The following is a 143,422-nucleotide window of genomic DNA, read 5'->3' as shown; positions in this document are numbered from 1 at the left end:
TATAATTATATAGATATATGGATATTCACTAAACTTACTATAATCATTTCATGGTGTATGAAAATTAAATCATTACAATGTACATCTTGAACTTAGAAAGTGCCGCATGTCAATTATATCTCAATAGAACTGGAAGAAGAAAATTTCTGTGTTGAGTTTGAGAAGCCTCTGAGACATTCAGAAAAGAAAGGCAAGCAGTATTTCTTTAAGTCAGGAGCAGGGAAAGAAATTCAAGGGCTAATCTCTGGGCCGGGAAGATCCCCTGGAGAAGGAAATGGCAACCCACTCCAGTATTCTTGCCTGGGGCATCCCATGGACAGAGGAGCCTGGCTGGCTCCGTGGAGTCAAAGGAGTCAGATACACTGTAGCAACTAAACCACCACCAGCAGCAGCGCAGTGGAATATTTAAAAGTCATCTGTCAGCCACTGGGTGAAGTCCCTGGGAGAGCGATCCCCTGAGGTAGTCCTGCTCAGGTGACCAAGGAGAACGAGGAGGCAGAGATGACCATGTTAGTTGGAACACTGGGGAGTCAGTGAGTTGAAAGGCCTAGATCTTGCAACATCCAGGAAGTCTAAGGAAGGAGAAAGTTTCTGGGAGAAACAGCAGATGATTCCCAATGTAAGTACTGCAGAGAGGCCTGGGAGAGAGAGGCTGGGGGAGCCGCTGCATTGGACCCTGAGACTGCAGGAGACAGATGACAGTGATCGGAGGAGAGGTTGGCAGGTGAGACAGTGGAGACGCCCCTGGATAAATCTCCTAGAAGCTTGGCTGTGAGAGGGACGTGGAGCTTGTCCTGGGATAAGGAGGGGCTTCCCTGGGGAGATGGGGAGGGAGAGACCTCCACAGTCAGGGAGTCTTAAGGTTTAAAGCCAGGCTACCTTGAGCTGCCCCTCTGGTCTTGGACTCTACAGCCTAGCTCCACCAGTACAGCCCTTCTGTATGGTCTCAAGGTCCAGGCCAGCTGAAGAGGGGTCAGCTTTGGTCCTCAGGTCCCATCCCTCTTGTTGTCCCAACCTCTTGCCCTCTGCCCCACCCGTTCTTCAGTCCCCGTCTCATCGCCGCTAATACAGGATTAATGAGCAAAAAACAGTGCCTGGTTCACAAGGAGCTCAAAATTCAGTTAAAACAAGGAGGAAGTTGTCTAAAAATTCTAAATGGGACTGGATTCTGCCAAGGGAACCACAACCTAAATCACCTGTCAAAATGCCACCTCTTTGAGACTTTAATAAGCAGCCATTGGGCCCTGCAAGTTAGAGCCTCACTCCACCCCTTCCAGGACTGAAGAAGCTGCCAGAATCACATTAGGTTCCTGCAGAAGCCACTTTGGCAGTTCTAGGCACCAAGCCCCATCCACTTCTCCCCGGGGTAACACATGGGCTGGGCACGTGCCCAGAGAGTGCCACGTGTCTGTCAGGTTGCGGCCTGCCTCATGCCTCTCCAGAGAGGCTGCCAGAAACCCTAGACCAGGGCAGACCCAGAGCGGTGACTCAGGTGAGGGGCAGGGGCTGCAGTCTAGGCCAGATAGTGGTGCCTGGCCAGCCAGGGGAAGGGGCGGGAGCCCCCCACCTGGGAGCAAGGTGATGCCTCCCTGGGCAAGAGGGAAGACTTCTGGCGTTGAGGCTGTCTCGGGCTGACCAAACGGAGACGATGCTCTGAAGCCGGGCAGTCCTCCATCCATGAAGAGCTTCCACACAGGACAAAGGGCAGCCTGGAGGACCTGGCCCTAAGGCCTGCTGCGAGGATAAGAGTGGAGGTGAGGGTGGGTGAGGGGCACCAGGGAGCCGTAGCCCGATTCTCTGGACTCTGGGCCCCAAGTCTGGCCTCACGGTAGGGGAGAGGCCCTGGCTCCCCCAGGGGACCCCTGGGGACTTGGGTGCCAACCAGAGCCTTTGAGGTGCCCGGATGGAACAGCACAGCTGCCTTAGCCAGGGCCTCTGGAGACACTCCTTAACGATAACAAATGACACTCTCCCAGCATTTCAAAGTTGACAAAGCCCTTTCACAGCTGTAATTTCATGTGATGGTCTCATGAGTCCTGACCGAGAGGTATTATTGAACCCACTTTATGATGAGACAACTGAAACCCAGAGATTTGCCCAAGGTCACCTGTTAGGAAGTAGCAGAGCCAACCCGGGAGCCACATCTCCCCTGAGCACCCTGGTAGCCTTTCCTCCCGCCTTCGCCTCCCCCTGGCCCCACCAGGCTGCCTCGGTTGCCAGTGGGATGATGGAGGTGGTTGTGTGGGGGTAAGGTGAAATGAAGGGTGGGGCTGGCCTGGGGAGGCAGGGACTGGGTTTCAGATAGGGGATGGAGATTGAAAATAAAGTGACCCCAGTCAGGTATTTTCCAGGAATTATTCCTCTTCCAAAATCCCTTGCCCCCTCCTGCAAAGAGTGACAGGGACAGCTGGAACCCACCAGGAGAAGAAAGGGGATCCCCGTTTAGAGCCCAGTGTCTTAACGCTGATGCACAACCGGCCCCCTCCCCTGCCCCCAGCCCCACTTCCCAGGCTGCCTGGCACAGAGCCACACTAGCGGGGCTTGGTGAAGGGGGACGAAGACCACTGCAACCTGAGTCCCACCATGGGGGACCCCTGCCTGGACCCCTCTGCCCATCCCCAGCTGCTCACCTCTCTGACCGACCACTGAGAGTCCTCAGGGCCTGAGCATCAGTCGGGGATTCAGAGAAGTCTGCCCTGTGGAAACACCCCTCTCGTTCCCGCCCACAGGGATCCTCCCTGGTCCCTGAAATGAAACACCAAGGTCAGAACACTCTTCCCACCTTTGCTGCCGGTTGTTTGGGCTCTGTCACCCAAAGGACATACGTGTGACCTTTAAAATCACACAGTCTTGAGTTCAAATCCCAGCTTTGCCACTTACTAGCTCTGGGATCTTGGACAAGGTAGTCGCACATTCTCAGAAGCCTGTTCCTCAGCTGTAAAGGGAAAATAAATAGCAGGTCTTTTGGAGATTTGCTATAGAACTTAAAGCTAATGGGTGTGAGATTAGACCGAGGACAACCCTAGGTCACAGCAGATATTTGAATCATTGTCATTCTCCCCCGCACACTATCATTACTGGCTCCCACAGGAACCCACCCTGCCTTCCAACCTGCCCCCAACCCTGTAGCCAGACAAGGTGACTTTGTGTTCCCTGAGTTAAGCCGATGCTTCCCACCTGGGGCTTCTACTGCTCTCTGGCTGCGTGAGGCGCCTCTGCCCTGCTCTATGCATAGCCACATCCCTTTCCCAGCTCCTCCCAGAAGTCCTCCCGGAAGTCCTCCCAGATCCCCCTCTCCCACTGCCTCCGGGATATCTCCTTTGCACCACAGAGGAAAGACTCTGTCCATTTGGGTCCTTGCTTTATCTTACAGTAAATTACAAGCTGACTCATCTCTGCAACCCTCTCCATCTCCATGGGGGGCTTCCCTACCCTCCAGCGCCTGTAAAAGCCCAGGAGTGCTGACTGTGTTCCCCCTTCGTGGAGCAAGTTCAGCCCATGTCCCTCCAGCCTGCTTGGATCCACTTCTACACGGAGCTTTTACATCATCCAGCCAGGACAGAGCATTACCATTCAAAGAGAACTTGGAACCAGACTACTTGGAACCCGTATACTCAGATATGATAAAGAGAGCGGGAAAGTGGAGAAAGCAACATAGTAATGGGAGCCAGCCCCGTGACTTAATCCAACTTGACATGGTTGGGCAAAAGCCATTCACCATTGTCCCTCTGGCTCCAACCAGGCCAGCAACTCACACCTTCCCCCTTTCCGGGCTGTCTGCTATTGCAGACGTGGAGCTGGAGTGGCCACCCACAGATATCAATCTGCAAGACAGAGCCTGGGCCTCCATGCAGGGGGTAGGGGGAGGCAGCGGGGTTGGGGCAAGCAAAGTTGGGGATAATCGCTAAGTTTGGCTGCAGCTGACACAGGGCTGGAGACGAATGCATCAGACACCCATCTGCCTTCTGAGCTGCTCTCCACTTCCAATCACCACTCCCCACCTTGGCAACATCCTCCATATTTTGAGTAAAGTCCTTTCTTCATTTCACCTGAACTGTGAGCTCCTTGAGAACAAGGGACTGGCCCTCGCCCAGTGCTGTGCCTCATAAACAATTATTTGTACAATCACCCATTGTACTGATGAGGAAATTGAGGCTCAAAAATGTATAGTGACTCATAAGGCACACATGGATGCACAGCAGAGATGGGAACCTATTTGAGACATCGGGCCTCCAATATTCTGGACTCCTCTCACATTACCCTTTGAAGGGGGGTCAGTTTCTCAAGGCAAGATATTCTCCTCAAACTTCCAAAGTCAATAAGTTCTGGAGGATTCAGGAGCAGAAAGCAGGCTCCTTCCTCTCCACCCACACTCTCCCAGGGTTCCCCAAGTCACCTCCTAGCATTGGAGGCCCTGAGCAAGGTCACTGGCCACTGGCCAGAGGGGTCTCTTTCCTGGTTTTTCAACAAACCCTTAGTCTCCTCCTTCCCTCCCTGCCTCCCCTGTGCGGAGGGGGACTTGAGGCCCTTGATGGGCAGTGAGCCAGCCAGCGATGCCTCTGGAAGGGGACTCCAGGGTCTGGCTCCCAGCTGCCAGTCTTTCTGGAACCCCAGGCCATTCCTGTATAAATAGCAAAGCTCTGAACTCTGGTTCTGCCAACCTTAACTCCAACCTCAGTGTCCTCTGCTATTTGGAGCAGACAAAAATTGCTGGCAGCAACTGTTAAGCCCCCAGAGTGATGGGAAAGGCACGATTCTGGTCTCTGGTCAGCTCCTCAACTGATGGTGGAAACAGGTCGCACTTGGAGGACAGCAGAGAGAGGAAGCGCAGTGGGCGTTGGTGCGGGGTAGGAGGGTCGGCAGGAGAAAGGCAATTTGTGGGAGCAGGGCGCTGGGAAGAAGGGCTGGCCCGGGAGTTTTTGGCCAGAGGAAAGGCCTGGGGGACCAGCGGCGGCGGCCTGCGTGGGTTGGGGCAGAGGCGCCGGCCAGGGCTGGCCCAGGGAGCGGGTGGCTGAGAGGCTGGGGGAGGGCAGGACCTCGGCGCTGGAGGTCCCGTCCTGGACCGGTTCCGGAGGCCCCGGCAGGGAAACCTGAGCCTGTGGGTCCTCCCCCTCCCCAATCATCGGGTGCTAAAAGGCCCACGACATTTACGACTTCAGGAGGGTAAAGAGCCTGAGAAAGAATCGCAGACCATATGGATTTGTTTCCTGGGTTTAAAAAAAAAAAAAATCAAAACTTCTAATTAGGCCGGGAAAAGCCATCAACCTCAGTCAGTCTCGAGGCCCCTGGATTCAATTACTCCCCGGGCTCCCCCACTCGCGGCGGCAGGGCCCTCCCCGCCCCCTCCACGCGCGAGGTCAAGGGTGCCTGGAGACCCTTGGTCCTTGGGCGTGGAACGGGGGTGTCCCAACAATGTTTTTATTCACTTGGGATGGATTAGATGTTAGATCCCCTCGCGGCTGTTGGGAATCTTCAGTGCCCAGCCCTCCCCCCACCCCGCCCCTCTGCCGCTGTCTCTCAGAAGAGAGGTTTTGGGATAGGACCTCCTTGAAGTCCCCTCCTCTCTGCTAGAAAAACTTCTTGACATCAGACTAAAACTGAATCACTGAGCAAGTTGGAAGGTAGAATTGGGGGTATTTTCACCAAAAAAACGTTTTTAAGAGTTGGTATAAGACTTTTTCTAGGATATTTGGAAACAGGCCGGAAAAAGCCCGTTCGTAGGCCACCAGTGCTCTGGGTTCTCCCGGAGACTGTCCCCTCAGTCTATAAACACCTTCTCTGAGCCCTGTCACTTTCTCAAGTCTGTTCTAGCACCCTCTCCGTCCAACTCCAGATTCTGGGAGAAAGAAGTCACCCCCTCCTGCCTCTCACCCTCAACCAACCCTGCTGACCTCCATCTCCCCACGCCTTTCCCACCCCTAGCTGGCCTCCTCGTGGGACCCCTGAGTGCTCCAGGCCTCACCCTCCCAGACTCCCTGCCCCTGGCTCTGTGCTCTGAGGGCCTGGTCACCCCTGAAACGCGGTCTTCTCTAAGCTGCCAGGACCAACTACCTCTCCACTGACTCCTCTGCCCACCACCCCAAGGTCAAAGCTTCTGGGTTCCCTTCTGAGTCCTTCACTCTCTCTAGGCTGTGCTGTCTTTCTGGCTCATATCCCTACTCTAAATGGCTCCTGAGTCTATTACCTCAGCACCTTCTCTCTCCTGATTTCCTCAGTTTTCTGGTTGCCTGTAAGTACTGCCTTTTGCATGTTCTACTAACACCTCCAACTCAACGAGCTTGTAACTTAACAAGAATTCATTCTTGGGACTTCCCTGGTGGTCCAAGACTCAATGCTCCCAATGTAGAGGGCCCAGGTTCCATCCTTGGTCAGGGAACTAGATTCCACATGCTGCAACTAAAGATTTCACCTGCTTCAATGAAGATCGAAGATCCTGCATGCCACGCCTAAGACCTGGCAGCCAAATAAGTAAATCCTTTTTTTTTTTTTAAAGAATTTATTCTTTATCTGCACCATCCTTCTGAAACCAAAGCAATAGTAAGAGTTCCTCTTTCAGTGCTCTGTATTGTTTTTTAATATATATATTTCAAAAAGCAACTTTAGGTTCACAGCAAAGGTGAGTGAAAAGTACCAGAAGAGTATTGGCAGTTCCCTTGTACCCTGTCACCCCAACACATGCCTTCCTCCACTGTCTACATCCCAGACCACAGTGGTGCATTAGTTATAACTGATGAACCTACACTGACACTTCATCATCACCAAAGTCCATGTTCACATTAGAGTTCACTTTTAGTGCTGTACATCTTATGAGATTGGACAAATGTATAATGACATGTATCCACCATTATAATATGGTACATAATCATTTCACTGCCCTAGAAATTCTCTATTTGGCCCTCCTATTGACCCCTCTCTCTCCTAGTCACTGCCAACCACTTATTCTTCTACTGTCTCCATAATTATGCCTTTTCCAGATTGTTATATGTATGATATACAGTATGTAGCCTTTTCAGATTGGCTTCTTTCACTTAGCAATATGCATTTAAGTTTCCTCCATGTCTTTTCACGGCTTGATAACTCATTTCTTTTTAGTGTTGAATACTATTCCATTGTCTGGGTATAATATCTATTCACCTACTAAAGGACATCTTGGTTGCTTCCAAGTTTTTAGCAATTATGAATAAAGCTGCTATAAACATCTGTGTGCAGATTTTTCTGTGGATTTAAGTTTTCAGTTAGTTTGGGTAAATACCAAGGAGTGCAATTGCTGGATCATATGGTAAGAGTATGTTTAATTTTATAAGAAACTGGTAACCTGTCTTCCAAGGTGACTATACTACTTTGCATTCCCACCAGTAATGAATGAAAGTCCCTGTTTTTCCACAGCCTCCCCAGCATTTGTTGTATCAGTGTTTTGGATTTTGGCCATTCCAATAGGTGTGTTGTGGTATCTCATTTTTGTTTTAATTTGCAATTCCCTAATGACATATGATGACATCTTTTCCTATGCTTACTTGTCATCTGTATATCTTCTTTGGTGAGTTGTCTGCTCAGGACTTTGTCCATTTTGTAATCATGCTGTTTGCTTTCTAATTCTTGAGTCTTTGGAGTTCTTTATATATGTTGGATAATAGTCCTTTATTAAATATGCCTTTTGCCAATATTTTCTCCCAGGCAGTGGCTTGTTTTCTGATTCTGTTGACATTGTCTTTCACAGAGCAGAAGTTCTTTAAAGAAATCCAGCTTATCAATGATTTCTTTCAGAGATTGTGCCTTTAGTATTGTGTACAAAAAGTCATCACAGTACACCAGGTAAACTAGGTTTTCTCCTGCATTATCTTCCATAAGTTTTCTAGTTTTTTAGGTTTTACATTTAAGTCTATGATCCATTTTTTAAAAATTATATTTGTTTTTATTTATTTCTTTGACTGTTTTGGGTCTTAGTTGCAGCATGTGGGATCTACTTCCCTGACCAGGGATTGAACCCCAGGTCCCCTGCATTGGGAGCACGGAGCCTTAGCCACTGGACGACTAGGGAAGTCCCTATGATCCATTTTTAATTAATTTTCTTGAAGAGTGTGAAATCTGTGTAGATTCTTTTTTCTTTCTTGCTTTTTGTGCCTGTGGATGTCCAGTTGTTCCAGCACTATTGTGGAAAAGACTACCTGTTCTCCATTGTGTTGCCTTTGCTCCTTTGTTAAAGATCAATTGACTATATTTCTGGGCTCTCTAGTCTGTTTCTTGATATATTTATCTATCTTTTGCCAATGCCACAGTGTGTTTTGATTATTGTAGAACAACAAACTGGTTCCAAATCAGGAAAGGAATATATTGGCTGTATATTGTCACCCTGCTTATTTAACATATATGCAGAGTACATCATGAGAAATTCCGGGCTGGATGAAGCACAAACTGGAATCAAGATTGCTGGGAGAAATATCGGTAACCTCAGATATGCAGATGACACCAACCTTATGGCAGAAAGCAAAGAGGAACTAAAGAGCCTCTTGATGAAAGTGAAAGAGGAGAGTGAAAAAGCTGGTTTAGAACTCAATATTCAAAAAACAAAGATCATGGCATCCGGTCCCATCACTTCATGGTAAATAGATGGGGAAACAATGGAAACAGTAGCAGACTTAATTTTCTTGGGCTCCAAAATCACTTCTGATGGTGACTGCAGCCATGAAATTAAAAGATGCTTGCTCCTTGGAAGAAAACCTATGATCAACCTAGACAGCGTATTACAAAGCAGAGATGTTACTTGCCTAGTCAAAGATATGGTTTATCCAGTAGTCATGTATGGATGTGAGAGTTGGACCATAAAGAAAGCTGAGCGCTGAAGAACTGATGCTTTTGAACTGTGGTGTTAGAGAAGACTCTTAAGAGTCCCTTGGACTGCAAGGAGATCAAGCCAGTTAATCCTAAAGAAAGTCAGTCTTGAATATTCATTGGAAGGACTAATGCTAACGTTGAAGCTCCAGTACTTTGGCCACCTGAATCAAAGGACTGACTCATTGGAAAAGACCCTGATGCTGGGAAAGATTGAGGGCAGGAGGAGAAGGGTACGACAGAGAATGAGATGGTTGAATGGCATCACCAACTCGATGGACATGAGTTTGAGCAGGCTCCTGGAGTTGGTGATGGACGGGGAAGCCTGGTGTGCTGCAGTCCATGGGGTTGCATAGAGTCGGACATGACTGAGCAACTGATCTGAACTAAGTCTTAAAGTCAGATCTTCCAACTTTGTTTTTCTCCTTAAGAATTAAATTGGCTATTCTAGGGTTTTTTGCCCCTCCATTCAGATTTTAGAATCAGTTTGTTGATATCCACAAAAAACTAACTAGTATTTTGATTAGGATTGCACTGAATCTGTAGGTCACATTGGGGATACTTGAGAGCTTGACAAAATTGAGTCTTACTATCTATAAACATGGAATATCTCTCTATTTAGTTCTTTAATATCTTTCATCAGAGTTTTGTAGTTTTTGTCATATAGATCTTATATGTATTGATTTATACATAAATATTTCACTCGAGGGGATGCTAGGTAAATGATATGTATTTTTAATTTCAAATTCCTCTTGTTCATTGCCTGAATGTAGGAAAGTGATTGCTTTATGTATATTAACCTTATATCCTGCAACCTTGTGATGATCATTTATCAGTTCCAGGAGTTTTTTTGTCAGTTATTTCAGATTTTCTATGTAGATGATAATGTAATCTAAGAAGAAACACAGTTTGATTTCTTCCTTCTTAATACTTTTTTCCCCCTTCTTTTGTTTTGCTGCATTAGCTAGGACTCCCAGTACAATATGGAAAATCAGAGAGAAAGGGACATCCTTGTCTTGTTTCTTGTTCCTTAACAGGAACAAGCTTTTAGTTTCTCATCATTTAGTATGATGTTAACTATAGGGTTTTTGTAGATGTACTTTATCAAGTTGAGGAAATCTCCTTCTATTCCAAGTTTACTAATAGTTTTTTATCATGAATGGATGTTGAATTTTGTCAAATGCTTGTTTCTATACCTATTGATATGGTCACATGATTTTTCTTCTTTAGCCTGCAGATGTGATGGATTACATTAATTGATTTTCAAATACTGAATCAGCTTTGCATATTCAAAATAAATGCCATTTGGTCATGGTGTATAATTCTTTTTATACGTTGTTGGACTGGGTTTGCTAATATTTTGTTGAGGATTTTTTCATCTATGTTCATGAGAGATATTGGTGTATATTTTTCTTTTCTCGTATTATTTCTGTCTGGCTTTGGTATTCAGGTAATGTTACTCTCATAGAATGAATTGGAAAGTATTTCCTCAGCTTTTATCTTCTGGAAGAGATTGTGCTAGTAGAAAATTGGTATAATTCCTTCCTTAAGTGTTTGGTAAAATTCACCATTTGGGTGAACCCATCTGGGACTGGCGCTTTCTGTTTTGAAAGGTTATTAATTATTGATTAAATTTTGGTAATAGATATAGGTTTATTCAGATTGTCTGTTAGTGTTCACAATGCTTTTGAACTGTGATGCTGGAGAAGACTCTTGAGAGTCCCTTGGACAATAAGGAGATCAAAGTAGTCAATCCTAAAGGAAATGAATCTTGACTGTTCATTGGAAGGACTGATCCTGAAGCTGAAATTCCAATACTTTGGCCACCTGATGCAAAGAGCTGACTCATTTGAAAAGACCCTGATGCTGGGAAAGATTGAGGGCAGGAGGAGAGGGGGATGACAAAGGATGAGATGGTTGGATGGCATCACCGACTCAATGGACATGGGTTTGGGTGGACTCTGGGAGTTGGTGATGGACAGGGAGACTTGGCGTGCTGTGGTTCATGGGGTTGCAGAGTTGGACATGACCGAGCGACTGAACTGAACTGATCCCATCTTGGACACTACACTTAGTCTCCTTAGACTTCTTAGGCTGTAACAATTTCTCAGACTTTCCTTGTATTAATAATGTTGACAGTCTGAGGATTTTGTAGATTATCCCTGATCAAATATTTTGTAGCGTGTCCCTCCACTGGGATTTGTTTAATGTTTTTCTCATGATTAGACTGGGATTATGGATTTGGGGTCCCATTTTTATCATACTATATCAAGGGTATGTTAATGTTGATCACCTAGCCGAGGTTGTTTGTCAGGTGTTTCTACTGTAAAAATACTCATTTTCCCAAACTCTTTCCCTACTGCATTTTTAGAAGGAGCTCACACAAAGGATGGGAAACTATGCTCTACCTCACAAGTAGGATATATATTACTTAGACTTCTCTGCATGAGAGATTTGTTTCTTCTCCTCTATTTATTTACTTACTCAGTAATTTATTTATATCAGTATGGACTCATGGACATTTATTTTCTACTTTGAGCTATAATCCAATACTACTTCACTTATTCTGTTGTGCAGATTTTTCCAGCTTTGGCCACTGGGATCTCTTCCAGTTTGGTCTGTGTTCCTTTGAGATATCTTCATGAACTGTGTGTGTGGGGCGGTTGCCTTTTTATGTGTTTTGTTTTGTTTGAGTAGTTTCTTACTTTTGGCACTACAAGATTCCTCAGGCTCATCTCGTATATTTACTGTCCAAGTCCTGCGTGCGCATGTGTTCAGTCATTTCAGTCGTGTCTGACTCTGTGACCCCATGGACTGTAGCTTGCCAGGCTCCTCTGTCCATGGGATTATCCAGGCAAGAATACTGGAGTGGGTTGCCAGGGGATCTTTTCAACCCAGGGGTTGAACCAGCATCTCCTGCATTTCTTGCATTACAGGCAGAACTTTACTGCTGAGCCAGCAGAGAAGCCCGTTCATGGCCTAAAATCAATCAATTTTCTAAGAATCCCTTGTTCCTTTTATTGGAGAATGGTATTAGAAACCAAGATCTGGGCACTAAAGTGCTCATTTCTAATAGTATATGATTTCTTCTAGGCTGTCTCAGTTGTCACAGCAAGGAAATATGTGTATACAAATCCATGTACATAGATATGCCTATATATATTTCTATGTATAACCATCTGTATCTATATTAAGTTGAACATGAGTTTATACTAATACCTCGAACTGTAACCCACAAATCATTCTGTCATTCTAGCCTCCTCTCCTCATTTACGTCTACCCCTGCATAGTGAGAAACCCAGCTTCTACAATCCACTATCCGTTTATGTAGCTGTTCAATTCCAGTATATACACATACCAGAATAGACTGTGAACCTGTGCCCCTGCAGGAAATAACTTTACCAGCCAGAATCCCAGGCTAATGTACCGTTTCTTCTGACTTTAATCCTACAGATGGGACTCATTCTCAATCTCCTCTAGAGAGATTGTTTCATACATTCATTAACAGATTATTTTGTCACAATCTGCATTCTTTTGTAGCCGAGCTGGGGCCTTCCCAGAACAGAAGTCCCCACCATGTTCCCACCACTGCCCCCCTCTTGTTTATAGAAAAAACTTTAGCCTCCTAGGCCTTCTCCAAGTTCCAAAGAATAAATTTAATCAGAAATGTGAGAAAAAGCCGAAAGAAAGGAAAACAGTCAAACAAGGCAAAATAATAATAGTTTTGGCATTAAACAAGCTCAAAGACCTCTAGTTCCTCCTCAAAGCCTATAGAAAGCCTCTGAGCCATATGCTTTGAGCAGTTTTGCAGATACTGAAACTCTCACCATGTGGATAAAGTTTGCTGACCACAAGCCATAGACTCTGACTTAGAAGGTTGGAACTAGAAGGTTGATGATGCTGACTCATGATTACCTCACCATCAACCAATCAGAAAAATGTTCTTGAGTTGATCACATATCCCCCAACCCCTTCCCTCATCTTGTCTTTAAAAGCTTTTCCTTGAGAGCCATCAGGTCTTTTAAGCACAAGCTACCTGGACTCCTTGCTCAGTGCCCTGCAATAAACACTACAGTCTCCTTCGCTACAATCCAGTGTAAACTGACTTTACTGCACATAGGTGAGTAAGTTTGGTTCTGTAACACTTTTCTGAGATTGCTCAATTCCCTAGATAAACTTTTAAATTTGCATGCATTATGGTTTACTCTTTATGCTGTAAAGTAATGTGCATTTAAAATTCATCCATGACTTTTCTTTCATCACTGGATAATACTCCCCTGAATAGATGTGCAAGGTTTCTTTATCCATTAACCCATGGAAACATCTTGATCACTTCTAATTTGGAGCAATTATCAATAAAACTGCTAAAAACATTTGTATGTAGGTCTTCATATGGACATAAAGTTTTCAAATCAATTGGGTAAACATGTAGAAGTGTTATCATTAGATCAAATATTTAGCTTTTTATGAAACTGCCAAACTGTCTTTCAAAGTGGCTGTACCATTTTGCATTCCCGCTGGCAATTGTTTCTTATCCTTGCCAGCAATTGATATTATCAATGTTTAAAATTTTAGCCATTCTATTAGATATGTCATTTTTGTTTTAATTTTCAATTAAATTTAAATTTTCTTAATGACAAATGATGTTGAGTGTGTTTTCATATACTTATTTGCCATCTGCGTGTTTTCTTTGGGGAGGTATCCGTCCATATCATTTGCCCATTTTTTCATTGGTTGGTTTTATTTATGTCAAGTTTTACGTGTTCTTTGTGTATTCTGGATACAAGTCCTTTTTTTAATATGAGTCTTGTTTGGTTTTTTCTGATACAAGTGCTTTTTCAGAAATATGTTTTGCAAATGCTTTTTCCCAGTCTGGGGCTTGTCTTTTCATTCTCAATGGCTCTGACTGAAAAGATTTTTCAGTCAGAATGGTCTTCTGAAAAGATTTTTATTTTGATGAAATTCAGTTTATTAACTTACTCTTTTATGTATCCTGGTTTTGGTGTCATATATAAGAAATCTTTGCCTAACCCAAAATTATAAAATAAATAATATTTTATTAACATTAATAATTAATGTTTTATTAATAAAATTAAAGTATTTTCTCATGTTTTCTTCTAGAAGTTTTACAATTTTAGGTTTTATGTTCAGGTCTATGACAAATTTTTAGTTTATTTTATATGTGATGTATTATGTGAGTCAAAGATTTTTGTTTTTTGGCTGTGGGGAGTTTTGGACATACAGCTATCTGATTGTTTTAGCATCATTTGTTGAAAAAATGACACTTTCTCCATTAAGTTGCCTTTGTATCTTTGTCAAGAATCAGTTGCCCATATATGTTGGTTATTTTTGGACTCTATTCTATTCCATTGATTGATTTGTCTATCTTTGTGCCAATACTATATTGTCTTGATTAGTCTGTCTAGTCAAAACTCTGGTTTTTCCAGTGGTCATGTATGGGTGTAAGAGTTGGACTATAAAGAAAGCTGAGTGCCAAAGAATTGGTGCTTTTGAACTGTGGTGTTGGAGAACACTCTTGAGAGTCCCTTGGACAGCAAGGAGATCCAACCAGTCCATCCTAAAGGAAATCAGTCCTGGGTGTTCATTGGAAGGACTGATGCTGAAGTTGAAACTCCAATACTTTGGCCACCTGATGTGAAGAACTGACTCATTTGAAAAGACCCTGATGCTGGGAATGAATGAAGGCTGGAGGAGAAGGGAATGACAGAGGATGAGATGGTTGGATGGCATCACCGACTCAGTGGGCACGAGTAAGCTCCGGGAGTTGGTGATGGACAGGGAAGCCTGGCGTGCTGCAGTCCATGGGTTCACAAAGAGTCGGACAAAACTGAGCAATTGAACTGAACTGAACTATAGATGTATAAGTTCTGAAATCAGGTAATATTAGTTCTCCAACTTTGTTCTTTTAAAAAGGCAGATTCAGAGTGATGCTTGGGCTAATCATTCCTATCACTGAAGTAAGACCTTCTTGCATAGTCTACCCAATGCTGCATGAATTATGAGTTTTTCCAGTCTGGCTGGTGGAAACAGGTGCTATTCCCAGATGGACACTGCTCTCTAATCCTTTTGGATTGTCTTTCCCGGCTGTTGGTAGTTTTCTCACCCGCATATGCTGATTGGTTCTCTGTGTAACACTCAAGAGATCCCCCCTGTAGGTCTAGCGGTAGCCTCTGAGCAGGTCTCTCCTCTCAGGTACCCTTCCTGTGGACTCCAGACTCCTTGGTCTCCTTGGACTCTCGTGTCCACTCCTCCTCTCCAGGGGCCCCTCAGGCTCTGCCTCAGTCTCTCCGTATGCATGGCCTGAAAATCCTCTCTAGGCCCAGCACGTGCTTTCCCATTTCTCAGGGATTACTGCCCTCGTCCCCTGTGCCTTGACGACCTTCCTTCACATCTTCTGTCTGGTTGTTTGGGGTTGTTTTGAAGATAGGCAAACGCAATCCATATTACTCCCTCCTGGGCAGAAGCTAAAGGATTTTAAAGTCTCTTCCAACTTTAAATCTTGCTGTTTATCAGGACTTCTGGGTGATTTCCCTCTGCACACATGCCTCCTTGCTGAGTCTAAAGTGACTCTGCCTGGGTGAAGGAGGGTGAGGACGTGTCAGACAGAATGAAATGTGCAGGGCGTGGAGGAGGGACTGCAGGCCAGGACTGGGGGCTCGTGCCAGTAGGAAACAGAAGAAAAGTGAAGTCAGGGAAGACTGAGTCACATGGCTATAGAAGAGCAGTTGAAAGAGGCGTGGGATCCAGAGGGGAGCTGAGGAGGAGGCCCCAGGAGACCCAGGGGCACAACCTGGTGTGTGATGAACCCGTGGCTGAATCTGGCTCTGTCTGACCCAGGAGCTCAAACTCAGCTGCTTGCAGTTCTGCCTGCTCTGAGAGACCAACAAAAAAGATAAAGAGAGGGCTTGCATGGGGCTCAAGCCAAGGGACCCTGCTGGACGCTCGCAGCTCCCAGGAAGGGAAAAAAAAGTGGGCAGAACTGGGCTTTGCTGGGTCGGGAAGAGCCTCTTCCCTCCAGAAGGCTGAAGAGAGCACCTGGAGGCCTCCCAGGAGCTCCCCCCAGGGCCCGTGTGGTGCCAAGGACTGGAGGGCAGGGGCGGTGTCTCAGGGTGGACACCTTGTGCCCTGAAGGTTCTGGGGGTGGGGACGGGTGCGGCCCTGGAGTGTCAACCTGGCAACTTGCTGAATGTGCAGGAGCCCAGGCCCCTGCCACCCGCCGGGATGGAGATTAGGATTCAGTGGGGCTGGGCCTCTGAGTTCCCCACTGAGTTTGTGGCAGCAGGTGGTTTGGGATTCCATTCTGAGAGCCCCCAGGCGTCTTTCATCTAGGGTAAGTGAGGCCTGGGGAGCATAGGCAAGTATGGAAGGAAGGAGCCCAGGTAGACAGGCAGAAGTGCACTTGGAAGGGGGCAGCTGTCGGCACCCCTTTAAAGTCTGTTGAGCCCTGGGCTCCCTCTCATCCCAGATCTTATCTCGGTGCTGGCCCCGAATGGTGCTTTCTCCAGGGCACCTCAGGACCCCTGGGGCAGGAGGAAGGGCAGATCAAAGGGCAAGCGCCCCAACAAGGGAACCTGAGATGGCTTCTTTGTCTGCACCCCAGCGAGGTCTGCCCTGAGACAGGATGGATGGGAGCCCTGGGCCAGGGGGTTGGGAGGGAGTGTGAGCAGAGAAACCAAATCCTGATGCATTCACTGTGGACAAAGGGAAGGGCTTGCAGAGGGGCTCAGCCTCCTCTCACAGCTGCTCTGGCTGAAGGCTTCCGGCACAGTCTGGGGACATCTGGGTCAGTTCTCTTCAGAGGCAAGAAGGACCCAAAGGGGGTAGTGGTTTGCACGCCTGTCGGTTGGGGACTGAGGCCCACTCACTAAACCCTGCTTTTAGCTGATTCGAAGTTACCCACACCCAGAGGGGGCCTAGGAGCAGAGCTGGGGTTAGGAGTAGCAGGAAACAGTGCTCCCTCCCCATCCCAGACTCTCAAATCCCAGACATCCCCGACATCACCATCCTCCTGGGAAAGCAGCCTAGCCACTTGGGCGTAACTCTAACCCCAGGCTTGGGGCTCCCCCACATCTGGAGCCCCAGCTGCCGACCCACCATGGAGGCTGTGAACTCTTCCCCCCAAGTCTGCCTGGTCCCAACAACAGAAGAAAAGCCGAGGGAGCAGCAGCTGTCTCCCCAGGGCGTTGGGGCCACAGGCGGGCGCCGGTGCTCTGTAGGGGGGTGATGGGGGAGGATCTGGGTTTCACTTGCCTCTATGGTAATTTGGGGCCTTGCAGTTGGTGTTAAGGTTGAGGGTGTACTGGGGATACAGTTAACCTTTTCCTAACTTTGGTCTGAATTCAAGGAGAACCAGAGAGACTAGGACTCTCAAACCACATACCCCTACCCCTCCGCAAGGCCCCCACTGGGACCAGCTGGATTCCACATAGACTCACTAGTCCAAGCACCCAATTCAGCCAGGCCAGGTCTGGAGGTGGAGATGGGTGGAGACTGGACAGGGTAAACCCAGTGGCAGGTAGGAATTCAGTCCCCTCTCCTCCGATTCTCTCACTCCCCTTGACCCTCCCCCTAGCATTCTGCCTGAGGCTGGTTGTTCTCAAGCCCACCCAGGTTAGTTCAGTTGCTCAGTCATATCCGACTCTTTGCGACCCCATGAATCACAGCACTCCAGGCCTCCCTGTCCATCACCAACTCCCGGAGTTTACTCAAACTCATGCCCTTCGAGTCAGTGATGCCATCCAGCCATCTCATCCTCTGTCGTCCCCTTCTCCTCCTGCCCCCTATCCCTCCCAGCATCAGGGTCTTTTCCAATGAGTCAACTCTTCGCATGAGGTGGCCAAAGTATTGGAGTTTCAGCTTCAGCATCAGTCCTTCCCATGAACACCCAGGACTGATCTCCTTTAGGATGGACTGGTTGGATCTCCTTGCAGTCCAAGGGACTCTCAAGAGTCTTCTCCAACACCACAGTTCAAAAGCATCAATTTTTCGGCGCTCAGCTTTCTTCACAGTCCAACTCTCACATCCATACATGACCACTGGAAAAACCATAGCCTTGACCAGACGGACCTTCGTTGGCAAAGTAATGTCTCTGCTTTTTAACATGCTGTCTAGGTTGGTCATAACTTTCCTTCCAAGGAGTAAGCGTCTTTTAATTTCATGGCTGCAGTCACCATCTGCAGTGATTTTGGAGCCCCCCAAAATAAAGTCTGACACTATTTCCACTGTCTCCCCATCTATTTCCCATGAGGTGATGGGACCAGATGCCATGATCTTAGTTTTCTGAATGTTTAGCTTTAAGCCAACTTTTTCACTCTCCTCTTTCACTTTCATCAAGAGGCTTTTTAGTTCCTCTTCACTTTCTGCCATAACGGTGGTGTCATCTGCATATCTGAGGTTATTGATATTTCTCCCAGCAACCTTTTTTTTTTTTTTTTGTGGACTCCCAGCAATCTTGATTCCAGCTTGTGCTTCTTCCAGCCCAGCGTTTCTCATGATGTACTCTGCATATAAGTTAAATAAGCAGAGTGACAATATACAGCCTTGACGTACTCCTTTTCCTATTTGGAACCAGTCTGTTGGTCCATGTCCAGTTCTAACTGTTGCTTCCTGACCTGCATACAGGTTTCTCAAGAGGCAGGTCAGGTGGTCTGGTATTCCCATCTCCTTCAGAATTTTCCACAGTTTATTGTGATCCACACAAAGGCTTTGGCGTAGTCAATAAAGCAGAAATACATGTTTTTCTGTAACTCTCTTGCTTTTTCGATGATCCAGCAGATATTGGCAATTTGATCTCTGGTTCCTCTGCCTTTTCTAAATCCAGCTTGAACATCTGGAAGCTCTTGGTTCACGTATTGCTGAAGCCTGGCTTGGAGAATTTTGAGCATTACTTTACTAGCGTGTGAGATGAGTACAATTGTGAGGTAGTTTGAGTATTCTTTGGGATTGCCTTTCTTAGGGATTGGAATGAAAACAGACCTTTTCCAGTCCTGTGGCCACTGCTGAGTTTTCTAAATTTGCTGGCATATTGAGTGCAGCACTTTCACAGCATCATCTTTCAGGATTTGAAATAGCTCAACTAGAATTCCATCACATCCACTAGCTTTATTTGTAACTAACCCAGGCTAGTTACTGAATAACAAATGATCACAAATTCAGCAACTGACAACAATGCACATTTATTATCTCATGGTTCCCAGGAGTCAGAATCTGGGTCCATCTTAACTGGATGCTTTGCTTGGGTCTCCCAGGCTGTAGTCAAGGTGTCCGTGAGGCTGCATTCCTCCCTGAGTTTGGCCTCTTCTGAGTTCACGTGGTTGCTGGCAGAGTTCAGTTCCTGAGGCTACAGGACTGAAGTCCTGATTTTCTTCCTGGCTGCCAGCCAGAGGTTACTCTCAGCTCCCAGACGCTGCCCACGCTTCCTCGCCATGTGGCCCTGTCCCAGCACTCTCACTGCAGAATGGTTTCCTTCTTCAAGGTCAACAAGAGGATCTCTCTGACCTCAGTCTCCCTTGAGGAGCTTTGATCTGATTAAGTCAGGCCCACCCAGAATCAACTCCTTTTTGATGACTCATCATCTACTGATTCGGAACCTAACAACAGCTGCAAAACTCCTTTACCTTTTGCAAATTCTACCAACTAGAAGCAAGTCACAGGTTCTGATCATGAGCAAGGGAGGGGATCATATGAAGATCTGACTCACTGAGTATTCCCTTAGCCCTGCCTCTGCCACACCAGCCACTGAGGGTCTTTGTAACGTGCCTACCCTTCCTCCTTCTGCAGAGCTCTGCCGTCTCTGGACTGTGGCAGCGAGAGAGCGAACAACCTGGGCAGGGACCCGTGTGGACTCTTCTTTTTTTGATTTCCAGTCAGCACAGGGCTGAGATGTGCACAAGGCAAGACATGGGGAGGGGCGGGGTGGGGGGTGGCAAGGCTGAGACCCATCACTGGAACTCACATCCTCAAGGATGAGGCCAACCCCATAAAGAAGTCACTTTAGAAAGCTTCTAAGGGGAAGGATGCTCTGAGCTGACTCCGGTGGGATTTTGAAGGCAACCAAGGTTGGGAGTGGAGGGGAAAGGGCTGCTCTGGCTGAGGGACAGGCTGACGGAGGTGAATTTGGGGAACAGTGTAGCTATTGACAAGAAGGGCTTTATATATTTATTTGGCTGCACTTAGGCAGTGTGGGATCTCAGTTCCCTGACCAGGGATCAAACCCATGCCCCCTGCATTAGAAGCAGAGACTCTTAACCAATGGACCACCAGGGAAGTCTCTACCACAGGGCTTTGGATGGAGAGATCAGACTAGAAAGCAGATGCTGGAGGGCTGAGGACGGCAGGCTGAGGGGGCAGTGGGGAGCCATGAACCTGAACTTCTATGAGCCGGGAAAAGATATGATATCCTGCCATGACCACATCCTGGGAGGCCCGTGTCCCTTTCTAAACTGAGCCCCAACTCCGAGCCAGACACTCACAGTTTGGTGCTGTGAACACAATATTGAATCAGCAGAGCAGGGATTTCAGGGATCTGAGAGACACAGACACTAACCAAATCATCAAGTCCACCTGGAATATGAACTCAGAGGAGAGAAAAGGGTATTGTATGAGCAAAGATCTGGGCCCCGACCTAGTGTGGTGAGTCTGAGGAGGCCGCGGAGGGGTAAAGGTGGCCGGGTCATCACACCCCAGCAGAGAGGAGAGAAAACAGGAGAGCGGGCCCGGATGCAGTCTGAAAGCAGCTGCCCTGTCCCCAGTTCTCGCCCTCTCTCATGGCGAAGGCCACCAGCACATGCCCCTCTGCTGTGCCCAGCGCGGGGCCCTCCCTCTGCCTTCACACGCTGGGAAGGCAAAGCCCGGGTGCCGCCCTCCTCCCCGGGTACAGAGCCCACAGCGGTGTGTCCCCAGGAGGTGAGGGCCCCCCTGTGTGGCCACGGCAGGCCCAGGGCCCTTCCCCACCGCCTCGATGCTCCGCACCCCCAGCCCCAGCTGTTCTCACGCCCCGTGGCCCCAGACACAGCCCCCAGAGCTGCACAGCTGGTGGCCTGCGGGACCGAGGGCCTGCCAATAGCCCTGGGAAGGAGGGCGAAGAAGGGACACCTCAGACAGACAGCGCTGGCTCCCTGAGCCAAAGCATACACCCGCTCTGAGGCCTGAGTGAGCAGGCTGGCCAGGGGGTGGGCTTAACCCTTTCCCTCCCAGCAGGGCTCCAAGGATCCCGGGTACTCTCATCTCTGCCTTTCCTCTGCCTCCAACCAGATGTCTCCGCTCCTCCACCATCGCAGCAGACTCCCCTGGTTGGACAAAGGGAGTCCTTCCCCTGCTCCCCAGGGGGGGCAGATTCATTTTCACAGAAACAAGACACGGGTCTTGTCCCCAGGGGCCAGGGTCTGGAAGTTGTTTCTGCTGTCTGACCTTGCTCCGCCTCTGACTTGGTCACTGCTGTCCATCTGCTCCGGCAGCTGCTGACTGCCCTCCCCAACTGGCCCCGATCTCCAGGCAGAGAAACAGGAGACGTGTCCGGGAAGAGCAGGGGCACCAGGGACGGAGGCAGGGTCTGGAGGCGGCTCCGGAGCCTTGGTGTCCTGAGGGTGTTGCCTTGTCCTGGCCCAGGCACAGGGCAGCAGATGAAGCCTGCACTCCTATCTCAACCCCCCACTCACTGAGAGTGTGTCCCTGGACAAGGTGCCGAGGTCTCTGCTGACCTGTGTGGCATATGGGCCAGAGTGTTGGCGATGCCTCCCCAGGGCTCACAGGACAAAAGAGGCAGTTCATGCAAAGTACCCGCTTAGCCAGGGCTGCTGGCTGCTGCTCAGACAGCAGGGCCAGCACGCTCCAGGCAGAGATGGAGTCTGAGCCATCTCCAGCTCACACGCCAGGGGCCGAGGCCGACACCGAACCTGTTGGGCAGTCTGCAAACGAGATCAACCCCAACTGTGACAGGTGATAGGAAGGTACTCAGAGCAGGGTGAGCAAGGGTTTGGATGGATGGGTAGGAAGCAGAGTGGGGAAGGCTGGGTGTTAGAGAGCGGCTGTTTGTCCATCTCTCTGAGTCTGCGCCCTGGCGAGCAGATGCACTTAAAGGTAAGCAGGTGCCAAGCCCTGCACCCAAGACAAATACCCAGAGAGACACAAGGCTGCAGGAGCATGGAGCAGACATCCTTCATCCCCCGGCGGGCAGAGGGAGAAGAGAGGCTTGGGGCTATTGGAGGGAACGTGTGAGACTGGGACACGAGATAAAGAAGCCCTGTGAGACCAGGCGTGAAAGGCTGTGAATGCCAGACAAGGAGCTGGCTGTGGGGAGCCATGGAAGGTTTAGGCCTAGAAGTGATTGTTCAGATGTGGGTCTTGGAAGGTCCGCTCTGACTGCCGTGAGGAGAAGAGATTGGAAAGGCTGGCCTGGGAGTGGCAGGGAATCCAGATGGGCCAAGCCTGTGATTTTTGGAGAAAAACCAGTAGCTCCTGGCAACTGACTGGACCTGCAGAGGGGAGAAGACCTGGGTTTCCCTGAGCTGGACTGTGACTATCCCTGCCCTGTTTAGTCCAACACATTTCAACGCCTCTGCTGGGGGCGAGAGACAGCCGTGAACAAACCAGATGTGGGCCTGATGAGGGCCTCGAAGAGATCCTAGCTGGTGGGGGAAACAGCTGTTACACAAACTGCACTGGGAATGCTGGCTTCTGAATTATCAAAGGGAAGTGGGATGGGCCGTCTGCTTTAAACTTGAGCTCCCTGAGGGCAGGGGCTGTGTCTCCCCTTCACCCTGGAGCTGCCTCAGGTCGGGGCACTGTTTTCGCTGTGAGGCTGGAGGCTCCCTGAGAGAGGCTCTGCCTCTTGTTGGCGCTGGGGCTGTGGTCTGGCAGCCAGGCGCCTGGCCGCTCCCCACACCTCCCGGGAGGCCTGGAGCAGAGGGAGTGAGCGGGTCATGTCCTCCTGCAACGTTCTCCAGCCACCCACCGCTTGCTGGTGAGCCCACAGCTCCCAAGGTGGCAGGGCCACCCCTCTATCTGAGAAGAGCCCCTCCAGGTGTGACCAGGCCAGGGGAGGGTCAGCTCCCCACAGGGGGTCTCCGCAGGGGCTCGCTGCCCTCTCCAGCTCCACCCTTACCCGCCTGTTCTCCCCCAACTGTAAGCTCACTCAGCAGCCCATGTCAAGGGAGACTGCTAAATGGGGCCAGGCCGGCACTGGGCTGAAGCCAAAGGCCTACACTCATCCTCAGGAGGGGCTTGAGGGCAGGACCAGGGTGGAAGAAGACCCACAAGAGGCTGCCAGAACAGGCAGGGTCTAGAGCCGGGAGACAGAGCCTCTGCCCTCAGTTCCCATGGGCCTTGGGCAAGGCCCTTCCGGCCTGTTTACCCACGAGGTGATGGGCCTTCACTTTTTTTTTTAAACTTTTAAAAATTCCAACAGGAACAATGCATCTTGGAAACCTGCAAGATTAGGAGAGCTCCTGTGAGAGCCCCAGGAAGCCCAGTGAGAGGACATGCTCTAGAGCGTGGGGGAGGTTTGAGGCTGACACTGAGGAAGACTTCCTGGGAGGAAGGGGCTTGAGCCCCTGGACAAGCCCGGGGCCACTGCTGTCCGGGGCTCCAGCTGCCTGGGCAGTGGGAGGGACCTGTGACCAAAGCAGTGTCAGGAGCTACCTCTGCCCTTGTCTCTGGGATAGCAGGACTTTGTCCTGGTCAGGCTGGGTGACCGTTCCTGGCCCTCATGGGATCTGACTTTTGACCTTTGGCTTAATCATAGAGCAAGGTTGTTTGTCCAGTCACCCCACACCATTAAGATGGTGCGGAGCCCAGTGCTGGCTCTGAGCACAGCGGGCAGTCTGTCTGAGGGGGTAGACACAGCCTCTGCCCTCAGGAGCCCAGTGGAGGGGCAGTTAGCTCTCCCCCAGGAAAGAGACCTGTCACGGGGACAAATGACCTGGGAGTCAGGCGAACCCCTCACCCCTCCTCTAGGGGCAGCTGGAGCCTGAACTGCATGTGAATCTGAAACTAGATCAGGGAATCAGAGCTGGCAGCATGCCCGGCAGTGATAGCAGTGTTTTGGGGAGCTGGTGGGGGTGCAGAAACACTCGTGAGTCCCCCTGCCCCTGGCCGTCTGCAGACAAGCCCTTGGGTGGAAGGCAAGAGGGTTGGGTGGGAGACTGCGTGCACACTGTAGGCAGATGCTCAGGCCTGGGAGAGGGGCATGCTGGCCTCTCAGTCCTCCGTGCTGGTGAGCGTGCTACACGCGGAGGATGCACGAGGCATCGGTGAGGCTGTGAGGTGCAGCGTGTGCACTGCCCGGACGCAGCCCACAGGGGTGCAGGGAGGCGGGGCCAATGTCTGCCCCATGAGGTCGTGCTGGGTAATCTGGCCCCTGCTCCCCGGACCCCAAGGCCCCTGCACACAGGGAGGGGTCAGCAGACGTCTGTGCAGGCCTCCCCAGCTCCATCAGTCTGTGCTCTGAGCACCCGCACCAGGGAAGCCCCAGGGGCCCTGCCCGCCCACTGCCAGGCCTTCTGTCTCCCCTTGATCCCTCGTCTTGGCGCCCCAACAACTGTGCCTGACCAGCAAATGCAGACTGAACCAGCTGTCACTGTGACATCCATTCTCCTCGGTGGGCCTGGGCGCTCCCACCCAGCTCCCCTAGGTTCTCTCACCCGTCTCCCTCCCTGCTATACCCACATCTGGGAATTAGGCAGGGTGACACCTAAAAGCCTCCAGTGGCCATGGAATCTCATGGGGTTCTGAGCCTTAATCCATGAGCTGGGAGAGACCAAGGTAACAAGGAGTTCTGCTCCCAGCACCCTCAGAGCCCCACTTTCTCTGCCCCAGGGCTCTGGGAGGATTCCTAAGGCACCAGCCCAGAACAGGAAAAAACCTTCTTATTTGCATATCACTTTCATCTGATTTGCAAGTGTCTCCTGGTTTGGCCATTTCTAAGCAACCCTAGAATTTGGATTTCACAGGATGCTGAGCCGTTACTAGGAGCTTGCTTCTCTCCATCTCCCATGACCCAGGTGCCTCCTAAAGGACAGTCACATGCGCACCCCTGCAAATAATCCACCTGCCAATGCGGGAGATGCAGGTTTGATCCCTGGGTCGGGAAGATCCCCTGGAAAAGGAAATGGCAGCCCACTTCAGTATTCTTGCCTAGGAAATCCCATGGACAGAAGAGCCTAGTGGGCTATAGTCATGGGATCGCAAAGAGTCGGACACAACTTAGGGACTGAAACAACATCAAAGGACAGTCACATGCACAGAACTCTCCCTCCACTCAGCTGCCCTTGTACACAAGCAGAAGAATATGCCAGCCTCCACCTACATGCAAAACATGCGGCGTCCTGGGTCCCAGCCCTTGGCCCATGGAATATATACTGAATATACACTCACAAGTGCAACTGCACACTTCTGTCTTCTCATGCACTCAAAACACACACATTTGTCTACATACATGCTCCCACAGCTTCAGGGCACAAGCAAACACAACTCAGCTTCACGTAGGAGTCGGGTGGGTTACACACAGTCTCTGTGCCCACCTGCCAGTGAGGTGCCCTAAGCAGCAGATCCCACCCAGCCCCTGAGATGGCAGGACTGGCAAGGGCACTGCTGTGTGAGACAGGCTGGGAGGAGATAGCGCAGTTCAGGTGGCTATTTTTAGTGGTTTTACCACCAGCAGGTCCCTAGGATACAGTCAATGTAGCACGCCTTTAGTCGGAGTTTTGTCTTCCCTGGAATATGGTTTCATTCTGCATTTTCTATACCACTTCTGGTCCCCCAACCCCAGGCCTCCTGCCCTTATTGGTCCCCAAACAGCTTCCTTGGGTGGCCCTGCCTTCTGACTTTATTCACCCTACTCCCTACCAAGAACACCTCTCTGCCTTCCTCCAACATGAACACTCAACACCTTCACTCGTGCCCTCCTCCTGGGTGGGCTTCCTTCCCTGTCCTCTCAGCACACTTCAACACACTCTTCAGGTCCCACCTTGAACGTCACCTCTTGGGCAAATCCTTCTCCAGTCTTATCAGGCAGAAGTAATCTCGCTCCTCACGCTGTAAATCCAGAGGCAGAGCAGTGGGTAGAAAGACACAGTTGGCCCTGAATATCTGTGTAGAGGATGTTTAGGGGTTTGGAGTCTTTATTTGTAAGGAAGGGCAGGGGACTTTTCGGAAAAACATAATTACATGGTGAGTGTTTGGGTTTAAATTATATTTTTTGTTTATTTTCGGTGGAAGAGCATAGGCACCAGAATCAGACAATGCTGCTTCTGCCATTTCTGCTGTGCACCTTTGGGTGAGTATTGTAGCCTCTCGGGCCTCAGTTTCCTTATCTGTAAAATAGGCTCATGGGGGGATTATGAGGACCCCTTTAGAGCTTAAATATTTAGGACCTAAATTCTCATTTCACTGAACAGTACTGACTAATTTGGCTCAGAGGATTTTTGCTCACTTCTCTGTCTCCCCACTGGACTAGAAGTACCTTTACAGCAAGGGTTAAGTCTCCATCTACAAAATGGGGATAATAATAGGACAGACCTCATTTGCTTATTGATCTTGTTCAGTCACGAAGTCGTGTCCAACTCTTTGCAACCCCATGAACTGTAGCACTCCAGGCTTCCCTGTCTTTCACTGTCTTCCTTAGTTTGCTCACTCATGTCCATTGAGTCAGTGATGCCACCCAACCATCTCATTCTCTGTCACTCGCTTCTCCTCTTGCCCTTAATCTTTCCAGCATCAGGGTCTTTTCCAAAGAGTTGGCTCTTTGCATTAGGTGGCGAAAGTATTGGAGCTTCAGCTTCAGCAACAGTCCTTCCAATGAATATTCAGGGTTGATTTCCCTTAGGATTGACCGCTTTGATCTCCTTGCTGTCCAAGGGACTCTCAAGAGTCTTCTCCAGCACCACAGTTTGAAAGCATTAATTCTTCTGCACTCGGCCTTCTTTATGGTCCAGCTCTCATATCCATACATGACTATTGGAAAAACCATAGCTTTGACTAGATAGGCCTTTGTCAGCAAAGTGATGTCTCTGCTTTTTAATATGTTGTCCAGGTTTTTCATAGCTTTTCATCTGCTTATAGTGAGGATTAAACAAATCAATTCAAGCAATACACTTAGAAGAGTTTCCTGGCACTACTCAATATTTACTATTATGATTATTACTACATATCTGATTTAACTCCTACAACAATCTTGTGGTGTTGGAGATACTGGCTTTCCACTTTATAAGTGGAAAGTGGACTTAGAACATTTAGGGGCTTCCCAGGTGGCACTATTAGGGGCTTCCTTGCCAAGGTCACACAAGTATCAGAATCTAGATTTTAATCTGGATTTGGCAAAGTCTTAATCACGGGTCAGGATGTGACAGTTCTGGGCAGACAGATCAAATGTCCAGCCTAAGACTTCCTGATATAGCTTATTTGTATCAGTCCACGCCCCTTACTGTGTGGCCCATAGGCCTGTTTTTAATCTGGACTCAGCAACTGATGATAGCGTGGGGTCCAGGCTCAGAGAACCAGATACTCGAGTTCTGTGGACACTAGTGTGACCAGGGCTGTAGAGAGGAAGATCTGGTTGATAGGGAGGCTGTGATCCGCGGGGCACACCCAAAACCTCAGCTTCAGCAAACCGCTCAGGGTACGGCGATGCCGCAGCGCCCTCTGTTGGCCAGAGGATGTGGCCGTCTAGAGCGCTGCGATGGTGAGGAGGAAAGAGACCGCTTGCAGGACTCCTGCTGTCCAGTCGCTAACCTGTCCAGTCGCTAAACCTTGTCCGACTCTTTGCGACCCCGTGGAGAGCTTCACACCAGGCTTCCCCATCCTTCACTATCTCCCTGAGTTTGCTCAAACCCATGTCCATTGAGTCAGTGATACCATCCAATCATCTCATCCTCCGTCACTCCCTCTCTGCCCTCAATCTTTCCCAGCATCAGGGTCTTTTCCAATGAGTCAGTCCTTAGCATCAGGTGGCCAAAGTATTGGAGCGTCAGCTTCAACATCAGTCCTTCCAATGAATAGTCAGGACTGATTCCCTTTATGATTGACTGGTTGGATCTCCTTGCGGTCCAAGGGACCCTCAAGGACTCTGGCCCAATGCAAGTTTCCTAGGGCCCCAGGAGTCCGTACCCACTGAAGTGGTCATCTGAGCTGGGAAAACTTTAGTGACTCCTGCATCAATCCCTATTTTGTTTCTGGGAAAACTGAAGCCAAGAGAAGGGAGATGATTGACCCCTAAAAGTGGCTGGGGCCAGGGACTGGATTATGAGGCTGGCTACATCCCAGTGGTAGTGTCATGGAATGACCTAGTCATCCCCACCAGTCAGGCTCCCCACCAGCCACCCCAGTTCAACCTACATCCAGAGAACTCCAGATCTCCTAGCTCTGCCTCTTCCTTCCACCCTTTCTACCCAGTCCCCTCTTATAAGAATTCTAGAACCTCCTTGTCTTGTCACTCTGCCACCATATTCTCCAGTCCTCTTCAGCAACCCTTCTCAGGAGACTACCTGTGCTCTCTCAAAACCAATTTCTCATGTAAAACCTTCTGCTTTTTTCTTATCCCCCCCCCAGGATATGAAAACTTTAATTTATTTCTTTTCTTTTTTTTATTAAGTTTATTGGATTTTCTTTTTAATGACAAACCACCATACACATGTTCTTTGTAACAGCTAAACAAACCAGAGGTATCTAAAGAAAAACTTGATAAACTCCTCCCTCCCTTTCCAGCCCACACCTCTGAGATCACTCACGTGGTTGAAGGAGCGTTGTCTTGCCTTATTGTTCTGAGGCTGTTCACTACGCAGGTAGGAAGAATTGAAACCCACTATGTACTGAGCCCTGTGCTAAGCCTGGGCTACGGGAAAACAAGACAACAACCACGATGCCCATTACCCTCATGGGGCTTACATTCTAGTGAGGGGGGAGACAATAGACAGTGAAAATTTCAGATAGTGATGCAATCTCTGGGTGGGGGTTGGGGGGTAATGGTGGGGTGATGGGCCGGGAGTGATGGGTTCTGGGGCAGGGACCAGGCTAGTTTGGTTGGAACGTTTGAGTTGATGCCCAATAGAGGGCGCTGTAGACCACTGTTTGAATGTTATTCTAAGGGCACCAGAGAGCCAACGGAGCATAGGAAGGGATTGCGCAGAGACCCCTTGGAAGAACGGATTGAGACTGAGCCAGTATGGCTGTCAGGAGACAGAGGGAGAGAGAGATATTTCTTCTTTCAGATATTCCTTCTTTTTATATAAAATGGGCTTAGACTATATACATTTGCTCTTCTCTTTTTCCTTCCAGTGCTTTAGTCAGAAAAAGGAATTCCAGTTCCAAAGGGACAGCAGTTCACACTCTGAGCAGCCAGTACCCCACAGGTGCCACAGCCCTGGTTGCTAATCAGTCTTTTAATTTTTCCAACCCAAAGGGTAAAAAATACATGACAGGGATTTGAACAACAAAATTAATAAAGTAGCATTAGATTACAACCCAAAGCATAAAATAAATATACACTAGTCCACAGTGGTTTTAATAAATGATTAAGTTAATAAATGGGGAAAGAAGAATTCCAAGTAAATGATGCTGTCAATTCATCCTAAAAGAGGGGCATATAGTCCCTCCCTCCTTAACTGTGGGCTGTACATAACGATATCCTTTTAAAGAGTAGAGCATGAAAAAATAAATGAATAAAAAGAAGAGCATGGAAGAGGCAGGCTAGGGAGTGAGGGATAACTTCAGGGAAAAAGCTGCAACCAGGTAAGCCAGGTCAATATCAACTGTCATAAGGTACATTGACATTATTTGTTTCTGAGTCCAAATTGGCTCAGTCTGTTCACTGTACAACAGGCCAGTAAACCAATGAGTTGTTGGGGCAAGTAACAGCAACTTTACCTGGAAAGCCAGGAGACCAAGATGATGGACTAGTGTCCCAAAGAACTGTCTGGCCCAGGTATGGATACTAGTTCCTTTTATCGAACAGAGAAGGGAAGGTAAGGAGGTAAAAACAGGAATAAGTTGCTCCAAATAATTCCTGGTTCTAGCCAGACCCTGGAGAGGATGTGTTAATTTCTTCTTTCCATCAGCCAGTCACAGATAGACCTGGTCAGGATACTACCTGAGAACTAAACAAGGTATTTTAGCTTCATGCTCAGGCCTGGGAGGCAGGGTTCCCAGAGATGAGCCATTATGTATATTTTAAGTTATAGGCAACATCTTTTTAGGGATTAACTTGTAGAAAAAAGAATAGAATACAGAGATATAAAGTAAAAGAAAGAGATCCAATATGGAGTCAAATTTGTTCTCCCCTATTATATACGTGGGCTTACCCAGTGGCTCAGTGGTAAAGAATCTACCTGTCAATGCAGGAGACGTCGGTTCAGTCCCTGGATTGGGAAGATTCCCTGGAGAAGGAAATGGCACTCCACTCCAGTATTCTTGCCTGGGAAATCCCATGGACAAGGGAGCCTGGCAGGTAACAGTCCATAGGGTCTCAAAAGAGTTGGACACAAGTTAGCGACTAAATAATTACATATGTATCCTTGATATGATGTGATGAGAATGGCACTTCACTTCTGTGGTCAACCTCCCCAAAATGCATAGGCCCGGTCTATGAGAAAAAGATCAGACAAATTCCAGCAGAAGGGTATTCTACAAAAAAAAAACCTGACCGTACTCCTCAATCTGTCAAGTCATCAAAAATAAGAACAGTCTGAGACTAAATGCAATGAGATATCCCGAATGGGATCCTGGCACAAAACATGGTAAAAACTAGGAAAATCTGAATACAAGTGTGGACTTTAGTTAACAATAATATGTCACTATAGGTGACTCAGAGGATAAATAATCCACCTGCAAAGCAGGAGACCTGCGTTCAGTCCTTGGGTTGGGAAGATTCCCTGGAGAAGGGAATGGCTTCCCACTCCAGTATTCTTGTCTGGAGAATTCCATGGATAGAGGAGCCTGGTGGGCTACAGTCCCTGGGGGCACAAAGAGTCGGACAGGACTGAGTGAATAACATTTGTGTGTAACAATAGTATATCACTATTGGTATCTTTAGTTGCAGCATGTGGGATCTAGTCCCCTGACCAGGTATCAAACCTGGGCCTCCTGCATTGGGAGCAGAGAATCTTAGCCATTGGACCACCAGGGAAATCTTACTATTGTTTCTTTAATTGGAACAGATGTACCATGCTAATATAAGTTGTTAATATTAGGGGAAACTGTGTATGGGGTGGAGTAAGGGATATCTATGGGAACTCTCTGTACTATTTAATTTTTTTCTGTAAATCTAAAACTGTTCTCATGCAACTGACAAGGGCTTAATTTCAAAATATACAAACAGTTTGTGCAACTCGCAACAACAAAAAACATGAGCAACCCAATCAAAAAATGGGCAGAAGACCTAAAGAGATATTTCTCCAAAGAAGACATATAGATGGCCAACCGTCACATGAAAAGATACTCAGTCTTGCTAATTATTAGAGAAATGCAAATCAAAACTACAATGAGGTGCCACTTCACACTGGTCAGTATGGTCATCATTAAAAAAAATCTACAAAGAACAAATGCTGGGGAGGATCTGGCGTAAAGAGAACCCTCCTACATTGCTGGTGTGAATGTAAACTGGTGCAGCCACTATGGAAGACTGTATGGATGTTCCTCAAAAAACTATAAATAGAGCTACCATATGATCTAGCAATCCCATTCCTGGGCTTGTATCCTGACTAAACTATGTTTTTCAAGGAGAAACATACATCCCTATGTTCACAGCAGCACTATTCACAATAGGCAAGACATAGAAACAACCCAGAGAAGGAAATGGCAACCCACTCCAGTGTTCTTGCCTGGAGAATCCCGTGGACAGAGGAGCCTGGTGGGCTGCTCTCCATAGGGTAGCACAGAGTTGGACACAACTGAAGCGACTTAGCATGCGTGCATGCATTGGAGAAGGAAATGGCAACCCGCTCCACTATTCTTGCCTGGAGAATCCAAGGGACAGAGGAGCCTGGTGGGCTGCCGTCTATGGGGTCGCACAGAGTCAGACACGACTGAAGAGACTTAGCAGCAGCAGCAGGAAAGAACCTAAATGTCTGTCAACAGATGAATGGATAAAGAAGAAGGGATACCACTCAGACAGAAAAAAGAATGAAATGATGCCATTTGTAGCAACATGGATGGACCTAGAGATTATCATACTAAGTCATACAAATAACTTGTGATATCATTTATATGTAAACTCTATAAAGAAAGCTGAGCGCCCAAGAATTGATGCTTTTGAACTCTGGTGTTGGAGAAGACTCTTGAGAGTCCCTTGGACTGCAAGGAGATCCAACCAGTCAATCCTAAAGGAGATCAGTCCTGAATGTTCATTGGAAGGACTGATGCTGAAGCTGAAGCTACAATACTTTGGCCACCTGATGCGAAAGACTGACTCATGGAAAAGACCCTGATGCTGGGAAAGATTGAAGGCTGGAGGAGAAGGGGATGACAGAGGATGAGATGGTTGGATGGCATCACCGACTCGATGGACATGAGTTTGAGCAAGCTCCGGGAGTTGGTGATGGACAGGGAAACCTGGCGTGCTGCAGTCCGTGGGGTCGCAAAGAGTCGGACACAAACTGGGTGACTGAACTGCACTGGTATGTAAAATCTAAAATATGACACAAATAAACTTATCTACAAAACAGAAACACACTCACAGACATAGAGAACAGATTTGTGGTTGCCAAGAGGGTGGGGGAGAGATGAATTGGGAATTTGGGATTTGCAGATGCAAACTACTAAATATAGAATGGATAAACAAGGTCCTTATTGTATAGCACAGAGAACTATGGTCAGTATCCTGTGATAGACCATAATGAATAAGAATATGAAAAAGATTGTATATATATTATTTATACACGTATAGCTGAATCACTTTGCTCTACAGCAGAAATTAACACAACATGGTAAATCAACTATATTTTAATAAAATAAATTTTAAAAATATCTGTCTGGTTGTTTTAAATTGTATTTCCCTGACGCCTTCTGAGGCTAAATCTCTTTTCACATACGTTTTCTGTCAACTGCTTATTTCTACTTCTGCCCACTCTTCTATTTCTTGTTTTTTTCTTATCAGCTTATAAAATTTTTTTCATAGTAAGGATATTAACCCTTTGTCTGTTACACATGTGTGGCAACAGTATTTTTTCTTTTGGCTGTGTTAACAGTATTTTTTTAAGTCTGTTGTTGGCCTTTCTGTTTGTGGAAACATATGTCACCCAGAAAAATGTTCTTCTGTAAAAAAAATCTTTCCCTTTTGTAAGACTTCTGGGTCTTCTGTCCCCGCAAAGTTAAAAAAAACTATTCTTCTAATTTTTCTCCTAATATTTTTAGCTTTTATTTTTCACTCTAAGACTTTAACCCATCAGGGGTCTATTTTGCAGGTGGTGTCAGGTGAGAGGGGAGGATGTGGCTTTATTTTCTTCCAGATGGACCATCGATATAGCAGCATCATTTATTAAATATACAGACTTTCCCACTAACTTGCCATTCCTCTTTAACAGAATATAAGTTGCCATATAGAGCCTTAGATCTGTGTCTGGGAGACTGTTCTCCAAGCTGTCATCAACATCCAGCTCAAGAACCCACACCCAGCTTCTCCTTAAAAACTATAACCCCCTGCCCCACTCCTCCCAGCTGGAATCACCCTTATCCCCACTTGACCTCCCTTAGCCCCCACCTGACCTCCTATGGAAATCATTCATTCAAACCATACACTCATATATCGCGCTCCTCCTGAGTGTTAGGCACTGGACCAAAGAAGACTGCCCCTGTCTTCTAGAAATTCAGTCTGGGAAAAGAAGGGAGAATAAAGTGAGGCCAAGTAACTCTGGGGGAATATTGATGGGAGCGGTGTCAATTCCATTTCAGAAATCTACAAGAAGGGAAAGATACTGAGGTGGGTGAAGGGTCCAATGGTGAGCAGGTGTTCACCAGGCAGTCATGGAGGAAGGAGTTGCCAGGTGGCATGAATAGCGTGTACAGAGGCACCGAGGCAAGGCAAAGCTTGGTATGTTTGGGGAGATGCAAATGGCTCAGAGGCCCCAGAAAGGGGGTGCTGGTAGATAAGAGAAAGCAAGGGGCAGCCTGGCCTGGTAAGTGTGAGACAGACTGGGACCTAGGACCTGGGAACCTTTGCTGCAATGCTTGCACCTGGACAAAATACAGAGACTATAGGGGACAAAAAATAACTGCGTGCATGCATAGTTGGGACAAATTTTGGACAAGATATGAAAAGACCAAAAAACTCAATTGCCACTTTTGAAGAGCCCAGAGCAAGGACAAAAGCAGGGTACTATGCATGCCCCTTGCACACACCACCAAAGGGGTAAGCAAGCCACGTAAGCCACCCCTCAGGTCTGATCCCTGGACACACTCCTACCCTCACCGCATGTAAGGAGCCAGCTTACCCTTCCTAGATGAGCAAGCGAGCAGGGGGACCTGATACTTGTTCTCATTCCCCCTTGCTGCAGCAGGGCCCCAGTAAAGCCTAGCCTGAATTTCTTGTCTGGCCTCTGGTCAATTTCTATTGATTAAGGAGGTCAAGAACCCTCGTCGGTAACAAGCGGGGCCAGAGTGCTCACAAGTGTGCTGCAGCGTGTCTGCCTTTTCTCCTGAGAAGCACAGTGGGGCAGCAAGTGCGCCGACTCTCATATCCCATCTCCACATTATACCTGGTCTGTCATATACTTACTACTTTGCTTTCAGTTGGGCTTCCCTTGTAGCTCAGCTGGTAAAGAATCTGCCTGCAAAGCAGGAGACCCCAGTTTGACTCCTGGGTCGGGAAGATCCCTTGGAGAAGGGATAGGCCACCCACTTCAGTATTCTTGGGCTTTCCCGGTGGCTCAGACAGTAAAGAATCTGCCTGCAAAGCAGGACACCTGGGTTCGATCCCTGGGTTGGGAAGATCCTTTGGAGAAGAGAACGGCTACCCACCCCAGTATTCTGGCCTGGAAAATTCCATGGACTGTATATCCACGGGGTCAAAAAGAGCCTTCTGAGTGACTTTCACTTTTGCTTTCAGTTAGCTAATCTTTTTCCCTAAAATAAATTCATTTTAAAGAGTCACTTTGTATCACCTCCATAAATGGGAAACCAGTAACCCTTGCTATAAATAAAATAAAATAGAAGAAAAAGCCTTAAAAGGAAACATATTTCTATGAAAACTAAAATTGTTCATCTGTACTATTAAAAAAAAAAAAAGGAATATCCCAGCCAACACAACAAATACTTCACATTAGGACACATTGGTGTGCTGAGTAAAAGAATGGGCTGCCTGGGTCCAAATCACAGCTCTGAAGAGTATTAGCTATGGATCTCTGGGGAAGCCACCTTATCTCTGTTTTCCCATTTGTAAAATGTGGTGATAATAGAACCTTCCCCACTAGGTTGTACGATTAAATGAGAATTTGGGTACCATTTTGGGTACCATTCATGAGTGTTCTCAATATGCCTTGGCTAGTTTGAGGCTGTAGGAAGTCCTCCAAGGATATGAAACAGAAGGTCACCTGGTTTGCATCTTTCCTTTGACTGTGGGGTAGGTAAGGAATGACTGGGAGAGACCCTTCCAGGCTGCTGTGGTCCCAGTGAGCAGGGATGGAGTCCTGAAGCCTCCAGTGGGTTGGAGGAGATGCAACTGGACATCAGGAAGAGAGACTGGGGGTAAGGCTGGCACCAAGATTCGAGTGAGGTAGATGGTGGGGCCCTTCAAGGATGGGGGAACACAGGAGGCAAGACCATGGTCCAGGGTGTGAAGAGTATGATTCTGTATATTTGGAGTTGGCAGTCTGTGAAACCCACATCCAGAGCTGGCTGATTCAGGGCCTGACATTCAAGGGTGAGTAGGTTATGCCTCCAAGTCTGAAAGGTGACGAGTCTCCCTAGTCAGGTGTGGGTGCTCAGGAAAGACCTCCACCACGTCCTTCTGCCTCTTCACGGCTGCACTGACCTTTCCTGGGGGTTGCCCGACTAAGGTACCTTTCAGGCTGTGGCCAGTCGCAGACTCATCCCCCCATGTACATTGAAATCTGGGAAGGGCTGGGACCCTGGAAGGGAACAGTGATGACCCCAAATGGGATGGAAGGAGAATACTACGGAGGTCTTCCTCCTGAATTCTCTGGGGTCTCATTTGGCTCCCACTCCAACCCTGCCCCTTCCTGAGGGCCCCTGGACCACCTCTGCCCCACATTTAATCGGATTAGGAATTGGAAGGTTTGGATCCCATCTCCACAACAGAAACCCAGGTCAGCGCTGCTCTGGGAACCCTTCACCTCTGGGATCACCCTGATAGTGTCTGCTCCCCATCTCACTGCCCGCCCCCCTCCACAACACTGCCGGCCACGCTCCCGCGCCCCCACCTAGGGGTGCCCGAGTTTAGATAGTTCCTTGAATGGAGGGGAGGTCCCGGTAGTCCTTCCTTCCACCGCCAGGCGTCACCATCGGCCTGGAAATGGAAAGCGCAGCCAGGCCCTCTGGACGCCTGGTGGACAGCGGGGTGCAGCCAGCCCTATGCGGGGTGCCAGGGGCCCTGCAGGGGGGACGCCTAGACCTCCGGAGGGCTGCCATTGGGTGCTCTGGACCCAGTGTCCGTCGGGGGTCCAGAGGGGCACGTGTCCCGGAATTCTGGCCGCTGTGACCAGGAGTGGAGGCCAGCTGGAGGGCCAGGGTGCGTGTGAGCATTGGAACCTGGGGCGCTCCGCCTCTCCGCCCACCCTGCGCCCCTTCAGTGAAAAGAAAGTGGGAAGTGTTCACTTACGGATGTTATGCTGACCCTTTCACAAATAAAGAACTCGAGGCTCCCTTTCTGTGCCCAGGTGGACGACCCCTCTCCCTGACTCAGCCGGGATCATTTCTACCGCAGAGCGGCATCCCTGCAAAGCCCCTGATCCGACAGCGACGTGAACACCTAAGGTTGAATGAGTAACCTAATGCAAATATAAGGACAGGTGGCACTTACTGAGCACTTTCTATGTGTCAGACGCTGCTCCCAACAAGCTTATACGTGCATACTGTTAACTCTCCCCATAAAGAGGCTGGGCACAGAGAGGCGAAGGCATTTACACAGTGGCAAATGAAGGATTGGGACCCAGGCAATCTGGCTCGAGGGCTCCATTGCTCAACAATGCCTCCGAGCCGGACAGGCCCTCCCTTGGCTTCAGGAGTTTCCACCAAGCGCTTGGGTGCCAGGCACTGGCGAGAGAGAGAGAGAGAGAGAGACAGAGAGAGAGAGAGAGAGAGAGAGAGAGAGAGGCAGAGAGAGAGAGAGAGAGAGAGAGAGACAGAGACAGAGAGAGACAGAGACAGAGACAGAGAGACAGAGAGAGAGAGACAGAGAGAGAGAGAGAGAGAGAGAGAGAGGAGACAGAGACAGAGACAGAGAGAGACAGAGACAGAGAGAGACAGAGAAAGAGAGAGCAACCAACGCAGCGGGCGGGTGCGGCGTCATCTTCCTGGCAGGGCAAAGCGCCCCCAGGCGGCGCCCCAAGTGACCACCAGGCGGCGCGCTGACCCCACTGGCGTCCCACTCGACACGCCCGCGCGGTCTCCGCATCCTCCCGGTGGGAGCCGGCGCTGACCATGGCGACCTGGGTCCAGCCGACAGGTGGAGAGCAGGTGACCTGGTGCCAGGTGTGGGGTCCCTGCCAGGTGCCCTGCAGTCTAGCGGCCCAGGGCCTGTTTTCTTCCCCCTTGCTTCTCACCTCCAAACATACTGGTTTGTACCATGAAAGGAGCACAGGCAGACTCCTTATAATCAAGTGCTTCACTGTTTACAAAGCTCTTTCCACCAGCTCAGTGCAGACAAAAGACCAAGGTACTATGTGCCCACTGGGAGCCAGATGTTCTCACCCTCACAGTCCTCACCCGGAGAGAGGGGCAGTGCCAGCTCCGTAGACAGGCAGTGCCAGCCCCCCTAGAAGACAAGATGTTCTCCCAAGATCACCCACACAGCCAGTCTCAGGGCCAGGCCCTAATCCAGGGATCCTGGGCCCCACGTTCTTACCCTTTCCTCTCAAGAGAGCGCACGTGAGAAGTGTACAGCCCTCCTGGGTGGAGAGTCCCATGAGAGGCAGGGGCACAGAGGAAATGACCCCTCAAAGAGGCAGGCACAGTGTGGGATGCTAGTGGGCAGCTTCCTTCAGGCCTCTGGGGCCAGGGGATTCCCGCCTGCTTCCTGGCTCCCCTGTTCCCGCTCTGGGATCTCTCCTCCCTACAAGACAGGCCCTGGCAGCCCATTGTGCACCCTCACTGTCTGTCCTCTGAGAGTCCCTCACACTCTCACCTCTGATAACTCTCGAGGTTTGCACACCTCCCAGTCTGAACCTTCCAGTGGGACCTCCACCCTGCACCCAGCTCTTCGCTGCACCTGAGCATCTGAAGCACTTAATACCCCCTATCCAGGGCAGGGCACTGCACCCTCCCGCAAACCTGCCCTTCATCCTGTGTCCCTGGGCTAGAAAGCTGGGGGCATCTCTGACCCCTCAACCACTGTCCTAGAGCCTAACTCCTCTTCATCCCACTACTTAAATGTCTTTCAGGCCCATCCCCTCCTCTCCATCCCCAGGGGATCTGCCCTATCTCAGGCCACCCACACCTCCCAGCTCCTAGTGTCATCCTCTCTCTTAAATCTATTGCCAGCAGAGTGATCTTTCTAGTGATCATTCTAAAGTGTAAGTCTGCTCCTTGTTTAAAACTTGTAAATTAAAAATTTGTAATACAAAACATCTTAATGATATGACAAAGCCCAAACCTTCCATCAGGCCTATAAAGCCCTGGGCCCATCCAGGCCCTGCCCATCTCTCTGCCCTCTTCTCACTCCCCACTCCTTCACTGCTTCAGTTCCTCCAAAGCACCAAACTCTTCCTAGACTCTGAGTCTTAGCATATGCTGTTCCCTCTGTCTGGAAGGCCCCTCCCTAGCCTGATAGCTGGTGTGGTCTCCTCACCCTTCCGATTCCAGCTGAAATGTCACATCTCACAGAGGCCCCCCTGATCAATTCCAGGGAAAGTGAGACCCCTCCTTGGTTTCTCTCTCACTCAGAACTTGCTGGTCTTCTTCCTTCACACCACTTGCCAACATCTCAGAGCTTGTGTTTTCATATGCTTAGATATTTAATCTGTCTCTCTCAGAACCCAAATTCTCCACTTGAAGGACTGCCATCTCTCAATCACAGCTGTACCCCCACACCCAGCCCAGGACCCAACATAAAAGTAGACATCCGATAACTATTTGTGGAACAAATGAGTCTTTCATCTTGTCCTCATCAGAACCCCATTCCCAGCCTTTCTTTCATCTCTGGCCTTTGCATGAGTTGCTTCCTCTGCCTGGAAGGTTCTTTCCTTCTCCCACCTCAGCTGATCCACATTAGAGTAGTTTCTCTAGGATTTGTCCTTGGCCCCCTCATTAGAATTAGGGTTTCCCTCTGGGCTCCCCTGGTTTCCTCTAATAGCATTCTATCATAACACTCAAAAATTGCAAATTTCCCGGTAAACAGGAGAGACTGTTAGCAACAATGATCTACTCCCGCCTCTCCCGTGACCTCCCCGCTGCAGCTGGCTCAAGGGCATCCATTCTCTGCCTTTCAAACCATCAGGAGCCCCATTTCCTATTCATTCAATAAGCACTGATCAGGCACCCCTGTGTTTTTTTTTCTTTACTGCAGCACTGGAGTGGCAGAGAGGAGGGGAGGGATACAGACAGGATTCTTCCAAAGGTGAGACTGAAGCAAGGGAAAGCATCCGAAGTGCTGAGCAAATGCCCAGCCAACCCACATCCAGGGTGCAAGTAGGCACCAAGGAGGCTGGGGGCCAAGGGGCAGGACTAGCACATTGAGTTCTGCCCCCTTCATTGAGCATCTGCTGTGTGCAGGGTGTGATGGGTGAGAGGGTTAGGGATACGGAGAGGTGACCCTGACTGGCAGACACATCTGGGCTTACCTCCAGCACAGCTGTGCAGAGTGGTCTGTCTTCCCATCCTGGGAGCAGCTGGAAGAAAGTGTTGGGTCCAGTTCTCAGAGGACCCTCTGCCAAACCCCATGGTCTCTTTTATGCCAGGCTGCTCTGCTCCTGTGAGCTACTGCTCATACGGTCTTTCTTGACACTCCCCACACACCAGTTTATCAAAGTCCAGAGGCCATTACCTGGGAAAGGGGCAAAAATGCATGGTCCTGAGCTCCCATCTGTTGACCCTGGGGTGGGACCTGGCCTCTGGATGTGTAAAGTTACCTCAGCTTGGCACACTCCTGTGAGAGCCCCACTGCTTCTGTGGCTTCTGGGATCAGCCCACAAACCCTCCTTGCCCCTGGCTGCCAGCTTCTGCCTGGGGTCTTTTGGGAGCAGCTCTTCCTCTGTCCACCCCTTAAATCCATCCAAGCCCCTTGTTCTACTTGCACATCCACACTCCCGGTACCCTAGGCGAGACTCTGTTCTGCCTTTGGTTGGCTCACAGCACCCAGACTTGACTTGACCAAAGCCAACCCCCATCCCCCTGGAACTGACTTGCCTCCCCACTGCTGGTAGTGCCCACCTCAGAGGGCATCCTGCCTATTGCCCAAGCCAGAGACTTGGGTATCAGACTTGACTCCCTGTCTCCCTTCCTCCCTTATTTCAGCAATAACGCAATCCTGATCTGCTTCCCCAGCATGTTTCCAGTCTCCCCCTCTCTCTCACCCCAGATTGCATTTATCCCCTAACTGGTTCCCTCCAGAGCTCTAGTCTTTCCTCTTTCCTGTGAATTCTCCAAAATGTTCTAAAATGCAAATCTGACTAAAATTACTAGCCCCCCTTAAAACCCTTCAAAGTGTTTTCAAGGTCCTAACCCCCTTGACCCACAGGAAAGACCTTGGGTCAGTTGGTCCCAGCTTCCTGCTCCAACTTCCTCTCCTCCCCTCTGAGCTCCAGTAACTGCAAACTGCTTCTGGTTCTAGCCTGCAGATCTTAGACCATTCATTTGTCCTTTGGCACCACCTCCTCCAGGAAGCCAACCCTCTCCACCCACACCCACACTGTCCTCAGTGTATCCGTACTCACTGCTGGAAGGATCTTTCTACTCACCACACTGAGTTATAATCATTGATTTTCATGTCTCAGTTCCACACTAGCCTGTGAGATCCTTGAGGGCAGGGATGGAGTTCCATTCATCTGTGTATCCCAACCCCTGGCCTGGTGCCTGGGACCAAGGACAGGCTTGGCCAGTGGTTGATGGATGAATGCGGAGTGGAAACTTGAAGGAAGTGAGAGTCAGGAAGGGCTAAGAGGGCAGTGAGGGCAAGCCCGGCAGGAGGCTCAGCCAGAGCAAATGTGTGGGCAGTAGAAAAGAGCTTCCCTTTATTGCACGCCATGACTGCCCGCCAGCCATTGTGCCTGTGCTTTGCTTGCACATTCTGTCTCATTTAGTTCTTGCAACAACAGATCAGGAAACTGGCTTCAGAGAACCAAAGCAACCTGCCCAAGGTCACACAGCCAGGCCTGGAATGGAATCCAGGACTGTCTGGCCTGAAAATCTGTGCTCTTTCTGCTGGGTCACACTGCTCTCCTGGGGATAGGACCTTCTGGAGATGGACAAGGAGTGGGCCCAGCTACGCCTCTGCCTAGCTGAGTGCCGGAACCAGCTGCCCACGCTCAGGCCGACAGCTTCTTCCTCCCAGCCGGACCAGAGGCTCAGAGGCCAGACAAAGATTTATCTGTTCCTTCTTCCCCTGGCTTTGGTGGGGTGGGTGGTGGTCTTTGATTAGACCTGCACACACACCCCCACCACCACCAGAGAAGGGCTGCTGTCTCCTGTACTGCCCAGGGTGCCTGGGGAATGCAGGGGGCCCTGTGACGCTGTCTGGGTTCTGCAGAATCTGTCTCCCTCATCGCACTTGGCCCAGGCTGATATTAAGATTCATCTGCATTCCCCATGCACCCGCCTGGCAGATGGTGGGGGAGGAGGCTGGGTGCGTGCTGGGGGCTGCAGCCAGAGACCAAGCTGGGCCTCGAGGGCCACAGCAGAGTGCCCACCCACCCTGCCCCATGGGCCAAGCCCAGGCTGGGGCCACTCCAAATGCTGGGGTACCTACCTCAGCCTCACAGCCTCTGAGACGTGCTGGGTGCTGGGACTTGACCTTTGATTTTTCTAAGGACTAAAGGGGCCCTGCAATTCCAGGAAGACAATGTGGAGATGTGGGGTGATGGGGGATGGGCCCCACTTTGCAATCTCGAATGAGGGTCTTTTTCTTCCTTCTTGCCCTGGAGGTTTACCGAAACCAGAGACAGAGACCCTGCTGGCATAGGAGCCCCACATCCCAGCCTGTGACTCCCTGGATCACAGGAAGGGCAGAGTGAAGAATGAAGTTACAGCCTCCAGGGGCCTTGCTCACCTCACTCCTTAGCTTCTTGGGAGGCTTACCCCAGAAATCCAGCCTGGCCCCTAGCTGCCTTTTCATTCCAAGACTCCAGTCAAGTTTCCTGTCACAGCGACAGGACTGAGAGGTACTGGGGGGAGGTGGGGAGGGTTATCCCAGCCCCTCTGAGTAAAGCAGAACAGGATAGGAATTGATATTATAACCAAAGGAGTACAGGCTAGACACCCAGAAGAACTTCCCCGGGCACAAAATCAAGTCTTGCAGAGAGAAGTGGACTTTGGGCTGTGGAGACAGGTTACAGTAAGGAAGACCTTCTTTTCTGAATCTCTTGTAATGGGGTTTGGGAAAAATAATCTTTTCAAATTCCAGGTCTCTTGGGGTTCAGGGAGGGCAGCAGATTCTCAGGGCTCCCTACCAGGAACAGAGGCCCTGGTCAGGGTTGGAATTAGTAGGGTCCTTACCCCCGAGGTCACCACCCTCTCCCTGCCTCGCGAGTAAACTCTGCCTCCAAATCCTGCCCCCTGCGTCCTAAATCCCTGGGTTGCGGGCCGGCAGGGGAGGAGTTAACTCCGGAGGTACCGGCTGGGCTCACAGTACCTGCCGCCGCCGCCGCCGCCGCTGGTGGTGGGAGGGACGAGTAAGCGGGAGCCGCCTGGGCGCCAGGAGCGCTCCAGTCTGGCGGGAGGCAGCGCGGGGAGCGGCGGCGGGGCTTGGCGCGGCCAGGGGCGTCCGCCAGGGGGCGCGCCGCGACGGGGCGGGAGGGGCCATCTGGCCTAGGGAATTAGCTCTGGGGCGAGCGCGCGCGCGGGTCCCCAACACATCTGGGCGAGAGCGGCGCCGCTGGAACCGAGGGGGCATATCAGGAGCCGCGGAGCCACCGCGCAGCTGGGGCCCTTCGAGGCGCTCGGGGCGCACATCTGGGGCCGCGAGAGGGGACCGCGCCGCGCGCAGCTGGACCAAGGGAGGGGGGCGGCGGCTGCACAGCTGGACCGAAGGGGGCGGGGTCGGTCCTGGGCGGCTGGCCGCGCGGAGGGCCGCCGGGGGCCGGGGGACTGGAGCATGGGACGGCGCGCCTGAAAGAGCGAGCAGGGGTGAGGAAGGGCCTGGGACCCTGAAGGGAACAGGCGCGAGAAAGGGGCACGACAGCAAAGGAGGAAGATGCAACTGACTCGCTGCTGCTTCGTGTTCCTAGTGCAGGGCAGCCTCTATCTGGTGAGTGATCCGCGGGGAGCGGCGCGGAGGGGCGGGGGCCGGGAGGACTGGGGGAGAGCGCGGGAAGCTTCCGAGCCCGAAAACTTTCTCCCTTCCCCCCAACATCCCGGGGATGGAGGAGAAGCCTCGAGGCTGGGGGAGAGGGCGGGTCCGAGGCCGGAGTCTGTACAGGAAGGGTTAATAGGGGCGGGGAGAGGGTGCTGGGCTGGCCCACCTACTCGGCCGCTGGTGGCGAGAGGTGCGACGGGCACGAGGGGAAATGCCCGCAGACGTCGCCAAGGGTCACTCGACCTCTTCCCGGGCCGCGGGCCGTGCGGAAGGGTAGTGGAGGGTGGCTGTGGAGCTGATGACCTGCCAGGGTAGGGGGTATGGGCTCTTCCCTGACCTCGGGGAGGCGGAGGGGCCCGGAGGGCCCCGCGCTCTGGGGCCCCCAGCGCACTAGCTGGCTCAGGCGAGGGGTGGCCCCCGCGTCCCTCGCTCCCGCCTTCCCTCCTGCTCCCTCCCTCCTCGCCTGTTGTTTTCCTCTCCTCTCCCGGCTGCGCGCAGCCCGAGCCCCACAGGACCTGGGCAGGCGGCTCCCGCCCCGGGCGCTCGCGGCAGCTGAGCGGAGCGCCCGAAGCCCGCTCCCCGTGCGCTCGCTCGCGCCTTCCTGGCGGCCCAGGACGCGGGGAATACACACCAGACCCCAGCTCAGGGCGCGAATCCCCTCCGACCGACCGCCACCTACCAATCCTGTCGTGGAGAAGCCTCAGACCCACATCTGGGTCTGCCCGTCTCCTCAAAACAATAATCCCCTTTGCCATTGTGTGGAAGAACCCTTCCCTTCTCACATCTCCCCCTAGGGCCCTTCTCTTCATCCTCCAGCCATTCAGCTGTGACCCCCACCCCCAGGGTTCAGTACTCGCACACGTCTTCTGCCTTGACCCCAGCCCCGCGGCCCTCCCCTCCTGCTGTCCCTCTGCCCCACCCTTGGGTCCTGGCAGGCAGGGACACCGCGCACAACCGCAGACATGGCCAGGGTCAGAACAGGGGACATGAAGACCCCGAACCCCTTTGTAGCAGTGCATATGACAGCCTCAGGCGTTCCACATCCTTATCCCAGGTCCCAGCAAGTCCAGATGCTGCCCAGCTGTGAGCTGGTACACCTGGTGCTGGTTATGAGACACAGAGGGTCTTTCTTGAAAAGCTGAGCATATCCACGCCAGGCAGCTGTCCTCAGGGAACCTGGTCTGTTCCCTGGTGCCCTCCTGAGCTGTCCTGAGTTTGAGCTTGTCGGGCTGTCCTGCTGGCCCTCCCCACAGCTCCTTCAAGAAGCCTCCCCAGATGTTGCCTGTCAGTAGAGCGGATGCAGAGGGGCCAATTGAGCCTCCGCAGAGCTTTCCAGAGACCCCAGATGAGGGTAGGGTTTGGCTAAAACCCCCGCAGAAGGACCCGTCTGGTCTGAGAGCCCGGGAGTGTGGTGGATCAGGAGGACTCACCCTGAAGGACTTAGTCTTTAGTGATGTGAACTGTGAGTCTGGTGTCCCCATCTGTGAGATGGGGCTAAGAAGAACTCCTCCCTCCTAGTATGTCATGTCCTGGCATGTTACCATCAGTGGAATTTGGTCATCCTGGTTATGGAACTCACCCAGGTCTCCCTCAAAGCCTCCCATTAAAACCTAAACCGCATTGTACTCGAGAGAGAACTTTACTGGGTTCTGTTTTCTTTTCCATCATCTGTTGATTCTCTTTGCCTGAGGGTAGAAACTCTCCCAGGGTAGGAATGGTGTCTCATTCAACAGACTAGCAAGTTCCCAAAGGCAAGGGCTGTACCTCCGCTGTCAAACGAGGGGCTGTCTCAGCAGAGAGACGGAGCACCCCTACCTGACTTGGGCCTCTTTGAAGGCAGACAGCGTACCACCTCCGTTAGCCGGGGAATATCACAGAGGCTGAAACTGTATCTCTCCTAGACAACAACTGCTCTGTCAACAAAGGGGTGTACTTCTGCAGTCTGATGAAGGTTCTCCCAAGATCAGGAGCTGGGCCTCCCCCATCAGACTTGGAGCTCTCTTAAGAGTAGAAGCTGTGTAACTGTGCTGGTCCCTGGAGAGAATTCTCCACCATCTCTCCAGACTTCAAATAGTGGCCAGAGGCAGCACAGTGGGGAGAGGAGCTAGGGGTGACCTGAGTGTCAGACATGAGAGGGAACCATGACACAGGCCCAGAATGCACACCCAACCCCCAGTGTAAGTGAGCAATGTGCCAGGGCCCCTCGGCCCCAAGTCAGAGTGGAAGGGAGGGGCAGAGAGATGGTCCTGGTGGTAGGGAGTAGGGGACCGGAATTCCTGAGTCTTCTGAGGGCCCAGGTGCTCACTCTCCTCCCAACTGCCTCCGCAGGTCATCTGCGGCCAGGATGACGGTCCACCAGGCTCAGAGGACCCTGAGCATGATGACTCTGAGAGCCAGGCCCGGCCGCGGATGCCTCGAAAGCGGGGCCACATGTCCCCTAAGTCCCGCCACATGGCCAACTCTACTCTGCTAGGACTGCTGGCTCCACCTGGGGAGGCATGGGGGGTCCTTGGGCAGCCCCCCAGTCGCCCAAACCACAGCCCCCCGCCATCAACCAAAGTGAAGAAAATCTTTGGCTGGGGTGATTTCTACTCCAACATCAAGACGGTAGCCCTGAACCTGCTGGTCACGGGGAAGATCGTGGACCACGGCAACGGGACCTTCAGTGTCCACTTCCGACACAATACCACGGGCCAGGGCAATATCTCCATCAGCCTTGTGCCCCCCAGTAAAGCTGTAGAGTTTCATCAGGAGCAGCAGATCTTTATTGAAGCCAAGGCTTCCAAAATCTTCAACTGCCGGATGGAGTGGGAGAAGGTGGAACGGGGCCGCCGGATCTCGCTCTGCACCCATGACCCGGCCAAGACCTGCTCCCGAGACCACGCTCAGAGCTCGGCCACCTGGAGCTGCTCCCAGCCCTTCAAAGTCGTCTGCGTCTACATCGCCTTCTACAGCACGGACTACAGGCTAGTCCAGAAGGTGTGTCCGGATTACAACTACCACAGCGATACTCCCTACTACCCCTCTGGGTGACCCCTGGGCAGGCCACAAAAGGCAGGCCAGGGCTGGAAGGACAGGCCTGCCCACACAGGAAGCCATCTGTCTGGATACTGGGCAGGGAAGGGAAGGGGCCTCAGGCAGGGAGCTCCGGGGTGGAGAGGATGAGAGGCCAGGTGTGGCCAGAACCGGGTCTCAGGTGGTGGGGAAGGGGTCACAGGTGCTGGCCCCAACCTGAGGCTGTGGGGCGAGCAGGACACAGGAGCACTGGCCGAGGAGTGGGTTCTCTGGGTGGCCTCACAGGGCTTCCCCACTGAGCTACAGAAAGATGCCGGGTCCAGGAAGCCCCTGGGGCAGGCAGACCAATACAGTTTCTGAGAGGAGCCTGAAATCTTGGCTCCCTCCTTGCCATCCTGAGAAAGAACAGCAACGAGGAGAGGAGTATTTCATCAGTGTGGTCACCCAGTGAGCCCTGCAGGATGGTCGAGCTGGGGCTTCTTGGCAGCCAGCAGCAGGAACTCTCCAGCCCCACCCAGGAGGCAGCCCTGAGCCCTCATCCTGGACTGTGGTCTGAGCTCGGCTTGAGGCGGAAGTGGTGACCCTTGGAGTCTTTGATGTCTTGGCAGAGAGACCAGCTGCCCCTAGCCAGGCCTCCCCTTTCCAAAATCGCTTCTCTAGCCATTGCTCCCCACCCCACCCTTGAGCTGAAGTACCCCTCTGTCCATAAGCTGAGGCGAGGACAACTGCGCTTCTCCCAGCACCAAGGCCACAGGCGGAAGCCACCCGTGAGTGGCGTGTTCCTCCCCCATCCTGCCCCTGCTGGCTCCTCTGGGAGTGACCTTATCCAGCAAGTGAGCCTTCCACAGCCAGCCTTGCCCATCAGCCCAGGGCTCGCCTGGATAAAGATGCTGCCTCCCTCGTGGCCTGTGGGGCCGTCAGCAGCTCGGGGTGGGTGAGGTCACACTGTGGTGGGTGTGCTGGACCTGTCTCGTAGTGTCTGTCTGTGGGGGTGGGGGTGGGGGTGGGGGTGGGGTTTGTGAACTCACCTGATGGTCAACTTGTGTGTGCAGACTCTTGTTCACCGAGCAGGGATTAAAGCTTTCCTGGATATTGGACTCCGAGTTGTTGGGGACAAGGGGGTCGGGGGAGGGCCCCAGGTGCCCAGTGTCTGGCCGGCGTCTCTCAGATGACAGCAGGACATTTCCTGAGGCCGGAGCTGCGGGGCTCCAACAGCTGCTGGAGCTGATGCTCCAGGGCTTCCCTCCCCGCCCCTGTCTAGCCCCGGAAGCTGGACCGATGCTATGTGGGCCTGGTAGCGGGTGGGCCTGGCAGCTGCCGAGCACCTGGGGAGGAAGGACTAGTAGGTGGGTGGGCCACATAGGGTGGGTGATCCTGGTCACCTTCCTGGGTCGCCGTTTGGGTGGGCCCACTAGGGTAACAATGCTCTGTCAATATTTGCTCTGTGGCCTTGGGCGAGTCCATTGTTCTCTCTGGTTCTCTTCATTTTTCGCTATAAAATGAGGAGCTTGCCCAGCCCAGAGTTTCTCAAATGTGAGTGGGCTTCTGAACCAAGAGGGTTGTTAAAGCACAGATTTCTGAGTTCTACCCCAGAGTTTCTAATTCAGCAGGTCTGGAGCGCCACCCCCGGATTTGCGTTTCTAACAAGTAGCGAGTGCCCAGGTAGACACTGATGCTCCCGGCCCAGGGGCCACACTTTGAGGGCCGCACACATGTCCTCTGAGTCCCTTTCTGGCTCTGGCTCCCTGAGATGAGGAGACACTGCCAAGGCTCTCTCCTAGTTGTGATTTCCAGCGGCTCCTCCTGCGGAAGTCTGGGAGGGGTCCCATCAGAGAATCAGGGGTATTCGGTCTTCAGTCTAACACGCTTGGGGAGGAACAGGCTGGGGCGTGGGGGGAGGACCATAGGGCTTGGAAGCAGCCATCCCCATGCTCCGGCCCACAGGAGGGCACCTCATCTGGGAGTCAGCTGGGCCCTTTGGGGCTCCATGAGGGGACGGCAGGAGCCAAGATCGCGGTGCCCTCTCTGGAGGCCACTCAAGGTCTGCTCTCCTGGGAGGGCAGCACACATGCCCCCTGCATCCCTTGCGGCCAGGTAGTCAGAATGAGGAGAGTCCTAGGTTGCTCTGGCCACCCCCAGCCTATCTCCCTTGCCCAGCAGCACTCAGCACGGACAAGTGCCCTCACAGCACAGAACAGAGCTCGTGGGGCCATAGAAGCCACCTTGCTGTCGCCCCAGGTTGTAGGAAGTAAGTGACCCAGGAAGGGCAAGTGACTGGAGCCCACGCTCCCATCCCAGCCTCTTCCCCACCCACCCACCACACTGTGCTTCCCAGGGCATCTCTCCTCGGCAGAGATTTGAGAGCTCTTCCACACCTCCCACTCCCTTCCCACCCTGGGCACAGGGGCCCGGCCTTGCCTTTGGGGGTCTGGGCTTGCTGGATCCTCGTGCATGTCCCCCCTGTGGACACACACTGGACATCGACCCTGAGCAGCTCCCTCAGCCCTGAGGCTGTGCTGGGCTCCTCCCCCGTCCAGCCTGGCTGAACTGTCAGCAGGGCTGGGGGCACTCTGACCCAGCCCGCTCCTCTCCTCCTGTGGAGAGCCAGATGCTGCCGACAGCTGGATGGCTGGCCTCCTGGCACACATTCCGCCTGCACAGGGGTGGGTTCATTTTAATAACTTCATTTCACCCGTGTGCACACTCTGCTGCTGCATCCCTCCTTTTCCACCTTCCCAGTAACTGGTGGCTCCTCTCAGTTAAGATCTTGCTAACAAATTTCCTTCCGAATCATAATTCTTTTGAAATAGTCCTTGCGCCCTACTGGTCTTGCTATCACCAGACACTTCTGCGCCCCCACCCCATCCCCACAAAGGGTAGGACATTAAGCATCTGGCTATGAAGGTGCCAACCTTTACCCCCTTGATGAGCAATGCCTAGGGCATCTACCAAGGAGAGAAGATGGACCCCCAGTTCGCAGCAAATGCTTGGACCATCATGCCATTCAAAACTCACAGGAGAGCAAATTCTTCGGGAACAGACCTGTCTCCTGTCCCAGAGAGAAGCTCCAGGTGCCTATCTTTGCCTACACCCTGCTGCCGCTGCCTGCTGTCCTTGCAGCCCTGCTCTCCAATCTGTTCAGCTTGGCTGGGGAGCCGGCCAAAGGCAGGGGCCTTATCTCCTCTATTTGAGTGGAGCCTCTGGGACAAGCCCTCCAGACTGGGGGCTCTTCGGGGACATGACTTGTAAATCCCCACCAGCCTGGGGAGCCCCTGGGGCCAGGGTCTGTGCCTCCCAGGTCAGACTTAAGAGCTTCTGATGCCAGGATCTGTGCCTCCCTCATCAGACTGGAGTCTCTCTGAGAGCAAGAAATGCAGTATCGATACAGCAGGGAAAGCTTGTTCTTTTCTAAGTACTGGAAGAGCTGGAGGTGGCCTCTGCCCTCATCCTGGTACACATCTGGGCAAGCATCCCCTCCTGGACCTCAGCATCCCCATCTCTAATGGGGTGAATCTTCCCAGTGGTCTGTGAAGCTAATAAGAAGGAATACATGTCAACTGGCAGTGATGGTGTCTTCCTTTTGGTGAAGCTTAAGGCAAAAGCAAATGGGTGCCTGGGTCCCTCCTCCCTCCTCTCCCCACCCTCCCTCCTTACCCTCTTCCCAGGGATGAGCAAGCAGGAACTGAGTCACCCTCTTTCCCATCCTTGGCAGGAATGCTGGTGACCTTGCATATGGCAGACTTCTGTGGTGAGGCCCATTGCTCAGAGATGAATGAGGTGGTAGGTGGGTAGGGAATCTGGGGAAAGGTGTGTTTGGGGGTGGAGTGACCAAGGTTCTGGATTATCAAGTGGGTATGTGTAGGGGGTTGTGGGAGACACAATGGACCAGTTGCTCTGTGCTGGGAAGTGATCCAGTGTCAAGGTTAGGAATAGGAGAGAGAAATGTTACTTCCAAAGGCTCTGAGTCCTCTGGTACTGCCAGGAAAACCAGGGACTGGGTGATGGGTGAGGAGAGGGACCACCAGCCCCGCTAGTTGGAGCCAAGATCGGCTGCGGGCAGCACTTGCCCATTATACCAAAGTCCGGGAGAGGCAGCTGCCACAGTTTCCAAGGCACCATGCCACAGGAGACTGGCACACAGCTGGGGGCTTGGTTCTGGTTCCACAGGAGCCTGGTTTCCTGTTGGTCTGCCAAACCCAAAGGCTGACCTGATAACAGTCCAAGCCAAGGTGTCTCGTTCAGAGCCTCCCAGTTCATCTCAGAGCCACTTGGCTAGATGGTCCCAAGGGAACAAACTAGCACCTCCTGAACCACAGAGGCTCCCAATGAACTGCCCACATGACAGTTGCAGAAAGATGTATCTGGCCCCCAATTCTGAGTCTGTAATTTACTAGCTGGGTGCGCTGGACAAATGATATCATCTCCCAGAGCCTCCTTAGGTGAATATCTAGGGGTCTACCTTCCTTGGAACATTGTTGGGAAGATTAAAGGAGTTGTTCAACAAATGTTACTTTCTCCTGTTTGTTTCTGGATATGGGTTTGTGTTCACTTCAGCCTTATTCTTAGTGTGGAGAAGTGAAAAGGTCCCAGGCTGGAGGTAGGAGACTTGGGTACCCATAATGCATGTGGCAGAGACCACTAATATCTATTTCCCCTTTCTACATATTGATAGTAATGGAATTCTCCATTTTTAGCTGGGCAGTTGCAGGCCTGGAAAAAAAAAAAACAACTTCATTTCACTACCTCTCTTGCACCTAGATGTGACCATGTGACTTAGATCTAGCAAGTGACATGTAAGCCAGTTATTTGGCAACTTCCAGAAATCCTAAGACTTTGCCTCTTCTTCTTTATTTCATCCTCTGTCCTGCCGCCTGGAATATATATGTGATTGCTGGAACTCTGTCATCTTAGACCAAGAGGGATAAGAGCCATACCCTAGAAGCGGCAGACCCATGAGCTGGAAGATGCTGATTCCTGAAAATTTTGTGGAATAGAAATATCATATCAGGGCCTTCTCTAATGGCTCAGAGCTAGAGCCTCTGCCCATCAACGCAGGAGACACAGGTTCGATCCCTGGTCCAGGAAGATCCCACATGCCCCAGAGCAGAGCAACTAAGCCCATGTGCCACAACTACTGAGCCTGTGCTCTAGAGACCACATGCTGCACCTCCTGAAGCCTGCATGCCCTAAATCCTGGGCTCCACAACAAGCCACTGCAACGAGAAGCCCACTCACTGCAACTAGAGAGGAGCCCCAGCTCACCACAACTAGAGAAAAACCTAACCAGCAATGACGATCCAGAGCAGTCAAATAAATAAAATAAATAATTTTTAAAAGGAAATATCATACCAGTCCTAGGCTCCTACCTTCAGACTTTTATGTAAGAGAAAAGTCAAAGTTTTATCTCACTGGGTCTCCATTTCTAGCAGTTAGGTCTAGCTCCACTGGAGCTAGAGATTCACTGGATGTGGTTGAATGCTTCACTTCTGTGGACCTCCTCTGTAGAAATGAGAAAATGCTCACATATCTTTCCACTCTTGCAAGAGGTTTTATCAACTCACGGGCGAGAAGGAACTTGGGAAAGCTCTGGTATTCTGCCCCCTCTCTGGCACTGAGGGGCACAGCCACCATTTGGCAGGTGTAACAAGTTGCTGCCACGTGGCAGGGGGCCCCTGAGAAGCCCAGAAGGATCCTGTATCCCTGTCTGAAAGGCCCCTCATCCCCAAATTTAGTCCCCACGCGTCTGAGTCCCTGTCCACATTCTGAGGTTGGTGACACACAATCGTCGTTAAGGGGCTGACTGGTCCCAGCCAGATGGGATCCTAATTTAATTAAAACCCTTTAATTACCTGCAACAACACAGCTCTGGAAGTCCAATGCAGAAGGGGGCATGTAATGGGAGGGGGATTGTTGACAGAGTAGGGGCTGCCCTTACATCACTCTGGGGACCTGGGCTTGGAGAGCGCTTCTTCCACAAGGGTGGGCACAAACTGTATGGAGCAGCCTGGGCAGCCCATGCTCCTGGCGTGGTGAGTTGACTGCCAAGCGGGGAGTGAGGCAAACCAGGCCCTTGGGGACAGAGTACCAGGCTCCTGAACCTGAAGCTGTCTGTTGGTTTTCTGTTTATACTGAGACCAGCACAGGCTGGGTAAGCTCAGGTTTGAGCTCCCCAAACCAGTCTGGGCAGGAGCAGCCATGGTTCTGATTTCTCCTGAACTGGCCTGGCTTAAGAAACAGGGGCACTTCCACTTCCACCCAGGAAAAGCAATGCCCCCGTGAACTCAAGAGGCGTTATCCACCTGGGGAGGGAGATGAAAGGGGGTGACTTAGGTAGGCTGCAGAGGGACCATGTGGTTTCTTGGGGTCTAGCAAGGAGCCCCCTGCCCCCAACTTGGTGCTGGCCCTCAACTGGCTTCTCCCTGTGAAGGCAGAAGGCACTGGCCCAGGCCAGGCCGAAGCCTGCCAAGCCTTGGCGGGGCAGACTTAGAAACCTAGACTCCATGAGTTGGGCTATTTTTAAGCCTTGTGGATATAATACATTAATACCCTTCTGTTCTCCCTTAGTATTTATTCATTCAATAAATATTGTTTAATAAAGCCTCTGAAAGTTCCAGCTGGTCTCCATGGGGCCAGATCATCAGGGGAAGAGGTTTCAGTTCACACTTGAACCAGAGCCTTAAAGGACATATTCTCCTGTGGTCAGCGTGATGTCAATGGCTAGGACTGAAGCAAGAAACCTCAAGAAGAGGAAAAAACTCACGGAAAAAAGTAGGAGCCATGAGTCCCCACCACTCCATACCCAAATGTTCACCTTTCGAAGCTGAAGCCAAGAGCACTGTCGTTGAACATGTTCCCCAGTACCCAGGCTCCGGCCTTCCCATCTTCCTCCTCCCGTCCAGCATCCAGCCTCAACTCTCCATTCCACCTTGCTTCCTCTGTTATCCCCCGGCATCCACGGTCCTCTCAAAAGAGCCTGCTTCTACCTTTGACTCAGGTTGAGGCTGGAGTGCTAGGTAACTGCCATCTTGGGGGTTGTCCCAGGAGGAAAGTAGGTGTTGCCCCAGATTAACTGGAAACTGGACCCAGGAGCTGTCGTTCCCCATCAGATTGGAGACTTGTGAGGGCAGGTGCTGTGTCCCTGTCCGCCTGGCCTGGAGGCTCCTCAGAGGCAGGAAGGCCTTCCTTTGAGGCATACCTGCTCAAAAGTATCCTGCACACATCCTCTCCCTGGGGGGTCACCCCTGATGGGCCTCATTGGACGGTGCACTGAGGCGTGATCACAGGCTTCACTCTGCCAGCTTGGGAGAGGAAATGCCAACAGGGGGACAAGCTGCCGCACTGTTCTCACTCCAGCAGCCTAGGTCCTCCTGGCTGGGGGAGAGGGTATGCAGGAAGGGGGAGGGCAGCGTGTCAGTGCTAGCACACCCCTCCTCCCTCCTGTCCCATTAGCGTGTGCTGTCTTCTCAAGGACGGTCTTCAGAGACCTGGGTTAGCTCCGGGGACTCAGTGAGGGGCATTGGGCATCACAGGAAAAGCCAGGGTCTTTCAGCTCTTAACCCAGTACCTGCTCTTTCCTGATGCCAGACTTCCTCACCCCTGATCCCCTTCGTGACTTGAGGAGTGGTCCCGTCAGGGGAAGGATGGCCTGTCCAGCCCCAGGGAGACTGGGCTCCCCCACCTTGGGGTCAGAGCAAGGCCATTCCCTAGTCAGGATGTGATTGGCTTGGTTGCCATGTGACCTGTTCCTCAGCCCTCTGGGCCTGGATGGCAGTTCTTTCCCCCACCTGCTCACAAGGTTCAAGGAGCAGCTCTGGTGCCGTCGATCTGGTCCATGTAGGACTATTGCCATCTGGCTGGGCTCACAGGCATGGGGGAGAGGGCTGATTTTTCATTCTGTCCAGGGAAGGCTGTGGAGGGCAGCACCTGAGCACACCAACGCCGGAACCAAGTTGCCTGGATTCAAGTCCTTGCTCTGCCACGTCCTAATTGCAGAATTTTGGCAAGTTATTGGACATCTTTGTGCCTCCTTTCCCCATCTGTAAAATGGGGGTTATCTTTACCTGTCAGAGGGCTGCTGTGAGCTGGAAGATGTAAAACAGTTGAACTGTGTTTGGCATAGCTGCCCTGAGCACAGTGCTAACCTGTAGCCCTCTTTGAGCCTGGCCAAGCCTGGGTACGAGGGAGGGAGAATGGCCATGGGCAGGAATGTGCAGAAAGAAACACCCACAGGGAAGGTCAGAAGTCTGTCATGTCTACAAAAGATGATACATACAAAGGAATCTACTTTTGATTCTGGTTGAAAAGCTGAGCTCTTGGTTGCGTTCCTACTGCTCCTTGGGCCACAAATCCCACTTCCATACTCCAGAAGCCCGGGGTATGCCCCCTGGGACTTTGATTGGTAGGCACAAGGCTTGAGGAATGCAGGTGGCCAAAGGGTCTTTATTTAGAAGCAGAGTTAAACTCCCAGAGCAGTCAGCCAAGCGTGCTCCCAGGGCAGAGGCAGCCTCCAGGGGCCTCCCTCTCCCACCTTACTTTGCCCCACCAGAATCTCATCTGTCTTTATCACCTCCACCCAGTGGATCAATTTCTCATCAACTTGGATGGTCTGTGGTCCCTTGCTGGTACTCCCGGGAACTGGGTGTGTGAAAATTGCCCATTTCAGACGGTACCCCTGAGGGTGAGTCCCTGAGGACTAGGTCTGTGTGACCCATTTCTTGCATACTTTGAGAAGGTCCAAGGGCATGGGGTAGACGTGGGGCCTGGCAGTAAATCTTGTGACTCACAGCTCTGAACTCTATCATGGGAGTCTTTCACAGGAACAGAGAGAAGGAGAAGGGAAGACACAGGTCAAGAGGCAGCTGAAACCCTGCCCGGTGGCATCTGCAATAAATGAGGAGGATGCTGTTTGGGGAAATCAGGGGTAGATGGAGGATACTAGAGTGTGGAAAGGTATATAAATGCCCCATTTACCAGTCTTGGCAGCTCCCAAGCCAGGGGTAGGAGGGAGCCTGCTCTGCTCAGTCAAGCTCTGCCATCTGCCACATCTCAGCGGAGATCAGCACTGGAGGGCTTGTTGTAGGCAGAGTTTCTTTTTTTTAATGCGACAGGATCAGGCTCAAGATGTCACTCTAGTGAGTGGTACTGGAGACAGGGGAGAGAAATGTCTAGGAAAACAGGGGAGAAATAATAGAAGCTTCCGTGCTCCAGGAGGAGGGAAGGTCAGGGAGCAGAAAAGGAAGGAAAAAGGAAAAGAAGCCAAAATGGAAAACTGTGTTTAAAAAAAAAAAAAAAAAAAAACGGGATTGGATTAGCAGGTATGCATCATCCCTCACTCCCTGGGCCCTCACGAGGCAGCAGCTATCCAAGACCAGGGCTCCAGGGCCCCCAGGTTACTGACATCCTCTCCCTAAGCCCTGTTTTCATACCTCCAAGCTGAAGTGCTTCTGTCCTGCCTCCTATCTTCCTCTCTGGAATGCCCAATGTCAAGCACTCCTAGCTTTTGGCAATTATAACAATGACAGTGGTGACTGTAAATGAAGAATGGAAGAGCTGATCCAGGTGACTCGAAGACTGTTGCTGGCCGATTCTTCCTGAGACGCCCCCTGTTACAGCAGGTGAGGGCCTCAGAACTTGCAGGACGTGGGGCTGGCCAGTCCACGCAGGATGCTCTTCCCACAGGTAATTCTCCCTCAGAAGATCCCCACTCTCTCAAAAGTGCCCATTTCAGGGTCTCACTGCAGATTGACATTCCATTCCAAGAAATCCTAAAAAGCAATGGACTCAAAAGGCTACATATGGCTTAAGGTAGGACCAACCTGAGTACCCAGCAATAACGACGACATCAGCAGCAGTTTACCTTTCTGGAGCCCATGAATGGCAGTCACCATGTTAAGGACTTGATATGTATTACTCATTAATTTCCCATGGAAACTCTATGAAATACACCCATTTCACAGATTAAAAAAAAACTAAGGCTTATACTCACAGGTGCTTTGGCCAAGATCATGAGTGGTGGCAGATCAGAGCCAGGCTCCTGAACACCAACCTTGGCTGGACCCCCAGTGCTGCCTGGACTCTCACCAACTCCTCCCCAGCAACTAGTTCCAATCACACCCCAACCCCCTTCCCAGGAATTCTCTGCCACTGACCCTGTCTCCTACTTAATACCAAATGACGAGGTGTAAGTCACCAGATACAACCTTGCTCAACTTCCCACTATGAGACAAACCCTCTTTCTGCAGGACTCTCCTCCCACCCAGAGAGGGTGCCCCTAGTCTTCCTCCCTGGGCCCTCCAGCCTGCTTCTCCTCCCAGCTCTCTCGGATTTCCCTGCCCAGATGATCCTTTCTCTGCTGGATCACAAAGCTTGAACTGCTTCCTCTCTACTGGATCCCTCCTGGCGACTTGAAACATGCTTGTCTCTCTTCCACACAATAGGAAAAATGGAACTCCTCCCTCTACTCATTTTCCTCTTCCAGTTTTGCCCCAACTTCTTCTTTCCATTACAGCCATACCTTGAAGACTTGCCTATACTCTCAACTCCTCATGACCCACCACTCCTCACCTCGCCCGTCAGGTCCCTTCACTGAAATGGACCTGGCTAAAGTCATAATGACTTCCCTGTTGCTAGCTCCAATGGGCAATTTTATTCTTATTCTATAGCATTTGACACTTTTAAGTTTTGTATTTGTCCCCTGACATGTATTTCAATCTCTAGTTAATTCTTCTCCTCCTTTGTGGCATTTTTTTTTTTTTTTTTAACCAGCCCTAAAATATAAGCACTTCTTAGAGTTTACTCCTGGACCCCCTTCTCTCTTCACTCTATACTCCTTGATGATCCAACACACCAAGGGCTTCACAACTACACCTCTAAAGCAGTATACTCCAGAAACTTCTCTCCTCTGAATCCTAGCTTTGTAAATTCAATAGCAGGCAAGATACCTCTATCTGGATTTCTCAAGGCATCTCATGTGAAAGTCGGGCTTCCCTGATAGCTCAGTTGGTAAAGAATCCGCCTGCAAAGCATGAGACCCCAGTTTGATTCCTGGGTTGGAAAGATCTGCTGGAGAAGGTATAGGCTACATGCTCCAGTATTCTGGAGCTTCCCTTGTGGCTCAGCTGGTAAAGAATTTGCCTGTAATGCGGGAGACCTCGGTTCCCAGAAACTTCTCTCCTAAAAGATGTCCTTTTCATTATAGGGGACTGGAATGCAAAAGTAGGAAGTCAAGAAACACCTGGAGTAACAGGCAAATCTGGCCTTGGAATCCTAGGCTCATAAATTCAATAGCCTGCATGACACCTCCATTTGGACTTCTCAAGGAATCTCATAATCAACAAGTAAAATGAACTTGATTATCCAGTTTCCCTGCTTATCTTCCCACTGGTCTCTATTTGGGTAACCTAATCACCTTTGTCCTTTCTCTATCCAATCATCAAGTTCTGACAGATCTGTCCCCTAACCTCTCTTGAAATTATCTCTTCTCCAGCTCTGCCACCTCTGTGGTTCAAGTTCTATTTCTTGCCTTCCTCCATCCCCAGTCACACTGTTAACTTTTCTACACTCAAGCCAAAGATCTACTAAAATGAAAATCTTGTTATTCTCTCCTCTTTAATAAAGTGCTTCCAAGATTTCCCCACTGTTCTTGGTATAAACACCCAGACTCTGAATGTGACCTATGAAGGTCCTGCCCAGGTCTGGCTTCTAACCTGCTGTCATGCTTCTCCGTATTCCAGTCACTCAGTCTTCCCTGGGTTCCCAGAATGCAAGCACCATGCTCCCTCCTGACTCTGGGCTTCATGCAGGTGACTTCTTGTGTGTGCAATGTGACTCTCCAACTTTATCAAGTCGACAGCTCTTCATTCTGCAGCTCTCACTTCAAAAGTCGTGGTAGTGAAGCCTTTCTGGATCCTCCGGAAGAGATTAACTGCTTACACCAGGCTCTCACGGTACCTATACATTTCTTTCAGAGCACTCACCATGGCTTGGTATTATGTATTTGTGAGATTATTAAGGGCATTCTCTCTCCATTAGACTGTCAGGTCCAATGAGGGCAGGGAGCAGTTAGTTTTACTTACTGTTTATCCTTGGAAACTAGAACAGCTTCTGGCACATCACATATCAAATTTTTAGCAAAGGAAACAAAAAGGGCTCTACACATTAATTTTTAAAAGGCCAAACCCATGCAAGTTTCTTAAATTTTGGTGTAGAAGACCCTGGGGACTAGCCATTGTATGCTGACCGTGCTCAAATGCCTCTTTAACTTTTGTTCAGAGGTAATGGAGACATGAAGGACACCGTGTGGAGACTACATCCCTGGAATGACTTAAGATTACACTGGATAATTTATTGGGAGGGGTGTGTGCCTATTTTCCATTAGTGTGTCAATAAACACTTTCAATACCTCTGAGAGATATAAATAAACGTATTTATTTTACCCAGAGAGATTAAAATGTGTAATATGACTCTTGGTTCATGTATCAATGTCAATCTATGTATAAATTTCCAAAAAGGCAGTACTTCATTTTACCATTAAACTAGTAAGTGCATTCTAGAGTGCTGCAAGATAACAGGAAATAACAAAGCACATAGAAGTTGGAGAAAAAGCTTGAATCCACACCAGCGGTGTGCTGGGAGCTGGTTCACGCTGGCTCCATAGAGCCAATTGTCGAGGGCTGGTTGTTAAATGGTCAACTAAAAATCAAATTGTATTAATGTACAACTAACAGCAAAAGTAGTGAATACTCAAAATTCATCTCTTATTTATCTTACACTTTACCACTGCCTATGGATTGAGGAGGAGGCACAAGCTGGAATCAAGATTGCCTGCAGAAATATCAGTAACCTCAGATATGCATATGACACCACCCTTATGGCAGAAAGTGAAGAAGAACTAAAGAGCCTCTTGATGAAAGTGAAAGAGGAGAGTGGAAAAGTTGGCTTAAAGCTCAACATTCAGAAAACTAAGATCATGGCATCCGGTCCCATCACTTCATGGCAAATAGATGGGGAAACAGTGGAAACAGTGGCTGATTTTATTTTGGGGGGCTCCAAAATCACTGCAGATGGTGACTGCAGCCAGGAAATTAAAAGACGCTTACTTCTTGGAAGGAAAGTTATGACCAACCTAGACAGCATATTAAAAAGCAGAGACATTACTTTGCCAACAAAGGTCCGTCGAGTCAAGGCTATGGTTTTTCCAGTGGTTGTGTATGGATGTCAGACTGTAAAGAAAGCTGAGCACCGAAGAATTGATGCTTTTGAACTGTGGTGTTGGAGAAGACGCTTGAGAGTCCCTTGGACTGCGGAGATCCAACCAGTCCATCCTAAAGGAGATCAGTCCTGGGTGTTGATTGGAAGGACTGATGTCAAAGCTGAAACTCCAATCCTTTGGCCACCTGATGCGAAAGACTGACTCATTTGAAAAGACCCTGATGCTGGGAAAGATTGAAGGCAGGAGAAGGGGACGACAGAGGATGAGATGGTTGGATGGCATCACTGACTCAATGGACACGGGTTTGGGTAGACTTTGGAACTTGGTGATGGACAGGGAGGCCTGGCATGCTGCAGTTCACGGGGTCACAGAGTTGGACATGATTGACTGACTGAACTGAACTGATGGATTGAGGTTATATACATCTACTGTTATCTGTATGGTGGCAGTAATTGATAACAGGGAGCTGCACTTCCCCTTCCAAGTCTGCATCCAGCAGTATCACTCTGAAGCTTGAAATGGCCACAGTGGGAGTATTTACACCATGGAAACTGGCAAGTGCTACCAACCAGGGCCTGTATTTTGGGTAAGTAAATGTTATACTTTTAGTAGCACAGCACTGAACCAAATCACTACTCACAGAAACATTTTAAGGGTCTATAATAAATGTGAAGCCAACTTTTACTTGGAGGATGGACAGGATAAAGTATAAAAACATGTCTGTCCTCAGGAAATCATTCTCAAAACTGTGGACTTCCCTGATAGCTCAGTCGGTAAAGAAACCGCCTGCAATACAGGAGACACTGGTTCGATTCCTGGATTGGGAAGATCCACTGAAGAAGGGATAGGCTACCCACTCCAGTATTCTTGGCCTTCCCCCTGGTGGCTCAGCTGGTAAAGAATCCGCCCGCAATGCAGGAGACCTGGGTTCGATCCCTGCGTTTGGGAAGATGCTGTGGAGAAGGGAATGGCTACCCACACCAGTATTCTGGTCTGGAGAATTCCACGGACTATACAGTCCATGGGGTCACAAAGAGTCAGACACTCCTGAGCAACTTTCACTTTTCTCAAAACTGTGTAAGGGTTGAAGGTAATTGTTTTCACAATTTGAGGCTGTAATTATTCTACAGACATGACTTTTGTTATAAGCCATCAGCCACTAAAGTGTCTGTAATTTTATGTACACCACTACTTCCAGACAAAAGTACTGACTAAACTGAGGCCTAACTTCTTAAGAGTGAGTGGGAGAGATTCCCTTCCTCTCTCCCTGCGAAACTTCTAGAAAGAGTAGCTTATACTCAAGCCATGTTTGCTTACCTTCTCATCAGTCTTGGTTTCTGCTTCTACCACTTGACAGAAACTGCTCTAAGCAAATTGCTGACCTTATTGCTAAATTCAATAGCTTTTCAGTCCTTGGTGCTTTGACTTTCCGGCTTTGTTTCTGTGGGCCACTCCCCTCTCTCCTCCGTTAGACTGGATTACTGGAGTGAAAATCCTACTCGCCCAAAAGCCTAGCCTCGCACAGTGTGTGGCACTTTCTAGATGCTTAGGCATCATTTGTTCAGTCAGTGGTCTCAGTATCTCATTTCTCTGGGTATGTTTTCTCACACATGAAAAGATGATGAATTATGTGGGGGCCCCTTTTATCCCAGCAGTTTGTTAAGAGCTCATCTTTTAGGGTCTTGAGCAGGCTAAAGCTCACCCCATTTCAACTGGGCATTATGAGCTGGTATGTCCATTTAGGCAAATTCTTCGATTTTTCACATTTTCTTTTGCAGGCCTATGCCCCAAAGCTATTCCTTTGCCTTCTGTTGCTTCTTGCCAAAAGCCAGGCTGAATGACCTTGAGGATGTTACATTATCACCTTGGGATAAATGGGAGCTGTACAAGACAACTCCCAACACAAGACGGCAAGTGCTCAGAACTCCGCTATTCCCATACTTGAGTAATGCCTATTTCATCTTAATGTTTTCCCCCCAGAGTTGATTCCCTTCAACTCCTTAGTCATTTCTGTTGCTTGTACTGAATTTCCTCAAGTCTCAGATTCTTTTTTCCTAGAGCTGCAGGAATTAGAACCAAACAATATTTCAGAGGCCACTTTCCACTCCAGCATTACAGGATTTACAGAGGGGGGGTGATTATCTTGCTAATGGCTTAGCGGCATAAAGATCCCATCAGTCAACATCATTCAAGTTTCTGCTCTCATCTGGAGGTGAAAGCTGCTCATTCTCCCAAATACTGATCAATGTAGGATTACATTTGCTTCCATGCTCACTGTCTCCAGGAGGTGTCCACCTATTGGGTCAAAGGGTCCAATGTGGCACAGTCACTTCTGAAATCAAAAGAGGGGAAACACATCCACTTTGTGCATAAACATTCATAAAGAGCAATCTAACAACACTCACCTGAATGTTGGATTAGTCAGCAAGCCATTAGAAATGAATCTAAATGATGTAGGGCAGAGTTCAGGGAAAAGTCATGAGATAAAGGAAACACACAGGCCCAAGCTGATTAAAAAGATAATTAGTTGTGGAAAATAAGGTTGGGTTCCAGCCAAGAACTTGTCTTTGACAACGATAACCCAAAGGATCCAATATAGTCGTGTTGGGGGGATTTAGCTGCTGCTCTTTTATAGGAGTTGAACAGCCAGAACAAAGCAACAGTCAGTTTCAAAGTGCAGCTCAACTCCCCACCACCCCCACCCCCTGCCAGTTTCTTGTTTTGCTCATAAACATACAAGCTGTTTCCTTTCATCTGCACAGGCTCATACAATATGGAGAACCCACAATAGGTTTAAGCCAGAATTATAAATGACTGTGCAGAGTGCTGGTCAAACCAAAGATCTTTTGGCCTAAGAAAGAATCTTGATGTCCCTGGCTGGAATCTAAAAAAGAAGAGACAGAGAGAGAGGAACCTTTTAAAGACCTAAATAGGCCAACAGACAAGTAAGTGATAAGGAAAAGCGAAACATCTCTTACCTAAATTATTAAATGCCATAAAGGTACCTGAGATGCCTAATAATCAACACAGGTTTAATCTTCACTTAAGGAATAAGAAAAATGTTTCATGAATGGCCAGTTAGAGGGGGCTGACAACAAGGAAGGAGGGGAGTTGGGGAATGATGCCAGATAGTATTTGGACCTAAAACTGCAACTCGAAAGGTTCTGTGAAACTATGTGCTTGAAATATTGTTTTGATAAATAAGCCATATCCTAGTGGAATTGAAATCTCCAACTGTTTCACTGGCACGGACATCTCTGCAGTGACAGCACATGCCCCAGATTGTGGAGTTAACTTGAATTAAATTTCAGATGTGGGGGAGCTAAAGGAGAGGGTGGTGGCAGTGGGAGGTTTACGAACAGTATGCTGGGGCTCTGATGTTGTCATAACCAGACGGCTTCAACTGTATCATTTAAACAAAAACAAACACGCCCAGAAAGAATGACGATGGAAGAAGCATCGAACCGCTTTACCTGTACCCGAAATCCTAACCCACTATGTTTCCATAGTAAAGCCCATAGTAGAAATCCCATAAATATTGGGAAATCTCAGAAAAGATCTTTATCTTGCCAGGAGCCTGGTGCCCGAATTGCTAATTGCTACCCTCCTTAAGACATAGTCCTTGAACCCACCAACCCCCAATCCACAGCTTTCTGTGAATGAAGAAAAGCAAATCTGAACCCTGGTTTGTCTTCCTGGATCCTCTGAGTAACAGGCCAGCTGAGGCACCTTTATAGAGCTTTTGTTCTTGCTATTCCCACACGAAGAAGTTTACCTCAGATTTCAGATATGGAACTTCCTCCAGTTACTTACATAATCTTTTCAGGGTATCATATTAGAAGAACTTTTATTCAAGTTGTGTGACCTTAGGCATGTCCCCCTCAGGGCTTCAATTTCTCTCATCTATAAAATGGGAAGATGCTATCTCTCACTTGTCCTACCAAACCCATCAAGTTGTTGGGAAGTTCAAATGAGGTTATAGGAAGGTTTGTTGAAACCTGAGCAGTGTTGAGCCAGTGTAGTTACCTGAGAGACAATGTGGGTAGAGGAGATCCTGGGTACACCTCAGCCCCCAGCTCCGTGTGCTCATCTGGAAAATGAGAACTCAGGAGGCACAAGATGGCAGCCGGGACATGGAGAACTGGGCACTTGCTCACACAGGTGACACTTAGGAGGAAATCAAGAAGTGCAGAGGAGTGGTTTCTAATGAACAAATCCTGCCTTTGATTATACTGATAATGTGATGTGAAGTAAAGTGAAGTCGCTCAGTCGTGTGCGACTCTTTGCGACCCTGTGGACTGTAGCCCACCAGGCTCCTCCGTCCAAGGGATTTTCCAAGCAAGAGTACTGGAGTGGGTTGCCATTTCCTTCTCCAGGGGATCTTCCCAACCCAGGGATCGAACCCGAGTCTCCTGCATTGTAGGTAGACGCTTTACCATCTGAGCCACTAGGGAAATGATACACTGGTAATAGTCGTATCTATTTCATTCCAGGAGGGGCAAGGTAAAATGAAAATTAGAAAGTTTGTGAAGGCTAAAGTCACTGGAGAACAATGGAAGGTGAAATGCTTTGAGTCTCCATCTAAGGTCAAATAATACACACCTCAGCCCAATGGCTAATGATTCTCCAGTGTACCCCACTGTCCTGTCCAACACTGCCATATGAGAGCAGAGGGGGAGCTCCAGAGCACTCCTGTGAGCTCACTGGGAATTCACATACTAAGTTTTCTGAAAACACATCCAGTCAGTGACAGAACCAGTCAGAGATAAGAATTTCCCTTTATTAAATCTCCACATTCATGTCCCCTTGATATTTTATAGTTAGTTAAGGGAGATTGGGAGTTAGGTCTTAAAACACGTAGGGTGCAGAGAAGCCCAGTTCTATTACTTGCCTTGGCAGTAGGAGCCTGATCCCTCATTAGGATTTGCACTCTGAGATACTTAGGAAGGACAAGGGACTGGCAGATGCTGGAAGCTCACAAAGGAAACTTGAGATTAGGGACACACAATGAATCCCTACTGCTTAGACATCTTGAGTGTAACCTCTGCAAGTTAAAGGATCAAACTAGGCCTTCAAAATCCCTTAAGGAATTCAGACCCACAAGACAAGCCAGGTGAGTGAAACAAAAGACCAGAGATACCACACAGTACAAAATAGTAATTATTTATATTTTCAAAAAGAAAAAAAAAATTAACATTTGGAAGTTCTCCCCTGCAGGAAGAGGGGTGAATTGGAAGGAACAGGACTGGCTCCTATGCAGGCGGCAAGTCAGGTACAAACAGCTGAGCAATCTTGGGCTGGGAGGTTTTTCACACAGCATTAATAATAAAATTTCCTTTTCTTTTCTCTTCTTTTTGCTCTGTTATTGTTGTGTATGTATTTGTTTGTTTTTTAGAAAAAGGAGTGGGGGAGACGAAATAAAATCAGAGAAAAATGCCAAAAAACATTTTCCACAATATCTAAAAACAGAACCATAGTTCTTGTCAAGACAGTATGAATTCTGGATAAATTATTTTTTCCAGTTTTCAACACCAATAAAGATTTTTTTCCAAAAGCTACCACATCAGAACACTCATCTTCTAGATCAAATAATCTCCTTCCCCTTTCACCTCTGCTGGTCATTTTTCATCAAAGGGTAACAAGACATATTCTGTTCTTGCAAACAATAAGTGCTAACCACAAGAGAGCTCTTCTGATAACTTGCATGGTAGTGAGGAGTTTTCACAAATATCCAAGTTTTAGCACAGCTGGATGTACTAAAATCTCTCTCAACATAAATACTACTGGAATCCACAAACTGATTTTTTGAGAAATTCTGCAAAAATCCTTTCTTCTTTTCTTTTCCCTTCTCTTAAAACTAAATGTCCTTTTTAAGTTTTCTTTTTGCTCCAGGCACCTGACGATTTGCTCTGCTCAGTCAGATGCAGACAGGTTTCTCCAAAGTACCTCCGCGGGGATGTCCTCAGGGCCCGCGCCTAAGCTGAATCCCCACAGTATCAACCTTGGCCGGGCCAAAGGGGACACAGCGACGCAGCAACAGGGTTTTCATTAGGTCGAACAGCCCCGAGTCTTGGGCCCTTCCCTCCCCCCACCCCCATTTCCCCCAAGTTTATTTAGTGCTGTATTAAAAGTCTGGGGCCACGATGCAGTCTCTTCCCCCCACAACAGAGTAAAAGCTCCACAGATTGCGCTGTCTACCTGGTGGTCAGTGGCAGCCACAATGGCTGCTGCTTCTGGAAAATAAACGGAGTCTTACAACGGGCAGGATCTTAGGACTGCTTCAGGCGCTTGCGTGGGGGTCCCAGAAACGGGCACTGTGCTGAAGCCAGAGAGCGGTATGCCTCAGCCACCAAATGGGGATGTGACACTACCATTGACTTCCACCCGGAGGTCTCCAAGACATCCGAAGCATGGCTAGGAGAAATGTGAGAGATGGGTTACCAAACGAGTACGTGAGGAATGAACTAAACAGCCACCTAGAGAGCCCAGTTTCCCAGGGTTTGCTGTCTGGGTGTCAATACAAGACACACTCAGATTGAACCCTTAACATGCAAGATAATTTGCTTGTTAGACAACAGGTAGACAGGTGACCAGGTTACGGCTCTTGTTAAGTCTGAAAACTGGAACTTTGAGCCATTATATTCTCAACTACAAAAGATGAAATGTTCTTCAGGCTTTTCTCTAAATCATCAAGGCTCTTTATATTCCTTGGTGATGCTGATAAAGAGCAGGAGTTCTTTGGGTCAGACAGCTCTGAATTTCCATCTGGCTTTGCCATTTACTAGTCCCGTAACCACAAAGCAGATCACAGCCTAGGGCTTATTTGATTATTGAAAAAGAGAGGCCAATTCCCACACTTCATTGAATGGTTCACATCTAAAAAGCACCAAGCAAGTGTCCAGTACAGAGTAAGCACTCAGGATAAGGAACATTTTGCCTCCATTGGTAACTCCTTCAAAATAGCCCTTCAGCCTTATAGAACATCTTTCCTTGTTTCAGGGCATTTTCTGTGTTAAATAATGTTTACTCATCTACCCTGCAACCTCTTAGACCTGTCTTACTCCAGTATGGCTATTGTGGGGGCTTCTCTTCTGGGGTTTTTTTCCAACAACTTTTGCCCCCCATCAGGCAAAGCAGTAGAACATGTCCCACTGTGAATTACTTCCCACTGAGAAAGTAATATGGCCAGGTCACTTGTCATTTAGGAAGAAGGAACAGATGTACTGGAATGGATACTTCTTTCTCAAAACAGTATTCCACGACCTCATCTCCTAATTATGTTTTCCCTTTTCCCCATTCTGCAGTCGACCACTGGACACTCTTACTAACTCATAAAAATCCACTTCCATTCTCCCAGAGATCTGCAAGTCTTTTTGTAATAAACTGGTGAGTGTGAAGTAAAGATGCTATTGCTTTGGGGGACAAAGGTTTTTCAGACCAGCGAGGTGTCATTTTCATCAATTCTCATCCTGCAAGGTAGTAAAACACTTCACTCACCAATCAGATTAGACTGATGAAAGCAAAACCATTTTTCACACTGTCAAGCTGAAGGAAAAGACAGACACTCTCTTACTTACTTCTGAAAGCTTAAAGTTACTCATGTGTTTCACTCACCAATTCAAAGTCTTTTTCATTTGCTAGCTAACCCAACTATCCTGAAAGAACTTTGAAGATGGCAACTCACTAGTTGATGAAATCCACTGCCTGAGTTTTCAACTGATCCGCGCTGTGGAGGTCAGCCAGGATGAGAATTTCCGCGGCGTTCTCCACGGAGAGATTACTGCAGAGGGCATCCTCACACATGACCTTTAAGCGCTCCAAGGCGTACTGCAGAACACAAACGCGCTGTTGTCAGAACAGGAAAGGCTCTGGGCTGATTGCCACTGAAGCAGTTTTCTTCAGCCACACCATCATGTAACTGGATACCTGAATAAAACTCCACAGACCATGAAAAGGCAATTATAAAACACAATCACATGCTGAAGGCTGAAATGAAGATGGCTAAAATAACTTGCAGAGCTGCCATTCAAGTTCTAAAGTCTATTAGAAAAATAGCAATATGGGTCTATGCAACAGACCCACATCTTCAAGTTTTCCCTTACCCTGACTACGATTAAGTCTCTCTTAAACAATCACCACCTACCCTTACAATGAGGCATTTCTCTGCGTCAACTCAACAGGGACATTACATTTAAAATTTTTGCAATCCTTTTATTTAGAGCCAGACTAGGGTGCAGCACAGCCCTTTCTACTTAAGTACTGTCACCAGCCCAGCAGGATATCGGGCTGTGAAAAGGAGCCCTGTGGTGACTTTTACCAGCAACTCTGCCCGTAGTTGTTCCTCCTTTTCAATGGAGAAGGATAAATGGAGCCCTATTTTATTGGGGTTGCGGTTAAGATTCTGAGGGTAGAAGAACAAAGCAACAGAGAACCTGGATCTAGTTTCAGTTTTAAAAACTTCCTATTTTCCAAATAAAGGGTATAAGTAAATGTTCTAGAAATGAAGGTCTAGGTTAATATTGAGCACATCTAATCTACTTTTTTGTTTTGATGCCACTGTACTACTTGTTCTCAAATATATCATGAACTTACTAAGGAATTTCAGGGCAAAGAGGGAAGACGGGGAAAAAAGGAGGCACAAAATAAAATTGTCACTAATTAGTTCACAGGAGAATGATTTGGTCTGAGGGTATCCACAGTCTCTGTACAGGTCCCATTTTGAGGGCCTCAGAACTCAATGACACAATACTCCTCTGGGCTGAATCATGACAATCAAACCAGGACAATTTTATTTTTATGAGTTCTGGGTGAGGAGGCATATCTGCCGGCACTGTGATCTCCTGCAGCAAAAAGAGTTTTATTGGTTTTGGTGCAGCTTTAATTTTTTACATTTGAGTAACTGGAAAACAGTTTCCATGGAAAACAGGAATGACACTAGACAAGAAAGAAATTAGGTTGCCATTTTTGTTTTAGAAGACTGAAAAAAGTTGAGTAAATATTCAGTCTTCACTCGGTGCTGCAAAGAATATTCATCTTATCCTTTTTCTCAATATATTCTTTTAAAAGGACTTTTGCTGTGAATAGCTCTGATCCCTACTGCATAATTAGACAAAAGTAGCCATTTTTGTCCCTCGGGGACAGTTTTTTTTCCTTAATTATGCTTCTGAAAAACCTGCCTAATGGCAGTACTTACTTGAGAGGTTGAAATTTTGTCTCCCAGGCCTGGGCAACGTGTTTTGTTTTGTTTTTGGTCTAATTACACATGTCCCCAGGAGACTGGAAAAGCTCAGAAGAAGCTGTTTTAGTCTCTTGGGTAAATTCTAGATGTTTAGATCCTTCTGTGAAAATTTTCTTATTCTGTTTTCCTGAACCTCACAAGGAGGTGTAAAGGTAAAAATGTTTTTAAATAAGCTTAGAGCAAAGATTATCTTATCTAATGTGAAATTCTGAAAAGAACTTGAAAAACCAACTTTTCAGTTACTTCTCATTCATAAAATTAAAGCACTGCTGTGATTCAACTGCTTTTCTTACACACTGCACTGAAAATACCACCCTTGGAATGTCAGTTCTGGCTGACCCCACGCTCTCTAGACTTACAGTAGGTTCCCAGTAGGCTCTCTGGCTGAGGAGCAGGAATGAAAGCCCAGGAACACAGCTGTCTAAACCTGGCTCTGAGAATGTACAACTCTTAGTACTTCTGTCTAAAAACTGGACCTTGTGATACTATTCATCTTTACAGGAGCTGGATAATGAGAGGGGTGAACGCCTGGTATGTATAAGCACAAGCGACCGCTTCACTGAAAATCAGAGGGCAGGGAATTCCTTGGTGATCCAGTGGCTAGGACTCCGAGCTCTCAGGATGTGCCCAGTATTAACCTAGACGTTCATTTCCAAAACATTTATACCCTCACCCAGAACTTATTGGGGAACTAAAATCCCACAAACGGAGTGGTATGGCCAAAACACTATTACAGGGCAAATCAGGCATAATCATTATAAACTCAGCTTATGAAAAGCAGCCGTTTGGGCCACGTATTCTACTTCCTCAGACCTCACAGTGAATGTTTTCTTTCTGTTTCCACTGAAAGTCAAGTTTTCTCTGGTCAGACCTGAGCTAGACTGGAAGGGTACAGGATGTTTGCAAATGCCTAATCATACTTAAGAAAGTTTTGCAAGTTGATAAAATACAGTTATTATTCAATTCTCTACACTGGAAGTACTGATTGGGTTTATATGCCTCATCCTCTATAAACATAGCAAAAAGATGACCAGTAAAGATAAAACCACCACTGTAAACACATTTTCCTCAGGGATGCAAAGGAAGGGGGAAGGAGATGACTCCCCTGAGTGAATCTTGGGAAGGCTCTAGAGCGTTCAGGTCACAGACGCTGGGACCCTCAGGCAGCTGCTGCAGCAGCAGAGCAGGAAAATCAGGCACTTCCAGCAGAGAACCATCTCTCTCACAGGGTCTACTGCGGGCTGGGCTTATGCCCTTTAACACTCTTGCCTCAACTGCTCCCCAACAGAAGAAAAGTTTCCACAGGATAAATAGCAATTGTTTCCCCCACCCAATCCCCCCATTTCCTCAGACCACGGGGCCCTGGAGGAACAGGTCACTGCTCTCTCTGGCGTATCTACATAATGAAAGTCAGTTTCCCAAACTGTGTTTTGGGGAACACTAATCCCTGGAAGTGATCCTTGAGAAAAGTGATTTTGGTTAATGAATTGGAGAAATTTGTCCACCGTATTCTTTTTTAAAAAATGCACACCAACGACTAAAGGTTCTGAGAAATCTGGTCGTAAAAGAGCAACACAAAAACCCCAGTCTGACTTAGAGCTTCAATAACCTTTTCCCCCTCAATCTTGGGAATCACCTGCCTGTGTTTCAGTAGCCACTACAATTCATTAAGGCTAAGATCTACATTATTATTTTCACACTTTAACATTTCTCAACTCAAAATGTGTCTCACAATCAAAGTGTATGTTTATGGTAGAAGTATCTCTCTTACAATTTTGAATATGATGTATTTCAGTAACTTCTTAGGGAAAAGCTGCAAATGACCAGAACACTATGTAAAAGATATTCTCTTCCTGACCAAGTTTAAATAAAAATTAATGAACTCAAGAACATTTCTATAAACTACAAAGCCAAATTATAAATCCAAATGTTAATCTGAGTCTTTCAAATCACTGAGTTAAATTTTGAGACGGGCAAGAGAAGAGAGATAAACCTCACTTCTTTTCCATAGTGAGAGTGACCATATAATTTACCATTTTTTTGAAAATAAAAAGGGTGCTATCGATAACTGTGTTGGAACACAAGTATGAACCAGGATTGTTCTGACCAAACTAAGATATACACTCATCCTGCCCACAAAGCAACATAAAAGCCCAGTCATGAAGCTCAAGAGGTCACCAAAATCCTAGTCTTGTTATTATTTTCCTGTTCTTATCTCACCTTGTCAGCAGCTGCCAGCAAATCATCAGCCATTTTGTCGAGGTTCGGAGCCTTCCCCGTGTAAATGAAGCACATCATTTCCTTAAAAACTTCAGGTTCCACATCATTGATTTCAACCCGATTCTATGCCAAAAAAATTAAAAATGAGAAACATTCCAACAGAACAAAATTCCTAAAAAGTCTTCATGATTTTAAGTTCTGAGGAAGACAGGAATTCGTATCATTTTAAATCTAACATCAATAGAAATTCCTCTTTGCTCTATCTGATTGTTAATAGCCTTTCCTGCCATCTTATGTACCACCTTTGCTTTCTCAATACACAGCAAGACAACTATATCTTTGATTTTTCATGTTTCTTTTTAAAACACATGCCTAATTCCCCAACTCAAGACTGTTTGAATGATCTGCTTGGAACAGTGAGTCTGCTTTACCCAGAGTGCTTCCAGAGTGCTCTCTGCTTTTAGAAATTGTCTTTTCAGGGAACTATATTCCATTTTAATCACATAATAAGAAATTAAAAACAACAAGAAAAACCCCCAGCAAACTAAATCTGCTTCCAAACTGGGAAATAATCTGATTCTAGCCACTTAGCTAAAAAGATGTATTTCTATTCTGTTACATACCTTTTTGCTTTCCTCCATTTCATGTTCAAACATGGCACTAAAAACTGGAGAACGAGCTACAAAGTGAAAGGAAAACAGACACAGATATCACACCAAAATCTCTTAGTTCATCTGTTATGAAGGAGAGATCTTTTTTTTTTTTGGCCATGCAAAGTGGCTTGCGGGATCTTAATTCCCCAACCAGGGACTGAACCCAGGCCACTGGACAGCCACAGAACTCCAGCAGAAGAGACCATTTTCTTTCCTATCCCACTGCTACAGAAATGATCTTTATTTTTTTAGAAATGATCTTTTATATTAATTATGCAGAACTATAAAATTCCTTTCTTTTTATATCAATGAGTGAATAATTATAAACAGGGGAAAAAATAATAATACATAGGGGAAAAAAAGAATCACTCCTTTCAAAGTAATTTATTAGCTCCACTCCAACTATGATATTTCAAGGAGATTACTCAAATTACCTCTGTTAGATAACAATGATATCCTCTGGGTAGATCTGGGGGTTCAAATAGAAGGTCCTTCACGGTCTAAGCAGGGTGCCCTGATACTACGTTTTTGTCTAGAACAGGGATACCTACTTTCTCCACTTCCAGGGTCCACACAGCAAGGAGGTCAAGAACAGGACTAAAAGGCATCCGTTAGCTACATGAAGTACAGACTTATTTATGGCTGCTCTTTAAAGCCATGCATTATCAACAGAGATTATCACCCAAAAAGGTGAAAACCGTCTCAGGTACCACAGTCATTTATGGCGCGTCAGATCTTAACCCAATAGGACAAAATCTTATTCCTTAATGTCTCTTAATGTTTTCCTCAGGGGTGGGAATCACAAAGAAAGGTTCAGAAACAGTGTTCTAAACAGTGTGCACTGATCCTTCTAGACAGCTCTGCTTTGGACACCTCCTCTTTATTAAAAGCACCAGCCCTTTAGTCTTCAGCTTCTGTATGTATTTATATAGTGTCTCATAGTACTATACACACACACATATATATAATTCCATGCCCATTTTAGTCTAATGAACACTATGAAAAATAAGTAAACGCAATTTCAACCATGAAAGTAATAAAATGGCTGGGAACTCAAATTTTATCATGTTGTCCAATAAATCAAGGATTCTGGTGAAAGTTGAGACTATCAATCTCTACCTAAGAGAGAAGGAACAGATGAAATACAGGAGTTTCAGCTAACAGGTACCCAGAACTTTTACCTAATTTATGTCGGAAAAGATGAATTTTAAATTTGCGATTTTCTAACCATATAATCGTAACTCTCTGAACCTTAGTATTTTAATCTAACTCCGAAAGAATATCAATTCTCACTATTCTTATCTCTGAAAGGTTATAGACTATATGGTACTATATAAATACATCACAGAAGCTGAAGACTAAGGGCTGGTGCTTTCTGGAAGGGTCCAAAGTCAAGAGATGCCTATAGGGATCAGTGGATAGACAGAAGCTGAGGTTAAATCACCTAGGGAGATTAAGTAGAGTGAAAAGAGAACTAAGGCAGACCCTTAGGGAATAACAATATTTAAAGGGTGGGTGAAGAGGAAGGTCACACATTAGAAGTAGCCAGAGAGCCAGCCAGAGAAACCAGGAGTCAAATAATACATAAACTGAAGAGTTCCTCAAACTTAGGAACTAGTAGGTCAATATAACTTTGGAAAACTGCTTTTGTGGCATGCAGGTGAACTGAGGATAAGTGGGAAGAAAGAGTCGAGAGAGGTAATATGCTAACTCAAGAAACTTAGCTCTGAAAAATAGAGAGAGAATAACTAGAAGGAGAAGCTTGAGCATGTTTTAGCTTGAGGGCAAACAGGCAATGGGAGAAAGGGATGGCGAAGATATCAGAGAACAAGGGTGTAGATGGCAGAGTAAGGCTTCTGAGAAGGCAGCCTATGAGACAGAACAGCAGTAGAAAGCAGTTTGCTTTGGACATGAAGAATTCTTCCTCCACTGAGAACGCAGAGAAAATACAGGTAAGGTGAGAGCCAAGGGCCAAGAGATACGGGCCTCAATTTTCTCCTGGAAGAAGTAGCAAGGTCATTTTTCAGGAGATGGAGATTAAAGGAGAGTGGTAAGGTCTGAAGGGTCTATTGTTGAGAAAAAGAAAGGGAGTTGACTAATATCTGTAGAAAGAGGTCTTGGCAGTAATGAGGGTCTGGCTGAGTGTGGAGACACTAACATAAGCATTAATGACTTCCTTTAGCAATTCTCAGTAACATTCAGTTGAGAGGGGGAGCAGTAGGATGGTTAGATTGAGCCAAACTGAGGTTTTGCCAGGTGTGCATTTTAGAATGACAAGGCTGGGGGTCGTGGTAAGAAATCTGTTGCCTGAAGGCTCATGTGATTTCCTCTCACATATTTTGGCCTGAATATAAGTTTGAAAGCTATGCTTCCCTGTGAGGTAAAGGCCATCAGTCTGCTTTATCAGTTTCCTCCTGGGAGTCAGTCTTTCTGGTCTTAAAGACCAAGGGCCTATTATTAGAACAAGACCTGATCTTCCAAAGCACTGGCAGCATCCTCATTCTTCCGCTGTTTGTATGGAAGAGACGGCTAAAACCTCCAGGGCTGGGGACCTGGCTATGTGGTAGTTTAGTCCTGAGTCCAGAATCTTCTCCATTACATCCTATGTCCCTGTCTAGGGGCTAATACTTGCTCTTAACCATGTTTGGACATCTTAACCTCGAGGCGCAAAGGCATCTAATACACATCATCACCCATTCCTTGAAAATGGTGGTCTAAGTCCACTACAGAGAGAAAAGCGAGGTACCATTTTTATGGAAAGTCTTTTTGGTTTTGACAACTAATGTCACCACAATATAAAAACATGCTTAGCTGAAGTTTTTCTGTACTAGTTCAAAAAGTTTAAGCTATTCAAAAGGTGATTATGCAGTATACTGTTTCTCCCTGTTTAACCAAAACGAAACTCCATGAATAAATACCAACCTGCTAAGATAGCTTTGTGAGCCTGGAATTCCTGGCCAGCAACACACAAACAACAGTCTGTGAACCGGGAGTTCTCCCACAGTCCTCCTAACTCATCTGCCAACCGGCACTCAGGAACCTTCACCATATTCATGGTATTCTGGCCAGAAATGTTGACGGAATCTTGCACCACACTCACCTGTGAAAGACAGGAAAACATAGTCCAAAGCTTTTGTTACCAGGAATTTTCGTCCCAGCAGGAGGAGAGATGATTTTCACCTTGCTGTTGCAGTACATTAAGGAACTAAATAAAAATTTAGTCATATTCTCTTGGTTTTTAATCAAGGATTTATCCTCTTGAACAAGTAGTTCTAAACTATCACAATCATACTATTCTACAACATCTCAGGACAATGAGGAGAGAGCCCCACAAACTTCTCTCTCTTCCAAATGTCTCATAAGCTCTGCCTTCCCTGCCCTGAATGTGTATTAGTCGCTCAGTCATATCCTACTCTTTGCAACTCCATGAACTGTAGCCTGCTAGGCTTCTCTGTTCATGGGATTCTCCATGCGAGAATACTGGAGTGGCTTGCCATTCCCTTCTCTAGGGGATCTTCCCAACCCAGGGATTGAACCTGGGTCTCCCACATTGCAGGTGGATTCTTTACCCTCTGAGCCAACAGGGAAGTACCTGGGCAAATCACCACAGGGAAAAAAACAGACAGAAACAAATGTTAAACCTTAAATATTTACCTTATTTTCCCTAAGCAAAAGGTTAAATACAAAGAACTCCTATAGAAACTCCCATTTAAATTAAACTCTCTAGAGAAAAGAAGCTTACAAGCCTAAAAGCACTTTACTTATTTCAGTTAGGTCTAGAACATAAACATAAAATACAGCTTCTATTTTTGTTGTTGTTCAGTTGCTAAGTCGTGTCTGAGTCTTTGCAACCCCATGGACTGCAGCAAACCAGGCTCCTCTGTCCTCCACCATCTCCCCGAGTTTCCTCAAATTCATGTATGTTGAGTCAATGATGCTATCTAACCATCTCATCCTCTGCTGCCTCCTTCTTCTTTTGCCTTCTATCTTTCCCAGTACCAGAGTCTTTTCCAGTGAGTGGGCTCTTTGCATCAGGCGGCCAAGGTATTGGTGCTTCAGCATCAGTCCTTCCAATGAATATTCAGGGTTGATTTCCTTTAGGATTGACTAGTTTGATCTCCATGAAGTCCACAGGATTCTCAAGAGTCTTCTCCAGTACCACAAATCAAAAGCATCAATTCTTTGATGTTCAGCCTTCTTTATGGTTCAACTCTCACATAGGACATAGTAAATAACTGGTATTTCCTTACCAACGTTAGTTTAATGAACCGGACCGAGCTTGGAAGATCTTGGGTAGTGATAACTGGGTAGGCATCCCACATCATTTACACGCCTACTCAGTCATTTGTGACAATGACATGTAAGGTGATTGGCTCCACCTAGGCATGCTCTTACAGTTTTGGAACAGAATGATGACGAGTTTACAGAGAAATCCAACTGGCCACTTGGCTTCAGCAGCAGCCAATTTAACTGTTTGGTCTAAAGAATCTAAAACCCTGGTACTTCTAGATAGGTCAATGAAACTCAGATAAATGGGTTAGAATACAAAATACAAGGACTGAGGCTTCCCTGATGGCCCAGTGGTTAAGAATCCATCTTGCAATGCAGGGAAAGCAGGTTCAATCCCTGGTCAAGGAACTAAGATCCAACATGCCACAGAGCAACCAAGCCTGCACACCACAACTACAGAGACCATGTACCGCAATGAAAGATTCTGTGTGTCACAACTAAGACTCCACAAAGTCAAATTAATTAATTAAAAAAAAAACACAGGAATTTATAAACCATATAAAACATTCTAAAATAAGTGTAAATTACCAAGCTGAAGGTGAGACCCAACAGATCTCAGTCTTCTGTCTGACAACCCTAGCTATGCTTCCTCTCCTACATCATATTAGGTTAGAAATGTTAAAAAGAAGGTAGAATTCACAAACCTTGAGAATCAGCTCCCCACTCTTGCTATTCCTATGAGTTAGATGAAAAAGACAGCTAAGGAACATCCTAATGACTCAAATTTCTTTTAACCTTAAAGATGCAAGTCATCCTTTAAATGCAATCATAAACCCAGAGATGGTTAACGCCCCATCCAAATGACTGGTGGCCCCTTCTGCATAGGAATGAGATGTTTACTCTCAGGTCAAGAAGTTTATTCATTTGTTTCAAACTAGCTGTTATAGTGCTGAACAATTAAGCAGCTGAGTTAATCAATTATGAATGTGCTCAGCATTAGTAGCACATTTATCAGAGCCAGAATACAATATTATTTTAACAGCCCAGGACCCAACACAAACCACCCCACAGAGATTGTCCCGTGTCAAATCTCTAATCTGGTTCAGCAACTTTCTCTTATTAACATCCTTACTTCTTTGATATAATATTAACACCAAAAGTAAAAGCAGCCTATTTCCAGTTTTAGCTCCAAAATACTGCTGATTTAAAAATGAACAAACAAAACACCAAGGACATGCCCAATTAAATCCAACTTCCTCATGAGGAAAGGCAGGAATCTTATGGAATGGCCAATGAAAGGAATGGAGAATACATTTGGCACTATGTTCCTAGCTTGAATTAAACCAATCTGACAGGAGCCCAAAGTCATCAACACTTGATGGCAATTTACTAGACTGGGTAAAATGAACTGGCAAGAAGCTAAGCTGATTTTCAGACTATGGTTACCAGCGGTCTCTGTGCTGGTTACATGTGTACTTGGTAATGAGTGGGGCCCAAAGACAGTGACTCCTCTCACCGGGGTAATTCCTCTTTCTAGACACAGACAGGAACACAGCAGGAAGGAGAATGTACCTTTACTGCCTGAGCCAGACTTGTTCTGCAGATATATGGATGCCTGGAGTCTCCAGAGCTCTGAATGTCTGGCACCTCTTACCAACATTAAATACGCTTAATTAAAAATAAATTTTAAATGGCATTCACAAATGAGTCTTCAGAGCCCAAACTTTTAACTTAGAAAGGATTGTTTTCCTCTGCAAATGATGACACTAAAATGATACCATTTTGAGAAAAACTAAAGATTTTTTTTTTTTAATGTTTATAAAGTTGACTATGGAGACTCATTCAGAATTGCAGCTGTGAAGATGACGTGACTGTGACATTTATGTGGTCTTAGACATAACTGCATGAAAATGTCTCAGGAAGGCTCTATAACCCTCTAAATTTCAAGTTGTAAAAGGGCCTCACTTTTAAAGTCAATTCTTTTCCTTAAAAAAGAAAATTTCATGAAAGATTATGTCATTTCTTGTATATTTTGTCCAAACATAGAAAGTCAAGGTAAAAAATACTGGAAATACATTTTTAACTTCCATATAATTAAAACAAATCTAGAAAAATAAACTGACTGTATATAGATTGTTTATAGCAGCAGCTGACCCTTTGCCAACAAAGGTCAATATAATCAAAGTTATGGTTTTTCCAACAGTTATTATATGGATGTGAGAGTCAGACCATACAGAAGGCTAAGCACCAAAGAATTGATGCTTTCAAACTGTGGTGCTGGAGAAGACTCTTGAGAGTCCCTTGGACAGCAAAGAGACCAAGCCATTCAATCCTTAAGGAAATCAACTCTGAATATTCATTGGAAGGACTGATATAATAACTGAAGCTTCAATACTTTGGCAACCTGATGCAAAGAGCCAACTCATTGGAAAAGACCCTGATGCTGGGAAAGATTGATGTCAGGAGGAGAAGCGGGTGACAGGGGATGAGATGGTTGGATGGCATCACCAACTAAATAGACATGAGTCTGAAAAAAATCCAGGAGACAGTGAAGGACAGGAAAGCCTGGTGTGCTACAGTCCATGGGGTCACAAAGAGCTGGACACGACTCAGTGACTGAACAACAACACAGCAGCAGCACTACTTCTAATCAAAGACTAGCAACAATCTAAATGTCTATCAGTAAGAGAAAGGATAAACAAACCAATCAGCTGGTGAGTGAATATACAACCAAATACTGCACAGCATTAAAATCAATGAACTATAGTTATATGCACAATGTAAATAAACCTCAGAAACATAATGTGAAAACAACAGGTCCTAGATGACTACATATATCCTGAGACCATCTTCATAAAGCTCAAAAACAAGCAAACCTAAACAATATATTGTTCAGGCATACAAATAATAAACAATGGAATGATTAATTCAAAAGAGCTATTTATTATCATTGTCTGAGTAGGGAGACAACAGGTCTAAGGGATAAGGAAGCAGCATATATAGGTCGGTTCTAAGTTACTGGCGGTAATGTTGGGTTGGGTAGTAGATTTACTACATTATCATGTTTTATAACCTATAATGATAATACACATTAAAGCACCATTTTTGTAGGTCAAGAACAATCAATTATTATTCACATTTTCTTTCAACTAATACATACAAATAATCCATTAACAAATAGTAAAAGAAAAAATATACCAACATATTTAAATTTAGAAAAAATACACATTCTTGGGCTTTGAAGTGATATTGTTTGTTAAGGAAAGGGATGTTTTAATAATTAACTAGTATCTAGGTATTTCATATGGTATTTAGTATTTCAACTTTAATTACAACATTACAAACAGGCACTGGAATCTTCTGTCAGAGGCATATACAATGAAGATGGAATACATGGATTTTTACTGCTAACAGCTACTTGTTTTCAGTATAAAGAGGATCAACAGAAGTGAAGCATTTCAAGTAGATTTTCTGTGGTCGAAATTATTAAAGAGAAAATTAAAAGTGTAAAGCTTTCATGATTCTTTCATTACCAAAGAAAACTTGGTAGAGCCGATGTTTCCTAGGATGAATGGTGCTCAGTTCCACTTTAGTGTAGCACAGCAGACTAGAGATGGAAAGTGGAGAGCTGCTACCAATTTGCTGCACAATGTCAGGAAAAATTACCTAACCTCCCTAGGCACTGCTTCTCCCCTCAATATCTCCCCTCAATAATATAACATGAATCGAAAAGAACTAACCCAGCTCAAAGGACTGTGATAAAAGACAATTGAGGGAATGAGTTAACTGAGCAGTATCAACTTGGAAAAATCACTGCATTTCCTAAGAGTCAGAAAGAAAGATCAATAAGAACCGGAAGTGAACCCAGTGGCACATTACAAACAAGACTGCCCATTCAGCATTTTCAGTTTCATTAACGGTTACACAGTTATACTGAAATATAGCCCAAACACACAAACGTGTGATTCTCAGTCTTTCACCTTAGGATTCCCTCTTATGACCTCTGGGAACAGACTAAAATATTCACAAAACAACTGTACTTATTACATAAGGACAGGGCAGAAGTACCTGGGCCAAAAACTGGGTTAAGGAATACAACAGTGGAGTACTCATAATCTAAATTTGTATGTGGACATCAACTTCATAAAGGCCTCTAAATTATAAGAAAATATAACTAAACCAATAATAAATAAAATATAAATATGAACAAAATAGACTTGTTTATAAATATTCCATTGATAGAAGGGAGCAAAGGTCAAAGGGACAGAATTTTCACCAAAGGGTGATCTAGCTCTGAAATGCACTAAGAACTTAGATGAGCTGCAGACATTTTTAAAACCCACACATCCAACATACACCCCACGCAACTGTCTTGCAACGTTGAACGCTACTAGGTCCACAGAGAGTCTTGGAACAGAAACGAGTCTCACTAGGCACAAGCCCAAGAACGAGAAGCAACACTCAGCACCTGTGGCCAACAGAGAAGTGTGAGAGGAACAGATGGCACACCTGGTCCGATGGTAAGAAACCGATGGCATCAGCAGAACCCAGCCAGACGTTTCCCTGTTCAACATCTCCTCATTTCCAAAGTGTCATCTCACTTCCCTTCTAAGTCAGTAAGGCATTTCTAAACTTAACCACAGAATTTCTCCTAAGAGAATTTCATATGGGGAAGCAAAGAGAGAGTGCCTCAGACTCAACCACAGGATGAGAAATTGCCAAGTGAGGGCAGGTCAACTGGTTTCCAAATCAAGAATGTCAATACAAGGGCTGAAGCAGATGGAATGGATCTGGGTGGGGTGAGGTGCGGGGGAGAGCATGTGAAGAAAACGCTGGACGCACTGTAGACTTAAAAATGTGGCAATAAAGGCTCTGGTATTGCTAAGACACCAGATGCATTATTTAGAGGTGATTTCCTTCAGAGAATAGTTCAAAGATTGGCTTTCATTTCCAACAGAAATTAAGAATCCACTTTTTTTTTTTTTTTTCTGAAATACAGGATCTCTAAGGTGGGCAAATATTCAATTGATAGATAGTTTGTTTATATAACATTCAATCTCACACAAAACCACCCAATTGTTCTTGCTCTCATTTCTCCACATGGGCAATTGAGTATGATCTGTAACTACTTGGATTTATGTAGAATTGAAATTCCAAGATAAAAAATAACTGCAACATTTTATGTATTTTTACAGACACCTTCACTCTAGTATTTTCTTATTCCCTTTTTTCTATTAGCAATTAAAAAGGAGAAAAGGTAGCTATTATGCAAACTATATTTTATGTATTCAGTGTAGTATTTTAATAAACTATACCTCCCAGGTTTACTAATCATCAGCAACTCTATGAAAATATTCAGTGAGCTGTGACTTGGAAAAGAAGCCAGCGACTGCTGGCCAGGCCTCTTCTACAACAGGGCAAGACTCCTAAGGGACACCTTCCCTGCTGTGTGGGTGGTGACACGCTATGCCTTTGGAGCTACTATTAATGTTAACTCGCAATGTGGGCCTATTATTTGACAAAGTACACTGTTGGGAAACTTGCCTGTACCCTCCCCATGAAAGCACAGGAGACATTCTCTTGGTGATGTTGATCAGGAATCAGGTCCTCGATCACACAATGTACAAGGAACACCAACATCCCAGATGACTAGAGGTTTTATTAGTTTCTTATACTATAAGCTTATTAGCATTTATAAATGCATTAATAACAGCATGAAACAACTAATTAGTATATACTCATTAAAGAAACCATTTTCCAACTCACTCTCACGGAATTTCATTTCTAGGCTCCTCCTATAAACCTGAAAAAGGCTCTTTAGGTCATTGGGATCTTAGAAGGCTTCTCCTACTCTTCACTAACAATGACTTAGCTCTACATGACCTCCACTCTAAAACACAGTTCTTACCTTCCTATTTCACAACTCCCTCAGCAAGACAAACCAGAGACACTCAACAACCGGTAAAAGTCATCTAGTTCAAAGAGCAGAAAAGAGAGTGTTCTATCAAACCCATGTGGACCTCACATTCAAGGAGGAGCCAGAACGCTCAAGGAACAAATACACTTATCCAGTTGCTGGTCATTCTCCTCAGTGTCAAGTAACAGTCCTTCCAAATGCTTTCTGAAAACCTTTGCAGTGAAAAGCCAGAATCATGACCCAAGATAGTACATACACAATCTCTGTTTTTAAACAAATAGTAACAAGTGGAAAACTGAGCTGCCCAACAACCTTGAAAACATAGCACAGCTTTCAGTCAGTCATGTAAATAATATCTGTGCAGCACCACTCCACTTGGGGATTTTCTCACTCTCCATCCTTGATACAATACATCTACCGATACCCATCAGGTCTGGGAAGTGCTACTCTCACAGCAGGGTAAAAGGACTCACCTCACAGAAGAGGGTAAGCTTGTCATCAGGAAGAAGCCCATTGGCCTCATCCAAGAGAAAATCTCTACGGATGAATTTTTTGAATCCCCAGTCTTTCCCCTGCACAAACCTATATGCCCGTTGACTCTCTGGAGTGAAAAAAAAAAAAAAGTTATATTTAGGGTTACTCAAAATAAGATCAAATCCACAACTTGTCAATGTATAAAGTTGCTGGATGTGAAAACAGAGTTGAACAAAGATAATATTTACCCATAGCTTTGGTTTCTTCTCCCTTGGCATTTAGGATGGAGAATTTGAATTTTGCTCGAACTTCACTCTTTGGACAGCTGACGAGTAACAGGTAAAGTGACAGGTAATCTTTGCTTTCTTCATCTAGTCCCTTTGGGTTTACCCGCAAACACCTGCCCAAATCAGAAGGAAAAAAAAGTCAAAAGCACCCACATTTGTAGGCTCATGAAGTGATATGAGGCAACGAGAACATAAGAATCAACAGGAAATGTTAAAAAACCAAGGCCCCATAGCAGGATATTCTGACTCAGTTAAATGACTACTTAGAAATCACTCTTCTAGAGCAACCTGAGGCACCTTTTAAAAAGTACACAATAAAGGGGCATCTTAGAATCCGACAACACATCCCTTGCATTTCTGCCTCTTTCCTCATAATCTCCCAGATCATTTTTTCCCCTTAAAATACTTCAAAATTCAGTTGAGTCTCCATCTATTTTAATCCTCACTCTCAGGAAAATTCAGCCCCTTATTTTTTTGGAACTGTAGTGAAACCAGGAGAAAAAAAGTCAGTGAGCCTTTCAACACCTATTTGGGAGAGAAAAAGAACTCTAGAGAAATAAGTAATCTTTTACAGATATTTTATCAATCTGGCGATAATACTCTAAGATTAAAATAAGAGGCAATGTGGAGGAAGCAGAGACAAAGGTAAATTCCCATTATGGGGGCAGAGCTGCAAGTCAGACTTCTAAGCAGAGTTAGCGATGCCAATCTGTTACCGATGGATCAAAACAAAATTCAGACAGAATTTAACAGGTTCAACTCAGTTAACTTGTAAATGTCATTAGCTGAACTGCATGTGGTTCAGACACTGTTTTACCATGTATAATGCATAGGCCATATGCATCCTTAGGCGTTGCCAGTATTATGACACCTTTCTCAAACAGGTGGCCCAATTCACTGCTTCTCTGGGAAGTGCATACACCACAGACATCACAACACCTTGTGCTAAAGATGTGGATTTAAATACAATGCCTAAGAATTCTCTCAGCACCTAGTAATTCACTACTTAATGTACACGGCCAACAAATACTAAATGAATGGAAAGTCACTGAACTTTTCAGTGGGTTAACAGAAGTCAAAATGGTGGTTCATAGATATGTATTCTGGGCTTTGTAAGGAGAACATGGTTGTATACATAACAGCCTGCAGCTCCTCAAGAGAAGACATGGTTTGGAAGGGACTGACCCACCCTCCCAGATCCTATTTCCCTTGCCACAGGGATCAACTGAGGGAACCTAGATCTAAACCAATCAGTGCAGTCTGACACATTCTTGGCCACACAGTTCAGAGAAAGTTTAAAGACTGTTGGTTGGTAGTGGAAGATGCCCATTGCTACTGCCAGTCAACTTTCAACCACAAAGGAAGCTAATCTTGAGATGTGGAGAGCAGGGCAGAGCAGAGAGTGATGGGTCCTTAATCTAACCATTGGCCTGGCTCTGGGATCAAATTACTTTAAAAGATATCCTATACCCTGGGCATTCCAGTTACAAGTAAATAAACCTCCTTTGTTTAAAAACAGGCAATCTAAAAATCAAGAGCTATTACATTATAAAAGCTAGATGTTCTGTTTTTCTTGAAAAATCAAAGAATCTGGCAATGGTCAGACCTTATTCACATGTGGCTATAGTCAGGGGGAGCTGTAGCCACCACTTCTTTTAGGACACTAACTAGTTTGCAAAGTGGTCAACATTCACACCAGGTACGGATATCATTTACAGTACTGGCCCTCTTAACTCACTGACTTTACTCTACAGCCATTTGAGCTTGCTGACCCCGAAACACTCACCGAACTAATTCAACATACAGTGAGCATCTGTTATGTATCAGACACTGGGGAATAAAGAACAAAACAAAGTCCCTGCCATCAAGGATCTTACATTCCAGACAGTCTTCCATGAAGCCAAGCAAAACAGGCAACTTTTAGAAAATTTTTTACAGCTAAATGTATTCTTCCTCACCATTTCAGTTTATCATTGGCTCCTGATGAAAAGGTTGAACTTTTAATGACTTCACCCATTTCCTCCCGGCAAAAGCTAAAGTTATTGATGGTCCACATGTAGGAGAATTTCACTACCTTGATCTGTTGATAGAAAACCAGGAAGTAATTATATAGGAAGTGAGCAACCTGAAAAACAGGCTGGAGATCAGATAATTTCCCCCTCCCTCCCTCTGCATAATCCCATAAGAAGATAACACTGTTCAGCCAGCATAGAGGCTCATCCTTTTCCATCCCTCATCTACATTTTAAGAAATCTCACAGTGATCAACTGCTTCCACTGCTTTTCTTTTCAGTTTCTGAGAAATATTGGATGGAAAGTGAGAAAAGCACAGACAATGTTGGGAAAGCATGTGATTAAGCCACACCTAAAATGAACCTCTGCTCAGAGCAGTGTTTAATGATTTAGATACTGACACCACTGCCTGGGGTTGCAAATCTCAAACCTAGTTTCCCCTTGAGTTGCTCAACAGAGTCACACATTACCATCAAGGAAGATGTAGAGACTAGGTCTAGTTTCAAAGATTTCTCTCCTTCAACCTCCTGTGAAAAACAGCAGCCTAGGCCATTCAAATTCCTCGTAGAAAACCAAGGAACAGAAAGATGACATGTACTTTACCTATTTGACATGTATGACTTAGAGAAAACAGGAAAGTCAACATAGAAAAGAAACCTGATTCCTTTTGTCCATCAAAATCCTCCCAAGAAGCACCTACCTGTGTGTAGCACCAGCTCTCAGCTACAGGGCCACTCGACATTTCTGCCGGAGGTGGAGGACTTGGAACCCTTGACATCGCCAGTTTGAAGGTTAAACAAGATTTTCGAAGTCAGGGGACAAAAACTTCTATTGTTTCTTCACCCTGGTTGATGCAAGAAGCAAGAGAATTTTATTAGCATACTATCCTACTACTTCCATTTGACCTTCCAGAGACCGGAAACTTTGTCTCCTGCCTGGAATGCATTGCCGTTATCATTCAAATGACTGCTTAGCATTCAATGTTAACCTCAGAGAAGATCACCTAACCTAAGGCAGTCTCCTCATCACAAAGATATAATCCTGTTTTAATTTTCTGCACAAAACTAATTATTTATATAACATATAATTTATATAATTATAAGATAATTAATATTATCTTACCAATTGAGTACCCTTTACTCAAAGGGTACTATAAAGTAGGGGCTTCCTTGATGGCTCAACAGGTAAATATGCCTGCAATGCAGGAGACACAGAAGACAGAAGAAGACACAGAAGAAGGAAATGGCAACCCACTCCAGTATTTTTGCCTAGAAAATTCCATGGACAGAGGAGCCTGGTGGGCTACAGACCATGGGGTCACAAACAGTGGGACACGACTGAGCGACTTCCTAAAGAGAAGACAGCTTGGTGAACATCACATACAGGTTTGCTACTGGCTCCTTCCCTTGGGGGTACAAATACAAATACTCCTAAAGGAAAAATAACCTTGTTACCTTTCCAACTACTGTCTTATCTTCTACACTTCAGTGCAAACTTATTAATAAGAATAGTCCTTGGGAGGGAGGTTCACGATGAGGGGACCTATGTATACCTATGGCTGATTTATGTTGATATATGGCAGAAACCAACACAGTATTGTCAAGCATTTATACTCCAATTAAAAATAAATTTAAAAAGAAAAGAATAGTCCTCTATTTCTTAACCCATTGTTAGCTGCTCTCTTGAAGGGCAACATTCACCCCTGTCTTAGATGTGTTTCTTTCTATGTAGCATTAACAATCTCTCTTGTTACACTTCACCAGTGTCTGATTTTCCAGATTCTTCTCCTTGCCTTCTCTGTTTTCGGATCATTCCTCAGTATCTTTTATTGGATTCTCTTACTTCACTGTTGTTCCCATGGTTTAATCTTGAATCATTTTCTCAAACTACATTCTCTTTTGTGGTAATTTTATCCACAACAGTGTCAAATTTCTGTCTTTATATAAATGTTTCCCACATCTCCAACTTTGACCTCTCTCATAAGCCTCAGACCATTCCTAAATAATTGCTACACATCTCAACAGGATGTCCCAGTAGCAAACCAAATCCAACTCAAAATTCTCCCCTCCAGGGTCTTTCTAAACATAAAAGACATTAAAAACAGCAGTGAATACAATTTTTAAGTACTATGAACAAAGCAAAAAACAAACAAAGCTTACAATACATGGCAAAGAGTTAGCTGTATTAACATAAGAAGTAATACATAAATTGTTTCTACAAAATAAATAAGAAAAAGACCAACTATCCTATAAAAATACCAGCCACAAAAAGTAAATAAAATAGCTCTTACTAAACACTGTATACCTATCAGGTTTGGAATAGGTCCAAGAATTTCTAACAAGTCTGGACATGGAACAACAGACTAGTTCCAAATAGGGGAGGGAGTATGTCAAGACTGTATATTGTCAGCTTGCTTATTTAACTTATATGCAGAGTACATCATGAGAAACTGTGCTGGATGAAGCACAAGCTGGAATCAAGATTGCAGGAAGAAATATCAATAACCTCAGATATGCAGATGATACCACCCTTATGGCAGAAAGTGAAGAAGAACTAGAGAGCCTCTTGATGAAAGTGAAAGAGGAGAGTGAAAAAGTTGGCTTAAATAGCTCAACATTCAGAAAACTAAGATCATGGCATCCGGTCCCAACACTTCATGGCAAATAGATGGGGAAACAGTGGAAACAGTGGCAGACTTACTTTTCTTGGGCTCCAAAATCACTGCAGATGGTGACTGCAGCCATGAAATTAAAAGATGCTTACTCCTTGGAGAAGGAAATGGCAACCCACTCCAGTATTCCTGCCTGGAAAATTCCATGGACGGTGGAACCTGGTAGGCTACAGTCCATGGGGTTGCAAAGAGTCAGACATGACTGAGCAAATTCACTTTCACTTCACTCTTTGGAAAGATTATGACCAACCTAGATAGCATATTAAAAAGCAGAGACATCACTTTGCCAACAAAGGTCCGTCTAGTCAAAGCTATGGTTTTTCCAGTAATCATGTATGGATGTGAGAGTTGGACTATAAAGAAAGCTGAACACCGAAGAATTGATGCTTTTGAACTGTGGTGCTGGATTAGACTCTTGAGAGTTCCTTGGACTGCAAGGAGATCCAACTAGTCCATCTTAAAGGAGATCAGTCCTGAGTGTTCATTGGAAGGACTGATGTTGAAGCTGAAACTCCAATCCTTTGGCCACATGATGCTAAAGATTGACTCATTTGAAAAGACCCTGATGCTGGGAAAGATTGAGGACAGGAGGAGAAGGGGACGACAGAGGATGAGATGGTTGGATGGCATCACCGACTCAATGGACATGAGTTTGGGTAAATTCAAGGAGTTGGTGATGGACAGGGAGGGCTGGCGTGCTGTGATCCATGGGGTCGCAAAGAGTCAGACACGACTGAGTGACTGAACTGAACTGAACAAGTTCCCAGGTGACCTTGATGTGCTGGTCCTGGATCATTTTGAGAACCACTGCCCTAGAAAAACTGCACATAGGCACAAGAAGACACGGACAAGGTCGTTCAATGTAGCAGTTATAAACACACTAAAAATCCAGTAGGAGGGAAATAGGTAACTAAATTGGGTTATTTCCATACAATGGAAAACTATTTCAGGATTTAAAGGCAATGAACTGTACCATGGAGATGAGATCAAACACAATACTAATGAAAAAAAGAGTTTTGGAATGTCTTGTGCAGTACATTATTTACACAAATTTAAGATTTATATATTATTTATAGATATTTGCATACAGTTCAGTTCAGTTGCTCAGTCGTGTCTTGACTCTTTGCAACCCCATGAACTGCAGCACGCCAGGCTTGCCTGTCTGTCACCAACTCCCAGAGCTTGTTCAAACTCATGTGCATTGAGTTGGTGATGTCATCCAATCATCTCCTCCTCTGTCATCCTCTTCTCCTTCTGCCTTCAATCTTTCCCAGCATCATGGTATTTTCAAATGAGTCAGTTCTTGGCATCAAGTGGCCAAAGGACTGGAGTTTCAGCTTGAGCATCAATCCGTCCAATGAATATCCTGGACTGATCTCCTTTAGGATGGACTGGTTGGATCTCCCTGCAGTCCAAGAGACTTAAGAGTCTTCTCCAACACCACAGATCAAGAGCACCAATTCTTTGGTGTTCAGCTTTCTTTATGGTCCAACTCACATCCATACATGACTAGTGGAAAAACCATAACTTTTACTAGATGGACCTTTATCAGTAATGTCTCTGCTTTTTAATATGCAATCTCATGGATGGAGGAGCCTGCTAGGCTTCAGTCCATAGGGTCGCAAAGAGTAGGACACGACTGAGTGACTTCACTTCACTTCACTAGGTTGGTCATAACTTTCCTTCCAAGGAGCAAGTGTCTTTTAATTTCATGGCTCCAGTCACCATCTGCAGTGATTTTGGAGGCTAAGAAAATAAAGTCTGTCATTGTTTCCCCATCTATTTGCCATGAAGTGATGGGACTGGAATGAGTTTTAATGCATACAGTAGAAGTGAAAAAAAATCAATGACAAGCTATGTAGCAGATTCAGGATGGGGGAGCAAGAAAGAATGAAGCTGGGAAAACAATGCAAGACATTTCAAGTTGATCTCTCATGTTTCTTTTAAAATTAGGACGACCTAAGGCAAATATGACAATACAAATGTCATTTAATTTGGGATGACAGCTACTGTTGTGTATAATATCGTTTGTACTGTTCTACTTTATCTTTAAAATATATTAATTGTAGGAATAGCATAAAAAGGATATATTTATTTCATTATATCATACATTGTCTAGTTTACAATATACAGGGGAGAAATTTCTTTCCCAAACTCCTGGTTTATTTTTAGTTAGGGACAGACAATACGAATCTTCTAAATGACTGTGCTGTCCTCTGTGCTTGACTACTGTGAAGATCTGAGCAAATCTGTCTTGAAACTATAGGCTCACATGGCTCATTCTATAGTCTGTATAGCTCATATTATTACTGTACTATGGCTTTATTATTTTCTTAACACTGTTACTAATTTTGCTGTCATTAAACTGTTTATTTTACTCTTTGATATGCTAAGTATTTCCGGAAACTGCCTCAAATCCTTCATAGAAAGAGGTATAAATGAATAACTTTCCCCTGCCCCCAAATCACTCAACTCATACGCATTCAGTAGCTACTTAAGTAATAAGCATGGGAGAGTATTAATAAGATATAGGGCACCCTCAAAGAGTAATACCACTAGTATTACCAGAGTCCCTACTGGTTTTAACACTATCCTACATGTGTTTATAATTAAAATAGCCCATGTAATCACAGATGAAGTTAAGATTTATACACATGATGTGCTATTTTACTTAAGCCAGCAAACTAAGCACTGCAAAGGTCTTTGGGCCGCCCTGGTTTACGCAATTCAAGATTTCATGATAATATCAAGAAAAGAGACCTGTGATCAAGACAGGCTTGTATTTGATGGAAAACAAATTCTCACCCCATGGGCTGCAGCCTGCCAGGCTTCTCTGTCCAGGGAATTCTCCAGGCAAGAATATTGGAATGGGTGGCCATTCCTTTCTTCAAAGGATCCTCCTGGATCCAGGGATGGAACCGGGGTATCTTCTGCATTGCAAGTAGATTCTTTACCATCCGAGTCACCAGGGAATTTATCCAGTAGTAAATGCACCTTAGGCAGTTTTATAAATCCAGTTACCATTACTGCCAGTAGGAATCAGAATGGAATTTCAAAATTCCCAATTAAAACTATCTTTTGGGCAGGCTGGCAATGAAGATGTGAATTTTACATGTTAGTTAAGAGCATAAAATTTGGCTCTGTGGGTGTGAGGTGCAGGCTCAGCTCTATATTCATGGATCATAAAATACTAATTTGAGTTTATTGTTAAAGTTTAAAAAATACTTCAAACTTATCTAACAATTAATAATTTAGGAATTCTCTAAGCCTAAGAAAAAAACTTTAAAAGCCAGCTTATTAAAAAAAATAAAAATAAAAAAAAATAAAAGCCAGCTTATTTTAATGGATTAACTGTTGCTACAGAGCTATGGTCCATTATTACAACCAGAAAATAAAATACAACTTGTCTTGGCCATTTTTTCCTATCTTTTTTGTTTCTCATTTATTCTGTACACAAGTCTTTGTTTTTCTTGTTGTTGTTGTTTGTTTGTTTTTTTAAATAATATCACCCACCCATCTTCCAATTGTTTAAAAATGTCCAACCCAGCAGTCAGTAGAACTAGACAATCAGTTAGACTCTAAGGAGCTCTAACCACTGGGAGGGAAATTGACAAGGATAGCACAAGTCTAATTAATTTCACTCAGAGTAGGCACCATGTGCAAACACATGTTCATCAGCAAAGTAGCCTGGTGGCACATGAACTCTTCAGCACTTCATGCCAACTGCCACAGACGCCCGGCAGAAAAACAATTTTAGAAAAGAATTTGAGGTGCATTTAGTGTTTGACCTCAAAAAGAATTTGAGGTCTATTTGAGGGTCATGGTTTGAGAATCTTTAAGAGACAACAAGCATCAACATATACTGTTTGTTCCTGGCTTCAAACAAGTTGAAACAAGACTTCCCAAGTTCTCGAAGGAGAAATTTATTTTCCAAAGCTTAGCAAACTTCCCCGTATGCTGACAACTCGGAGGCTGAACGTATCTGTTATATGCGTGCTTAGTCGCTTCAGTCTGCGATCCTATGGACTGTAGCCTACCAGGCTTCTCTGTCCATGGATTTTCCAGGCAAGAATACTGGAGTGGGTTGCCATTTCCTTCTCCCAGGGGATTTTCCCGACCCAGGGATCCAACCCAAGTCTCTTATGTCTCCTGCATTGGCAGCCGCGTTCTTTACCACTAGAGCCAGCTGGGAAGCCCTATCTGTAATATACCACCATTTATTTTCCTGTTCACTCCATTAAATCCTGACCTATGAGTCTACACCTCTTCTGAGAGTATCTTCATTCTATAAGATGAAAAAGATTGGTTATTTTTCCCTTCATTGTGAAACCATAAATCAGTAATTCGAACTGAACTCTTATGTAGTCAGGATACTTCCAGGATAGAAGATGAATTCCCTGTACAATAGAGAGAAACACCCTGATAGTTTAACCTGTGGTATGTGCTAGAGCTAGGCTAGACATTCTCTGCAAAATGTCATACAGACAGCTTGTGCAGCTTTCTTTCTTTCTTTCTTTTTAGTGGAAATGGGATTCAACCCTAAAGGATTATTTTAAAAAACTTTTTATTTTGTATTGGGGTTTAGCTCATTAACAAACAATGCTAATAATTGATAATTTCAGGTGAAATTATCAATGCTAATAAGTGATAATTTCAGGTGAACAGCGAAGGGAATCACCCATACATATACACATGTCCATTCTCCTGACAGCTTGTGCAGTTTTTAAATCTTTTATTCCTAATTAAGTATTCTTCCATCTTCAATCTGATCCCATCTTCCAGAGAATTTTTTTTAAAAACAAACAATTAATACAGGCATATCACATATATGTTATCTTTATATCCATCAGTATTAAAATTACAGGATAAAATTATACAGATACTAGACTGAATCATTGTTTTCGTAGGCCAAAGATAGTAAAAAATTGGCAATTTCATATGGTTTAATACATAAACATGCACAAGCTAGAAGCTGGGAATATGGCTTCTTGCCAAAGCATAGTTTTTTAGGGACTTTTTAAAAACCTGTAACTTTTTTTTTCATGGTTTAAAGCCTGGTACAGTTTCCAAGTAAGGAAAAATCCCAATGTCGTTAACTATTTTAAACTTGAGAGACGTCTGCGTTTTCCAAAACAGAAGATGCCAAAAAGACTATTGACACACACACACAAAACTATAGAAAGACTTGGGTATATTCATTTTTAAGAAACTTTTGGGATCTCAAAGGAGTGTCTGTATTTCTTCTGTTACATATCCTCAATCATGTACAGCCCAGGAGGTAGTATCTTCTTTCTCATTATCCTATAAATTACAGGTCATACTGATTTCCTCTGCTGCAAGGTTTGAATGACTTTTAAATATGAATATTTGTTATGAGTAAACTTTTTGCAGTTCAGTCTAGTCAGTGCTGTGCTTAGTCGTTCATTCATGCCTGACTCTGAGACCCTATGGACTGTAGCCAGCCAGGCTCCTCTGTCCATAGGGATTCTCCAGGCAAGAATACTGGAGTGGGTTGCCATGTCCTCCTAGAGCGAATCTTCTTCCCAACTCAGGGATCAAGCCCAGGTCTCTTGCATTGCAGGTGGAGTCTTTACCATCTGAGCCACCAGGGAAGCCCTCAATGTAGTCTAACAAAACACTAAATGCACTTTTTATTTTTATTTATTTTAAATGCACTTTAAAAAAAAAATTTTAGAGACACTTCTTAGGGGCAATCAAGAGAGATTTCAATCAGCAAAGGAAGATAGGTTTCTCGTGTCTCACATCAGGTACACGCTTCCTAAAATTTACAAGTTAAAGATAACTGCTTTTTTAACAAAACTGAGATATAAATGACATGTAACACTGTATTTTTTTTTCTCCTTCTTTTTTTTTTCATTTATTTTTATTAGTTGGAGGCTAATTTCTTTACAATATTGTAGTGGGTTGTTTTTTTTTTAATTCTATAACATGGGGATTTAGAATTGAGTGACTCTAAAGAGCAAGAAGAAAAAAATCAACAGCCTAACAGAAAAATAGGCAAAGAATAGCCAATGGTTTACAGACAAGTAAATATCAATGGCTCTTAAACATGTGAAAACAATTTCAACTCTCATTTATAATGGATAATTGCAGAGTAAACCACACATTAATTCACCCAGTGACTCTGCAAAGATTAAAATGTTTGATAACACCTGCCTAGGGTAAGGAGAGCATTTCTGATTGGAGTATAGACTGTTATAAACTCCACGAAGGGAAATATATATCAAAATGAATAAGAAATACAAATACCCTTTGATCTAACAGTTCCACATATAGAAATTTATCCTACTGATATATTTAATATGACAAATATAAAAGGTTTTTCAATGTGGCACTATTTGCAATCACAACAACTTAAAAAAAGGAAATAACCTGAAAGTCCATCAGCAGGGGATTGGTTAAATAAATGATGGTATAGACAATGTAATAATAACATTTATTTTAAAAAGGAATGGGGAAGCTCCTTCTATCTAAACACACAAAAATATTTAGTGAGTGTGTATAAAATATCTCTGTGAAGCTATACAAGACTCTAGGGACACTGGCTACTTCCAAGGAAGGAAACTGGTACGTGCATGGGAAGGAGAATTTCCATTATGTTCCCTTTTGTACTTACTGAATTTTGAACCATGTGACTATATTACCTTTTCAAATAGTGAATAAAAATATCTTAAACAGAATTAGCAGACTTTACAATTAATTCCTCTAAGGTAATAGAGGGCTTACAAATCAGACCCTTACGACAAACAAGACGAATTATTCAGTGGCTTCCATTGTTATCCAAATAAAATCTGCCTGTTGTCATGACAGCCAAAGCTTCAGTGTATCTCTTGACCTCACCTAACACTTACTCTTCTCAGTCATCAGGCTTTAGTTACTCAGGCCTTCAGTTCTATCTGGTGAACACATCAGGCTCTTTCCTCAGCCTGGAAAGCTCTTTCTTCCCTCATATTTTTTCACATCTGGTTTCTTCTTATCATTTAGGTGTCCTGTCAAATGTAGTATCCACAGACAGGTCATCCCTGACCACGGGTTCAGAAGCAGTCCTTACTTATAGCCTCTTTCATCACATTACCCTATTTACATTTCTTTTTTATTTTTTTAACTTTAAAGTTTTTATTCTGTATTGGGGATATGGTCAATTAACAACATTGTGGTAGTACCATACATATACATGCATCCATTCTCCCCCAAATCCCCTTCCCATCCAGGCTGGCACATAGCATTGAGCAGAGTTGCATGTGTTATACAATAGGTTTTGCCAGTTATCCATTTTAAGTACAGCAGTGTGTAGATGACCCTCCCAAAGTCCCTAACTATCCCTTCCCCTGGCAACCATGAGTTCAATCAGACAGAGGAGAAATATCCTATGACACCCCTTACATGTGGAATCTAAAAAGAAATGATACAAATGAACTTACTTTACAAAACAAGGAAGACTCACAAATTCAGTAAACAAACTTACATTTTTTTAGTACCACTATCTGAAATTGCCTTGTTTTTATATTTTCACTTGTCTACTGTCTCTCCCACTAAGAAGTTAAAGCTCAATAAGAGAACAGCATTCCCCTATGCCTAAAATGGTATCATAATAGGTATTCAATAAATATTTGTTCAATGAAATAGTTACTAACTAGACTACTGTCTTTTGGGATCATATTTTTCTTTAATAAGCTCTAGTTAATAGGAGTTGCTGAATGAATAACAGCTACAGGAATCCAAGCATACTTTTAAAACAAAATATTTTAGGGACTTCCCTGGTGGTCCAGTGGTTAAGAATCTGCCTTCCAAAGCAGGGGATGAGGGTTCACTCCCTGATGGGGAACTAAGATTCCATATGTCGTAGTGCAACTAAGCCTGGGCATATACTCTGAGAAAACCATAATGTAAAATGACACATGTAAAAAAATATATATATATGTACATGTACTCCACCAAATGGCCCGTGTACCCCAACGTTCACTGCAGCACTATTTACAACAGCCAGGACTCGGCGACTCAGATGGTCAAGAATCCGCCTGCAATGTGGGAGACCCAGGTTCAATCTCTGGGTGGGGAAGATCCCCTAGAGAAGGAATGGCAACCAACTCCATACCCCTGCCTGGAGAATCCCATGGACAGAGGAGACTGATGGACTACAGCCCATGGGGTCGCAAAGAGTCAGCCGCGACTAACATTTTCACTTTCAGGATATGGAAACAACCTAGATGTCCATCTACAGAAGAACGGATGAAGAAGATGAGGCACATATATACAATGGAATACTACTCATCCGTAAAAAGGAACACAACTGGATGGCTGGTAGAAATGTGGATGGACCCAGAGTCTGTGGATGGACCCAGAGTCTGTCATACAAGGTGAAGTAAGTCAGAAAGAGAAAAATATGTATTAATGCATATATGTGGAATCTAGAAACATGGTACCGATGAACCTATTTCCATGGCAGGAACAGAGGCACAGACATAGAGATTGCACACGTAGACACACGGAGGTAACAAGGAGGGTGAGACGCATTGGGAGATGAAGACAGACATATACACACTACCATGTGTAAAACAGCTGGGGGGAAGCTGCTTCATAGCACAGGCAGTCAGCTCAGTGCTCAGTGATGACCTAGGGGGTAGGGTGGAGGGGCGGGAGGGAGGTCCAAGAGGGAAGGGATATATGTACACATACAGCTGATTCATTTCATTGTGCTACAGAAACTAACACAGCAGTGTAAAACAATTGTTACAAAAAACAAAACAAAACAAAACTAATGGTTCATCTTCAGTTTTAAAGAACTAGTTTAATACATTCCAAAACTACATTCTTCTTTGATTTAAAAAAAAAAATCAAAGAAAAGTTGAGAAAAAAGAGAAATGTGCAGGGCTAAATGGGAAGTTCCTGAACCCACAACAGTTGAGATAAACAAATCTTCCAGTATTAAGTTAATTCTGAAAGTATCATTATAGCAGCTGCCAGAACTCATGCTAGACCTCTCAGTTATTCCAAGTTAAATTCTATACAATAAAATTCCCATATATGGATAAAAATGACATAGATTATTAGCATTTACTTAGAATTGATCTATAATTTTCATGTCTGACATAGGGTTTGATTCCCTTAAAACTGACATGTAGAGAAGTGATAATTAACATTAAATATATGCATGTGCAAACATGTGTATAGAAACAAACATACAGAGAGAGACACAGAGATAGACACATCCACCTTTAAAACACATCCAGACATATTACTAAGTTTTTTCTATACCAGGCTATGATGCAGAACCTATTTTCTACCATAGTCAAATATTTATCTAACCAAGAGTTCAACTGTTTTTATATTTGTTGCATATAAGGAAAACCCAGAAACAAGTATAGTATTACATATGCATGTCAATACCATTAAGGTTTTCCCAGTTTACAGATCTCTTAGGCAAGCATGGACTCTGAATGACTGTGAGGGTTAGGTATGCTTTTGAACATAAAAAGGCTATTTTTTTCTTCTGCTCAATGTGTTATGAAATAAAGAGTTTTATAGAAATAGCCTGGCTAGTAAGGCTCATCCAAAGTCAAAATGAAGATGAAGAAGAAGATACATGAAAGAATTTCAAGTCATTGAAAGCAAAGGAATAAACAATAGACTGCTCCCACTGACTCCCAATCTCAGCATGTGCTGGCTGTTTACAGTCTTACTGCCCTTCTCTATAGGTTATAAATAACTACAAAGTGTCCTTGTCCCCAAGGAGACCTCAGCAGCCAGCTCAAAGGTTAAAACATGGAATAATTCTCAATCCGGATGCAACTTTTCCAGTTAGAAAAAAAAAATCAAAGAGTAGAAAAATTGATTGCCGATTTAAGTTAAGGGCTAGGGAATCATTCCCTCTACCCAAAAACTATCCATTATGTAAGAGAAGTTGATATAGACATATTAGCATAATCCCCTACCTGAAAAATATGTCCAGGGAAAGCATGTGTGTGGTGCATGCTAAGTTACTTCAGTCATACTAGACTCTTCGACCCTATGGACCCATCAGGTTCCTCTGTCCACAGGATTCTCCAGGTAAGAATACTGGAGTGGGCTGCCATGCCCTCCTCCAGGAGATCTTCCCCACCCAGGGATCGAACCCACATCTCTAATGTCTCCTGAATTGGTAAGTGGGTTCTTTACCACTAGCGTCACCTGGGAAGCCCCCCAGGGAGGGCATACTCTGCTCCAAATGCAGAGGTCTGCCCTGGAAAGAAGTAGGTGACACTCAACAAGTCTTGCAGGACTGCATCTCCTTAGGACTTAGAAAGATTTCTTGGGTTTTTGTTTTGCTTTTTAATTCAGGCACAAATAACTACATCTACATAACAACATAAAAGAAAAAAAAATTGCTGCCTCCACTTGAATGGAGGATCCTGCAGAATAAACCACTGAGTGCAACAACCACAGGTTTCACAGAGTCTGGGTTCTTTCATCAGGTGATGTGCTGGTGTTGTTAATTACTAAGCCCCTGCTAGGATAAAATACAAAACAAACAAACAAAATAGCCAACTTCCTCCAACTGCTTTAGAAAAAAAGGCAGATAGTGTTCATCAGATTAAGCTTCTCCACACATCACTTTCAAAATTCATTATTTGGGAGATGGCTAAAATAGAAAGACATGAATTCAAATCAGCAAACAAATCTGACTATAAAGGGGCTGTATTTCACTTCAAAGCGGATCTCAGTTCCAAAGGAAAACACCTTTAGAAACGAAGTTAGATAGGCAGAACCAAACAATCAGCAACTTTTCGCTTTTCACAAATAATAATAATAATGTGTTGATTCCACTGAATGGCTTGGGCAAAAATCTCTAGGGCCACAAAGAGCAAACTTAGGAAAAATGAAGATTTTAACACAACCCACATGTTATCAAAGACTTCTAGGTTGAGAAAATTTATTCTAAAACAAGAGCTGGAACAGAATTTTAAAAAAAGAAGAAGGAAGAGGAAGAAGAAGAGGTACAACACCTTATGGTTAAGAGACTATTATATAATTATATGCCCAAAGCTTTTTCGAGATTTGAGAAGTTACAGTTTTTCACCTTCTCCCCTCAACTACAACTGTGAAGAACCTTATAAAATCAAACAGCAAACAGATGAGTGGCTTGGCCTTAATACAATTTAAGCATGCCCAATCTGTAATAATTCAAAAACTAAAGAGTCATTTTATGAAACAAATAGGCAGAGGTTGCATAACCTCACAGGGTCCTCTGGCTTTTATAGAAGCCAAACTCAACAAGCAGTTCTCTTTGCCCACCAATGTTTTAGTCAAAACATTTAAAAATATTTCTTGCTAACACAATCTGGCTAGAGAAGGGGCCAAAGAATGCATACCAAAGAAGAAATTCTAAACTGCCCTTAGGGTATACAATTTGGGATAACTTCATTAATTCAGAAGCTGAAAAGACCCACCTGCTCCAGAGGATTTGGTCTACTACAAGGGCAACCAATTCTCTTCAGCATTTACTACTGCATACTATCTAGCACTGCAGACGGTGACCGCAGTCATGAAATTAAAGGATACTTACTCTTTGGGAGGACAGCTATGACAAACCTACAGTGTATTAAAAAACAGAGACATCACTTTGCCAACAAACATCCACATAGCAAAGCTATTTAGTCATGTACAGATGTGAGAGTTGGACCATAAAGAAGGCTGAACACCAAAGAATTGATGCTTCGGAACTGTGGTGCCAGAGAACTCTTGAGAGTCCCTTGATGTCCCCCAAAGGACATCAAACCAGCCAATCCTAAAGGAAATCAACTCTCAATATTCATTGGAAGGACTGATGCTGACACTCTAATACTTTGGCCACCTGATGCAAAGAGCCAACTTCTTGGAAAAGATTCTGATGTTGAGAAAGATTTAAGGAAAAAGGAGAAGGGGATGGCAGAGAATATGATGGTTAAATAGCCATCACCAACTCAATGGACATGAATCTGAACAAACTCCAGGAGATAACAAAGGACAACGAAGCCTGGTGTGCTACATACAGTCCATGAGTTTGCAGAGATGGATATGACTTAGCGACTGAACAACTACTATCGAGTAGTATAGAATTCAGTATTCTCTGGAAACTTTTTATGAGAGACATGTAGACCTCTCTGTAACTACAAAAGAAGATAATGAGGTATACGTATGCTTTAATTTTCTTCAAGTGTGGTATTAAGTAGAGAAATCTGATGGATCCATGTTCCCTACCTAAAACCACCTGTAAAAAATAAATTCTCCTTTCCAAAGTTCTTAAAAATAAGCCAATTTCTGTGGTAATGGTAAGGTTCTAACTAAACTAAATGGGACAAAGGATGAGCAGGAAGTTCTCGGTTTTAAGTGTTCATTCCAAAATTCATGACGCAAGGAAAAAGTAAAACCACACAGGCAGACAAAACAGGTCAAAGTTAAAATGTCTGTCTTAACACAATTTCCTGGCTCCTGATGATTTGGCAGAATCAAAAAGATTAAAATGCCGTAACACCTATTTTATCCAATAAAACTGTAAAAACATACATAAGCATTTGAGGTAAGAATCTCATGCCACAAGCAAAACTTTCAAGATGGTAGCTAGAATGGTAGAAATATCTAACTTACACATAGAGAGATGAGTTCTAAAGTACATACACAAAGACAATTTGCTCAAAATCAAACTTCTTATATATAGAGTAAAACGAAGCCCATGAATTGCTTTAAGGTATCTCCTTTTATAAGCTATAATTCAAATTTCTCTTTAGATCTTTTCTAGGGAGAAAAATAATCTTACTCTAAAAATGTCCAGATCATGTATTATCAATCATTAATTAAAATTTTAAATCCAAACATCTTTTCTCATCTCCATCATCAGTGTAAAGCTTTATCCTATATATAGCAGTTACCAGAGAAGACCTGAATAAATAATTCTGGTTTACTTCAGGAAAGAATATTTAGAATAAAACCTCTTTTGAAACCAGTTATGAAAACTGTTTAACACTTACTGTAATGCTCATTATTAAAAAAAACTTACATGCTCACCTTGTATGACTTCCAACTTTACATACTATTTGCACTGAAATGAGACAGTAGATTGCACTCAAGATGTGTATCTTTTAAAGTCATGATAAATACTTCTATGCATTTCATTCCACTTCTGTCCTCATGATCTTAAACTATGTTTAAAATAAAACTATGTAAAAACTCACCAAGTCAGTAGGAAGACTCTAATTTGTCTTGTCTAACAGGAAATCTCTGTGGGAAATAGAGATGATGAATCAGACTTACGATTCTAAATCTCATACAAGTCTTTACTTACTTAGGCTATTCTGAAAAGAGAAAAGTTTACAAAAGCAAGTGATACATTAGCTAGGATTTACTAGTCAAAAATTACCATTCTTGTATCTCATCACTAGTTCTGAGTACTCCAGCTTCTAGTCATCTCTCAAAAAGATTATACTTAGAAATTAAAGTCAGAAAAATTCAAGTTAATTCTTCTAATGAACTGGCCTATGAATACAGCAATAATGAAATAAGTGGCTTGCCCCATGTCAACATTTATAAGAGGAGAGCAATCATTTTTGCCAGCAACTTCACAAATTGCTGAAAGAATTACTATCAAGTTTTTATGTAAAATACCCTTTATAAAAAGTGCTCTGTGGATCAATTACACTGAAGCAAGATGCATTTAAACAAAGCTATGCATCCTATGGTTTTAATAAACAGCTGCCACACTGAGGTTGCTATTGAAGACCGGTGAGATAGCTTAGCTAACCACCACCACCACCACCCTAAATAATCTACCATATCCTACAAAGTCACTCAAAAACAGGGATAAAAATGATTCCTAAAAAAAAAAAAAAAAAAATGGTTCCTAGGCTTCTGGGAACATAGGCAAGGCAGAAAATTCTGGTGCTATCTTCCTTTTTATGAGAAAAGGAAATACTGCATACATTGTGGGTGATTCCTAAAAAACAGAATCTTTTCCTGAAAATGTAAATGCTATCTTTAACTGCTACCCTGGTACAAATAAGCTCCTCTTATTTTGGTTAACCAAGTCTAGTTACTATCAGCAGTGGATTTGAGCCCTCACCAAAAACCATACTAAACTACTGAATCTAAAAGAGGACAAGTCATGACTAGAAGATTTAAAATAACAAGAGTCAGGTCAAATTCATCTAGCAGATATTTACTGAACACCAACTGTGTTTAAGGTTTTGTTTTCTCAGTTAATTAGAGTGCACACTTTTAGGCCTAGTGGACAGGCAAAAGTTAAGAGTCTGACAATAGTGATAAGGACTAGAAGGAACAGGAACACTTTCACCCTGTTCTGTGTGTAGAAAGACAAATTAGTACAACCATTTTAGAAATCAATTTTATTCGTGCACCACCTGGGAAGCCCCTAACTAAAGATCCAACAATTCCACCCCCAAATATGGCCCAGAGAAAGTCCTGCACATGTCCATCAGCACATATAAATGAGAACATTCACAGCAGCAATGCTACAACAACTAAAAATATCAACAGAACAGATACACAAATTGTGATATATTCATGACAGGAATATATATATATGGCAATTAAATTATAGTTCTACATAACAACACAGATGAACTTTACAAACATATAGTTAGGTTCTGAAAGAAGACATAAAAGAACACATGTGGTATTATTCCATTTAATTATATAAAGTTCAAAAACAGACAAAACTAAGTTATATTGGTCTGCAATGAATCGTACTTGGTGAAATCACAAAGAAGAATCTACTACTACAAATGTCAGATCAGTGATACCTCTGAGCAGTGGTAGGGGCTATGATCTAGATTGGGCTATGATCTACAACACAACAAGCTTCTTCTGGGTGCCAGCAATGGTATTTATAGGTATAAATGGTGGTTATACAAGGCATTAAAATAAAATAAGAGTACTACTATGGTATGTATATATCTTCTCCAATGTCTAAGGGTGAATACATAGTCTTCCACAGAATACATCCTTGACTTTTTTTGCAAGACAACTCAGGATAAGAACTCGGTAATAAAGCAGGGCCACCCAGGAATGAATATCTATAGACAGGCTTTCCTATTATACTTCCTTTCTCTGAATTTAAATGTAATACTTAAGATTTGTATTTCTGGGAAATTTTCAGTACTGGCACAAATGTTTAAATTTTTGTATGACTGCTCACCAGGAGCCATTAGTTAATACCCGAATTACAGGAAACAAACAAAAACTTTTGAACCTAAGTATTTTTTGCCATTACCTTTTTAATCATGGATGAAACCTCCAATGATTTCCATCTCACTCTGAGTAAAAGCCAAAGTCCTTACAATAACTGCAAAGGCCCTGCACAATCTGGACCTCATTACCTCTCTTGCCTCATCTCCAATTATGTTTTCTGGAGCTCTCTGTGTTCCAGCCACATTGCTCTTCTCTGCTGCTGTTTCTCAGACAGAATATGCTCGTTCCTGCCTTAGGGCTTTGTACTTGCCCTTTATCCTACCTGGATAACTCTTTCCCCAGATATTCCCTTGGCACACAACCTCACCATTGTGGGGCTTTCCCTAATAATCACCAGCTCTGTGAGGCCTTCCCTGACACCTTTAAACATGTCATCCCCTGCCCCCACAGCCACAGTCTTATTTTTCCTTCATTTTTTTCTATAGCACGTAAAGTCATCTACTATACTTTATCTGAGATGTAAGAACGCAGATATCTGTTTTGTTGTTATACCCAGACAGTGTCTGGCACATGGAAAATCAGAAATAAATACTTATTTAATAAATGATTGAATTAATCTGCTCTTCTTTTAGATTTCTATCCTTGAAAGATTAGACAGTAACATTATACATTTGAAAAAAAGGCGGTTTCCACTCTCTATAAATCAAATTTATTAACGAAGTTTTACTAACAAGATTCAGATTTCTGCTCTTATCACTACTGACTCACAGATAAATAAAAAGCTGGTATGAACGAAATTGTATCTTCCCCTAGAAATGTGCAAGGCAAGTTTTAACGACGACAATGCTGGGAAAGCCCAGGGAGACAAGAGCTCTGCTGTACTGCTGGTGCAGAAGTCAGTCGCCGCAACCACGAAGGGAGCCACTCGGCCAGATGGGCATGAAGACTGAGGGACTGCTTCCTATACTTTTGACTATTTTAAAGTTGTTGCTGTTGTTTTCTTAGTGAGCATATTTTCATAAAATCAAGAAAAAAGGTATTTTAAATAAGAATTATGCAAACAAAATATAATTCAAGAAGAAGATTCTTCATATTTTGATGCCTACAGAAACAGTAAAGTCTTCTATTACGGATCCAGATGAGCTATCCCAAGATGGTAACTACGGTTAAAAGAAAAAATTATTTTTGACTTAGGAACTAAAACTTTTTATAGCAGAGTTTCTAGAGTGGAAGGAAAAACAAAACTTCATGGTGCTGGTGTTCCACGTAAGAACATATTTTTATTCTAAAGAAAGATTTAAAATAGAAGCATTTCTCTGCAGCATAAAACATGGGACTGATGTGATAAAGAGCAGGTAAGGAACTCCATTCAAACTTGGTGATTACAAAATAAGGAAGGTATAATTCACTGAACAAAACTGCCTACTGGGTGATCATACAGATACTTCTGAACATACAGATAGAGCTTATACTTTCGGTGGAACACTTCACCTACAATAAAGTCAGAATAAGCCTAGATCCAAAGATTACTTTCCAACCACAATAACTTGTGACTTGAACTATTTCTTAAGGACATAAACAAATCTGGAAGAAAATACACAGGCACCTGATATTCTAGTTATATTTATTACTAACATTTCCATTTTAAGGTCTTATCAACTACTTTTAAACATACTTAGCACATAAATCTTAAAGACATATATTGTGTCTTAAAGACATATATTATGTCATAAAGACATAAAGTTGATATATTCAAGAAAGGAAGTCCTACTCAAACACTTCAGCAGGCGGTGTGGGGGGGGGGGGGTGTATCAGTAGAGAAGAGAACCGGTTTTCCTTTATAACACTTTAGCATTCCAAGTGCTCAAAGCTCTGAACAGGAATCCACCTTTTAAAAAGGGGGGGGGGGGGAAACACATGCAACATAAAAAAAATACACCCAACCTCACAATAATGACTAAAGTATAAGTGGATTAAAGGAGAAGGAAATGGCAACCCACTCCAGTATTCTTGCCTGGGAAATTCCACGGACAGAGGAGTCTAGCGGGCTACAGGCCATGTGGACACGACTGAGCACGTACCCCACAGTAGATTAAAGATTCCAGAAAAAGATACAAGTGAAACACTGGTCACTGAATCATATGATCCCTAAACAAAATCTACCTGTAATAGTTCTAAGGTAAAGGCTTCCACTTTTAAAATGTTTACTTTGGCTAAGAATGCTACAAGAAACTCTTTTGTAAGTATCAGCTACATTTGGATCATGCTGAATTTATAAGACAATACAAGAATTGCATGAACTGGATTGGAGATCACTAACTACTACATTTAATGGGTGAGACGTATTCTACTAGTCCTACATGTAATGGGTGAGACATATTCTAGGAGTTAAAAAGTAATAAAACATATAATGGAGAAAGGGAAAAGGTGAGTAGTCACTGATGTATATGAAAATCAGCTACTGGATATGAAACAATAAAAATACAAAACATTAAATGCAAAGGTTGCCATATTTATCAGAGTCCAGAGAGAATCCATAGGAAAAGAACATTTCAGAGCCTCTGGTCTTAGTAAAAGAAAACTGGCAAAATGGGAGAATTAAAATAAGATATTTTGGACAAAAATCAAACCAAAAAAGCAATAACAAGGAAGGAGGAGGAAAAAACCATATGAGGTGGTTGTTCAATGAAGTTTTGTCTGTAATGGCAAAAAGAAAAATGGAACGATTTAAATATCCATCACGGAGGTTTGGGGATTTGGTAAACTGAAATATTCATACAGAAGGGTAAAAAGCTAAAATGAGGGACCTAGATCTATGTGGATCCACGTGGATCTTGAAAAAATAGAATAAATGAAAAAAGTGACTGTGACAGAATTTATACATTCACACACACACCCTGTATTGGATGGTCACGAAATTCATGGTCAGAGATTAGAGGCTGTCTCTTGGGAGTGAGGTGGGGAAAAGAAACTGAGAAAGTCAATCAGGAGGACTTCAACTGAAGGTGTCACAATCTCTCTACTTCTTGTTAGGCTTTTTTTTTTTAATTTTTTTTTCAAAAACAATGAATTCAGAGGGAACAGTAGGTTAGAAAAGCTTTTTTTATTTTTTAATCAACATGAAAAAAAATCAACATTAGAGCAATATATTAAATACACAATAATACAGTCTGAACCAAACCAAAAAAGCCAATGGATTCAGTCCAGATCTTCTCAATAATAAAAAACTTAGCTCTTGGTTAAATACTGCCCCCAGTTAATGGGAACAGAGCACCAGGGTTACTTAAGCAGAGGGAGTAAAGGGACTGACTTCATACTTCAGTAAGAATAACTTGCACAGTAACCCAGCACATGCTCAGTCAGTTCTCACGTTTCCACAGAGCACTTTCTCCTTCCTCTTCATCACCTACCTCGAACCTCCTGAAAACCTGTCCTCCATCTTTCCCTTTCACTCACTCTCCTCCAAGACCAACCCATTATTCAATCACCTCAAAGAATAGTACCTGAACTCAAAGACAGATTTTTAAAACGAAAACTTGAGCCTTTTGGAAAATGATTTAAATGTTTTTTCTTGAGCACTCCTCAAATCTGTCTTTCCTCCCTCTTGCTTTACATTTTCCATTCCCTAACCTGTTTCCCCCCCGCAGCTTTTCTCTTGCTGACCAACAGCTGCTTCCAACTGCCAGCAAGCTTCTGGCATGTTTACACTTCTCCTTTCTTAAGAAAAAGATACTCCAAGTAAACCAAACAAGAGCCCACTCCACAGCCCAAAGAGCAAATAAAGGGGGAAAATTTGAAGTAAAAAATGCTAACCACATTTTGCTGCCTTTCATTTTCATTATGGCAGGGAATAAAATTCTAACTACCAAATAAGAGAGCAAAACCAAACTCACATTAAATCATCCTCATCACATTAATCTGGGGTTCTCTGTTTCACAAGTCATTCTGGTTAAGAATTACAAGGCCACATAGAATAGGTCTATAAATTGAGTACTACTATAGTTTAATGGAAATCATAACTTCAAGATTCACAGTTGAGATACAGCCTGAACACTCCCACCCCTACCTTCCTTGTCTTTTGTGTGTGTGTGTGGGAGGAGGGTATGCTAATCCTCTCTGTAACACTGTATTGTTCAAATTTTAGTGTTTGTGCTGCCAAAGCAAGCACTTCTTTGTCGTCTTTAAAAGGACTTCTAAGGTCCTTTTGCGGTAAGTGCTTTAAGCTATATAACCATTCCCTTACAAGCAGCAGTCAGAGCTTCACTGTCTTCAAAGTACTTTCACATTCATGACTTTATTTGGGATTTTTTTTAACAGAACTGTGAGGCATGCAGGGCAAGTATTTTACAAATAAGGAAACAAACAAACAAAGACAATACAAATAAGGAAACAAAAGTTAAGAGGTTACAATCTATCATGGTTACATGACTATTAATAAAGTGGACTGAGTTCAGAACTCCAAGTCTTTCAGCTTCTAATCCAATACTTTAATTCCTGTGACCAGATGATTCTTAGATCAGGGATTATTCAACATGGAAGAATTGGATAAACACCCGATAGAAGATACCTAACTATATATCATAACTTTCAATTCTGATTTCATTTTCAAGTGGTAACTCTGTTGAAAATTATGCTCTTTTGTTCTAATAAATTCTGAGCACAATTATTAATGACACCTGGGCAAACTGTTGATAGGCTCAGGCCTACTTTCAAGACTAGAACCTGGGGAAAAAAATCCTATGTCCTAACACTTTTCAAATAACTTTCTATATTTTAGCACCTAATCAACGTTAGTTTTTTTAAATGAAAGCTCTACTGTTCTAATATGTCAGAGTTTTCTGAGTTTACCAAAAACAAACAAACACTGTCTTTTCCAGAGGAGATCCCTCTCCTTTGCCAAAAGCTTACAGAATTAAAAAGCACAATTTCTAACATTCCTTAATTACATTCATTTGAGAAGTCTAACATGACTAAAATACTAAATGGCACCATCTTCTATCCGGTTACTCAAGCCAAAACCCCTATCTTTCCATATCCCATCTATCAACAAGTCTTGTCAGCTGTACTGGTTCCCTAATGTATTCCACATTAATCCATTTCAAAGTTCATCCATTTTTGTGCAGTTTTCTCTCACCGGAACCAGTGTTAACTCATTTCTAATTGATCTTCCAGCTTTTGCTGTAGGATAATCTACTGGCCACAGAGCAGTCACAATGAACTTTGAAAAAGTAAACCAGTGTTAACAATCCACCTTGCAATGCACGGGACATAGGTTCGATCCCTGGCTGGGGAACTAAGATCTTGCAGGCCGTGGAGCAGCTAAGCTCATGCGCTACAACTAGAGTCCTTCCATGGCAAAGAAGATCCTGAATGATGCAACGAGGATCCCATGTGCTGCACCTAAGACCTGACACAGCCAAATAAATAAATACATATATTTTTTAAAGTAAATCAAATGATGTCATGCTTCCATTTATCTACACTTAAAGTAAAATTTTGTCTCATTTACCTGACCCTGAGTTCAGTTCAGTTCAGTCAGTCATGTCTGACTCTTTGTGACTCCATGGACTGCAGCACGCCAGGCCTCCCTGTCCATCACCAACTCCCGGAGTTTACTCAAGCTCATGTCCATTGAGTTGGTGATGCCATCCAACCATCTCATCCTCTGTCGTCCCCTTCTCCCCCTGCCTTCAATCTTTCCCAGCATCAGGGTCTTTTCAAATGAGTCAGCTCTTTGCATCAGGTGGCCAAAGTACTGGAGTTTCAGCTTGAGCATCAGTCCTTCCAATGAATATTCAGGACTGATTTCCTTTAGGATGGACTGGCTGGATCTCCTTGCAGTCCAAGGGACTTTCAAGAGTCTTCTCCAACATCATAGTTCAAAAGGATCAATTATTTGGTGCTCAGCTTTCTTTATAGTCCAACTCTCACATCTATACATGACTACTGGAAAAACCATAGCTTTGACTAGACGGACCTTTGTTGGCAAAGTAACATCTCTGCTTTTTAATATGCTGTCTAGGTTGGTCATAGTTTTTCTTCCAAGGAGCAAGTGTCTTTTAATCTCCTGGCTGCAGTCACCATCTGCAGTGATTTTGGAGCCCTACAGGGTCCTAATAGAAACTGGCCCATTATGCCAAATTCATCACCTACCCCTTACTTCCAAACACACTGGCCTTCTTTCTATAAATAAGCCAAACCTGTTTTCCATCTCAGAACCTTAGCATTATCTTCCCTCAGGTTGGAAGACACTTCTAGAGATTCATATTGCTTGCTTCTTGCTATTTACATTTAGCTCAACAGTCATCTCTTTTTAAAAAGGCATTCAGTGACCACAATCAAAGTAGCAGCCCCATCCTTATTTGTCCATGGATTTGTTTTCTGTGAATTAATTTTCTATACTGTCTACAGTTTATATAGCCTGATCATCTTCTGAATGCACCTGTAATACTGACATTCTGGTCCTGCAAATCTGAAACCAGAACCTGAACAGTGGGAGCTCTGGGAAGATAACACCCAGTTCAAAGTCAGAAGCACTCCCCTTGTCTTTCTCTTATTTGTGTCCAAAAGAAACAATTAAATCTTCTTCTTCTTTTGGGTGTAAAAATGTTTAACAAAACCATCCTTGATCTTTGAAAATCATCTTATTGCATCCACTTAGGCTTCTCTTTTTAAAAATTATAATATCAAGCCTGGATTCTATCTTGCCTAAAATAAATTATTAGTTTTTCTGACCACTAAGAAGGCTTCATAGTACACAGTTTATTTTCTACCAGTTAAGGAAAACAGCTGATCATAACTGGACTGACTGGGAGCTGAGATCTGTTTTTCCTGAGATGGGAAATTGGCTTACAAGTAATAAAAGGTACACTTAAAAGCATTTTTGGAGATGTAGAAATAAATAATAACAAAAATGGTAACAAATCCCTTTTGGGTGATAGTAAAAAAACAAGAAAACTTGCTAATAGTAGTTGATTCAAGGGAGCTCTTTGCTATCAGCCTGAATACTCTTTGAGGGCAAGGGACATGCACCCAGAGAATCCTGTATTGTGCCTGGCACATAGAAGGTGCTTCATAGACATCTGCTCAATAAAGGAATTAGGAAAATATTCTAGAGATAGAAAAGGATGTAATGAATATCCTGTAAAACAATTGTTTTCCAGTCAATTCAACTGTTTAAATTAAGTCAACTGTCAGGCTACCCAATTCCACAGGTCAGTCTGCATTTACAACACAATTAAAGTGGCTACAGAAACTGTATTTCTCCCCAAGGATGTAAGGTTACAAAGATAAATTTGCAACTCTTTGTCCCTGGCCCTCTATAACCTTTTCTTCCTTTCAATTCAACCAAACCTTAACTGATTAGAACTGCACAGATATTTGACTCTGATCCTCAAGATGTAAAAAGACGCCTTGATTTCTTGAAAGCCCTTTCCTTTCAAACAACAAGTCATCTTAGTGGCCGAATCAAATTATTATCAAATAGAGATCCCATCTGGGAGAGATCTATGGATTATTTAACTTTTGGAAGACTGTTTTTCCCACCTATACAACTAGTAAGAGTCACAGCAAAAACAGATTTTACTCGATGTCCAGCAACTACCCTTAGCATTAATAAATGTGCTTCCTGGAGAAGGAAATGGCAACCCACTTCAGCATTCTTGCCTGGGGAATCCCATGGAGAGAAGAGCCTAGTGGGACACGACTTAGTGACAAAACATTGTTTGAACTTAGTGACAAAACAAAAAGCCATTGCTTGAATGCTAAAGTCAATCAATCATAAAAAATATTCATTGACTGCAGTCTGGATGTCCAGTCCCAAGCTAAACCACCACTCTCAGCACTGTCAATTTCTTTGCTTGGTTTGAATTAAGAGAAAATGTTTCTGGCCCTGAAGATCCAGGAAAAGACTCAACTTATAGTTAAAAGAAGAACTCATATTTTAAAGAACTGAGAATTCATCTTCAATATATAAAATTTCCTCCATTAAACAATTTCCCTATCATTTTTTCCAGCATACTTGATCTTTAAATAGCAAGCCACTGAGAAGACACAAAAACTATTTCTCCATCTATTCACTCCTAAAAATTAGGTGGAACAAAAGCTCAGTAAAATCGTTTAAAAAATCTAAATAGTCAGCTAGTACTCAAATAAAAAAGAGAAGGTTTGAACTCATTTCAAATATTAAAAACTTACAGAACTCATAAATAAACTCTCTTTTAAGGATAAGTTACAAATGTAGGTAAGAGTTAACAATACCACTTTACCTTTACTGCCAGAGGTAGTTACATTAAGATCTGTCTTACAAAGGTCAACATTTTACTGTGTCTTTCAAAATCAATTCTTCACAATGAGAAATGGACATCAGTTAAATGAACTGTCAGAATAAGAACAGAACACATCAATATATTCATAAGCTCTTAAAGTCCTTGGGATCTGAATTCTAGCATAGGCATTGCTGATACTTTCCTAAATCTAAGTTTTCTTATATTTAAATTGAGGGCAACTATCCAAGGCTCTCTGAGGTCCCCGCCAGAGTTAAAGTTCTATGATCCTTTGGAAAAACTTAAAATTACATCTGCCTCTCTTCATATGTGCTTTTTAAAAATGAAAAGCAACATGTATTCAGAATAAATAATTTGAAAGTTATAGGAAGCTAAAAATTGAATAGTAAAAGTTATCTTCAAGACACCTAAATCCTCTTCCTAAGCCTAAAGACACCAATGTCTTTTGGATCCTCAGAAACAAGCAAAAAACACACAAAACCAAAAAAGAAAGCATGCGCCAGCAAACACACACACACACAAACACACACATACTCTCTCTCTCCTTGGAAGCACACATGTACCTTAATCTTTCTAAAGGTTGTAAAGAATTCCACTGTACCCTGATGTGTGGTTTCTGGGTTTTCGCTACTGCAATGTAGCACACAGGTGTATCTGAACATAAATGCAAGCAACCTCAAGTCTAAGCATTCTTTCTTTTGAGAGATAATGCCAAATTGCTCAACGAAATATTGTACCAGTATATACTCCCCACATGACTGACTGCTCGATTCTCCCACATCTTTGAGTACAAGAAAGCACAAAGAGTAGGTGAGCAACTGGTACTGCAGATCTATGAATCACAAGGAGACCCAAGTTCTATCTTAGATCAAGAGGTGGATTTAATAGCATGTATGGTTAAATTCTTCCACATACAATCTAGCTACTTTCTTTTTTTTTTTTTCATTTATTTTTATTAGTTGGAGGATAATTACTTTACAATATTGTAGTGGTTTTTGCCATACATTGACATGAATCAGCCATGGATTTACATGTGTTCCCCATCCTGAACCCTCCTCCCACCTCCCTCCCCATCCCATCCCTCTGGGTCATCCCAGTGCGCCAGCCCCAAGCACTTGTCTCATGCATGCAACCTGGGCTGGCGATCTGTTTCACACTTGATAATATACATGTTTCAATGCTATTCTCTCAGATCATCCCACTCTCGCCTTCTCCCAGAGAGTCCAAAAGTCTGTTCTATATATCTGTGTCTCTTTTTCTGTCCTGCATATAGGGTTATCGTTACCATCTTTTTAAATTCCATATATAAGCGTTAGCATACTGTATTGGTGTTTATCTTTCTGGCTTACTTCACTCTGTATAATGGGCTCCAGTTTCATCCATCTCATTAGAACTGATTCAAATGCATTATTTTTAATGGCTGAATAATATTCCATTGTGTATATGTACCATAGCTTTCTTATCCATTCGTCTGCTGATGGACATCTAGGTTGCTTCCATGTCCTGGCTACTGTAAACAGTGCTGTGATGAACATTGGGGTACACATGTCTTTTTTCCCTCGGTGTGTATGGCCAGGAGTGGGACTGCTGAGTCATATGACAGTTCTATTTCCAGTTTTTTAAGGAATCTCCATATTGTTCTCCATAATCTAGCTACTTTCACCCAAAGGCTATTATCAGTACACTGAGAATCAATTTAGTTCCGTATCATTTTGCACTGCCAAAGAATCCCTATTAATTCAGTTGTTTATCCCTAAATTAAATGGGATATACATGATCTCAGAGTTGATAAAAGTGTTAACAGAGCACACAGAAGTAACTCCTAGAGTATTTTGAAACTTTAAAAAAATTATTAAATAATTGGTACAATGTCTAGCATGGAGTAGATACTCAATAAAGTATCTGTTAATTAAGTTAATGAGTGCCATTCACTTTGAAATTATCGTCTTAGTTCAATAAGAAGTATTTACAAAGGACCATGTAAAAGTCCAATTTTCTGTTAATGGGCAGGGCTGCGTTCCCTCCCTACTGTTTGACCTGAGACCAAACTATGGTGGAGGTAATGAAGAAAAACAGCAACCTCCTTCAAGAGGTCCCGAGCACACACTGCTGCACTCAGTGCCCCCGGCCCTGCAGCAGGCCACTGCCAACCCACACCTCCGCCAGAGACTCCCAGACACTCACAGGAAAGTTTGGCTCAGTCTCTTGTGGGGTCCCTGCTCCTTTCTCCTGGGTCCTGGTGCACAAGATTTTGTTTGTGCCCTCCAAGAGTCTGTTTGCCCAGTCCTGTGTAAATTCTGTAATCAAATCCCACTGCCTCTAAAGTCAAATTCCCTGGGATTCTCAGTCCCTTTGCCAGATCCCCAGGTTGGGAAATCTGTTTTGTGATCAAGACCATCCGCAAGAAAAAGAAAGGCAAAAAGGTCATTTGAGGAGGCCTTAACAAATAGCTGAGAAAAGAAGAGACGCTAAAGGCAAAGGAGAAAAGGAAAGATATAGTTATTTGAATGCAGAGTTCCAAAGAATAGCAAGGAGAGATAAGAAAGCCTTCTTCAGTGATCAGTGCAAAGAAATAGAGGAAAACAAAATATGAAAGACTAGAGATCTCTTCAAGAAAATTAGATACCAGGGGAACACGTCATGCAAAGATGAGCACAGTAAAGGACAGAAATGGTATGGACCTAACAGAAGCAGAAGATACCAAGAAGAGGTGGCAAGAACACACAGAAGAACTACACAAAAAAGATCTTCATGACCCAGATAACCACGATGGTATGATCACTCACCTAGAGCCAGACATCCTGGAGTCCAAAGTCAAGTGGATTCTTAGGAAGCATCACTATGAACAAAACTAGTGGAGGTGATAGAATTCCAGCTGAGCTATTTCAAATCCTAAAGGATGATGTTGTGAAAGTGCTGCACTCAATATGCCAGCAAATTTGGAAAACTTAGTAGTGGCCACAGGACTGGAAAAGGTCCGTTTTCATTCCAATCCCAAAGAAAGGCAATGCCAAAGAATGTTCAAACTACAGCACAATTGCACTCTTCTCATACATTAGCAAAGTAATGCTCAAAATTCTCCAAGCCAGGCTTCAACAATACATGAACTGTGAACTTCCAGATGTTCAAGCTGGATTTAGAAAAGGCAGAGGAACCAGAGATCAAATTGCCAACATTCACTGGATCACTGAAAAAGCAAAAGAGTCCCAGAAAAACATCTATTTTTGCTTTATTGACTATGCCAAAGCCTTTGACTATGTGGATCACAATAAACTGGAACATTTCTTCAAGAGATGGGAATACCAGACCACCTTACCTGCCTCCTGAGAAATCTGTATGCAGGGTAAGAAGGAACAGTTAGAACCGGCCATGGAACAACAGACTGGTTCCAAATAGGGAAATGACTATGTCAAGGCTGTATATTGTCACCCTGCTTATTTAACTTATATAGAGTATATCACGCGAAATGCCAGGCTGGATGAAGCACAAGCTGGAATCAAGAATGCCTGGAGAAATATCAGTAACCTCAGATTCACAGATGACATGACCCTTATGGCAGAAAGTACAGAGGAACTAAAGAGCCTCTGGATGAAGGTGAAAGAAGAGAGTGAAAAAGCTGGCTTAAAGCTCAACATTCAGAAAACTAAGATCAAGGTATCTGGACCCATCCCTTTATGGCAAATAAATGGGGAAACAGTGGAAACAGTGACAGACTTTATTTTTCTGGGCTCCAAAATCACTGCAGATGGTGACTGCAGCCATGAAATTAAAAGACACTTGCTCCTTGGAAGAAAAGCTATGACCAACTAAGACAGCATATTAAAAAGCAGAGACATTACTTTGCCAACAAAGGGCCGTCTAGTCAAGGCTATGGTTTTTCCAGCAGTCATGTATGGGTGTGAGAGTTGGACTATAGAGAAGGCTGAGTGCAGAAGAATTGACCTTTTTGAACTGTGGTGTTGGAGAAGACTCTTGAGGGTCCCTTGGACTGCAAGAAGATCAAACCAGTCAATCCTAAAGGAAATCAATCCTAAATGTTCCTTGGAAGGACTGATGTTGAAGCTAAAGCTCCAATACTTTGGCTACCTGATGAGAACTGACTCATTGGAAAAGACCCTGATGCTAAGAAAGACTGAAGGCAGGAGAAGGGGATGACAGAGGACGGGATGGTTGGATGGCATCACCGACTCAATGGACAGGAGTTTGAGCAAGTTCTGGGAGTTGGTAATGGACAGGGAAGCCTGGTGTGCTGCAGTCCATGGGGTTGCAAAGAATCAGATACAACTGAGAAGCTGAACTGAAGTGATGTAAACATCAGGGAACTCCAGGAGGAACACGAGCTTCTAAAAACAGACATATATAAAAGTTTACTTTTCTATAATGTATTATTTTAAATACTTATTACATCTGCAGTTGTAGTATGCTATCCCATAGGGAGGAATAACCTGGGTCTTTTGCTGAAATGTGGAAAAAAAATTTTTTAAATTTTAGAACCAGGGAAATGAGGTATATCTAATGCAGTTTGTTTGTTTTCAACAGAAGCTCCCTCTAATTTTATAAGAAATGTGGGAAAACAATTTAGGAACACCCACTATGAGATTACTCCCAACATTTTTTCCTTTCCTCACCCAAGTAAATCAACCACACCCAATATTAAATCTCTTAAGAAAACTGCCACCAGTTTCTTCTTTTATCAGGGGATCTCTAAAATATAAAAAGCATCACAGTTTTAAGCATCAACAGGAAGCACTCAAATCAAAGATAACCTTACATACACCTACACGTAAAACTCACCAAACATAGCATGTCCCACACTAGAAGCATCTTTCAAAATGAGAGAAGTCTTCTCAGCACTTGCTCTGACTATACCACAAATTATCAGTGGGGCCCAACTCCAGACTCTGGGTTCAGAGCAGATAATCTAGGTATCCAACAAAACACCAATTGGGAAAAGAAAGAGCAGTTGAACTAAATGGGACATGAAGTCAAATATAAGGGTTACCTGGCAAGGATCCTGTCCATGATATTATCAAAAAAATCACTTGGGAAGTCCCCAAGTTCCATCACTAACAATAACAATAAAAAAAACAAAAACAAAAAAAAACCCCTTACATGTAGGCCCTTTAAGACTGTCTGCAGCTGAAAAAAAAATTAGTCTTTCAGGTGCTGGCAAAGTCTACCTATTGGAGTTCAATGTTCCATTTACGAGAATGAACTCCACGAATTAGTCGATACAAATTTTAGGTTTAACAGTTTTCAAATAAAAACTATAAACCACAGAAAAAAACAAATATTACAATCACATAATCAAAGAGGCAGGTCTCAGGTATTTCCAAGACACTTAAGAACCTGTTTCTTGGACTTGAGATTGGTATTAAGTGGCAATGGATCAAGAAGAGAAAAATGACTACTTGAAACTAAACCAAAAATCAAACCCAAAGACACTCAATTTAACACTGAGCTTGCACATACTGTCAAGAACAAACTAAACCAATCATTAGTTGGGTTGCTACATTAAACGGCAAACTACTATGATGTAAAAGAAAATAATGGCTCAAAACTGGCTGTAGACAATCTGACAACCAAAGTGCATATTTATTGGTTACTGTCCATACTTGCCAAAAAAAATTTATCCAATCAGATAATGTAATGCAAATTACTTCCAAAAGTAAGCAGTAATTTATTTCTTTCCCCCATCATATAAGTTTTTAACAGGCATGTACTCTATACAAGGCAACATTGTCAAGGCACAGTCCAATGCAGAAAGGGAGGTGTCTGAATTTTCCATTGCTGCACAAGTTGTTAAAAACTGAAACTACATGTTCAATGTCTTTAGGACTCCAACCTAATTTATAATCAACTCAATTACTCCTATAAATATCTCATGTCTATAAACTTTGACTTTTCCAACTGACGTTACGTTAGCTAATTCAAAATATTTTTATGGGAGGGGCCTGGTAAAGAGTCGGACACAACTTAGTGACTAAACAACAACAACAACAACAAATCCTCATTCTTTATTCTAGAATGAAATTATAACCTTATTTCAATTCCTACCATACTTGAAAGGAGGGGAAAATATTCAGAAAGAAATTTTTTAAAATACTGTAGATATCTATACAGTGAAAAATCATTCACTATTTTTTGGTAGGGAACATGGCTAAGTACAATCTGTAGACTCTTTAGATCCTTTCTTGCCTTCTTGCCTTATTCAAGAATCAATAAACAATGTAGGAGAAGGATAGATACATTTAAATATACTCATTTTCTTATTTGTCAGCTAAGTCAAAGAATTGGTGAGAAAGATTAGAGAAATCTGTTAATATGAGATTCTGGCATTATGAAAAGTTCTCAATAGGTTCCATTAAAAGGACAGAAGAGAAAAGTATCTGCATAACTCTGGAATAAACTCTGGATGCATTTACTTATTTAGCAATTTTTAATACAATAAAATTTACATTTTTGTGTATAAAATTTTTGACAAAATTGACATGTAACCACCATCACAATCAAAATACAACTGTTTTTGTGTGCATTTTAACATAACCACAAAAAAGAGTTACTAAAGCACTTATTCAAAAGACAAGGTTTCTATAAGTCAAAAGCAGACAAAAAAGGACCTAAAAATTTAAACAAGGATTTACTGAAAACAATAACAATGGCCCCTCTTTTTTTTTGCCCCTGCCTTTTAGACAATCAAAATCACTACAATCACCCCCATTTCATTAACTTCTATGGCTTTATAGTTTCCACATACTCTCCTGCCTAGCTCTTTTGCAATGCAAACCAACTTCCTGCCATGAGACATAACATGGCTATCTGGTTGGCATCTCAAACTAAGTAAGTCCAAAATGGAGGTCCATCCTTCCTCAAAAAATCTGACTGTCTTCCAGCAATCGTACCATTCATCTAAATACTCAAGCTATAAACACTAGACTAGCTTCAACTTCCTACTCTCCCTTACTTCCCCACCTCCCCCTCAATTTAGTTAATCATCATGTCTTATCAGTTTTACCTCAGAAATACATCCCAAACTTGTCTGTTTCTCTTGATCTCCAGGAACAACAACCAGTTTAATTAATTCAGAACGTTAGTATACTCCAATATTAGGTTAATTGCCAAGATTTTATTTCATTCCTGCTGAGTAAGCTGTTTTGACCATACCATCTCTGCATTAAGGTTTCCTCTACCTAAAATGCCTTTCTTTCTTCTTTGGAGAGGTAAACAGCTACTCTAATCTTTCCAAGCAGAATTAAATGCTTCCTTCCTAGTCACTCTCAAAGTGTAGATCTCTTGCTATTATATGTCTTTCCCACTAGACTGAGTATCCCAGGAGGGCACTTAACTGTGTTATATTCACCTTAGTAAGCCAAGTGTCTAGGCAGTGTCCAGTTAATAGCAGGTGCTTAGTAAATGGTGAAAAAGGAATGAGTGAATAAATAATGATCCAGATAGAATGGCTTCAAAGATTTTTACTTCTCTTTGCTAAGATTCATGCTTACCAAGTGATCTTTTGCTTAGAACAACACAGTAGTTACTAGTTATATGATCTCAGGCAAGTTACTAAAATAAAAGCCTCTCTATACCTCCTCACCTGTAAAATACAGATAAGAATACCTCCCTCCTAAGGTTACTGTGAAAATTAAATGAGCTAAATACAAGTAAAATGGGCTTCCTCAGTGGCTCAACAGTAAAGAATCCACCTGCAAAGCAGAAGACTTGGTTTTGATCCCTGGGTTGGGAAGAGCACCTGGACAAGGAAATGGCAACCCACTCCAGTATTCTTGTCTGGGAAATCCCATGGACAGAGGAACCCAGTCGGTTACAGTCCATGGGGTGGCAAAAGAATCGGACATGACTTAGCAACTAAACAGCAGCAACTAAACAAGTAAAATGCTTAAAACAGAAGCTGACACATATTAAGCGCTCAGTAAACATTAGCTATTATTACTATTTTTAAAAATACTGTGACACTAGGAGGGGAAAGGACTGAGCAGACATGTTTTCTAGATCATGGAAAGGACTGCCCCTCAATGTACCTGAATAAAACCTTCACCATGTACCTTAATAAAATGGCTTCTGGGGCCTTCCCAGATGGTCCAGCAGTTAAGAATCTGCCTGTGAGTGCAGGGGACATAGGTTCAATCCCTGACTTGGGAAGATTCCACACGCTGCAGGGCAAATAAGACCATGTACCCCAACTACTAAAGCCTAGGGCCTAGAGTCCCTGATCTGCAACAAAAGTAGCCACTGCAATGAGAAACATGCACACAACTAGAAAGTAACCCTAGTTCACCACAACTAGAGAAAGTCTCTGTGTAAGGATGAAGACACAGAGCAGCCATAAATAAATACATCAGTTCAGTTCGGTCACTCAGTCTTGTTTGACTCTTTGCGACCCCATGGAATGCAGCACACCAGGCCTCCCTGTCCATCACCAACTCCCAGAGTTTACTCAAACTCATGTCCATTGAGTCAGTGATGCCATCCAAGCATCTCATCCTCTGTCCTCTCCTTCTCCTCCTGCCTTCAATCTTTCCCAGCATCAGGGTCTTTTCAAACAAGTCAGCTCGTTGCATCAACTGGCCAAAGGACTGGAGTTTCAGCTTTAACATCAGTCCTTCTAATGAACACTCAGGACTGATCTCCTTTAAGATGGACTAGCTGGATCTCCTTGCAGTCCAAGGGACCCTCAAGAGTCTTCTCCAACACCACAGTTCAAAAACATCAATTCTTCAGTGCTCAGCTTTCTTTATAGTCCAACTCTCACATCCATACATGACTGCTGGAAAAACCATAGCCTTGACTAGACGGACCTTTGTTGGCAAAGTAATGTCTCTGCTTTTTAATATGCTGTCTTAGTTGGTCATAGCTTTTCTTCCAAGGAGCACGTGTCTTTTAATTTCATGGCTGCAGTCACCATCTGCAGTGATTTTGAAGCCCAAGAAAATAAAGTCTGACACTGTTTCCCCATCTATTTGCCATGAAGTGATGGGACCAGATGCCTTGATCTTAGTTTTCTGAATGTTGAGCTTTAAGCCAGCTTTTTCACTCTCTTCTTTCACCTTCACCAAGAGGCTCTCTAGTTCTTCTTCACTTTCTGCCATAAGGGTCATGTCATCTGCGAATCTGAGGTTACTGATATTTCTCCAGGCATTCTTGATTCCAGCCTGTGCTTCATCCACCCCAGCACTTCTCATGATGTACTCTGCATATAAGTTAAATAAGCAGGGTGACAATATACAAGCCTTGACATAGTCCTTTCCCTATTTGGAACCAGTCTGTTGTTCCATGGCCGGTTCTAACTGTTGCTTCCTGACCTGCATACAGATTTCTCAAGAGGCAAGTCAGGTGGTCTAGTATTCCCATCTCTTGAAGAATTTTCCACAGTTTGTTTTGATCCACATAGTCAAAGGCTTTGACATAGTCAATAAAGCAGAAATAGATGTTTTTCTGGAACTCTTTTGCTTTTTCAGTGATCCAGCGGATGTTGGCAATTTGATATCTGGTTCCTCTGCCTTTTCTAAATCCAGCTTGAACATCTGGAAGTTCACGGTTCATATATTGGTGAAGCCTGGATTGGAGAATTTGAATGTTCTTTGGCATTGCCTTTCTTTGGGATTGGAATGAAAACTGACCTTTTCCAGTCCTGTGGCCACTGCTGAGTTTTCCAAATTTGCTGGCATATTGAGTGCAGTACTTTCACAGCAGCATCTTTTTGGATTTGAAATAGTTCAGTTGGAATTCCATCACCTCCACTAGCTTTGTTCGTAGTCATGCTTCCTAAGGCCCACTTTTCTTTGGACTCCAGGATGTCTGGCTCTAGGTGAGTGATCACACCATTGTGATTATCTGGGTCATGAAGATCTTTTTTGTCTAGTTCTTCTGTGTATTCTTGCCACCTCTTCTTAATATCTTCTGCTTCTGTTAGGTCCTACCATTCCTGTCCTTTATTGAGCCCATCTTTGCATGCAATGTTCCCTTGGTATCTCTAATTTTCCTGAAGAGATCTCTAGTCTTTCATATTCTATTGTTTTCCTCTATTTTTTTGCACTGATCACTGAAGAAGGCTTTCTTATCTCTCCGTGCTATTCTTTGGAACTGTCAATACATAATTAAAAAAAAAAAAAGCATTCTGGTTTATCCCTTAGCCCAACGTCAGCTTGGCTAGCCACTTTTCTGTGAGACCAATCAACTTTGGTGCACCGAAAAAACAAGTGTACTTGAAAAACTAAGGAATGGATCCTAAATCCTGAAAACCCCACCAAGTTAACAGCATCCTGATAAGGCCTGTCAAAAGAGCTAGATAGTCAAACTTACAACCTTGGTTCCATCTAAAAGGCAACACTGGTCAGAAATGATTCAGTGAAAAGAATGTGATGCTATGCAGGAGATACTTAAAGTATACCACAAATTAGTTTTAACATGATTGTATACTTTAAAGAGAAAATCTTAGCTTTAAGAAGCACTAGTCAGGGGCTTTCCTGGTGGTCTAGTGGTTAAGAATCCGCCTTGCAACATTGGGACATCAGTTCAATCCCTGGTCTGGGAAGATTCCACATGCTGCGGGGCGACTAGGCCCCTATGCCACAATGACTGAGCCTGTGCTCTGGAGCCCATATGCAGCAACCACTGAAGCCCCGAGCACCCTAGCGCCTGTACTCCACAACAGAAGAAGTCACCACAATGAGAAGCCCATACGAACAAGTAGCCCCGGCTCTTTGAAACGACAGAAAGTCTGTGCACAGCAACAAACACCCAGTGCAGCCAAAAAATTAAACAAAATTTTTTTATAACTACTCGTCAGTTCTCAATTACCTTCACTAAAGGAGGTGAAAAGTGGTGTAAATAAATCAAAACAGACAGTAAAAGAAGAAATCCTTAACATTTCACTTTGGAATGTATTATGTACTTTTTCCTATAGATGTATAACCAAAATTGCATATGGGCTGGACTAATAATAAAGTGTATTTACACAGCTTGGCCATATATTAAAGACATCATGGAAGTGAATTCAGAATAAAAGAAAGCCAGCATGAGATAAATTCCTATAGATAATTTACATGAGGATAATTTAAAACTTTTATTATGTAATAGTTCTTCTCAACCTCACAGCATCCTCTTGAGGCTCAATCTTAGGCCACAGATTCTTTCAAATGAAAATCTGTAACTGTCATTTAGAAATACAAGGTGAGAAAAACTGAGTTTCCAAAAGTGAATGAATCTAGACCTGGGGAGCCATGAGACAATCATGCAACAGAGGTTTCGCTCCCACAAATATGTAGGTGCATTATTGTGCCTACGGAGGTGGAAGTGGGTATCAACCTAATCGCAGGCCAATTTATTTCTTAAAATCAAAGTATTCTTGAAAGTTTATGTAACAATTTCAAGTGCCAGAAAGGACTTCAGCAATCACCCTGTTTAAACCCTTTGATTTTACAGAAGAAACTGAGATACACAAAAGCTGCAACATGTCTGTCAAGCTATATAATAAAGTGAATATTTAAGTATCACTTTCTTTATTGAGATATAACATATAACACTGTGTTAGTTTTAGCTGCACAACATAATGATTTGATACATACATATATAGTGAAATGATCACCACGATAAGTTTAGTTAATATCCATCATCACAGAGTCACACAAAAAAACTGCGTGTGATAATAACTTTTAAGATCTACAGGAAGTTCATATCTAAATAATTCACTTATATAAATAAATAACCTATATTTCTTGTAAAAAGAGACTTTATTTTGCTTAAATTGGACCACATTATCTGCTTTATCTTAAAGTTCCCTACTGTACAACTTCAGATGTACCAAGAATAAAAGCAGTCCTCTGGAATAGAACGCTACTCCCATAAAGCCTCTCCACTACAGCACAGCAGGAACCCTCCTTTCCCATTAGTCTAACCACCTACTCTAGATTATTTGTCAGCTCACACACACGTTCCTCAAATTTGTTATTCCATTCTGAAGACTAGGAACGCTCCTACCTCGAATGTGAATACCACTCTTCTGGATACCAGGTCAGACTTCACCTTGCCTTTAAGTGTTTCCTAATCACTTCAGTTCACTCTGAATTCCCATCATATTTATTGTCACTTTCTTGGCAGTTAACAAATGTTACTTAGAATCCCTTACCTGATCATTAATATAGGATGCCCAGAACTGTATGTGTTTTTCCCTACCCTCAATTATCTTTTGGTAGGTGTAGTGAGAACTTGGAACAGGCACATAAAAACCAAAACAAAAACAGTTGGCAAAAAGGTAAAATTGATTTTTCCCCCTTTACTAAAATGTCCTTTAATGCTGTTTATTTTTTCAACCATTAAGATACTAAAATAATAATTAGGGGAAATGGAATATTATATAACCTTCAACACAGCAATTCCACTTCCGCTCTAAGAGTCCATCCTAAGGAATCAATCTGATCAGTGTATAAAAAGATTCATCACAGCATAATTTATAAGCAAAAATTGGAGAAAAAAGAAGTTCATTAGTAGGGAATTCACCACATAAAATATGATGCACCCATATAACATTATTTTTATGTAGTTACTTTAAAAGCTTATTTTTAATGACATGAAAATTTTAAAGTTTTTTCTATTTTTCTCTCCACGATTTAATAATCAGAAAAAAGCAAATCTTCTCACTCTGAAAAAAATAGAGGATAGATCTGAAATAACATACAACTCTTTATCACTTAAGAAGTAAAACACTAGCTTAGGAAGATAAACAGTCCCTAACAATGTATCAAAGTCAAAATATAATTATTTTCATAATTAACATGTTGCTTCTTCATGCCAGAAGTTTCTGAAATAATTACCCACAACTTTCTCTGAAGGAAGTGTTCACCTATTCAGAGGACATCTCTGTAAATGGTGACAGGGCAGCAATGAGTCATCAAGTCAAGTCAACAATGACCACCACTATCATCCCATCATCAGACCAAGGAGACAGAGGGGAAATCCACTTATTTAGCACCTCTGATCAACAGATTTGAACACTGAAGTACACAAAGACCAAGACGGTACTCGGTTGTCTTTTGTTGACTGGGCTTCAACTTCAAGGGCTCCCACAGCCATTCCATTTCAGGTCCTCATTTACACTCTCATCCATTAGCAAGGACCTCCTGGAATTGTTTCCTTTCCAGATGCTAACTTCTGAATTTTTCTCTCTGAACTTCTAATCCGTTTACCAGGAGGAAGGGAAGACTCACGATGAGAAAGCAAGCACAAAAGCCCTGAAGGAGGATCTAGCTGGGCGTGCTGGAGGAACAGAAGGAAAGCCTGTGCAGTTTGAACATGGTACACAAAGGAAAACGTCACAAAAAATAGACAGGGACCATATCACAGAGGGCCTAACAGGCCATAATAAAGACTTTGGATGTTGTATTTTCAAAATTGTTTACACTCCCATGGTGAACTAATTTTAAGCAAATAAAACACAGGTCTATGTTGCAAAGCTCACCTGCTCTTCCAACAGATTAAACTGCCTGCCTGCTAAGGAGCCTCTCTTAAATGTCAATACATGCAAAGTCAAACGCTTTATTTATATCTGCTAACAAACTGGGCTTCCCAGGTGGCTCAGTGGTAAAGAATCTGTCTGCCACGCAAGAGCCATAGGTTCGATCCCTGGGTCAGGAAGATCCCCTGGAGAAGGAAACAGCAACCCATTCCAGTATTCCTGCCTAGAAAATCCCATGGACAGAGGATCCTGGTGGGCTCCACAACTTAGTGACTAGGCAACAACAACACACCATTACCCAGGCTTGACATCACAAAGCTGTTTTTCATTCCTTGTCTGCTGTCCATCCCCACTACCGAGGGGCTTCACAGGTTTCCAAATCTCCAACCTACTCTTCCTTTCCTAGTCCCAATGCCACCGTCCTAGTTCACACTAGCATCATTTCTTGTTCAGATTACTGGAACAGGCTAACCACTTTCCAGACTTTCAGTTCCTTCCACATCAAATGTGTCCTATATGATGTCATTTAGATACTTTTAAGACCATCAAAAAGCAGGTTACATACAAATTTATTAACTGAAATCCTGACATTACTTCAAGCTCCATTCACATTCCTGCCTCCTTAATATTTTATACTCAGCCTCATTCACATCTCAGATTTTAACAGGTCTAAAATTGAAGATCCTGACTTCTGATCTTCCTTCCAAACCCTCACCTGCTCCTCCCACTCCTATCTCCTGCTTCCATCTCAGTAAGTGGTACCTCTACCCACCCATGTACTTGAGACAGAAACCTGGAAATCATCCTTGACATTTTCTTCTCCCAAACCCCTACATTCACTCTAAAATTTGATAGATTCTCTGACTTACTTCTCAAATACATCTCTCCATCACCTCTGCCACTGAGTTCTACCTGCAAAGATTCTTATTTAGGTGTTATAAGGTGCAGCTGGGCTTCAGGAGCTTCAAAAGCTCCCCAGGTGATTCTAACATGCAGTTAAGGACTCACCCACTGCTCTACAGGTCCCAGACTCCTACTAACCTCTCCAAGCTTATTTCTACCACTTTCTCCCTTGTTTACCTAACTCCAGCCACCCTGGCCTCCTTGCTCATTTCTTGCAAATGCCAGGCACATATATTCCTCCTGGCTTTTGCCCTTGCTACTCCCTCTGCCTAGAGCTTCTGGTTTACTCTTCCACTTTCTACTTCTACAGATATTATTCAAATATTACCTTTGTAGTGATTTAATGAGACATTCCTTGGCCATTCTATCTAAACTTACAATACCCAACTCCACCCAAACACTCAGTATCTCTTTCTCCAGCTTTATTTCTCTCCTTGGGACTTACCACCTTCTAACATAACCATATATTTTATTTATCTTGTTTACTGCCTGAATATGCACTTCATGAGAGCAGAGATTTTCATCTATTTTGTTCCTTCACTATATCCCCAGCACCTAGAACATCATCTGGCACAAGGCAAGTACTCGATTAAAAATTTAACTCCTCAGCAAGGCCTTCCCAGATTCCTAAATTAAACTTAATTTCCCCATTTACCCCCCGACGTAGTAATTTATTCCCTTCCTTCATAACATTTACAGTAATTTGTAATTATATTTTATTTGTTGAAGTTCCTTTCCTAGAGTGGAAATTCTCAAATATGGATTTTCTGTTTGGTTCACCATTATATACAGCATTCCTCATGCTTAAGTGGCACAGAGCAACTATTTAAAAAATTTTTGATGAACTAATAAATGATTGAGGCCAAATAAATTTTCTGAAAGCACATTCTGATCATATTATTTTTTCAAAAAATGTCAAAGTCTATCACTTACCACATTAAACCCTAACTGCCTGGTCCTGGTAGAAGACCTCCCAGATTCTGAGCCGATTTCCTTTCCTTCCTTATCTCCTATTTTCCCATGCGTCTTTTCCTTCAGCTACACTACAGTGCTCATTATTTCCAGTACACACCCTATACTAACAACGCATCTCCCCACCTCCACATTTTTGCTCTTGACATTCCTTCTGCCTGAACTTTTTATTTCTGCCTATTGAAATTCCAGCCTTCAAAATACCTACCCTTCAAAGCCCAGTTCAAATGCAACCTTTACAAAGACAGTCTTTCCACCCTAACTTTCCCAACTGAATGGTGTCTTCCTTTTGGTTTTTTTTGGCTGCACCACGCAGCCTGGGGGACTATATTTTCCTGGCCATGGATCAAACCCATGCCCCTATAGTGGAAGCACTAAGTCTGAACCACTGGACAGCCAGGGAAGTCCCTCTTTCTCTTCTAAACACCAAAATACTGAGTTGGCCAAAAAGGTCATTCAGGTTTTCCCATGACATCTTACAGAAAAACTTGAACGACTTTATACAGTACTTTATATAATACTACAACCCAATATATAATACTGGTTTAATTCGTCACTCGTTTCAGAACATACTTTTCACCAAACCTTTTGTTTACAGTTACTCAATAGGTGTCTGTTGAAGTCAGCTAACACCACCAGTCCTGTCTCTGTCATAAAATATATTTAAATTTGGGGGGAGGGGTGTTTTCTTTCACAAGACTCTTAAATGACCAAAAGATTTAAAGCTGCAATAGCAGATTCCTAGCCTTAACCTTCCCTTCTATGCCTTTTCTGAAAAGGCAAGATTGTCCCAAAAGCAATTTTTTGCAGCTCAGATCTTTTTCAATTTTTATTTAAATTTATTTATTTTTCACTGGAGGATAATTGCTTTACAATATTGTGTTGGTTTCTGTCACATATCAACACGAATCAGCCACGAATGCCCCCTCCCTCTTAAACTTTCCTCCCACCCCACCCTACCCCTCTAGGTTGTCACAGAGCACCAGATTTGACAGCTGATTTTTTAATGCATACAACTGCTTGAAAAAAAGTGTTAAGCTACACGTGCTACTATGTGACTAAACTCCATAAAGTGAAAAACTGAAAGTGAGTCACTCAGTTGTGTCTGACTCTTTGCGACCCCATGGACTATACAGTACATGGAACTCCCCAGGCCAGAATACTGGAGTGGGTAGCCTTTCCCTTCTCCAGGGGATCTTCCCAGCCCAGGGATAGAACCCAGGTCTCCCTAATTGCAGGCAGATTCTTCACCAGCTGAGCCACAAGGGAAACTCTGTAGGCCATATTAAAATGGGTTACCTTACGATTATGACATGTTTGAAGGACTAGCTGAAAATCTGAATGCCTTAAATTCTGCTGTTTGAAAACAATAGTAAGGAAAGTATTTCTGTTCAACAAAAAATCTGAAACTTTTTATAATCTTTTAAGTATCCCATTACTTTGCCAACAAAGGTCCGTCTAGTCAAGGCTATGGTTTTTCCAGTGGTCATGTATGGATGTGAGAGTTGGACTATAAAGAAAGCTGAGCACCGAAGAATTGATCCTTTGAACTGTGGTGTTGGAGAAGACTCTTGAGAGTTCCCTGGACTGCAAGGAGATCCAACCAGTCTATCCTAAAGGAAATCAGTCCTGGATGTTCATTGGAAGGACTGATGCTGAAGCTGAAACTCCAATACTTTGGCCACCTGATGTGAAGAACTGACTCATTTGAAAAGACCCTGATGCTGGGAAAGATTGAAGGCAGGAGAAGGGGATGACAGAGGATGAGATGGTTGAATGGCATCACCAACTCAATGGACATGAGTTTGAGCAAACTCCAGGAGTTGGTGATGGACAGGGAGGCCTGGTGTGCTGCAGTCCATGGGTTCACAAAGAGTCAGACAGGACTGAGCGACTGAACTGAACTGAAGTATCCCTTCATTTCTCCATCACATTAAATATTGTTAAGTAACAGCATTAGCAATCCAGTAAAATTCTACCATGAAACACTTGTTGTACCTCAAATAATAGATCTTTGTTACCTTACCCACTGTGGTTCCCAAAGTGTAGTTCATAAATCCTTGAAAGTCCCTTTCAGTGAGTCTGTTTAAACTATTTGCACAGTATAAGAAATTTTTGCCTTTTTCATTGTCTGGGCATTTGCACAGGTATAAAAAATCGATGCATTAGTATAAAGAAAGGTAATGGCATCAAACTGTACGAGAGTCATGCGTGTCTTTTACCATCATGGACTAGTATTCTTTTCAAAAAGTCAATTTCACTTGAAAATAATCCTGAGGAAGCAGTATTAATTTTATTAAATCTGAGCCCTTGTATGGGTCTTTTAAATATTCTGCATGATGAAATGGGAAGTATGTAAATAGCACTTCTATAGGATATTCCAGTACACTGGCAGTCTCCAGAAAAACCTCTTGTGACTCTTGATTTGTGAGCTAAACTAAGTGCTTTTTTCATGGAATACTACTTTTACTTGGAACAACAGGCAAACTGTGTTTATTCAGACATGAATATTTAGCAGATGTTTTCTTGAAAATGAAGTGATTCTGTCACTTCAAGGAACACAACTGACAGTGTTTGTAACTAATGGCAAAATCAAAGCTTTTAATCAAAAATTAAAATCTTGGAAATATTGTAGCTGCATAGATTCCCAATACTTAAAATTTTTTTATGATAAGAAGGAGAATGATATTGGCTAATGTGGTTCTTTTAGCATCATATTATAAAATATGTCATTTGGAAGATGTTTAACTCAATGAACCAACATTTCCAAACAACCAATGCATGGTATCATAAAGCCAAGTATCAGTTAAAGATCTATTTAAAGTACAAGAAAGACCAATGAATTTTAATATACAACATGATTTCAGATTCTACACTGCAATGTAACTTATAAAGAAACTACTGATTATCAAGTTTTGGTGTAGTATCAGAGAATATGCACAGCTGTCTGAAAATGCTGCTCCCTCTTCCAAGTACACATTTTCTTCATATATTTCAATCAAAACAATCTATCACATCAGGTTGAATATAGAAGCAGATATGATAGTCTAGCTGTCTTCTATTAGATTTGCAAAAATCTAAAAATACCACTTCTAATTTTTTAGTCTTTTTTCATAAAAATATATTATTTGTGCTAATATGATATTTAAAGTAATTGATATTTTTAAATGCTTTATGTTTTAATTTCTAATTTAGTAACTATGAATAAACTACATAAAGAAAAACTCAAAACTCAATTTTTAAGAGTGTAAAGAGTCCTGAGACCAAAAAGTTTTGAGAACTACTGCTTAAGAGAACTTGCCTCTGATTCCAGCCACCCTCAAAACTGCTTTCTGAATCCACAACCATAGTTGACCCTGGGGCAGATATCTGGTCCAGGAGAAGTCAAGCCTTAGACTTGACAAAATCAAATGTTGCTCAGGAATCTGAGTTAAGCTTCATGGATACCAAGGTCTGTATGTGGTGGAACGCTAGAATCTATTAACTGCTAAAATATCTGAACTGTTTCAGTGCCAGCCCTTTCTGAAGCCCTGGTCAGCTTTTCCTTGGATTCTATAACAGCTATTTCCTTTTGATAAATCTTTTATATGAGCTATTTTATTTTATTTATTTACTTTTTATATGAGCTATTTTAAATAGGCTTATTTTCCTTATGATCAAGAAAGTCTAAATACCACAGAACCTCAACGTCATTACAAAAACAGTTTAATTTGGGTCCTTATATGAGACAACAAATTATAACAAGGTTCCCCTCCATTTGAAGACAATATTCCTATATAAAAGTAAATATCACTCCAACAAAATTAAAAACTGAATGGAAATTATTGGTTCATTCAGAATAACAGACAAACTTAATAACCAGCTGTTACATAAGAGAGGTTTGATAATTTTCTTTCTCTTGGAAAAGACCCTTATATATCCTGTCAATATAATTTAGACAGCCTATGGTGTCATTAAACCACACCAATCTGACAGGGTTTTTCACAGAGGTTGATGAACAGAAAAAGAACAAGGTCGTGTCGTGAGACCTGCCCTACCAGGCAGAACAACTATTATAAAGCTGTGACAATGAAGACAGTATAGTATCAGCACAAAATATGCAAACAGACCAATGGTACAGAATAGAGAGAACACAAACACAAACCCTCATATATTTGGAAACACGTTAAGTGGTATCATGGCATCCAGTCCCATCACTTCGTGGCATTACTAAGATCATGGCATCAGATTCCATCACTCCATGGTAAATAGATAGGGAAACAATGGAAACAGTGACAGACTTTATTTTCTTGGGCTACAAAATCACTGCAGATGGTGACTGCAGCCAAGAAATTAAAAGACACTTGCTTGCTCCTTGGAAGAAAAGCTATGACCAACCTAGACAGCATATTAAAAAGCAGACATCATTTTGCCGACAAGTATAAGTCTAGTCAAAACTATGGTTTTCCCAGCAGTTATGTATGAATGTGAGAGTAGGACTAGAAAGAAAGCTGAGTGCCAAAGAATTGATGCTTCTGAACTGTGGTGTTGGAGAAGACTCTTGAGAGTCACTTGGACTGCAAGGAGATCAAGCCAGTCAATCCTAAAGGAAATCAGTCCTGAATATTCATTGGAAGGACTGATGCTGAAGCTCCAAAACTTTGGCCACCTGATGCGAAGAACTGACTCATTGGAAAAGACCCAGATGCTGGGAAAGACTGAAGGCAGGAGAAGAGGACAACAGAGGATGAGATGGTTGGATGCCACCACAGACTCAATGGACATGAGTCTGAGCAGGCTCCAGAAGTAATGGTGATGGACAGGAAAGCCTGGCATGCTACAGTCCACAGAGTCGCAAAGAGTCAGACATGACTGAACTAAACTGAACTGAAATGTTATCATAAAGTTGTAGTGGGCAAACATGACTATTCAACACATAGTGGTTTACCAGGTGATTCTTATGGAAAGAAAATTAACCCTATTTTGGGTTATCCCAATGAAAAAAATTAGATCTCTATGTAACACCAAACATCAAAATAAATACTAGGTGGATTAAAAACCTAAATGTGCAAAGTGTGACTTTAAAACTTATAGAAGAAAACACAGGATGTAACTACTACCTCACAAAAACTATACACCATAAAAGAAAAAAAAAATCTTTAAAGTTTAAACTTAGTTTCAAAAAAAGATAAAGCTAAAAAACACATTAAAACATACCCATTAAGATGGCTACTATTTTTTTTTTTAAAAAAGCATAGGGATAACAAGTATTGCCAAAGACTCACATTAAACTGTGTGGAGGTTCCTCAAAAAACATAAAAATAGAATTAACATATGATTCAGCAATTCCACTTCTGGGTATAAACCCAAAAGAATTGAAACCAGAGTCTCAGATATTTGTCCACCTGTGTTCAGAGCAGCATTATTCACAAGAGCAAAAGGTGGCAGCAACCCAAGTATCCATTGGTGGATGAATGGATAAACAAAATGTAATTATATACAAACAAGGGAGTATTATGCAGTCTCTTGAAAGGAAGGAAATTCTGACACATGCTACAGCATGGATGAACCTGATGGATATCATGTTAGGTGAAATAAGTCAGATATAAAAGGACAAGTACTACATGATTCTACTCATATGAAGTAACTAAAGTAGTCAAAATCACAGAAACAGCAAGTAGTACCTGTTTTAAATACCAATAAAAGGACTGTGTAAATCTCAAATCAAGGTGAATGATTACACATATATCTCTTTTTCCTTACAAATAAACAGACTGTTAGGAGGAATTAGAGGCCTTCAGAGAACTACTGCAAGCTCTTCTTTGATATAGCTGGTGCCTCAGCCTGAAGATTTATGCCAACAGCTTCTTAGAAAGCAACACTAAAAAATAAAGGTCTTTGAGAACTGCCCTGGTGGTCCTCTGGTTAAGACTTCATGATTTCACTATAAGGGGTGCAGGTTTGATCCCTGGTTGGGAAACTAAGATCCCATGTACCGCACGGCACAGTAAAATAAAATTTTTTTAATTGTTTAAAAAAAAAAAAAAAAGAATAAAGGTCTTCACGGTCAAGTAAGGGTTACTGTCCAAATGTATAATTCCCATTTTGAGGTCTGCATCCAGCATTCCCAAAGCTGCATGACCAACTGTGCCACACACAGCAACTGTACAACTCCTGCCAATTCTATTAAAACACGACCATAGTTGCAAAAATGAAGGCCCAAATGTTTCCTAAAGAGGCTAAGCTTCAAAATCTTTTTAAAACTATAACAGAAGCTTGTCAAAAACAAAAGTAAAGGAAGCTACTGGAATGATTCACCATAACTGAAAACAAACACAAGAAACAGGTGTGCTTCCCTGAATACACAACCAAAATTTAATATGGAGCCAGTACTGTTATGAAACCAGGTTGAGAATAAGCTTATAAAATGTGAAAGTAAATATGACAAGATGGCAAAAAGAAAACTGAATTTCAGATAAATATCAGAATACTGTTCTTGTCAGGCTTTGAGTAACCTGAAATCAGTAAGTGACTCAAAATATCACTAAATGGTTCCGAATCTAACAAATCATTTTCTGCTAAGGCAAGAACATTTCATGCAAAGATGGGAACAATAAAGCACAGAAATGGTATGGACCTAACAGAAGCAGAAATTAAGAGGTGGCAAGAATACATAGAAAAACTATACAAAGAAGATCTTCACGACCCAGATAATCGTGATGGTGTGGTCACCAACCTAGAGCCAGACATTCTGGAATGCAAAGTCAAGTGGATCTTAGGAAGCATCACTACGAACAAAGCTAGTGGAGGTGATGGAATTCCAGTTGAGTTATTTCAAATCCTAAAAGATGCTGCTGTAAAAGTGTTGCACTCAATATGCCAGCAAATTTGGAAAACTCAACAGTGGCCACAGGACTGGAAAAGGTCAGTTTCATTCCAATCCCAAAGAAAGGCAATGCCAAAGAATGCTCAAACTACCGCACAACTGCACTCATCTGACATGCTAGTAAAGTAATGCTCAAAATTCTCCAAGCCAGACTTCAACAATACATGAACCATGAATTTACAGATGTTCAAGCTGGATTTAGAAAAGGCAGAGGAACCAGATATCAAATTGTCAACATCTGCTGGATCTTCGAAAGAGCAAGAGAGTTCCAGAAAAATATCTACTTCTGCTTTATTGACTATGCCAAAGCCTTTGACTGTGTGGATCACAACAAACTATGGAAAATCCTTCAAGAGATGGGAATACCAGACCACCTGATCTGCCTCTTGAGAAATCTGTTAGCAGGTCAGGAAGCAACAATTAGAACTGGCCATAGAACAAAAGACTGGTTTCAAATAGGGAAAGGACTACATCAAGGCTGTATATTGTCACCCTGCTTATTTAACTTATATGCAGAGTACATCATGAGAAGCGCTGGGGTGGATGAAGCACAAGCTGGAATCAAGCTTGCCTGCAGAAATATCAACAACCTCAGATATGCAGCTGACATGACCCTTATGGCAAAAAGCAAAGAAGAACTAAAGGGCCTCTTGATGAAAGTGAAAGAAGAGAGTGAAAAAGCTGGCTTAAAGCTCAACGTTCAGAAAACTAAGATCATGGCATCTGGTCCCATCGCTTCATGGCAAATAGATGGGGAAACAGGGCAAGCAGTGACAGACTTTATTTTCTTGGGCTCCAAAATCACCACAGATGGTGACTGCAGCCATGAAATTAAAAGATGCTTGCTCCCTCAAAGAAAAGTTATGACCAACCTGGACTGCATATTAAAAATCAGAGATGTTACTTTGCCAACAAAGGTCTGTCTAGTCAAAGCTATAGCTTTTCCAGTAGTCAAGTATGGATGTGAGCTGGACTATAAAGAAAGCTGAGCAACAAAGAATTGACGCTTTTGAACTGTAGTGTTGGAGAAGACTCTTGAGAGTCCCTTGGACTGCAAAGAGATCCAACTAGTCCATCCTAAAGGAAATCAGTCCTGAATATTCATTGGAAGGACTGATGCTGAAGCTGAAACTCCAATGCTTTGGCCACCTGATGTGAAGAACCAACTCATTGGAAAAGACCTTGATGCTAGGAAAGATTGAAGGCAGGAGGAGAAGGGGACGAGAGAAGATGAGATGGTTGAATGGCATCACCAACTCAATGGACATGAGTGTGAGCAAACTCCGGGAGTTGGTGATGGACAGGGAGGCCTGGCATGCTGCAGTCCATGGGGTCGCAAAGACTTGGACACAACCGAGCCACCGAACTGACTGACTGAGCAATTAGTTTAGACCCTAAAACAGGTTTAGAATATAGCTCCACTGTATCTTTCCCTTGTATTATCTTTTATTAGTGTGATGGGTTTTCAGGAAACACTGAAGATGCATCAACATTTCTGAGTCCACAGCACACAATAGAAATCCACAGGATTTAGTTCTGTTCCAGACCCTGTGTTAAGACAGCTAGATATTACAGCTCATGGTCTATCTGAATATTTTCCTTAATTATGAACAATTTGTCACCTTTCATGATGAAATCTAGTGATAATGAAAAATATATGTTATTACAGCATAATCTTACATAACACTCCAACTTTGTTGGAGAAACACGTGTAAATAAGGAAAAGGGAGGAAAGACAAACACACTTACACATGTACACACAAAAGTACATAATGCTCAAAACCCCACATCTTGAAAATATTATATACAAACTATCAGTTTATAAATTTCATCTTGTATACCCTTCATCTCAGAAAAAAAGCAAGCTTACTCATGAGAAAAGAAATTCCCCAGTCTCTTCTATGCTGTGCTGTGCTTAGTTACTCAGTCATGTCTGACTCTTTGCGACCCAATGGACTGTAGCCCACCAGGCAACCTCTGTCCATGGGAATTCTCCAGGCAAGAATACTGGGAGTGGGTAGCCATGCTCTCCTCCCGGGGATCTTCCTAATCCAGGGATTGAAGCCAGGTCTCCCGCACTGCAGGTGGATTCTTTCACTGTCTGAGCCGCCAGGGAAGTCCAGTCTCTTCTATAGCTAACCTCATATTAATGATGTGGGGTTGGGGAGCAATGCTCTCTTGAGAGATACTAGCTGTTTTTCACAAAGAGTATTCAAGATAAGAAATCTGTGAGGTCTAAGATTCAGAATCCAACAATGCCAGTGACACAGAAATGAATCAAACACTAGGGGCACTGTGGTAAAAGAAAGCACCTTTAGCTGTTAGAATTTGGGGCCAGAAGCTCCATACGGAGATGAACAACATAGTTTATTAAAACGGAAGGAAGTGTAATATAGATATATAAGCATACAGAGGTGAGGTGAGGGGACATCTGAGACAAGAAAGATACAGTGATCCAGGGACTTCCTCTACTAGAAGCTCATACACCAAGGGTAAAAAGGCTCCCAAAGGTCAAATATGGGACATTTTGAGCATCAAAAAAAAAAGTCTGTAATTACTGGTAAAACACAGAGTAAATTAAAATCCATGGGTTTATAAAGATACCAAAACAGAGCAAAAAAAAAAAAAATTCGTTTGCTATCATTAGAGGTATACCAACTTCTTACTAAGAAAACTGCTAAAGGATTCTGAGTAAATTAAGAATTTACCTGAACTTTTGGGAAGAAATTATAATCTATTCCTAACTGATGAGAGATATCTTTACAGATGATGGAAGACTGATCAATGTAAAAGGAATGCTAGAATTAGAAAATTATCATTTTGTAATAACCAAAGAAATAGTTGATTCAGGCAAAGATCGTTATCAATAGGTGATAAAGGTTGCTGAAGAAGCATAAGAGTATTGTGTCAAAGTGTCACTACTCTACAGATTACCTGCTAATTACAAAGTTTTACAATGGAGAGATCTGGTATTTATCATCTTGAACAAACAAATCCATCACCATTAACAGTCAGACATTATGACATGATGTTTCTCTTATTGTGATATGACATGAGGTACAGAGCATCACCTATGAAGTATTATTACCAAAAATGTTTAACTGAATCTAACCAAGACCTCACTGACAGTTTGTAAGGAAATATACGGATAAAGGAACAAATTAAATGAAACTGAAAGGAAACTCCAGTTTCTCAGAAAACTCCAGAAGTGATATATTATACAAGACAAATGGCCTGGTCTCTTCAAAAACGCAATACTGCCTCGCTCCTAATAAAGTGTTCTAGATTCAAAAACAGACTAAGGAAAACATTTTTGGAGAAAAAATACCAAGAGCTAACAAGTGTTGGAGACAACTGGGAAAACCTGAACATGGACTAGATATTAGATGGTACTGGGAGAGTATTGTTAATTGCCTCTACTGTGACAATGTATTGTAAGATCAATGAACTAAAACAATGTCTATTTTAAAAAGATGTACTAAAGTATTTAAAGTATTAAAGTATTAACATGTCATGACATCTACAATGTAAAGATTTATATATTATATATAAACACATATGCACATATAAAGTGGCTTCCCCAGTGGCTCATCAGTAAAGAATCTGCCAGCAATGGAGGAGACCCGGGTTTGTTCCCTGAGTTGGGAAGATCCCCTGAAGGAGGGCACAGCAACCCACTCCATTATTCTTGCCTGGAGAATCCCATGGACAGAGAAGTCTGGTGGGCTACAGTCCACAGGGCCACAAAGAGTCGGACACAACCAAAGTGACTGAGTACACATGCATGCACATATATAGATAAAACAAATACAGTAAAACATGAAAAACTGTTGGAATCTTGGGAGTAACTGGTATAAAGATGACAACTGTACTATTCTTTCAATTTTTCTGTATGTTTACAACTTTTTACCTAGACAGCTCAAAATGCACTTCCTTTCCTCCAGGAAGGCCTCCCAAATGAATTCTACTCTATTTTCTCACAATTTATAGTGAAGCACACATTCTGCAACTATCATTAAGAGTACTAGTAGCAATATTCTGTGCAGGCACTCAGAAAAGCATCTTAAATAATTGGGCTAGTCTTTTAACTTCTCAACAGAGTAGCAGTTCACTTGTATAAAGAATCTTGAGTCACAGCTCTCAATGGGAGATCATCAAACATCACTTATGGGCTTACAGAATTTCCCATAGAGAAACAATCAGCAAGAGTGATAGGGAGAAATTAGAATACAGGTTCCACATGTCTTCCTAGCATTGCTTTTAAGAAGCCATGTTATCCAGGCATATGACTTTTCATGAGATTATGCTTCAATCCAACAATATCTTTCACCACCACCCCTGGTCTGCAAAACAGTATTATGCAAAATACTGTCTGATAAACAGTATTTATCCACAACTCCTGGGGATAATGAAGCTTAACAAGCTACATAATGAACTTTAAAATCTTACACAAAAGAGCGCAGAGTTTTATTGTTTTTGTTATTGTTTTGTTTTTTTGGCTGAATTGTGGGGCATGCAGGATCTTACTTCCCTGACCAGGGATCAAACCCATGCCCACTGTACTGGAAGCATGGATTTTCCACACTGGACTGCAGGGAAGTCTCCTGCAGGAAGATTTAAAAAATCACATAGTACAGTGTTGGTGAGGAAAGAGCCAGACTCATACTGCTGGCAGGAATATAAATTAATACAACTTTTATGAAAAGCAATTTAGCAATATTTAACAACATTAAAAATCCATATAGCTTTCCACCAGGAATTAATCCAACAGACACCGATGTACATAAAAAGTACATATGAGGAATTAATTGTAGCATTGGAAACAACCTATCTATCCAATAAAAGCTGGCTGGATAATGGCACATCTATACCATGGAATATCTACCAGCTTTCAAAAAGGAAGAGGTACTCTACGAACTGTATGAAATGACAGCCAAGACATACTAAGTGAAAAAAGCAAAGTGCAGAATAGTAGGTATAGAATCTTACCATTTGTTATAAATAAGAAATAAAAACAAAAACACCAAAGAATATATAGTTGTATATGCATGTAAAAGCCTTATCTATGGAAACGTAAACAAGATACAGGTAACAATTTCCTTTGAGGGAGGTATCTAGAAGGATGAAAGAAGGGCAGAAGAGGAAAGGAAGATATACTCTATGTAGTTTCCGATTTTTACATCATATGTGTGTACATGTGTTACCAATTTAAAAATTTTTTTAAACAAGACTCTACACCAATTTAGGGCTTCCCAGGTGGCACTAGTGGTAAAGAATTCATCTACCAACGCAGAAGACATAACAGATGCTGGTTCAATCCCTGGGTCAGGAAGATCCCCTGCAGTAAGAAACGGCAACATGCTCCAGTGTTCTTACCTGGAAAATGCCATGGATAGAGGAGCTACAGTTTATGGGGCGGCAAAGAGTTAGACAGAACTGAGTGACTGAACACACTGCACCAATCTGAATTATTTAATTAATACTTATCTTAACCTAAAAGCATTTCATGTCTTCACACTATACAACTTTTTTATGAGACTTCAGTAAACTCAACCAGATAAAAACAAAGCACCCTATATGACAGAAGTCTACTGAGAAGAAAAATGGACATTTATTACCTCCATTTTACTTCCAAATTTTACCAGACTAGGGGACTTCCCTGGTGGTCCAGAGGTTACGGCTGTGCTTCCACTGCAGGTGGCCCGGGGGTTCAATCCCTGCTCAGGGAACTAAGATCCCGCATGCTGCATGCATGGCCAAAAATTTTTAAAAATTAAAGAAATAAAAAAGATTTTACCAAACTACCTGACAGAAGTCTGGACACAGGCAACATTAAACATCTCCAAGCACTAAACTGACCACCATGAAGAGCTCTAAAAGGATAAGTCCCAAAGTATCAAATGGACATCAACCACCCTCAGCCTAAGCATAAGGTGGTCACAATAACTTAAGCTTCTCAGTCTTCACACAAGAAAAAAGATGAATTCCAGCTCTTTCAAAGGATGCAGTAAGATATATGCCCCCCAAATTCTTGTACTTCCTGTGTCATTGCTTGACTCCAGCTGTAACCATGACAACAGAAAACAGCACAAAAGACAGCTGAACCATGCAAAGGCCAGAGTAAAATGAGGAAATAAAAAAAATATATATACTTTAAAGCCCAAGAACGTAAGGCCCTAGAGTTAAGAATGACAGCCCATTCTCCCCCAAAAAAGACTTGAGAGATGAGTATCAAAGAAAGAACACAAAGGAAAGAGAAAATAAGGCTTCCTAATAATATGTCCCATTCCTAAGTTATCCAGACAGGAAGCAAGGTTGGCAAAGACAACTAAAAGAACACAGAAAATGTGCACCACCACTCCCCCCAACAATTTAACTATTCATTTCAATGCTATTCAGCAAACCTTAACCTTTTGCTTGTAAGAGTTTATCATCTCCTCACCCTGTTCTGATGGCAGCAAGTATTCAAGAGTGGCAACACAGGAGCAAATTAAGGGACCATGTATCATCTGCCAAATGAAAATACAGGTTCTAGATCACTGAGATATTACTGCACCTTAAAGTTCATTTTTAAAATTGCTCTTTGTTATTTGCAAATGTGAAAGAAACACCATTCTTTTACTTAAAACTTCCACTGGCTAAGTTATTGTTCACCAGTAGTTTCAGATTGCTTTTTTCATGTGCTATTCAAAACATCAATAATGTACAGCTAAAAACGAAAGCACTAAAGAAGATGTTTTACCAAAAAAGAGGCAAATAGGTCACACCGAGGAGGGCTAGAGATCAGAAAACATAGATGTCTTGATTTACAGTTACTACTCTAAGCCTGATACTCTTTGCTCTTTACTTTCTCTGGTTCTGTGAGAACAATAAATAATTTTACTAAAAGGAATCCCCCCTTACTTTCTTTTTTACGGCCCTAGTCCTCCTTAGAAAGGCCAGCAAAATCCCTTGCCAGAACAATTGCCACCTACTCCTAAATTTAGAGGTTTGCACTAGCGATACAACATGACGATGGAAGAATCCGAGAAAAGAAAAGTAATACTAGAACTAGAAGTTCCAATGACAGTTTCCAAAGAAGGGTCAGCGTGGGGAATGCTGGCTCTCGGAGGCGTTTGTAGCCTGGGAGTCCCTATGACAACACAAGACGCGAACGATGCTTTGTCATAAATTCCCTCAAATAATTTAAATGCTCCCTTTTGGAGAGAAGCAACAGGCCCGCTATCTGGCACCAAGTCTAGCCCACTGCCTGGGAAGAAGGCGGGCGCGCGGTCAAGTGGCTCTTTATCCCGCAGGTCCCTGCAACACAGCGATGCGCATGCGCCCCGAGGGCAGCGACCAAGCACCCCTAGCTCGTTCACACGCGAGCATGCGCAGTCACCCATCTCGCCGCAGGCGACAGCTCACTATTTGGCAAGGGGGATGGGACTGGGAAAATTATGGGGGGGGGGGGGCCCGAAGGCAAGGGGCGCGTTTGTGTCTCCTGAATGCTTGGGATTAGGAGAAGGCACGACTGTTGGCATTCGCGGGCCATAATCCGGGATGTGGGAAATGGGGCAGAAAACAGACTATGTGCGGTGCGGGGTGGTGGGGGGGGGAGAGTGGGGGGGTCAGTCACCTCTTAAGGGAGACACCCCCCCCAACTCAGACAGGACAACCCTTTCCCTCGACTCTCCTCCCCCTACTCACCTGAGAGCGGCGGCGACAGCTGCTGGTCCCCGTCCCCCTGCGCTCGCCTCATACTGTCCGCAACATCCGGGACCTGCGGGACCGCCGATACACAAATACACACACACTCGGAGCGCGCACACTCACACACACACACACACACCGAAACACACCGGCCGGGGCGTCATGGCGTCAGCACGTCGACGCAGCGAGCGCGTACCCGCCGGGCCCCACCCCGCGCGGCCTCCGCCCCCTCTACTCCGCTCCCCTCCCCTTTTTAGGTTCTCCAGCTCCTCCTCCCTCTGCCTCAAGACTCCGCCTACCTTCCCTAGTGCGCATGCATCCCGGTGTCGCCGGGGCCGAAGATTTGAAGGGAAGGAGGGGCTTGAGAAAAAAGAGGCGGGAACTCGTAGAGGGTCGCGTGTAGGGCGCGGCAGGCTGCGCAGAGGTGCGAGGACGAAACAGCGGCTCACCAAGACTGGGAGTTGGGGTGAGCGTAACAATAAAGGCATTTAACAACAGCACCTTATATTCGCTAGCAGCTTGTGGAATACTAAGGACGTTTACATATATTACCTCATTTTTCTAACCAGTTCTGTGTCAGTATAATATTTTTGAACTTTTTGATGATGTTAGAGACTTTTAAGTAACTTAAAAAATTGACCTTTCGGAAACAAAAACAAAAAGGTCCTTTCTTTTGCGATAAGATGGGCATGTAGGTGGCTTAACTGATAGAAAGCTGATTCAGGGACAATTTATTTTCTTGGACACCTGGGTCCCCAGTTGGTCTCACATCCTGTCTCATAAGGACTATCATTGATTGCTGAGTTGAGTAAAAGAAATATATCTCAGGGATTTCCCTGGTAGCCCAACAGTTAAGAAAGATTCTGTATTTCCACTGCAGGAGGCACTGGTTTGATCCCTGGTCAGGGAACTAAGATTCTGCCTGCATGCTACATAGTGCAGTTAAAAAAAAGTTAAAAAAAAAAAAAGGTCTCAGAGCATCTCAGCCCTGGGAGAAAGAAGTTACCTTCACCAGTGATGGAATGTTTGATTTGTTATTGCTACAATTCTTGCCTAAGCTTAAACTTTAAAAATTTTATTCTCACTGAATTGAGCCAAATAATCTGGAACAGGCATTGTCTCTTTTCCATACTGAGATTGTATCATTATGTAGACACACACACAAATGTGCGAGGAAGCATCTTATCCAAAAAAGCAACTAGATAAACCTGTGGGTCATGGGGTGACTAAGTATGAACCCTGCCTTGGGGATAGCTACTGGAAGCTCTGCTTCTGTGGGACTGTCTCCAGGACACGGTGCTCACTATGTCCTGCCACATGTGTCCTGGGGCCCCTTGGCTGGTGAGTCTGTTCAACAGGGACAGCTGGAAGTACATGAGCCAAACCACATGGGAGGCTGTGACAGTGCCAGGCTGTTGTCCGCTTTCAAATACACAAGCAGACCCTACAAAATATCCTTGGAATGACAGATAAAACACTCCTAAAGCTTGCCCAACCCATATTTTAGCCAAAATGATCAAGAAATGGGGATCCTAGACTTCCCCGGTGGTGCATGGATAGGAATCCGCCTGCCAATGCAGGAGATGTGGGTTCAACCCCTGGTCCAGGAAGACTCTACGTGCCTGGGATCAACTAAGGCTGTGCACCACAACTACTGAAGCCTGTGCTCCTAAAGCCTTGTGCTCCATAACAAGAGAAAACCACCACAATGAGAAGTCTGCACACCACAACAAAGAGTAGCCCCCGCTCACTGCAGCTAGAGATAGCCCATGCAAAGCAGCAAAGACCCAGCACAGCCAAAAAAAAAAAATGTATTTTAAATGGAGATCCTAAATTCAACAATGATGTGGCTATTATCCCTGCACCACTTAAAACAAGAAGTGCTTTCATCACCTATTAGGCTGATGCTTGAAAGTTTCCGACTAGATCTCACTCATCATAATCATCAACAAACGTTTTATTCCATTATCTGAAGGCATCAAGGGTTTTGGTCCTTGAATAAATGTAGAGTGCCCCACAGGCAACCCAGTAACCAGTTACAAAGAACCAATTCCTAGTGTCACTGAAGCTGTTAATTTCCTGTTCTCTTGACTTCAGATTTCACAGGATGGCAGGGAAGAAAGAAAAAGTGTACCATTCCTTTGATGGAGAAGTATGGAAGTGGGAAAGGGGTGCTCAGAGGGTAACAAATCTGCCTGCAATGCAGGAGACCTGGGTTCAATCCCCGGGTCGGGAAGATCCCCTGGAGAAGGAAATGGCAACCCACTCCAGTACTCTGGCCTGGAGAATCCCATGGACAGAAGAGCCTGGTGAGCTACAGTCCATGGGATTGCAAAGAGTTGGACACAACTGAGTGACTAACACTTTGACTTCTTTTCACTCTCCTTGGAGGGAGAAGCATGGAGGTGGGGAAGGGGTTCAGAAGGAGAGAACTGGAGGCATGGTCAACATACTTTAGCTACCTCACAATTGGGGCTAATCATTACAGTTTAGTGAGATTCTGCCTGGGACCTGGGAAGTGACTCCTCAGAGCTGGTGAGTCTGCACCAGCAGCTTGTCCCAGCTGGCCCCGAATCTCTAGAGATCTGGAAGGACGTAAGAGTCCTATGCCCATCTGTAGCCTGGCGTGATGAGGCTCCCATTCTTCTGTGTGGACCATACCGCCCACCTG

At 44.0% G+C, this 143,422-nt stretch overlaps 2 protein-coding genes across 4 annotated transcripts; one reads left to right on the top strand and one right to left on the bottom strand.

The window, feature by feature from the left end:
* Positions 1-42,875: 42,875 nt before the first annotated feature.
* Positions 42,876-47,561, top strand: NXPH3 (neurexophilin 3). 2 transcript variants are annotated; one of them, XM_020871254.2, is made up of 2 exons: positions 42,876-43,408; positions 45,785-47,561. In XM_020871254.2, exons 1-2 carry the CDS (start codon positions 43,355-43,357, stop codon positions 46,487-46,489), a joined length of 759 nt encoding a protein of 252 aa, XP_020726913.2. In that variant the 5' UTR covers positions 42,876-43,354; the 3' UTR covers positions 46,490-47,561. The 2 variants fall into 2 exon arrangements, with proteins under 2 accessions (XP_020726913.2, XP_070335417.1); XM_070479316.1 differs by lacking the exon at positions 42,876-43,408 and adding an exon at positions 43,665-43,767.
* Positions 47,562-64,828: 17,267 nt separating this feature from the next.
* SPOP (speckle type BTB/POZ protein) lies at positions 64,829-140,933 on the bottom strand. Of its 2 annotated transcripts, XM_020871226.2 has the most exons (11): positions 140,749-140,933; positions 100,592-100,637; positions 85,413-85,556; positions 84,659-84,780; positions 82,662-82,813; positions 82,413-82,540; positions 74,715-74,892; positions 71,763-71,818; positions 71,140-71,262; positions 67,366-67,508; positions 64,829-66,095 (listed from the first exon to the last, which is right to left on the bottom strand). In XM_020871226.2, the coding sequence occupies exons 3-11, from the start codon at positions 85,488-85,490 to the stop codon at positions 65,951-65,953; spliced, it is 1,125 nt and encodes a 374-aa protein (XP_020726885.1). In that variant the 5' UTR covers positions 85,491-85,556; positions 100,592-100,637; positions 140,749-140,933; the 3' UTR covers positions 64,829-65,950. The 2 variants fall into 2 exon arrangements, with proteins under 2 accessions (XP_020726885.1, XP_020726887.1); XM_020871228.2 differs by lacking the exon at positions 100,592-100,637.
* Between the last annotated feature and the right edge of the window lie 2,489 nt (positions 140,934-143,422).

This window comes from Odocoileus virginianus, chromosome 17, assembly GCF_023699985.2.
Source record: "Odocoileus virginianus isolate 20LAN1187 ecotype Illinois chromosome 17, Ovbor_1.2, whole genome shotgun sequence".
Lineage (NCBI taxonomy): Eukaryota > Metazoa > Chordata > Mammalia > Artiodactyla > Cervidae > Odocoileus > Odocoileus virginianus.
Note: the sequence above shows the minus strand (reverse complement) of the source record. Positions and strands in the feature narration are given on the sequence as shown.

Bases quoted from the DNA above. Each gene is read 5' to 3' on its own strand.
- NXPH3 (XM_020871254.2), top strand. From the start codon at position 43,355: ATGCAACTGACTCGCTGCTGCTTCGTGTTCCTAGTGCAGGGCAGCCTC. The intron at 43,409-45,784 runs GTGAGTGATCCG...CTGCCTCCGCAG, and splicing joins TGCAGGGCAGCCTCTATCTG to GTCATCTGCGGCCAGGATGA.
- SPOP (XM_020871226.2), bottom strand. From the start codon at position 85,490: ATGTCAAGGGTTCCAAGTCCTCCACCTCCGGCAGAAATGTCGAGTGGC. The intron at 82,541-82,661 runs GTAAATATTATC...TTTTCACTCCAG, and splicing joins AGAAGAAACCAAAGCTATGG to AGAGTCAACGGGCATATAGG. The intron at 66,096-67,365 runs GTGAGTTGCCAT...CATTTCTCCTAG, and splicing joins GCAGTGGATTTCATCAACTA to CCATGCTTCGGATGTCTTGG.